This window comes from Phyllostomus discolor, chromosome 11 (assembly GCF_004126475.2).
Source record: "Phyllostomus discolor isolate MPI-MPIP mPhyDis1 chromosome 11, mPhyDis1.pri.v3, whole genome shotgun sequence".
In the NCBI taxonomy this organism is placed as follows: Eukaryota; Metazoa; Chordata; class Mammalia; order Chiroptera; family Phyllostomidae; genus Phyllostomus; species Phyllostomus discolor.
The window spans coordinates 72,228,479-72,372,657 of NC_040913.2; the positions used below are offsets into that span (position 1 = coordinate 72,228,479).

The following is a 144,179-nucleotide window of genomic DNA, read 5'->3' on the forward strand; positions in this document are numbered from 1 at the left end:
TATTTACCTGACATATAAAAGGGAAGTCACTGTGCATATAAAACTCATGTAGATGACGACTCCACGCGACACAGCCCTGTCAGCAGCAGTCAATGCGGCGTCCGGCCCCCACGCGGGAGGCTCCTCACACACTTCATGGCACCCGTGGGGACACAGTGGAAGCAGAAGTGCAATTAACATTTACTGGTTGGCACATGAGTACAAACGCTACCTACTGGCAAACACACACTTGCTAACAGCAACACCGAAACGTTTACTGCTACCTCTGAGATGGAAAAGCAGGGCCTGGGTCCTGCCCCAGTGGGTGAGAGGGGCTGAGGCTGAGGCTACGGGTGTGGTGACAGACTGCCCTGTATCTGGACTGGGGGTGGTTTCCGAGTTCAAATTTGTGCAGGTCCACTTGGAAATTATTCATAGAGAGTATCGGTTAACAACGTGACTAGGAAATACTGTTTGGAGTATATTTCAGATACCACTGAAAGGCATGGAGGCAGCGAGAAAGTGGCATCTTTATAGTTCTAAAGAATCGATACAGGGAAGGTTCAAGCCACACCTCAGCCCCATGCCTGGCCGCCTCTAAATGCGTTAAGACTGTCAGCATCACACACAACATCTCTATATTAGGACTATAACCAGAATATATATATATATGTAATAGCTGTAACCATATTATAGTTAGTCAAGTCATTCCTTAGGAATCTTGTTTGTCCAAATCTAACTGCATGCTGAGAGGCACAGAAATGGGACCGCATTTGGACGGAGAACTACGGAAGTGCAATCTTTAGTCTCCAGAATGCTGGCTCCGGGCACTCGGAGGGTCTCTCCTGGAAACGCTGCCGTTCGCCGTACCTTCCAGAGGAGACCCTGACAAGTGTCCAATTTCTTCACCTTCACTATACGGGAGACTTTCAAGGTTTGAGTGATACGTTGCTCTTTAAAAATCACTGGGATCTGGAGGCCAGTCAAACCTTTTTGGACAGAAGTCTCCTCAAAATATTTGTATTAAAATCTTTGAAGAAGATGACTTCTTAGACCTTTGGCCTGACATTCTGGGATTCCCAGACTATATTTGTTCTTTAATAAGCAAATAATGATCTGCTATCTTTAAAATTCTTCATAATATTTACATCTTTAAAATCCTTTGCCTGAATCATTTAGTCTTTCAACACCTAGTTTCTCTTTCCAACGAGAGGGCAGAGTAAGACACCCAACTCCAGGAGCACGCTCGCAGTGTCACAGCAGAAGGACAAGCCGTGTGCAGTTCTGTGAGACGGCTGTTAACTGTGGTGAAAAACCAAAAGGAACAGAAGGAGCTTTAGAGTTTCACACCACTAGAAAAGGTTGTGCTGAATTGTTTCTAACCGGCGTACACAAGGTTACCAATGCCTGCTCTTTAAAAACTCCACCTTGAGCTTTGGAGCCACCAGCAAGCCCTCAAGTTAAAAGTGGGTGCTCCCCTCGGCTGCCTTTAGACAGCCCCGAAGGAACGTGGGGGCAGCTGACTCGTCCTACTCCCAAACGGCCTGCCTCGGGGCTGCCCAGTGCAGACCCGAGCACCGGGGCGCTGGTGTGAGAGCTGCACAGAGCTCGGGGTGGTGCAGAGGGTAACTGGCTGGAAAGGAAATTCAACTTGAGTGATCCCCCAAAACCAAACATAAATCTTCCCTTAGATTCCATAGCGTTCTGGAAGGCAGCCAGACCCTCAGAGTTTTGCACCATCACGTGTTTCTGCACTTCCTAATTTGGGCTGGGTCTGAAGAAGCTAGAAACCACACGAGAAAACCGGGCGTCTCAATATTTCCAGAACAGTTTTACAGAACCAGAGCTTTGGGCAGGCCTTTAGGAGCTTCTCCTAATATAGTAAATATCAGGAGGTCTGACTGTCACTGACCAGCCAACCAAGTGACAAGTTGTTCGGTCTCCAATTAAAATGCCTTAAGAGAGAGAGTGCCTTTCTACACTTTGGCAAAGTCAAAAACCTAGGAAATGGCTCTGGGTCCAGAGCCTCAACAAGATCACCTAATACTTCAAAACCGCGATCTAGGCCAGCAACTCCCCCTCATCCGCGTCCACGTTTGCAAAAGGCTCTACCACTGCCTCACTGACACGTGATCTGGGGGCCAGCTGGGGCCGAATTCTCACTCTCTAGAGTTATGAAAGCTTGAGGGGGGCTGCTTATTTTTAAAGAAAAATAAACAAACATACTTTATTCTGCCCAGTATATTCTCTCAATTTGCCAGCTGCACAAGCCACATTTTTATTCTTGTTGGAGAAGACCCACCTACCGAATTAGAAGGAAGAATATATTCTCGTGATGGCCACGGCTGAGAGGCCAGTGGCAAAGACAACTTAGCGAGGGCCCTTTCATGTTCTTTGTGCAGCAACTTCATTCTAGGATCTAGTGTTTGAGGGGTTTCTTTTAGCAGTGTGCTAGGGAAGGATTGTCCTCACCTGTTTGACACACAGAACCCTTGTTTAATGTGTAGAAGAAGCCTAAAAAGAAAACTAGGAGTTATAATGGAGACCACCATAAGCCTTCCTTGCTTAAAGTAGATCAACAGAAAACATGTCACCAAAATACAGCAGCAAAAAGGTTTAGCAAATGTTTCTTTCTGCAAAATGCAAGTTAATTTTCCTAGTAGGAGAGAACTAAATGAAGAAATCAGTGACCCCACTGGAGACGCCTGTGCTCACCACCCTCAGACTGCGGTCAGGCACTCACGCTGACCCACAGTGACTGTTTGCAAAGTCCAAATGATTGTCAAGTCACTTCTCCAACCACATCAATTCTGTTCTTCTTCTTCTTTTTTTCTTTTGTAAAAAATGGTAAGATAATAGGCTTTAAAATACAGCCTAAGCACCAATTATGATAAATGCATATTGGTAAAACGTGACTTCTGGCTTTAAAAGACATTATTGACCTCCCTGGGGCTAAAGATTGCACCCATGTAAATAGTAGACTTCTAAAAAAATTCACGTTGAAAGATCTAGAGGTTCTCCACTAGGCACAACGCATGGCTGAGGCTGGATCATGCAATACTTCTACAGGAAAAGTACGAAAACTTACATGGACTGAATATAGTGCATATCACCATGAAGACCTTCAAGGTGTTAAGATTAAGACAAAAGAGTGCTCTAAAACACTTGCAGGGATTTGGTTTTGCCTATCAGATGCTAGGGGGTTCACTGGCTGCATGGAAGTTTGCCCTGTGGGGGGCACTGGCCCCACGCTCTGAACCAGGGCCAGGAAGGGCCTGAGGAATCCGGTGTGTGAGGGTGCACCTGCTCCCTGCAGCCCCTTCCTCCGCCAGTCCAATGACCTTGGTTTAAAAATATCCTGAATGCACTGATTTTCAGAGTGGTTCACAAGACTTTTACTGCCCGTTTTGTTAAAAATTCTGTCAAAAAGACTTTTTTTTTTTGCCGTGAAACGTCTGAAGAACAAAACATCACAGCCATGAAAAGCCACCTGTTTCTCCACCTTATATTGCCGGTAGGGTTACCGTTCCCTTTTCATTATGTGAGATCATCTAAACCCGTTACAAGTAGACCTTCTTGGCCTATTTCAAATAATAAAGAGGAAACATTGGCTGTGCAGCAACGAATGAAGCCGAGCAGAAGAAATGGCTGAGGGCGCCCACTGCTGTTCACGCAGAACACAGACACTTGGAGGCTGAGGACCAACCCCAAAGGGGCCACACTCCTGCTTGTCATGGCTGAGCAGCACCCACATGCCAGGGTGACAGAACATTCCGGCGAGTCTCCCCTACACGGGAAGCCTGAGCCTGGGGCCATGAGTCACGACATGCACGAGTCTGGGCTTTTTGCATCTTCACTCTCCCAAAATTCTGACGTCGGCATTCTGAGCCAAGACTCTTTCAAAACAGGCTTTTACATTTACGGAAACAGGCTCTTCTGCAGAGAAGTTCTTCTTTGACTCTGCTTCAGGGAAGAAGCCGCAGCACATGTAAACACGCGTGGGCACGTGTGTGCTTGTGGGCGCTCAGAGTCCCTTCCTATGTATATATTGAAAGTAACAAAAGCCAAATTCCTGCTCCAATAAAACTGCTAATACGGGAAATTAAATTTAAAAGATGAAACAAATAGGTCACAAAACATAATCAAACAGGTGGTGACCAGGAGATGATCCCAAACAGTAGCCATAAAACCACAAATTTCACGCACTTGGGAAAGTAAAGATGGCTTTAAAACGAATTAAAGAGAGAGAACTCACAAACCCACACCCAGCAGCCTAACTGGGCCTATCCATGGCGAGCTGCGACAGACGCAGGACCGCCAGATGCCGCTCCTTTGGTGACTGTGCAATACTCTGGGCTTTCTTCCAGGGCTGTTGGCGTGGGCAGCTAAGCGGGCCAGGCAGCAGTAGGCATGTGCTTTTTCAGAGTTTTTCCTCTGCAAAGGGGCAATAATTCCTGGGTAAGGCAAGATAACTGTGGTCACGAGAGAAGCAGCCAAATGCAGATCTGCCGAGCTAACAGGGGAGACTCAGTCAGTCTTTCCCAGCTTTGCAATCAGCTCATCACAGATTTTCGTCAGTTCTTCGATTTCTTGGTTCTGAAAGACAAATGATGTGACAGTGTGGGTCATCTGTGTCCTGAGATAAAGGCAGCTGTAACTTATAGTCCCAACACTGGCTATCCTCTAACTCAGCGGCTCTGAACTTTTCTTCACCGGAGACCCTTTGAAGTACAGAGAGCTCCGCACCTGCTCCCCTGGGAAATGCTCATGTGTTCGCAGTCAGGCTTCAGCTGAGCTGGGGGTAAAGGCAGTCACTAGCCCTCTGCAGCTTGACCTTGAACCTCTTAGTCCTTGAATTTTCTTGGTACCATAGGAATTACCTGGGGTACCTGTTAAAAACACAAGTATCTGGGCCTCATTCAATCCATTAGCATCTCAAGAGACCTGGGATTCTTGCGTCCTTGTATCTTGGAACACTTAGGGGTCATCTGACCCCAAGGTAAGAACCCTGTTCTAACCAACTGGAGACATAGGAAGAAAAACACTAGAGGCATATAAAAATCCAAGTCTGAGAATCGCTGAGCAGCAAGAAATAGGGACCACCGTTACCAATGATCTTTCTTTATCTACAGCAGTCACACCCCCACATACCAGTGGCATTTGGGATGGGGTCAGTGTTTGCTGTGGGGCTGTCCTGTGCATTGTGGGACGTTTGGAGCATTTCTGGCCTCCACCCACTAGGTGCCAGTAGCATCTCCTACTTGTGACAACCAAATATACCTCTAGATGCCCCTGCGGGTAAAATTACAATGAAGGGGGATGGTGGCTTCATATATTACTTAAAAAACAAAAAGAATTTCAAAAAGGGAGCCTCAGAGCCTGACTAAGCAGTGTTTGGTCCCAGAACTTCAGTTAATGCAGCTTCCTCTCTGCACCCTGCCTGTGGACAGGGCCCACCGGTATGTCTGGGAGTTTCGTGGTTTGCCTTGTCTTCCCCTGGATCAGTTCACAAAGGAGCCGGATTTGTCTTCACAAAAAGGCAAGGCCTCTTTCTTGCAGATGCCCTGCAAGCTAGCCACACAGAAACCAAGTGTCTCTGGCCGCACCACACCCCTCTTTGTACCTTCTGCTGAAGGGCCCTTTCCAGGGACTCCACCTTCATCTGCTCCTTCCGGAGTCCTGCATGGAGAGCCGCACTCTCAGCCTTTGCTTTTGTTCGAACCTGAGCAATCTCTTCATTGGCTCTGGTGATGGGGTTTTGTTTGTAGAGTAAAGAGACAAAGAGCACACATTAGTCATCAGTCTGGCTGAGGAGTCAGGAGAATAACCACTGACGTCTGTGAAACACAGACCTAGAAGAACTGACTCTGTGACAAGAGGGGAAAAAGGAGTCGGTGACCTAAATAACATAATTTTAATTGATAAAAACTCAATTTACACACGACTGCTAAGGAAATGTCCATGGTGTAAACCAATGGCAGAATTCATCTCAAAGGCTATAATGTCCTTCAAAATTCGTACGCCACTGGAAAATGGAATCACATGACAGTCTCTACAACAATCAAAAAAGTGTTTTGTGTTGTTTTTTAACCCAGTACAATAGCACACAGGACCATCTTTGGGACCACCACAGCTAAAGAGGCAGGATGCTAACTGCTGACACCTACGACACACAGTCCTGAAAGTGACTTCACTCGTGAGGTGCAAAAAGAAATAAAAAACCCCCCATAAATGTCAGTTGGTAAATAGCCAATTAACTAATTAAAGGATACTAAAAACTCACTAGTAATGAGGGACACGCAAATTAAAGTGATAAACTTCTAAAATTTGTCAGGCTGGGAAAAATGAACAAGGACAATCTTGTCCTTGGTGGCTGGGGTGCAAGGAAACAGGCTCACGTGCGGAGTGGGGGGCTGAAGACTGGCGCTGATTTTGCAGAGGGCAACGTGGCAGCAGCCACCACAGCTGACATGCGCACACCCTCCGAGCCAGCAGTTCCCCTCTCAGCGATCCAGCCACAGCAACCGCCCCACCGTCCCACCCGGCACAGCGGTGAGTGCACACGGAGGTTCCCTGCTGCACTGTTTGCAACACAGAAGTGTGCAACCGTGTAAATACCTGTGTAAATAAGTGTAAATAAGGAATGGACTAGGCCCACAACCTAATAAAAACAATTAGATTATGCTATGTATTGTGACATGAAAAATGGCCATGATGTACTTATTAAATGAAAAAGGAAACTTGTGTAATATGACTCGATTATAATTTTTTAAAAGAATGAAGCCATTATGAGCAGTATCTATCAAGGCACAAAGACTAGGAGGGCACACAGTAAACTCCAATAGTAGTGCCTCTGGGAGTGAGGATGGGAAAGGGGGAACTTAAGAGGTTTTACAAATAGAAAGACAGCAAAATGCACTAGTATTACTTTGTAGTGAAAAAATAAAGTGGGGTGCATCCTTCACAGCATTCCTGGGATAAATTCCAAGTGTTGGATTTAAGTATTAAAAAAATTAAACCATAAAAGTACTAAAAGGAACACAGGAGAATATTTTATGTTCAGCACAGGGAAGATCTTTTTTACTATGATAGGAAATCTAGAAGCTGTAAAAACAAGTATCTGATAAATTTTAATACTTCAAAATAAATTTCTGCATATCAAAAACACTATAGGCAAAGTCAAAAGATAAATGATATGCTGAAAAAATTATTTACAACTCATATCACAAAGCAATGTCATCCTTAAGTACGTAAATAAACTGACAAGAGAAAACCAGGTAAACAAGACAGTCATTTATAGTAAAGGAAGTATATGAACAGCACTAAAATATGTTCAATTTCACTGATAAGATAAACATAAACCAAAACTACAATGAATAAAACAAATGCTCTGTTGCTTGCCAAAAAACACAACAAAGTAACAGAAAACCGAACCAACTAAATTGAAATACCACTTTCATCTATTAGACTTGCAAGAAAACCAAAAATATGATGTTGGCAAAGCTGTAGGGAAAAAAAAGACACTCTCATGGACTGTATAGGAATATAAATTAATAAAAGTTTGAGGAGGGCAAATTGACAATATTCACCATAATTATTTGTATACTCTTTGGCCCAGGAATTCCTTTTCTATCATACACACAACTCATATGGACGCCTAACGATCATCATAAAAGGTTACTTGTTGAAGCACCATTTATAGTGGAAGATTTTAAATACCCTGCATGTCCAACAGGAGGGGACATTCCAACAACGGAATGGTGCATCCCAACACCAGAAGGCCGTGTGACTCTTAAAAACAATAAGGAAGTTCTTGATGGATTGATATAAAAAGGTTTCCAAAATATACTGCTGAATGAAAACAGCGAGGTGTGTATCATCTGTATAAAAAAAGAGATTCTCACCACATAAAAACATGGTAATTACGTGAAGACACGGAGGTGTTGGCTAACACTGCCGTGGTACAATATATAAATATACCAAATCGACACTCTGTGTCTTCAACTTATACAGTGTTATGTGTCAATTGTGTCTCAATAAAGCTGGGCGGAGGGTAGAAAAAAGAAGGGGATAAAAATTTATCTGGGAGAATAAAACAGTGATTAGCCCAGGAGAGAAAAGAGGTGGGAACCCAATGAAAAGGGGGTGGGGTAGAGGGAGATACTGTGTATCTTTTTAATCTTTTTAATGTTAGAACCTTGGGAAGATTCTACTTATTCAAAAAAGCAAACGACACACATACAAATGCCATCTGGAGTTGCAAAACAGTGATTTTTTTCTTGTCTCCATCAATCTCACAATGTCATGAAAACTAAAGTTCTCTGTGCAAGGTCTTACTTGTCTAGTTTTTCTTCCGCGTGGATTTTCAGAGCCTGATAGCGCTGTTCCTCTTGTTTAACTCTGGCCAAGTAATCCTGAGCACATTTTTTCAAGGCTTCTTCATTCTGTTCCAAAACGACAATTTAAAATAAGAAACAGGTCACTTTGTTTTTCTTCTACTGGTGTATGTCATTTTTTTCAAAACTGAGAAAACCCAATTAATTCAGATGCCTTTATATAAATCTACCAAAGAACTTCTAAATAATTTCTTCAGCCCTGGCTGGTGTGGATCAGTGGATTGAGCGCTGGCCTGTGAACCAGAAGGTCACTGGTTCAATTCCCAGTCAGGGCACATACTGGGTTGCAGGCCAGGTCCCCAGTTTGGGGCGTGTGAGAGGCAACCAATCAATGTAGCTCTTGCATATCAATGCTTCTCTTCCTCTCCCCCTCCTTTCCTATCTCTATAAAATAAATAAATCTTTTTTTTTAAAAAGCCTTGAAAAAAATTATTTCTTCGGGTATTAATTTTCAAACCATACAGCAAGGTTTAGTTACGTTGGTACACCTATTTTAGGAAGGCAATTCAAATCTGAATGGCACTCTGATTCCCATAGATAAATGGGCCAGTCTCATTTTTATTTTAATACGGAAAAAAAGAATGGTCACTGCTATAAATGTGTCTCACTGATGGTGTGCAATGAAATGAAATCAATATGCCCACTTACATCTAAACTTGAAGAAACATTACTTTTCTCCAGAATGTGCAGCCTGAATTTTCCAGTGCTGTGTTTAGAATCCCTTTTACTTTTACTAATATTAAGGTGGTGAACTGTCAAAACGAACATTTCTAGACTTCTCTTGAAGTCCGAGGGCCCCGCAGTTCTTACACCCCAGGCCGCACTCCAGCCGTGACGGGGCTTACGGGCCTGACTCAGGAGAGGAATGACTAAGACAAGCCACCCACTGGGCCAGGTGCCTGAACAACCACAGAAAGAAAAAGGGGCGATTCTCCAGACCAACAGGGGCCCCAAATCCCTACTTAGAAGACTACCCACACACCTCTGGCACATACATCTGAAGCTACATTACCAAGAAAATACACTAGTGAGGAGATTCCAGAAGGAAAGGACATGCTACCTTCTTGAACCCTTCCAGAACACCTTTCAGGTTTTCGTATCTCCTGAAGAGATCAGAAAGGGACCTTTCCACAGAATTAAGGTCAGCCAGGGCCTGCTCCTTCTCCATGGTCAGTTGCTGGAAGCTTTTCTGAGAGGTCATGCTTGTCCTTTGTTCATCTTCTGTGGAGCGCAATTGAAAGCAATGGCATAGTCAATTGACACATGGCTGGCAGCTGCCTTCCATGAGCTATTACTAAGTGGCGTTCTCAGTGGTGGGGCCCAGCAGTGGACATGACTGAGTTCCCACTCCCAAGGACGTACATCCTAGTGGGGGAGGTATGTGGTGGCAAGCGATGGGGAAAACAAAGCAGGCCGAGGGGGGGATTCCTTTTTTATACAGGGCAGGGGAGATCTGAACTGAAACCCCAAAGAATGGAGGGCAGGAGCTCCCCGGGAGAATATTCCACACAGAGGAGAAGAGCTGTGGCAAAGGCCATGTGCTGGGAAGGCGTTACATGATGTGGACCATAGAAAATAGCACCTCGGTGCTTAAGTGCAGAAAGACCTGACTTGGATTTAGGGAGTCAGTCCTTATAACACTGGCGAGAAGCGGCTCTAAATTCAGTGCAGGAGGACCTGCCACTGTCGTTTGAAAAGGCACCCATGGTTCTGATACAGGGAAGGTACAACTGGCAGTGGAGTAAGGACACTGCACCACCCGGGGGTACAAACTATGCACCTAGGCCACCAGCGCTCTGGGGCTGGGCAGAGAGGGCTTGCACAGAAGCCAAGTGCCTGCCAGGCTCTGACATGAATCCACTACAGCTGATCCCCAGTGCTCCGAGTCCATACTTGCGAACCTGCCTACTTACTAAAAGTTACTTGTAACCCCAAATTGGTACTTCTGATGCACCCCTGGTCACTCAGACATGCGCAGAACAGCAAAATATTCAAGCCACCTGACAGGCAGCCTATACAGACGTTGACATCCCAGCCGAGTGTGAACAAGATGATGCATTCTCGTCTCATACCGTAAACAAGTGTCCTTTTCAGTCTATTTAGTGCCCCACTTTTTGCATTTTTGTGCTTTCTGTTGGTGATTTTGCTATTTAAAACAGCCCTCAAGTGTAGTGCTGAAGTGCTGTCCAGTGTTCCTAACTGCAGCAAGGCTGTGACGTGCCTCACAGGGAAATGTATTCAATAAGCCTTGTTCACACATGAGCCATAGCGCTGTTGGCCATCCATTCAATACTAATGGATCAGCAATATATCTCAAATAAGATGTCCATAAACAGAAACACACGTAAGAGAAGATTATGTATTCACAAAACAGATGGTAGCCACCGGCTGGTGTAAAACCTAACCTGCATTTCCTCAGAAGCAACAGTTCCAGGTTCGCAGTAACTTTACACAGTGTGACTGAGAATAATGAGAATCAACTGTTCTTAAGTGATGGACAAATTGAAGTTTGTATCCTGATTTTAAAATCAACTAGAGACCCTATGATTCATGTGCTAAAAAAAAAAATTCCTGCACTGCTGGTGGGACTGCAGACTGGTACAACCACTATGGAAAGCAGTATGGAACTTCCTCAGAAAACTAAAAATGGATCTGCCTTTTGACCCTGCAATTCCACTGCTGGGACTCTATCCTAAGAATACTAAAACACCAATTCAAAAGAACCTATGCATCCCAATGTTCATAGCTGTACAATTTACAATAGCTAGATGCTGGAAGCAACCAAGATGCCCATCAGTAAATGAATGGATCAAAAAACTATGGTACATTTACGCAATGGAATTCTATGCAGCAGAAAGAAAGAAGGAGCTCCTACCCTTTGCAACAGCGTGGATGGAGCTGGAAAACATTATGCTAAGCGAAACAAGCCAGGCAGTGAAAGACAAATACCATATGATCTCACCTTTAACAGGAACCTAAATAACAAAACAAAGAAACAAGCAAAATATAACCAAAGACACTGAAATAGAGGCCAGGCTGACAGTGCCCACAGAAGAGAGTGGAGGGAATTTAAGGGGACAGTGGGAAGGGTTCACAGGAACAAACTTAAAGGACACATGGTCATAAACTAAGGGGAGGGTGGTAATGGGAGGGAAGTGGGGAGGGGTGGGACGGGGGACTGGATTGGGAGTAAAAAGGAGAAAACTGTATTTGAACAATGATAAAAAAAAAATCCTTACCAATCATTTGAGCAATGGTCTTTTCATATTCAGCCACAATTTTCCTTAAAAATAAACAAATATATCATCAGAAGAGTTTTTAGATGTTGGAAGTTGGAGACATGCTTCCCTGACCAAACACACTGACATTCAGGTGGGCCACAGCAGACTTACGGTTGTTCGCACGAAAAGTAATACAAAATAATAATATATGAATAAACTCACATGCTCACAACTTCAAGCGACTTTTGCCCCCCTCCCCCACCGTGCACTGACAGATTTACATAACCCACTTCTCTGCTTTGGGCTCTCTCTCCCTTTTCTTCTACCTCAATGCAAGATTTATTAATGTTCAAAAAGACTGTTCTTACAATGTTATGTTTAACAAGCCTTCATTTTATCTGTGGAAACAACTGCCTTCCCTTTTTCTTTGCCCTATGTGAATGCCTTCAAGGCAGTAGATTGGGTTTGCTTAAACACATCAACGTTTTACAAAATAAGTTACAATAGTCCCCATTATCTGTGGTTTTGCTTTTCAGTTTTGGTTAGCCCCAGTCAACCACAGTCTGAAAATATTAAATAGAAAATTCTGGTGTTCGCAGCTGCCGTCGCTCTCTAACGCCAGCACCTCCTCCAGCTCACCGAGCTCCAGCCGAAGGAGAAGTGGGGTAAGTAAAGAGGTCCCTATACCATGGCTCGTACAAAGCAGACTGCCCGCAAATCGACCAGTGGTAAAGCACCGAGGAAGCAACTGGCTACCAAAGCCGCTCGCAAGAGTGCGCCCTCTACTGGAGGGGTGAAGAAACCTCATCGTTACAGGTCTGGTACTGTGGCACTTCGTGAAATTAGACGTTATCAGAAGTCCACTGAACTTCTGATCCGCAAACTTCCCTTCCAGCGTCTGGTGCGAGAAATTGCTCAGGACTTCAAAACAGATCTGTGCTTCCAGAGTGCAGCTATTGGTGCTTTGCAGGAGGCAAGTGAAGCTTATCTGGTTGGCCTTTTTGAAGACACCAACCTGTGTGCTATCCATACCAAACGTGTAACAATTATGCCAAAAGACATCCAGCTAGCACGCCGCATACGTGGAGAACATGCTTAAGAATCCACTATGATGGGAAACATTTCATTCTTTAAAAAAAAAAATTCTCTTCTTCCTGTTATTGGTAGTTCTGAACGTTAGATTTTTTTTTTCCATGGGGTCAAAAAGGTACCTAAGTATATGATTCCAAGTGGAAAATAGGGGACAGAAATCAGGTATTGGCCGTTTTTCCATTTTCATTTGTGTGTGAATTTTTTTAATATAAATGCGGGGACATAAAGCATTAATGCAAGTCAAGGTGTTTCAGTGAACAAGTTTCAAGCAGTTCAACTTTATAACAATATAAATAAACCTGTTAAATTTTTCTGGACAATGCCAGCATTTGGATTTTTTTAAAACAAGTAAATTTCTTATTGATGGCAACTAAATGGTGTTTGTAGCATTTTTATCATACAGTAGATTCCATCCACTCACTATACTTTTCTAACTGAGTTGTCCTACATGCAAGTATGTTTTTAATGTTGTCTGTCTTCTGTGCTGTTCCTGTAAGTTTGCTATTAAAATACATTAAACTATAAAAAAAAAAAAGAAAATTCTAGAAGTAAACAATTTATAGGTTTCAAATTTTGCACCATTCCAGGTAGTGTAATGAAATCACACACTGTCCCACTCAGTCCTGCCTAGTATGTGAGTCATGTTCATCCGTCGTGTCCACACTGTACAACTACCAGCCCATTTGTCACCTAGTAGCCATCTGGGTGACCAGATCAACTGTCGCAGTATCGCACAGCTACTATTCAAGTCACCCTTATTTTCCTTAATAATGGCCCCAAAGCACAAGAGTAGTGATGCTGACAATTCAGATATGCCAGAGAGAAGCCATCGAGTGCTTCCTTCCAGTGAAAAGGTACGTACAGTACAGTATAATATTTTGAGAGACTACATTCACATAACTTTTATTACAATGTATTGTTATAACTGTTCTATTTTATTATAGGTTATGTGCTTAATCTATTGTGTCTAATATATAAATTAAACTTTATCATAGGTATGTACGGATACGAAAAAGTATACGTCTGTTGTCGGCACCATCTGCAGTTTCAGGCATCTGGGGGGGCCTTGCAGCACACTGGCAGTGTGTAAGGGGGGGCACCGTACTGACATTCTGGGGGCTCTTCCTAAGAGATCTGATCAGAGTTCTGGCTGTCCTGGCCCCAATCTCCCCTATCAGGCATCTGTTCCCTCCTACTCACTTACAAGTTTTCTTTTAACTGTCATAATCCCAAAAGCATTTCAAGAACTGAAAAGTATTTAAAGACTTGAAAGACCACCCTGTTGTGGTAACCTTTCTTTTAGTGAAGTGCGATAATGTTGCCCTGACTCTATCCAGTGACAGGCGCTCTTCCCCTGACTGCTCAGGGAGGAACAGTCCTCCCGGAGAGAGCGCCTGGCATGTCAACCCTGCACCCAGGTCTCTAACAGCGGGTCCTGCAAGCTCTCCAAGGGCAGGAGCAGTCCCTTCCTCTCGCCATCCCAGCATGGGGCCTCACACCCAGCAAATGCTCAAAGAAACAAGTAATGCAAGAGACACAAATCAGTGTGAACGTATTGAAAATGTTTCTTAATCAGTCAAATGCTGACTGTACAGTGTATAAATTATTAATGCTTTTTCCCTCTTCTTTGATGCCATCTTAGTTATTATACAACTCCCAAGTCTGCTTTCTAGGGAGTGACAGCAAAAATAAAAAGATTTCTATTTAAAAATGTCAATCAATTCTGTTTCCTGTTACATGCTTTCTAAAATCTATTTAGTGGTTATGAGATTTGAAGCTCCCATGTATAATTAGTTTTAAAAAGTATTATGAATTGTAATGCCTCCATAATTGAATGTCAGTAAATCTCATTACTCTGTATTTCAAATGAGTATTTTTGCACAAATCTGTCCTAACAAAAGATAAGAATTATGTGAGTTCTGCCCACTTGTAATATTCTGAACATTCCAAAACAAATGACACTATTTGGATATAATAACTGATCAGCAATGCTCATGAAATGATATTATCAATCACAAATTAAGGTGTAAACAGCAGATCCCCAAGTTCTCAACAGCTGGTTCTGTGGTAAGCAAATACTTTCATCACTTCATCGGTATTCAATTTAATAATGCATAAAGATATCCAGCCCTTAGCCCAAACCTCCAAGCTCACCTCATCTCCAAGACTTCTTGTCGGGTTTCTTCATACTTTTTCTTCCATTCATTTGCTTCAATCTCTTTCGTGATTATCTAGATTATAACAGAGAGAAAGCTGGTCTTGCCTACTCAGTCCATCGCAGTTTGAATTTAAGACTGAGACTGAAACAACACATAGCCAGGTCTCCCCAGGACATTCAATCCACATTAGGAATACAAAACCTCAACATCTATATAATGCTCATAAGCATTTGGAAAAATAACTCTTAGCCACACAGGATGCTGGGGATGTAGCCACTAGGGTAAAAGTGGGTGGAACATCTCCTGGGAAAATTCTGAGAGGTGATTAAAATCTCTGTCAGCGTTACCGCAGCCCAGGGTCTCTCACCTCTGTAGGCCTAGAAAACGGATCAGGACAGAACACCAAGAGCAGAGCCACCTGGTCGACAGAGACCCACCAGAACCAAAGGAGGTCCCAGTGCACCAATTTCAGTTAGGGAGAGAAATGAAACTGCCACAAAATTGGGGCATTAGAAGATGGCATGACCAACACGTTCCTTTTCTATAGAGATTTCTAATTGCTTGGTAAGAATGGAGTCAGAAGAGGGGGTCGGAAGTTCAATGCCTCCAGCCAGCTGCACAGATCTCACTCACTGCAGGCAGGACCTCGTTAGCCAGTGCAGAGCCCGCAGTCCTATTTGGAACGCCCATGCTAAAGGGAAAGAAATTCCCTAAATTCACTGCCTGATACTCTGTTCGCCCTGCACAGGGCTCCGATGGGCACCTGCTGTTCTCCTGTTTTACTTTACTTTTCTGTGCTTCTCTCTTTCTCATTGGTATGTTTTTACTTTAGTGCCTTTAATTAGGATCTCAAGACCCCAGAACCCAGCTTGTCTGCTTTGGTGACTAAGCACATCTGTGCTTTGATCCATTAGGGGACCATCTCATCATTTAACTCTCAGGAGGAAGACAAAGTCATTCTCATTTATGAGATTTTGGGGGGCCTCCTCACCACTGCTCCCAAGTTTTGACAATAGCATTAGCTGACACCCCTCATTACCAAACTAATGCTACTTTTTATTTTTATTTTTCAATATATTTTATTGATTACGTTATTACAGTTATCCCATTATTTTTCCCCTTTATTCCCCTCTGCACTGTACCCCCCTCCCACCATCATTCCCCCACCTTAGTTCATGTCCATGGGTTACACATACAAGTTCTTTGGCTTCTCCATTTCCCATACTATTCTTAACCTCCTCTTGTCTATTTTTTACCAACCATTTATGCTTCCTATGCCCTGTACCTTCCCTCCATTCTCCCCCTTCCCCTCCCCCCGATAACCCTCTATGTGATCTCCATTTCTGTGATTCTGTTCTTGTTCTAGTTGTTTGCTTAGTTCATTTTTGCTTTTGTTTTTTAGGTTTGCCAACCTAATGCTATTGTTTAAAGACTTGTGTCATAGGTACTTAAGTAATCTCATCATATTACAAAAATAAAATTGCTCTGCCTTCTTTAAAAAAAGATGGAGTCATCAAGTAATACATGAACCGAACACATAAAATACAGCACAGAGACATAACCAAGGAGGGTGGTGACTGATCGCTAGTGCACAACAGTGTCTCTCACGTTTTTAGGTCACCAAGCAGAGGCCTAGCGGTGATTTATTCTGAACACAGGTTGTGTCAGGAAACATGATAAAGGCATCTGAGAGTTGAATTAATGAACTGATGAAGGTGAGAAACAATTTTATATTACTGCAAGTCTAGAATTTAAGAAATTTTTATGTATAAGAATGTATCTTCTATAAAATGAAGGCACTGATTTAGATACATATGTGGATAAAGTGGGCAAAATTTGGCACTTAAAATTTCAAGGCTACATACAGAAAAGTACAAAATTCTAGTTTTTCCCCCAGACACCACAATGTCAGGACCCCAGCACCAACGTGGATTTTGCAGGGAACTCTTTATATGAGCTAAACGGGCTGCAGGAAACGTGAACTTCCAGCCAGGGGTAACTCAGCCAACAGAGATGGAATCTGCCCACTGGCACAGGGGCTGTACACAGAAACGGAGTGATACGTGGATGGAACAAGAAAGCCTTACCTCTTCCCTTATCAGGGTGAGCACGGCCGTCTTGTCTGACTCGCTGAGGCAGATGCCATCCAGGGGGCTCTCGCCTCCACAGGCCACGGACACAGGGGCCTTCTCCGTCGGGGACTCCAACAGTCCCTGAGGGGGGAAGAGGTGACATTTAATGCATTTAATCTTCAGCTTCTTGATCCCAGTATATTTCAGTAATTCCCTCATTACTACATTGATCACAATCTTTAAAAACATGTTAAAAGTAAAAAAAAAAAAAAAAAAAACAACCCCAGCAGGATTAAAAAAGTAAAACAGAATCTTGCTACAGAGCTATTTGAAGGAAAAACCTGTTCTAATGATTATTGATGGCATCCCAGCTTGTTTAACAGACAGCCTAGAGTTTTCTTCTTATCCAAAAAAAGAGAGTATCATTATCACAGTAGTCAGTCACTGAAGAATTATATACAAAAAAGAGAAAACTATACATGGTTTATGGCTCATATTTCACGGAGTTTCAGGGGATGACGTGTTTCATATAAATAAATTTTCAAAACAAGGCAAACTTTTTTTTTTACATATTGATGTTTCTTGTGTCTATGTAGTCACTTTGGATGGAAATGTTTCTAAAATATATTACTAACTTTCAGGCCTAAGAAAGCAGAAATGCTGACTGTGTCTGGCCCAGCCCCCCAGCCAGGACCGTGGGACCTGCCAGCGCTCTGCAGTGACAGTGTGGTAGCTCAGCGACGCTGTCAGGAGCACTTTGCTCCTGATAAACAGGCCACACGGAAGTCGAGGTCTGGGCTCACACTCCCGGCTTTGGTTCCTCCTTGCTGTTCAGTGTTCAGTTCCCTCTGACAGCACCTCACTTTGTGATGCGCCAGCTTGCTTCGATCACAAACGCAGATTCTGGGAAGCCACATTTGGCTAGTATTTTACTTTTCACAAGAATATAGATGGTATACTATTTTCCTTCCTAGAAGGCATTTTTGGGGCCACTTCCCCCTTACCTATACAAGTAAACTTTTTGTATAAAGGAGGAAAAAAGCTCACCCAATAGCACCCAAAAAAGCCAGCCAAAACCACCTAAGAATAATCTTAAATGTCAGTATAACTGGTCACCTCATTACTGATCATAACCAATCAGTTCTCTGGTATCTGCTTTGAACCTAGACTGAACATAAAAGCCAAGGTTCACTGAGACCAGTGGTTTTTAAACTTTTCAGGGTCTTTACAGATTCACCCCCTCTCTAGAAAGTACTCAAACATACACAACTGTGAACACAACTGTGCACACGGCTTCACAGACCTCACCCAACACGGAAACTCTGGGCTCGGGCCACAGAAGAGGGAAACGCAGAGCCACAGCTGACAGGGCCCACTTCCAGCAGCACGTGGGGGAGGGCAGCCCCTGTGCCGACAAGTCCGAGGTCCACTCAGAAACACGCTCTGTCTTGGGGCAGCTCTATCACTACAGCCAGAGGCCGCGTGTGGTGGGAAGCCTCTCATGGCCCCAGTGACCCCTGCCTCCTGGTACTAATCCTCTGTGCAATCTCTTCCCCTTGTGTGCAGGCCGCCCCCGAGGACTCACTCAAAAGGACAGAATATGGTGAAAGTCAGGGATTGTCACTTCTAAGATAAGTTTAAAAGAGACTCAGGCTTCCACGTGGTTAGAAGCTCCACAGAAAGGTCCACGTGGCAAGGAACAGATGGCTCTGTCAACAGCTAGTGAGCACCTGAGTTGTACCGAAAGCTGCATGAACGAGTCTGGAGGTGACCACAGCCCTGGTCTGCACCTTGACTGTAGCCTACGAGAGACCCTGAGTCGCAAACACCCTGTAGAGCCGTCCAGGATTCCCGATTCAGAAATGATGGCATAATAAATTTTGCTGTGGATAACTGATACACTACTAGACATCCGGTTATTCCGTTAACTTCCTGTGCCACGTTTATCATCAAGAGGCTTTCTCATAATCTTGCTTCCCATGTAACGTGTACAGGAAGATAATCCACTAAATTGAGCTAACAGTTTGTTTCATTTTACTGTTACATTTCTGATTCTAAATGAATACATTTTGAAGCCTTTCTTTTGTGAGTATTTATTATTCTAAGCTAGAACCCCCAACTCCACTGAACGCTGGGAACCAGCTCCCTGTGCCTCCTATGACCCTCACGTTAACAGAAACTTGGTAAATAAGCCAAAAGTTTTCACAGTGAGGACCACGTCCGCATCTGCTCTGGAGTTCAGCATCTCACTTGTGTGTTGAGGGTCTGACTGCTTGTTTGCAAGGTTACAAGTGTGGTGTCTGGGGGAGGCAGCATTCTGACTTGGAGGTACCAGATCAGACCTCAGAGAGTGGCAAACATTTCCAGATGAGTGGGCTCTGCAGCCTGCAGTTCTCCCCTGGGTCATCCCCCTCCACCCGGCCATGTGCCAGGAACCCCATGGCTCAAAATGCAAGAGTTCTTATGAGATAAGGGCAGGAATTAATGCCATGGCCTATATCAACCACCTCTTCCAATCCCCTAGGATTTTACTTTTTACATTCCTCAGTCTTTTACATTGTTTATCAAAAGTGTAAAAAGCCTACAGAATGTACCTTCACAAAGCACTGGCCTGACAATCTCCTCCTGGGCTAGGTAATTTTATATGGGTTTAACAAAGATGCTAAATCAGCTCTGGCTGGTGTGGCTCTTTGGATTGAGTGCTGGTTTACAGGCCGAGGGGTCACCAGTTTGATTCCCGGTCAGGGCACATGCCTGGGTGCAGGCTGAGTCCCCAGAAAGGCGTGCATGAGAGGCAACCACAAATTAATATTTCCCTTTTTCCCTCCCTTCTCCTCTCTCTAAAAATAAGTAAAATCTAAACTGATAATCAATCATGTCCTTCCATAGGTCCCCTAACACTCTTCCTGGTCCCACAAAGCACGAACCTCACTATCGACAGTGGAAATCCATGGAGTCCTGGTGGCAAGTTACAGTGAGCACAGGTGCCACAAAGTAATTTTCGCTCACGTCCTTGCAGTAATTGGTGTCACTAAGTGTGCTCACCCCAGCACCTGTCCCTGACCCACTGGAGCAGGGCCGCCCCTGCCACTTCTCTAACAGAGACAGGCTTGGAAAAGCCAGATAAACTCAACTTTTAACAAGTTTAAGGCTTCATTTAAAAATAGACTCCTAAGTAAAAGACGCTGCAGAAGAACAGCTGAGAAGCGAGATGGGAGACTTAACGCCCACCACTCACCTGCCCTGGCCACCACCCACGTTGGGCATGAGATTGCAAAAGGAATGTGCTTCAGAGCAACCCAGAGAGGCTTCAACTCCAGACTGGTCCTGGGAGGGGGTTAGTGTAGCTTCCACTTACTCTTCCGCCATCTTGGATCTCCAAGAGGCTTTAAAAACTAAATGCTAGGTGAAACAGATTTCTTTATTCAATGTTTTGAATATTGCAATTTCTTTATGCAACACTTACTTGACATTCTAAGGAAACAGATTAATTTATTTCAGGAAGTTCAACTGGGGTTACTTTGAAAAGATCACAACATGCAGCATGTTCCTCGCCACCTGGCTCTAGAGACAAGTGTTCTCCATTTTTCTTCTTCATTCTCCCACCCTTTTTCTATCAACATCACACCACCTTACACTGGCCTCACACTTGACCACTTTGGTCTTTCATGCTGTCATTTCATTTCACCCTCACACCACTCTAACGAGGCATAAAGGTGCTGCTAATATTGTAATATGGATGAATAAGCTGGGAACCCAAAAGTTTAACCAGTTTATTTCAAGAATGGGATTAACCGCCTGAATCTGCTGCCACACACACCAATGTTTGGTCCACTCAATGCATCCTTGTTCAATCATCCTTTTGCTACTTTTTACACTGAAAATATTCCAAACCACTCCCATAGCACTTGGAAAACCTAAAAAGGAACTGGTTTTCCCAAGTGCTTAACCAGGGTGCTCTGCTGGTGCAGTGTGGAGTCCCACCCCCTCATCTTGGGGAAGGCAGGCATCCCTCTCTCTGACAAACGAGGAAACCTGGGTGTGAGCCCGTGTGTGGCTGCACTAGGATCAGATGGCCTAGCTCCCAAAATGCTGAGGATAAGATGAGTTTCCAAGCAAAAGCGATTCTGTCCAGAAACAAATGTCACTAACGTGTGAGGCCCTCATTAGGGGACGATGCTCCTGAGTCCCTGTGTGCTATGAGCACCTCTTCCTTCAGCTCCTGCTCCCGCAGGCTCCTCCTCCTCCATCCACCCTCAGGTCTGCTCTCTCTACCCCCGCAGGCTCCTCCTCCATCCACCCTCAGGTCTGCCCTCTCTACCCCCGCAGGCTCCTCCTCCATCCACCCTCAGGTCTGCTCTCTCTACCCCCACAGGATCCACCTTCACATTTGCATGCTCTGCCTCCTCTAGAGAAATACCAGGGTCGCTGCACAACAGTGAGTCTTGAAAACATCCTACAAAACTGACCAGTACTCTTCAAAAGTGTCAAGGTCAGGAAAAACAAAGAAAGACTATAGTTGTGACAGGCTAAAGGAGACTAAGGACGTAAGAATTAAACGCAACAGAGGATCCCGTACCACAGAGAGATATTCCTGGGACAACTGATAAACGTGCAGTTTATGGATTAGATGACACTGTATCAGTGTTGGCTGATTTTGATATTTGTGCTGAGTTTAATGTTTAAATGTTTAAATTGTAAACATTTGAGTATGGATGAAAGATATACAGTTATTCTTTGTACTATTTTTGTAAGTCTAAAACTTTAAAAAAATTTTTTTTTGTTTTTCTTTGGCTCAGGTTCAGCCTTCCTGACCACCCGCTGGTAGCCCCGGCTGCCACGGCCCCAGGCACACTCTGTTTTACTGTGACACCCAGCACAGGTACGCTGGGGCTGTTTTGTGCCTACTGCCAGTGCTGGGACCATTTGTGCCTACTGCCAGTGCTATTCAAAAGAAATACAATGAAGCCACATGCAGCTTAAAAATTCTCAGGAGCCACATTTAAAAAGTAAAAACAAACAGGTGAGATTAATAATACAGTTTAGTTAACCCAATACATTCAAAATATCATCTCAACATATAGTCAATATAAAGTTAAAGACATTTAATTTCCCTTCTTTTTGCACTACGTTGTCAAAAACTGGTTGTGTTTCACACTTACACAACATCTCAGTTCCAACTAGCTACAGTTCAAGTGCTAAGTAGCAGAGGCAGCTAGGGGGGTGCTGGCTGGAAATCTTGAGATAGACTACGAGACTTCTCAAGTGAAGAAGCTGTGTTTTATTTATGTTTCGTCCCCATCACCAAACACTGATTAGAATTTATTTAAAGATTTAACATGGGCTTCAAAACAAATGCTGAAAAAAACTGCACTCCTCACACCCACCCCTCCCACGTGTAGGAACTTACAGGCACAGCAGACCCATCTTTTTCCATCTTCTGGCACGGCTCCTTTTCTACGCCTAGAACACAGAGAGTCATTTCTGCAGTTATCCCAAGGAGTCAGTTCCTTTCCCTCCTAGTGAAAGACACTTGGAAACCCCAGGCAGCCCAGAGTGACATCTATGAACACGTGCACCGCATTTCAAGGTTTTCGAAGGAGCACTGGAGCTCTGCTGACCACTGTGTGGTCCGTGTGAAGAGTCCGGAATCTTCAGAAGAAAGATGAGGGCAGAGTTAGCCACAAAGGAATGCACAGTCTTCAGGTGGAAAGAACAGCAAGGCTGCCCCCTTGTGTCCATGTACTAACAACGGGATTATGTCAGAAAGAGGAACCTGAACACCAAATGCTGTTATTACCAAGGCTCAGTGACTCTAAACTCCAGCTCAGGGGGTACAGTCTCATCAGAGCAGCAGTAGCAGATAAGACAATAAGTTCCAAATGCAATGCCCTCAAAACTAATTCATTCTCTACCTCCCACTCTCCCACCAGAGGCAACATTTAAAAAATCCAACACTACACTTTCTAATTAAAGGAATATGCTCTCACTGAAGACAATTTTAAAATATGGAAAAGCACACAAAATTTTAAAGACTACAATCTCCCACAAAGCCATAATGAATTATTATTTTAGCATATGATCTATTAACAATGAATTATTTTTAAAACACAAATGTGACTATCACTACTCTGCTTAAAAACCCTTCAATGGCCCTGGCTGGTGTGGCTCGGTGGAATGAGCATGGGTCTGCGAACCAAAGGGTCACTGGTTCAATTCCCAGTCAGGGCACATGCCTGGGTTTCAAGCCAGGTCACCAGGAGGGGGCACATGAGAGGCAACCACACACTGATATTTCTCTCCCTCTCTTTCTCCTTCCCTTCCCCTCTCTCTAAAAAATAAATAAATAATATCTTAAAAAAACAAAAAAACTTTCAGGCTCCCCTACACCCATAAGATCAAGCCCAGTTCCTCAGTACTCCATTTCCTGCATACCCTGTGCTCGCAGAGAGCTACTGGGAATTTTTTACCCCCCAGGCAGGTCCTTCCCATCCCTGAGAGAGATTCTCGTTTTCTGGTACACATCTATGCCTGTATTTATCAAAACCTAGCTCAAAGGTGACCTTCCCCAGGAAACATTCTCTGATTCTCCTCACAGCGCCATTACGCCCGTCCAGCTCCACCCCTCACCTGCACGACCACAGCCTCTGCTTGCTCCCTTGATATGGCTGATCAGTTACACACAGTGACACACTAGCTACCAGAACCCCAGCTCCCTACATTTCTGCCGAAGGGATTTCCTCTGAGTGAGGAAGAATATAATTCAACGAACATCTACAGTGCACCTGCACCCAAGGAAATTCAAAGACGAATCACTCATAGTCCTTAACCTTGGGAAGTTTATCAGAGACACCCTTCTGTAGTTCATAACACAAAACAGGAACGGAAAGGAGAAATGCGTTGGGAGCATGAAGCACGGTAGGAGCCAAGTGACATTTCTGAATTAGACCCAAGAGGATGGACAGAATTTTTACAGGAGATGGCAAAGAAAGGTATTTCAAGTAAAAGAAGTAAATATAGCCTACACACCCGGACAAGAGGGTATAAAGGGAAAAGGCAAATGAGGTCCTGGGAAAGAAGTCGGAGCAGAACGAGGCCTGGAAAGAAATCTGAACGGTGTCTAGCATGTTGATTCTATAGATAAAACCCCAAGACCTGGGGGCACAGGGATACGGGGGGAGTAACTCTCACAAAGTCCCGATTTTCACCTGCTTCCCTGATTTGATGAGAGATCATGATTTCCTTAATTCTAAGTATAAAAGCCCCAAATTAAATTACATTGTAGAAGATCTGTTTTTAATCATGTTTAATGTAGTCAGCATAGTGGTTCTAAATATTTCACAAGTCAAGTTTAAGGCCACAGATATAACTTGGGACCTAGAAAGCCTCAGCCCTAGAATGGTCTAATAGTCCAACAGCAAGCGCAGCTTCAGCACAGGTCGGTCAACCAAGGTTTGCTCTTATTTGAGCATCAGGAAGGACTTTATAGGTCATTGGTCAATTTCAGTTGACCACATCTCTGAGCAGGAAAAATCACAATAGTCTAGTGTGACAAAAACCACCTCTTCACACTGTAGCATGGTGGCTAAAGGATCATGGAACCGACTGCTGAGGTCAGAATCCCAGCTCTACCATTTCCTAGCCATTTACAAGTAACCTTGGCCGAGTTATCTGTGTCTCACTTTCCTTCTCTGAAAAATGGGGGAAAATAATGCCTAGCAAGGAGTGATGAGTCAATATATGTAAAGAACTCAGAACAATGCTTGCCCATGGCAAGGAGTTACATGTGCTAGTTATTATTTCAGTTAAGTTGAATAAGGAGCACAATAATCACAACATGGTTACAGGCCACTACATATTGAGATGTGGCTGCATTAAAATAAATAATAAAAAATGTCAAGTAGTCCCACACATTAGTGTCTCTTGTACACCCTCCACACTTATCCGTATGTCCCTGGTGTTTCGTAAGATACCCCTTTGCATCTCTTTTCTAGGTAAAGAAGCAAAGTATAGATCAGCTTTCGGGAGATCCAATTCTCTAATCTCTAAGGCGTCTCCATCTCTAGGCTCTCAGGCATTTCTACGCTTACGTACATTAGAAAGATGAAGATATGCTTCCATACCTGCTTCTGAGGATGAAAACGCATGATTTATGGTAGACACGGGAACATTGGAACATTCAAAGTACTCCAGGTCTTCCTCTGGCTCACCTTTCACCTCGGCCCCGGCTGATTTCTGACCAGAAGAAGTGGATGCCAGTTTCTCCTCATCGGTAGCGTGGCCATCCCTACTAGAAATGTCTGAAATCTGGGAGATCACTGCTCCTTCATCCTGGGAAATGCAACAGAGAAGAGGCCACCATTTAGGGAGACGAACCAGGGGCAAGGGGACAGACACCTCAGAGCAGACACTCTTCCATACAGATACCTGGTAAGAGTTAACCACAGATGTGAGTACAAATCAAGGAAGAAGCTGGAATTTCTCAATCACAAAATGCTGGATTTTCTAGAATCTAGTTTTTGTGATTCAAATCTGAAGCTTGACAAATTACTTTTTCTAGTCTAAATTTATAAGCAAGAAGTTTAAGTGGTCCAAGGCAGTGTTTTTCAAATATACTTCCTAATTAAAAAAAAAAATCTAAATGCCCCATTGCATTTTCAGGTGACATTTAAAAACTTTTCAGCATAAATTTAAATAATTGCAAAGGATGTAATATCTGGTATCATGTAAATACTGACCTTGCTTAATTCAATGTAGTTATTCCAGTGATTTGATACCCTACAATATATTTAAAATCGGACATGAACCACCTCTTTAACAGTCAGAAATTTGTACCATCCCTTTTCCTCTCTGACTTGGTATTTCCAGTCCACTTCCATCAACTCAGGGGCTCCCATTTTGTTGAAAGCGACGAGTGGAAAACCACCTGACTTTATAAAAAACATTATCCAGTCACTGGAGCCAAACGTCTCCTTAAAACCTACACCAGTAGTTCAAATCTCCCCTTGGTTTGGTGCCCCAGAGATTTCACATCCAGTGGTAATGCACCTTAGGAGGATTTGGAATAGGTGAGATGGAACTTTGGGGATAAGAATGGTCATTATGAAAAGGTTCCTTTGTCCTGAGGGGCCTTTTCAGATCAGTTTAGGAAGTTGGTTTTCTTTTCTTTAAGATTTTATTTATTTATTTTTAGAGAGAGGAGAAGGGAAGAGAGGGAGCAAAACATTGATCAGCTGCTTCTCTCAGGCCCCCAACTGGGGACCTGGCCCGCAACCCAGGCATGTGCCCTGCCTGAGAATCGAACTAGTGACCTTTCGGTTGGCAGGCTGGCACTCAAAATCCACTAAGCCACACCAGCCAGGGCAGAAATTGGTTTTCTCAAAGCCGAGACTCCAATATCCAGTGGGAAGTCTTCATTAACCACCACCCATCACCCTGCGGTGGGAATGCAATTGTCAGTTTGGAGACCACTGGTTTAACAGGCGTTCTGGTGATTAACAGACTTACCTGCGAACATCCATCCAAAGCAAGAGACTGTGTTTCATATTTCTTCACCTTACAGCCACTCCTGGAAGGAAAACAAAACCAAGGCTGGTTTGGAATCTCACTGACCACTTCCAAGCTATGAGATGGAGCAGAGACAGCAGTGTGAGCAGCTAGAAGCCAAGGCATACAGCGCCACACAAGTCAAACATCTACACACTAGAGATAGGGATGCCTTTTATGTCTGCATCTTCTCTCAAGAGACAGAGCAAGCAAAGAACTACAGTTCATTTTCTGAAAACACTTCCTCACGAGCCTCTGTGGGAGGTTCAACACACCCACAGTTTCCAGTTGCACGCACACCATCAGAAGCCTTTCAGGGAGCAGCCGTGGCCCCTAGAGACACTCAGTTCATCTGATCCTTGTCCACTCAGTCCTTGACGTTCATTAGAAAAATTACCACGCTCAACCAGATTCTTTAAAAATTCTTTATTGCACTAAAAGTTGTAAAAGTCGGGAAAGACAGCTCCAGACCTGCGTGCTAACAGAGTTGAACTGTGGCCAACAGAAAGTATAAGAAGAAAAATATCTGTGTAAACTGCTACCATTCCTATTAGGTAGTGAGACAGAAAGGAACCTCATGGCTGGAACTAGAGAAAACTCAAACCACGTGTTGTTTTTAATCTAGCGCATAATTTGTGATCCAAAGACTAGTTCAAATTTTGTTTGAATGAACTTAAAATTTTCAGTAATGTTACTTGGACAAAATAATAATAATAATAATAATTAATAATAATTTGCAACTTTTTATTCTTATGTGGGACAAAAAAGGGCAAGCATATATGTTACCAAAATGTGCACAATCACTATCTGTTTAGCAATTTTTCTTTCCTAAAGCTTGAGTGCCATCCCACCACCAATCTCAAGTTGGTCCACAAAGACCCCAATCATAGCATGACGTCTCCCTTTTACCCCCTACTCCAACCCAGCAAAACCCTATCAGGGAAGCCAGTTGTCTCCAGCACTGACTAGCAGAGCAGTGCCTGAAACCACTGCTGGAAGGGAGCCAAGCCAGCACTGGGCATCGAAGCGCCACATGAGGCGTGCCAAGGCAGGGAGCGCAAGCTCTCGCACCCAAGGTGGGAAGGCCCACCTCCACTCCTTTAGGTACAGACAATTGCAAGGCTAAGCTGACTCATGAAGTGGCAAATGAAATGCAAAAAATAACCCGAAGGTCCAACTCAGAAACGGAAGCCAACATGCTATGGAGGGGTGGCCTGGGGAGGGTGGGAGAGGAACTGCAACAGTCCCGGGAACAAACAGAAACAGCAGGAGTACTTACAACAGAAAACAGAGAAATTTCACTTGTTCAGTAGTCCTGATGCACCAACAAAATCAGAGACAGGGAAGAGACAGACAGATGGAGAAAAAAATCATGTAAAGCCTGGAATATTTATCTCTAGTCTGGTAGATGTAAAGGCTACGAAGTTCTTTCTATGAGGTGAGATACAAATTAAAAATGTCATATTCATGAATGTATCACTGGTGAGTGAATGATTCTCAGGAACCTCAACTCTAAGAGTAAGGGCAACAGAAACATTCAGAAATGCCATATATTCGCACTTGTAGATGAAAAAGTAAACAACATTTCACTGCTGAACACATTTACTCTTAAACATTTATAGTGGTCCGGACCATGGCGATGCGTAAATGAAAATATAGTGGGAATGTTTGCTTATACCGACTGTGGGTGTGTGTCACTGAAACACCTAAAATGATTTCACATAACTTATCTGGCCCACAAAAATCCCAATCATAGTATGATGTCTCCATTTTACAAAGGAAGAATCTGAGACACCAATTACACTTCTTTTAAAAAGTCACACAAGTAGCTGGCTAACAGAATGTCTAACTCCCCACTAGATTCTACCAACATACTTTCATTTTCAGACTTTTGTACCAATGAAGGGATTTGCTAAACAAAATCTCAGAGTTACACAGAGGTCAATCACCCCTCTCAGAGACAAGAGTTTTGACTGCACTGAGTTTTCAAAATATCTGTAAGGATCAAGAAGTCCATTCACCAAAAACAGAATAAGAGGAACATGCTACCAGGTGAGGGTGGTAGGACTCAAGAGAGGGTGCTTCTTTCTACTGAAATAAGATGTGGGATAAATCCCCCCCTTCAGCCCAGGTTTAATCTTATCTAACATAAATGTACTGGCTACTGGCCTTCAACATGTAAATGAGAGGAAGGCCCCCAAGTGGCTTATCAACCTTGCTAGGCGGAAGCGCCCTACATATCGGCCACTCCATAGCAGGAAGCACCAAGCAATGCCCTGACAACACACTGTCTCAGACACCGGCAACCAGCCTTCACCACTGAAGAGCACTTTGAGGACACCTGATCGATGATATCTTTCAGCAACCATTTAACTGCTCACACATAACCAAAGAACAGATCAACAACTGCCAATGCCCTTTTATTCCCCTAGACATTTAGAAGTTGCTGCAGGCTGAGGCCTACATTGCTCAAGCGTCTTGGTCCTGATCGGTACTTTCTACTCTTCATACCTTTCCCTTTAGTATAATTCACCAAGCCACCCGGCATTTTTCTTGAAGTCACAGTAATGCTAAAAATTATTTCCGTACTGATCTACGGTGACAACTAAAACTGTGGTATTTCTTTTCATTCCGCTTTTCATATTTCACCTTCTGCACCACCGTTCTTTCTTTATGTTTAATTTTTAGCAAACTGTCACAGAGTCACAAAGGGGTATATTGCCATCACTCAAGTGTTAGGATAAGGTAACCCTGCAACAAATTTAAGCTGAAACTTCACGGGGACTATGGCCTGAGGTCATCACTCTGAGAACTCCAAGAACCTTGTGAGAGTGGCTCCAGATTCCCAGGACCCGGGGTGGGGTGGGTGGAGGTGTCACAACACACAACAAAGGACTAATTTAGTCAGATTTATGTCATCGTTTAAAATATTCTTTATCCTCATCGGAAATTCACCTCCTTGCTGATGGAACCAGAAGCTAAAGCATAAAGACGTAAGAATTCTCACCAACTTTCAGCGGTCTTCTGTTTTAAGTGAAAAACTTCTATGAGTCCCTCTGGACCATTTTCTATGAGTCCTTGCTACTAGGCAGGTGATCTGTAGGCTTGGAATTTTTGTTTTGTCCATAGAGAACCTGAAGGTGATGGCTAACATAACACACGAATTCTATATAAAGCAATTCCTGACAGCCCAGACAGGATTTCTAAAAACCATCAAATCTCTACCTGCCTATCTTGTGCCATTTCTTAAAAAACAGGAAAAAAGCACCTAAGGTATATGTTGAGGGGGCCTAGGGTGGGGAAAGTGCTCGGCTGAATAGGCTGAGGATTCAGAAACCAGGCAGACACCTAAAAAGGAAACCTCTGGTATTTCTGATTACACCTAAGAGTTTGCTTCAAAATAGGGGAGAATGCAATATAAGGTTGTAAGCTTTGTGTCTGCCCAGCTGCACCTCCAAGATAACTTCAATTCACCAAACCCAAAGCGGCGGCTGCCAAATGCTCAGCATGTACACAGAACACAACACCCACACCCGTCGTCACTCACGTTATTAAACGCGACTTTGCCTTCTTGGGTGATTCTAAGATTTCATTAACATGATTACCAGCAGGAGAACAAAAGTCACTGTTTGTTAAAGCTGTAGTTGGTTTAAAGGGATCCATGGATTCATCAAAGTGGTAGGAGCCCTTAGAGGAGAGGGGAGGGGAGCTCTGCAGTGTGGACTGGCCCCCAAAGGGGCTGGCGCTGGGGCGATCGCACTGACTGGGATCGAGCTTAGAAGATGCTTGGGAGAGAGGAGCATCGTCCGCAGCTGGGTCCGGAGGCGGTTCTGCACTTCTGGGGCCCACTGGCTTACTGACGCCCTCTTTCTGTGCCTTGGGAGTCAGTTTGTTACTCAGTTTCCTGCCAACTTTTCTTGGAAGACCTTTCCTGGACTCCACATCTTCTGTGAAATCAAACTCGAGCTTCATAGGGGAGCTCCTCGACTCCTCCAGCAGCTCGACCCCCGAGTCATTGGTGTCGCTACTGGGCGTGCTGCTTGATGTTTCCTGGGCGTCGGGGGCAGGTTTCGGGATCCTGGCGTCCCCTAGCAAAGGATTTGTGTTCCCATCCATTTCATCAGCGTCAGATGCCAGAGGGAGAGGCATGCCCTCCACAGAAGTTTCTGTTTCTGAGGACTCGCCAGCTGTTTTCCTCCTCAAAGAGACGGGCTTGGGCTTTCTCAGCTTGCTTCTACTGCGCACTGGCTCCAGACAGGAGTTCCCGCTCTGTAGGTCAGCTTCTGGGGAAGCCTCCAGCATGACCCCCATGGTGCTTTCTGTCATCGCCTCGTCCTGGCTGGCTTCTGGCGGGCTGGAGGGCAGGGCCTGGCCTGAGACGGCAGTCACACAGCCATACGCCGCTTCTGTTCCTAGAGCCGCCGAGATGTTCGTGGAATTCTTGATTTCTACGGAAAATGGCCTCACTACTGAAACTTTGCTCATATCATGTTCAGGTTCTTCTTTGAAAGCCTTGACTGAGTAAGAATCAGTAGCTTGCTGTGACACCTCATTTTCTAAGGGTCTAGAATGAGTCTCAGGCGAACGTTTTTCAACCACTTCTGCTATCAGCTGTTCATCAACTTCTTGTGAGTCTAAAACAAAACACAAAGCCATGTATTAAAGAATTATCTTTTTGGCATTGGTAAATGTGCTCTACTTGCTGACCCCAAATAGACAAACAGTAGGCTCTTCCCTCTACTTTTCTTAAGCATCTTTAAGGGTAAGCAAGTATGACAGTGCAGCCTCAAAAGGAAGAGCAGGTACTACACCCAAACATGAATTTCCCCATTCCAAACTGTGTGTGTGTATAACTTATCCAAGTCATACAAATAATAATTATACCAGACAGAACTACTTAGGAAGAGGCTAAACAGATTGCGGCTGTACTGCAGAGCACACCGATACAATGTGAAACTCCCGTACGTTGAAAGGACTGGTTGAAAGGAAGCTTAGACGCTGACCGCCGAGGTGCAGGGACCTGCCCTGGCACTGGCACAGCTCCCAGGCACTGCCTGGCAGTTTCAGGGTCCGAATTTCACACAGCAAGCAGATTTTAATTTTTTGGATGTTAAAAACAAGTACTCCCTCTTTCCCAGAACTGAATATTAATAATCAATCTGTTTCAAAAGTGGATCGAGACCCCACCATGGGCAGCTTGCAATAACTTTTCTGAAGGCTTAAAAACTAAAAGAACCAAATTAAAGAAAAACAATTTCAAAAAGCAGATACAGAAATGGCTTTAAAAACAAATAGCCCTTATTTTACTAAGGCAGACATCATAAAACAATAAGATTATTTTTTCTTTAGAAGCTTTCCCTAAGTTGGGCCGGGAATGCTCTCAAATCACTTGTAAAAAAATGAAGATCCTTTTTAATTGGGGTCTTATTGGGAAAGCTTCAATTAGGAAGGTATAATGAGGGTATTTCTTCAAAGCACAAACTAAGATAGTGCATTCCTCAGATATCTGAAATAGCAATAGCATAGCAGCAAAAGACGAATAAACTGGTATTATTTTAAAGGAAATTCAGAGATGACCCTGTAGCCCTATTTACTAATTCTAATCCAGGATCAAAAACCTGAGCGTCACTGGAATAGTTTTGGAAAATCCTCACACAGCTTTTTACACGACTCCTTTATGACTGGCATTGGTCAGTGCTTGCACCTATAGCTCTGAGGAATAAAAGGAGTTTACCCACTGTATCAAAAAGCATGTCACCTACCATGGTGGCATGGGGAAGGAAAACAAACACCCTTCATCTGAATTCAGAACCCCCACCCTGAGCAGATAGTAAAGGAGCTCCACCAAGAAGATACCCAACCCAGGCATTTCTTGGCTAGTTCAATCCAGGTGCTAGGTAAGCACACTCGCCAGCCCTACACCTCTGTCACTGCAGACCCAACCTCAGTCTATATCTCTGGTCACCAGCAGAAAGGACTGACAGGGTGGGAGGCAGTAGTGGGCAGAGACTGCTCATTGACTTAAACCTGTTTTGGGAGTTGTGAGAATGTCGAATATGAAAAGAAATTAATCACACAACTCAAGAAGGTATGTTTGAGTCAGATTTTTTTTTTCATTTACACTTTAAGTCAGCAAATGTCCTAGTCCCAACTAGCTACTTGCTGCCCTAAAGCAGAACTAAACTTCAAGTACTGCACCACAGGTAACTTTCAGTAAGAAGTAAAACTCCCATTCTCAGCAGGCTCCAGTTCCCAAGCCTCCATCAGGGTTCTAGCCACAGTTGTCTGCCCCTGTTTTTAATCTGAAAACCCTGTTGTGTAGCTAACCTACTTCCATTCACCCTTCCATTTTTACAAAAATCCTATATTCCTTCAAAACCTTCCTCCAGGGTACTGATGGACTCTCCCCCTGGAATGAGTCTGATGAGTTTGACAAGCACAGCAGTGCCTGGTGGCTGGGTGAACATGGAGATTAGATCAGTGGATGAATTCAAAGCAAACACAGAGGAAATCCAAAAATAGACCAACATTTCCATTTCTCACACTTGCTGCTGTGAACAAAACCCTTCCTTTCCATTGTCAGCCTCCCACAAGCCTAAAAGGTTGTGTGACTCGCCCATGGATGCTCCAAGACAGCAGCTGTCTTTTATGCTTGTTCAGGAAGCAAAGTCTCCTCCTGCAAAAAGAAAGATTCCTCTCCTCCTTTGTGAGAAAAGGCACGAAACGCCAAAAATGTAAAGACTGAGATAACAACTTGACATTGCAGTTTGTACTCCAGTATAGAGAAAATATACTGGGTTAAAATGCAAGTTTATAAAAAACCTTGAAAGCCCCAGAAGAGGGGAAATGCCATCATCACAAAACATATTTGAAACTCAGAAATGTATGCAACTAACGTCTGCTAGGACCCACTGACTAGCTGCTTTCACATGTGTCATCTCGTTTCAGAAGAGAGAAACCAGCAACCACTTGGAAAACAATGTATATGGCTTCAGATTCGGCATTATTCTCGAGTATGCTTGACTTTTCCCCCTCGGATTTTAACTTTTTGGTGTAACGCTGTCTGTGAGCTCTTTTTAGATCTATCCTTTCTGTCCTTTAGCTACAGATGGTTGGTCCCTTTTAGAGGGTTCTAAGTACCTTGGGGGTAAAGGGAGAAAGTTGCCAAAATTTCAACAGGCTTCCTGTCTGGCACAGGCATATAGACTTTTGTTCTAACCTCAGATTTTGTTCTAACCTCAAAATCCACAAATAGTATCTGGCCTCCAAGTCTAAGACACAAGGTCTGACTCTAAGGCAGAACCCTTAAAACGAAATCTCAGAACCAATACATGAAACTGAATGTCTTTTATAGTAATTCAGGAAGGGTTCGTAGATAAATTTTCAGAGGGCCACGAGGACCTGAAACTCAGTGAAAAATCTCACGAGAGCACTCCACAGTGCAGAAATCCACAGCGGCCCAGGCAGGAGCTGCTGCTCCGGGAAGACTGGCTGTGGTTAGGGTCTTCAAAGGGGCTCCTCTCCTTACTTTCTAGTTATGACTTCAGTACCCACCCCCAATCACTACACTGGGGCTTAAAAACCCTTAAACTACTGGGAGAAAAAAATCTCAACATCAAAGAATAAAACTTGTCACTTCTGAGAACGTTTGAAAGGAATGTGTTGCAAGTGCTGTTTTAGGCAATTTTAAGTGGGGACTAAACCCTTGAGAGGGAACACTCACTAAAACACAAATTCAAATAAGTCTGTTGAACAAAATTCGGTCACCTTACTTCATGCATGTTGACACTGTGACTAGACTGCGGATGAACTAAAGGGACACTCAGTATCAAGTGGAAGCTGGAGGGGGATAAGGTCACATCAGTTCCCTGGGTGTGGGAGGAAGGGCCTCGGGCAGACTACCTGGGCAGAGAATCAAACCCCTAGGGACAAACTTTAGAAAATATGGTAACTTCCTTCTCTGGAGGGTGGTTTGTGTTTGTGGTAAAGTCATAAGGTCAGGAGGCAGCCAAAACTTGGCCTAAGTCTGCAGACCATTTTCCACTTTTTTACTTATGCAAAGCTCTTCTCCTCTAGTAACAAACACTACCGGACATTTAAAATACATTGATTTGAAGGGGGAACCAAATTGCTAGCCTTCCCAGGGGCCGTGGCCTTGGGTGGGTCCCATCCAGAGGTCGGGTAGTGTGGGGCCCTACCGGGTAGGCAGGCTCATACACCAGATGTGCAGGAAACGCCAGAGTCATCGTCACCAGACACCAGACGAGCCGCCTCCCAAAACTCTGGTGTAAGGTGAAAAAACAACGTGGAGGAAGAAAAGGGAGGAAGTCGAGTACTGACTACTGTTGTCAGGCACGATGACTGGGCATTTCACAACAAACCTCATAAAATCAAAAGACGAGTTAAAGAGAACACACAGAGAGGTTTTTGTGTCTTCAGGCCTGTACAAATTGGAGAGAGGGAGCAAGCAGACCATATCGCCTCCTCCCCATTTCCCACGTAAAACAACCCTGTCCCTGGTGCCTTTCGTTGAACTAAAATTAATAAATCCTGTATGAGAAAGGGTATACAGCAAGCAATTCTTTTTAAATTACCAAAACATATTTGAAAAATATGCTCACTTTCAATTCATACACAATAGACAGAATACAGTTTTTAACTCGTCAGATCTGTAAAAATGAAAAGATCAATGACAGTAACGGCTACTAGGAAGGGGCCCAGCAGGCACACTCATGCGTTTCATGGGAACATGGATGGTGGGAATCTTTCAGGAAGTATTTAGCAATACCTACCAAAATCTGCATGAATTGATTCTTTAACTCATCAATTCCACTGCCAGGAATTTATTTTAATTATGCCAAAGAGGGCCAAACACACACATGTGCAAGGATGAGGATGTTCGTTCACAAGTGTGGGTTCCTACCCTTTCTTGTGCTATTATAAAGCACCGTGGAGGACCGATAGAAAATTTAAGGTACGACATCACACTGGAATACTGTATGGGTGTTAACAATGAGGCAGACCTATATGAGCTACTACAGGAGGATCTCAGACACATTATAGGGGAAAAGCAAAAAACGGTGTGTAGGGTGTGCATTCTTATTTGATTTAAACACATAAAGACATAAAACTATATTCAGAAGCCCAGCATCCTTCTTAGTAAAGACAAAAATCTCTTCTCACTCAAAACCTAATCCCATTCCACCTATTTCTCTTGTCTCCATTCCACCATAGGGTTTTCATTTCCAACCCCGACGTGCTAAACCTCTGTTTCTCCCAAGACCGTAGGTTCGGCAAAGTCTTCTCAGATGTGACACCAATAGCTAATATGACCTTTATCAAAATTAAAACATTTTTACATTTCAAATGATACCTTTAAAAAAACATACAAGCCACAGAACAGAAAACATTGGCAATCATATCTAATAAAGGACTTGTATCTAGAATACATACTCTTACAACTCAACACAAAAAGATAAATAACCCAATTAAAAAGTAAGCAAAGAATCTGAATAAACATTTTGCTAAGAAAGCTATATGAACAGCCAACAAGTACAGGAAGCAACACTCTACACTGTTAGCCATTAGGGAAATTCAAAATCAAAACCAAATCAAATCAAAACCACAAGATACCACTCCACACCTACTGAGATGGCCACAATCAGATAGATAACAACACGGATCATCAAAGACGTGGAGAAACTGAAACCCTTATATGCTGTTGGTAGGAATATAAATGGTGTTAACAACTTTGTAAAAGTTTCACAAATCCTCAAAGTGTCAGAAATAGTTACCTTATAACCCCACAATTCCACTACTAGGTATATACCCAAGAGAAATAAAAACACACATCTACACAAAAACTTGAACACAAACATTCACAGCAGTATTATTCATAATAGCCCCAAAGTGGAAATAATCCAAATGCTCATAAACTGATGACTGGGTAAACAAAATGTGGTATATCCGTATAGTGCAGTATTAATCGTTAACAAAAAGAAATGAAGTAATAATACATACAACAAAATAAGCATTGAAAACACTGTGGTAAGTGAACAGAGCCAGTCAAAAAGGACTACATATTTATATGAAATGTCCAGAACAAGCAAATCTACTGAGACACAAAGTAGATTACCAGTAGCTGAGTACTAGAGGGTAGAATGGGGGAGGAGGGAGGTGACTGATAATGGGTAAGAGTTTCTTTGAGGGGTAATAAAATTAGATAAAAATTAGATTCTAAGCATTAGATTGAGGCCAGAGTTGCACAATTCTGTTCATATACTAGAAACCATTCAGCCCTGGCTGGTGTGGCTCAGTGGTTGAGCACTGGTCTGCAAACCAAAGGGTCATGGGTTTGATTCCCAGTCAGGGCACATGCCTGGGTTGCAGGCCAGGTCCCCAGTGTGTGACACATGAGAAGCAACCACACATTGATGTTTCTCTCCCTCTCTTTCCTCCCCCTGTCTAAAAATAAAGAACTAAAAAAAATCTTTTTTTAAAAGAATCAAGGCCACAAAAATAAAGTAAACTTAAAAAACAAATAAATAAAAACCATTGAACTGTACTTCCTTTAAATGGGTAAACTGTATGGCATGTGAGTTATATCTCAATAAAACTGTTTTAAAACAAAACACAGAAGCCCAGAGGGTAACAGAACTGGAGCAGTGCCCTGAAATACCTAATAAAATGTCCTACCACACCACACTTACATTTCAGAAAATGCTTTAAATAGTCTCTTATGTGTGTCCTTGTAGAGACACATACTCGAGAGAGGTGGTAGGTCCCACTAACACATGGGTTTGGGATTTTAAATTTCTCATGAGGAAGCCTACAACATGCTAGATTAATTCTATTTACAAAGAGAAGGAGGTGAAAAAATGACATCACTCCCCTCTCCTGTAACAGATAGAGCCCACTATAGGAATCATCTTAAGAGACATGACCATTGTCAAGCTCAAAAGGCTTTCATATTTTTTCATATTTTATTGATTATGCTGTTACGGGTGTCCCAATTTTCTCCCTTTGCTCCCTTCTGCCCGGTACCCCCATTCCCTCCGGCAATCCCCTACCTTAGTTCATGTCCATGGGTCGTGCCTATAAGCTCTTTGGCTTCTCCATTCCTATACTTTTCTTAACAGCCCACTATCTATTTTGTACCTACCATTTACGCTTCTTAATCCCTGCACCTTTTCCCCCATTCTGCCCACTTCCCCTCCCCACTGATAATACCTAAATTATCCCCTTACCTATGATTTTATTCCTGTTCTAGTTGTTTGCTTAGTTTGTTTTTGGTTTTGTATTTTTAGGTTCAGTTGTTGACAGTTTCGAATTTGTTGCCATTTTAATGTTCATAGTTTTGATCTTCTTCTCTTTCTTCCTTATGTTCCAAATCGACAATGTTCCTTATTGTCGATTTGATTCTCGGCTTCATCACTGATGGTTCCCTGTAGATTTTTCTTTATTTCACTTAGTGTAACCTTCACTTCTTCCTGGTTCTTTTTTATTTTGTTGTCGTACTCAATGAGTTCTTTGAGCAACCTGGTCACCAGTGTTTTAAACTCTGCATCTGATAGGTTGGTTATCTTCACTTTGTTAGGTTCTTTTGCTGGGGTTTTGTTCTTTTCTTTCATTTGAGCCATATGTCTTTGTCTCTTCAATTAGGCAGCCTCCCTGTGTTGGCTTCTGTGTATTTGGTAGAGAAGCTCTGGCTCCCTGTCTTAGTAGCGTGGACTATTGTAGAAAAGGCGCCTGTAAACTGTGTGGGGCAGAGCCTTAGGAAATCACCAGGGTGGGGCAACCTGCTTCACTGCTTTGTGGCCCTGCACGTGGGGAAGGCTCAGAGAGGGGACAATGCCGCTGCCTGGCTTCTGTAGGTTTGCCCAGCGCTCACCCTGGGTGACTGGCACCCTTCCAGTTGTTGCCCTGATGCCGAATCCCAGAGGGATGTGCATATGTTTTAAGACCACACAGGCCCGTTAAGCGTAGTCTCCTGCAAATCTGGCAGTTTCTTCTGCCACCCCAACCCCCACTGGTTTTTACAGCCAGGAGTTATAGGGATTCATTTTCTGGGTGCTGGAACCCTGGGCTGTGTGGTCTGGCCTGGGGCTGGGATCGCTCACTCCCAAGGTGACCCCCGACCCCGATCTTTATCTATCTATCGCGTGTGAATACAGGACTGCCGGTTCTGCAGCCGTCACATCCCCACGCCCCTCTGCCCACCCCCACATCCCCATCCCTCCTACCCGTCTGGATAAATGTGGTTTCTTTAAACCCTTGTTTGTCAGACTTCCATATAATTTTCTGACAGTTCCAGGAGTTACTTGTTTTGAGCTCTAGCTGTAGTTCTTTCTGTGACTGCACAAGGAGGTGAAGCGTGTTCACCTACACCTCCATCCTGACCAGAAGTCAGGCAATTGTGTTTTTGTTGTTGTTTGGGGAGGTAGGGTTTTTTTAATTCTAATTTTTAACATCTTTTTCCAAGAACTCTCTCACACATTCCCTTGCTAAACTGCTGTGAAAATTAGCTATCTGCTGCTAACGCATCTGGGGAAACCAAGAAGTCTGGGAAATAGAAGGCGCTAGCTCCCTCCAGACTCTGAGCTCTGCAGGGGCCTCATGCTCTGCCTCCTTCTTGCCCCAGAGCAAAAACCGAGCACCCAAGATAGTATTAAAGCTCAGTCCGTGCCCACTGCCCAGGGAGTGCTTGATACATAAATGATGCCCTTCTCACATGATTATTTTTCATACAGAAAAAATTATGTATAAGTTATGATAAAGCCATTCAGCTCTACACAACAGTTGTAAAGGATCAGCTTTTGTCTTCCCCTGACCCCTTCCCTCTGAAGATCGCTTCTTCTTTAGACAGATGCTTGGTCTTACCCTCCCACCCTCTGACTCCCAGGTTTGAACCAAGGGCTTCAGGAGGGAAACAACCGTGCTTCTGACACCGTGTCATCCTTTCTGCTAGTGGTCTGCCCTGAGGAGACTGTTAATAGGGCACACAGTAGCATGTGGGCAGGTTTGAGGGTTTTTTTCGTTTTATGCCTTGGAGTTCCCAGTCCCACTGTTTCCCCCAAAGTTGAAATATGTTGTATACATGTATGTTCTCAGACACTTAGTCAAGGGCATCAGCCCTAAAATGGAGTTGAAGTGGCCCTGGCCAAGTAGCTCGGTTGGCTAGAGCATCATCCTCATACACTAAGGTAGCAGGTTCATTCCCAGGATAGAGCACATATAAGAATCAACCAGTGAATGCAGAAATGCTAAATAAGTGGAACAACAAACTGATCTCTCTCTCTCTCTCTCCCCCCTTTCCTCTCTCTCTCTAAAATCAATCAATTTAAAAATAGAGTGGAAGTGAACACTAAGTATTTAGTGTCCAGCGACAGGACCACGGGACCAGAAGGCTTTTTCCAGGAAGGCTGGGTAGAACCTAAGGGTGTGGGCTGCAGGGCTCCCATTCACCTGACAACCACTGGGCTTCAGGTCAGGGTTCCAAGTGGGTGAGTCAAGGCAGGAAAAGGCAGAGCATCCTCTTAGGTAAGCCAGAATTTTAAGACGTTAATACTAAAAGCATAAAAACAACACCAACACACATACACACCCATGACCCAACCCAGATAATAAATTAACTGTCCAGCCCTGACTGGTGTGGCTGAGTGCATTGGGCGTCCTCCCACAAACTGAAAGGTCACCAGTTCAATCCCCAGTCAGGGCACATGCCTGGGTTACAAGCCAGGTCCCTGGTGTGGGACATGCAGGAGGCAACCAATTGATGTTGTTTCTCTCTGTCTCTTTCTCCCTCTTTTCCTCTAAAAATAAATAAATAAAATATTTTTAAAAATAAAATAAAACAGCTATCCAAACCTCCTCCTCCCCATCCTCTAACAAAATTAAACAAAAACATTACCCAGGAACTAAGGTTTGAAGGTAGCAGGTAGGGGAGGGTGGCTGCTTTTTGTGAGATACAGCGCGCCAGGTGCCCTGTTGTTCTCCTAAGGTAAGAGATACCATATAACTCCAGAGAGAGGCTCACTCTGAAATATAAGGCTCCACAGGTAAAGAATCATCTGGAAAGCCATTTCATAAACTGAAAAGTCTGGCACTAAGGATTAAGAAGTTCTTCAAATTTCCAAACCAGCACCATACACTGTTTTATTTAAAAAGAGAGCCAAACTCTATCCTCTGAAGGACAAGGTTATAAGGTAAGAAAGCAGGGCCCACTCTCCATGAAGTATCTGTCTATCAGGAAGCCAAAGCCTTCTCCAGAGAAGGATCTGTTTGAGGTTACATTGCAAACAGAGTAGAAACCCCCCACCACAGACAGAAATCATAGAGTGCCCTCCCCGCAGGACTTGTACGCCCCCAAGTGACTGCAGCAGGAAGAGCAAGGGGAAAAAGAGCACGTGCTGCCAGATGGGACTCCTTTGCAGAGATCTGCAATTGCGTAACTTTACTCTGTGGCTGCCAAACAACCATAATGTGCATCTCTTCAGAAATAATTACTGGAGAATTCAAAATACCAACTGCCTCTCTCAATAAGTAGCAACCGCCCACACAGAGCTGCGAAGCTGATGCAGGATAAAGAGTCAGCAAGACAGGAGCCTCCAGAAAGCAGTAGCGGCCAGTACACAGGGCACAGGAGATATCTAGCACAACAGGGTAGGGACGCTGGCTAGGGCCAGGATCATGTTCCTGCCTCTTCTACTCCTGCACGCTAAGAAAAAGGCCAGAAGAAAGGGGTGGGGGAAGCAGTGAAGAGGCCCCAAAGGAAGCGAGTAATGAAAAAAACTTTGCAGTCTTTGAAATTACACCCTTTAGTATATTTTAAGTAGGAAAGGGCCCTGAGGTAGCCAGCCTCCAAGATGCCCCCCAATTAAGTCCCACCTCCTGGCATTCATACCCTTGGACTGACCCGGTAACCAAAAAGATACTGTGGAAATAACAGAGTATGACTTCTGAGACTAAGTCATAAAAGACACTGCAACTTCCATCTTGCTCTTGGACTACCCACTCTGTGGGCAGTTAGCTGCCAGACTGAAAGCATACTGCAGCAGTCCCCGAGAGAGAGAGAGGTGCATCCACATGGGGAGGCAGTGAGGGCTCGCAGCAACAGCCAGCCCTAACCTGCCAGGTGCAGTGAGTCACCTGAGGAGAGGATCCTCTAACCCCAGTCAAGCCTTCAGATGACGACAGTCCCGGCCAGCATCGTGGCTGTGTGCTTACAAGTAACCTTAGGCCAGGCCACCCAGCTGAGCTGCTTCTAAATTCCAGACCTATGAAAGCTATGTGAGATAATAACCGGTTCCTGTTTTAAGCTACTAATAAGTTTTGGAGTAACCTGTTACGCAGCAACAGAGAACTAATTCAGGCCTCCTAGAAATACCTCTTCCTACCCCAATGTACATGCAGAGTCCAGAGTCCCAGGAGGAGTCTGTACACATTTTCTGCACTTGTCTCTCCTTACCCGCACATGACTCACAGGAGGACAGGGAAGCAAACCTGTTACTCAGTGTGCCCATTTCCTCTTTGTTTCTCACTGATGAGCTGAAGCTAAGCATTAAGGGGGCAGAATGTTTTCAATCCACAGCACTGCTTACCCAGTGATGTTATTTTTGCTTCTGACTCTATCTAAATTGTGCTGTCAACTTCCAAAGGTCTCATGATGTCAAAATTCCTAAAATACACTTTAGACTTCATATATTATATATACCAAGTTAACACATGTGGAAGATGTATGAATTTTTTTTTAACTATCACTTAAAAAGGATAATTCAGAGAATGCTTTCCCCCATCACACTGTCCTGGCAATGCTGTAAGTATCTTGCCCTGGCTTGTGTGTCTCAGTGGATTGAGTGCTGACCTGCAAACCAAAGGGTCACTGGTTCGATTCCCAGGTAGGGGGCATGCCTGGGTTGTGGACCAGATCCCCAATAGCGGATACATGAGAGGCAACCACACATTGTTGTTTCTCTCCCTCTCATTCTCCCTCCCTTCCCCTCTCTCTAAAAAGAAATAAATAAAACCTTTTTTAAAAAAGTATCTTTACTTCCTGTTATAAGTCTTCTGTTCAGTCAGTGAAGAGAGAGATTCACACTACCCTGGAGAGAGAAACAGTATAATAAGAGTGCTGGATCCATGACCTTAAAAGCTGAATTAAGACCCCACTCTACTACCAGCAGTAAAGGCTCTGGCCTCTCGCTATCTGTGGAATCAAAATCACGTGCCCTGTCTTAGAGCACCATTGGTATAAAAATAAAATTAGATGCTATAAAAAAACCTACTTATTTCCAATACAGCCAATAAACACAGCTGAAACAGAAGGTTAGTGGTCTTCCAGGTAGAAGTTCTTATAGTGGGAAAGCTGGAGATCAATAATTTGTTGTTACATTTCCAGCAGTGACACAGGAAAGAGGGTACCCGGAGAGTATTTGTATCTGCCAAAGAGAACTGTCAACTTACATTTTTTATTTGTGAATTAATGAAATACTCCATTTGGTTACTATTCCCTGGAATTTGGCCATCATCAGACTAACCTCTGGAGATCCAATCATGTTTGTGTGAACTCAAATTAGGTTCAGATACATGCAATCCCTTTCTAGGCCCAACTTTAACAATTACTGGACAATTCAGCAACCCTCAATTATCAAATCCCCACTGTTCTGGATGGGTAAACCATGATCTTCCCATCACTAATCTAAGTGTAGGAGGCTATGACAAATGATGACTTCGGGGCTTCCTATAAACAGTGTTACTGGTTATTTGGAACAGACACTATGACTACTCTGTAACTGAAATGTTTAGATGGCTTTAGACCACGTCTTTTTTTTCCGGTACAGTATTGAATGGTGACAGCACAGTTTTAGAAGGGCTGCCCCTCCCCACCCCCAGACACACACGGAAAACGCCCCCACCACTAGAAGCTGTTAAAGTAAGCTCTATTGCTTCATTTGAGGCTCATGTAAGCCCAAAACTGGGGGGTGCGAGTCTGACATGAGTTTAACCATTGTAATAGTTCATAAAAATAGTTTGTTAAATTTACTATCATCTTAAAAGAAAAACACTGCTTTGACAGTTACTAAAATCTTTACTTTCGGCAGATGGACTAGGCCCTTGCCCCCAGGTTTTTTTTTATTTCAGCACTGGGATTCTGCCCTCTCTGAGGCCTTTGCAAAAAACACGATGCTGTTTCCCCGAGACATTCTCTCTAGGTGCAGCACCGTGCAGAAGCAGAGGCGGTCCCTACGGCTCATTTACCCTGGGGTAAATAGGACGGCAAAGAAACACGGCTCTGAGACCAACCGGTGGGAATCTCCAAGCTGAGCGCTAAAAATATTACACGGGGGGAATGAAATTGTATCATGCTGCTGAAGTTTTCAAGCCTTAAACATCTTACAATAATATAAAATAATATAATATAAAAATTTAAGCTGTGAAAGAGTCAGTAATATACAAAAATAAAAAAACAAATAAAAGCATTAGCCTGGATGTTGTAGAAAGAGCCACATGGGTTGAACTGTTTAACTAGGTGCATGTGAAGAGTCCTTACTAGTCCCCTTATTTCTAGGAAATTCTAATAAAGCAATCCCAGTGGTAGGGGCAGGGAGGGGATGTTAAACTAAGTTGCTAGGAGAACCACTAGAACACTTCAATGTACACCTAATGAGAAATGTTTGCGTGGCATTTAATTATACATTCAACCCAAAGTGTTAGAATTGAAACTCTGAGGCTTAGATTTTAACAAGACCTTCTACGTCTTACATATGTAGTCTAAAACACGCCAATAAATATGCCATACCAACCACACAATAAATTCCAACAATACACCATATCGACAATATACCATATATCAAATATCCAAAGTTACATTAAAAACACTTAATGGGCACAAGTGAAAAGTTTATGTTTGTACTTAGAGTAAATGATTCCAAAATGCTCTCCATTTTTTTCCTAGTTTCCTTTTGTGGTAATTCTCAGATCTTTAGTCAACTGAGAATCAAGCACATTGACAGGCCAATTACATAATTTCCGTTTACACAACAGACAAACAGCCAGCCCAGGGCAGTCTCTCTCTGAAGCCTGACCTGACTCAGAGGCCCACGTGAGTGGCACCCCGTGGCCACAGTTCCTTGTTACTAGTCAGGTACAGCTGCGCGGCTTCTTTGAAGTCATCATCCCAAATTACTCCAACTTTCTATTTTTGACCAAAATCGCTGTATCTAAGTTGGCAAACTCTCTGGTTCAGCTTTTCTGGTCATTTGGTCCCCGCTCCAAGTGCGCGACCTTGCTACTGCAGCGTGAATGCAGCCACAGACAACATCTGAGGGAGCGGGTGCGTCTGGCTGCCTTCCAACAAAACCTCATTTACAGGCCCTAAAACTTGAATTTCATAATTTTCACACATCACAAAATATTTTTTTGAAAATGTTCTTTAAATTTAAAAACAATTCCTAGCTCTTGGGCAGAAAACTAACAGGCGAGAGCAGGTGGCGGGCCAGATTTGGTCTTTGGGCCACAGTTTGCTGGTTCTAAGGGGCAGCAAGCAGCTCCACACTCTCCACACGGCCCCCAGGACTGAGTTACCTGTGGACTGAGCCTGTTCATCTCTTTCCTTCTATTCTGGAAGGCCACAGCCTAGGTATGTTTTTGAGATACCTAGGCACTTAATTAACACGTCAAACACGGTAGGTTTAACTAGTTGTCTCCAGTGCATATCAGAGCTTCAGCATGGATTAAGATTCTCTTTCTCAAAGTAGAGTCACAATCGGTAAATAAAGGTGGGTGTGTAGTAGGGCTGTGTCTCAGGGAGCAGAGACAGCCAATGGAGCTTTCATAGTCTGAAGAAAACACCAGACAAAAATTAGTCCATAAGCATCACCCCTTCCCTCAAAAAGGGAGGAACATCACACTGTACCTCTTTCAAGTCCTTTCCTAGGTGATGCCTCCTCGCTGACACACCTCCCAGCAGGAAAAGTACAGTAACAGCCGCAGCTTAAACCCCTTGTGTGGGGGAATGCAGACAAACAGCAAACACAGAACTGACAGCGCAAACATTACAGCCATCACTCAGGTATTTTCAAGAAACCTCTTTGGCTACAGTTTTATTTTGCCAGTTAGTTGAAACAGTCTTCTATTTGTGGCTAAAACAACAGCAAAGCAGCCCTGGCTGGGTAGCTCAGTTGGTTAGAGTATTGTCCCAATATGCCAAGGTTGCATAAATAAGCGGATCAAAAATCGATGTTTCTCTCTAAAATCAACTAAAAAAAAACAGAAAAAAACCCACAGCCTCATCCAATGTTAATTTCTAGAATGGCATACAACTCTGTCTTAAGAAGAGTTACTATATGCCCTGGCTGGTGTGACTCAGTGGTTTGAGACCTGGCCTGTGAACCGAAGGGTTGCCAGTTCAATTCCCAGTGGGGGCACAGGCCTGGGTTGTAGGCCAGGTCCTGGGTTGGGGGTGTGCAAGAGGCAGCCAGTCAAGTTTCTCTCACATATCAATATTTCTCTCCCTCTGTTTCTCCCTCCCTTCTCTTCTCTAAAAAAGTTAACAAATAAAATCTTTTTTTTTAAGTTAGTATAGAGTTCAAATACTGTGAGTCCCTAAAAAACTTCCAGTAAAGAGAAAATTCACTTCAAAACAGATGTAGATGTTTCTCTGAGTTCACGGGGTAGAGGCCATGGGTGTGGTGCATGGGTTAGAGCCCACACATCTGAGGGCCATTATATACCAGGAAGCCAGGATCTTTTCCACGTTAGCACCAGCTCCTGACTGGCTAACTCATAAATCATCCCTCCAAAAGATACAGGCTTATACACTTACAGAGGCAGGACACCTGATGTCCTCCCACCATGTCATAGAACCACGGAACTATGAAAGACTAACTTGGTCAGGAGCTGAATAATCAATAATCTGGGAAGAAAGAGAAGCATTCAGGCCCAGAAATTAGACTTCAGTTAGAAATGACTCTCTGGGAATTTTTGTCCACGTATCTTCCCTGGTCGGACCTGTGCTTTGGCTGTATTCTACATTTACTGGGTACGTGTGACAAAGCCATCAACAGGACTCTGGCCCAACTCTACATGTTGGGTAGGAGGAGCCCTAGAAGGCAGGCTGCCAGCAGGCCGAAGATCCATCATCCTCTATAAAGACCCTAGACTGACGGATCTCATAATATGTAGTGGTTGTTTCCCAGACTCTACAACCCACCCGGCCGGCACCACACACATGGTCTGCAATCACAAACTACCACTCCACAGAGTTTTCCTGGTCCGTGAAGGAAAACTTGCAGAGAGTATAAAAGAGAGTGTAAGTTACCAAAACTTATAATAATGAGTCACACAGGAAGGACCTAACAATTGGGTCTCTATGGCTCTGGGGGCCAGGCTTGGGCCATTCAGGCCACTGTTCATTTAGCAAAGAATGTGTCAGGATGAATCAGACTGCCAGCTGATAGAATGGCGGGGAAGGGGCCGCCCAAGCTGAGCACAAGTCAAAGAGGCTTCCAAATACCAACTTAACAAGTCTTGTGAGTTTTATTTAAATTCCATGGGAAGGCGACAAAATAGTTCTTTCAGGCTTTTAAATCTCCCTTCTGACCTGCCAATCTTGAGAGAAGAAAAGGGAAGCTATGAAGAACAGGTGGCGGCGTCTCCAGGCACTGAGAGTGCTGCAAATAAAGAGCAAAGAGCGCACAGAAGTTCTCCAACGCACAAACTTGCTGTTCCCAGGCGGTCTCTGCCCTGAACAATGGTGAAAGCAGCTGGGACTGGTGGAGGGTACTCTCAGTTCTCAGCAGGGGAGGCACAGCATGGAACTCAGGATTTAAAGCAAAACCAAATCACAAAAAGCTGGTATTTCACTGATAACCCAGCTCTGCCCCGCTGTGATGTCTACCACAGAGAACTAGACTTCCCTAGGCAACCTGTGAGGAAGTTACTATGCAATGAAATACAATAACCATTGAGTGATTAAAAAAATTAAAAATTAGGCAACCAGCTAACTGAAGGCTGGCTCTGTCTGCCACTACAGGGTGACGGTGGCAAACAACGGGATAGAGAAAGATGGTAGAAAGGACATGCATCCCAGAGTCCCTTCTCCAGACAGCAGCCAGCAAACCTTTTCAAAAGGAAGTCAGTGCACAGTCCCTCTGTGCTCAAGCCCTAGGTTGTGAGTTGAACTGGGTTCCCTCAAAAAGCTGTGCTGAAGCCCTAACTCCCAGTATTCACTAATTGTATCTTTGCAGATGTAACCAACTAAGAGGAGGTCACACTGGATTAGTATGATCCCTAAGCCCAATGCATGGTGTCCTTGTAAGAATGCAGAGTGAAGGCAGACAAGCAGGGGGGAAGAAGGTGGCCGCATAATGCAGGAGGCAGAGAATGGAGTTATCTTGTCACAAGCCAAGGAACACCAAGAGTTTTCAGCAACCACAGAAGCTAGAAGAGACAAGGAAGAATTCTTCCCTGGAAACCCTGGAGTGTGTGGCCCTGCGGACACTCTGATTTCAGACTCCCAGCCTTCAGAATTTTGAGAGAACACATTTCTGTTGTTGTAAGCCACCCAGTTTGTGGTCCTTTATCAAGGCAGCCCTGGAAGCTAACGTATCCTCCAGTGGGCTCCTATCTCACTCAGCAAGAAAATCAGGGCATCATTACAATAGGATCCAGGCTGCCCCTTACCTGGCTGACGTCAGCAACTACTGCTCCCTGCCTAGTTCCTCCACTCCAGCCACACTGGCCCATTCCCGGGTGCTCAAACCTGCTACCACCCTGCTACCCACCACCACAGGGCTCACTCAGTCACAGGCTGGTCCTGTGTCAGACCTTTGCAGATGCCATTCCCTGTGCTGGAAGGGTTCTGTCCCCAGGCATCTGCAGGACGGTTCCCTCTATCTTTCTTCAAGGCTCTGCTCAGGTCTCCTTATCATTAAGCCTTCCCCTACATACCCTTCAGTATTTCCTATGCCTACCCCATACACCTATTCCTCCTTCCCCTGCTTCGTTTGTCTCCATAATACTTAAGACAAGCTGGCGTGTATATTCCACTTAATCTTTAAAAGGTCCATCACACCCTGATTGGTGTGGCTCAGTTGGTTGGTCACTGGTTCGATTCCCAGTCAGGGCACATAGGAGAGGCAACCAATCGATGTTTCTCTCTTACACTGATCTTTCTGTCCCCCTGTCTCTCTCCCTTTCCCCCTCTCTAAAAATAAACAGAATCTTAAAAAAGTAAAATAAGTAAGTAAAAGGTCCATCACCCCCTATGATGTTAGATGGGTTAGAGCAGGGCTTTTCCACTGCTGAATCACAGTGCACCCTGTCGAATAGATAAATAAATTCTATCAGGACAGGTGAAATTCTACTCAAAACTGGCTGTGTGACAAAAAAGATTTCTACTAATTAAGTGGAACAGCAGAAGCTTGTACAGATGAAGGGCAGGCCCAAGGCTGGGCGCCAAGGGGCTAGCAGAGAACCTCTGTACCAGATTTTCGTAGGTAGGCTGAGGACTCACCACCATTCCTGTACAGAAGAGCAATTTTGAATCAGCCTCCTAAGATTCTGCATCTAAAAAACATCAACTCTTACCTACAATTTTTGTCTCCAGCCACACCCCTGTAGAAGGCTATTTAGCCTGAGAAATTTGTGAAGCCAAACCTGAACACACCTCCACCACTGCATTCCTACACACATTCCTATGCACATTTTTGTTTCTTCGGGGCTGAAGAGGAGGGTCCAGCAGGAAGATTCTGATAATGATAATCTCATACTGTAAGTGTACTCACTACTTGGGGAAGAAACCTCTGACTACCACAATCCTCAAAGACAAACATTTCAAATAAACCAGGAGTTTTAAAACAGCCTTTTCTCAATAAGGAGACAATCTAACCCTTTTTAAATGGCTCTAGGTTAGCACTTTTCCTTCCCTCATTTACATTTCCAAAACTTTAAAACAGAAGAGGAAGAAAATGAAAGTTTCCTTACCTTGGGTTTCCGCCCCAGGTCCTGCTAATCCTAGTGATGACTCACAGGATTCCTTGAGAGGTGATCTGATGGGTGTTTCAACTTCAGGGGTCTCAAAATTACCTTCAGAATCCGAGCTGCCAAGGGGGAAAAATGAGGAATTACCACTTTCAACGGTATTTCTGACACCCTTTATAATCCATATATCCAAAACGGCTAAAGTCCAGAATTTTTGCCTAACTTTACAACCCACTGGTCCTCAGCCCGGATTGGCCTGTGGGTGATGCTGCAGGTTTTCTAGCGGGGCCCTCCACGGGCTTCCGTCTGGTGTGTCCTGTCTCCCTGACATCACCATCCTCCGGGGCTTTCCTCCAGTACCGTTTCTCTTGATGTCATACTTCCCTCTGACACCCAGAAAAAAGCTCTATTCAACCGACTCCTTTTCTCACAAGAGCCCTTTCCCAGAGCCTTCAAAATTAAGACTGCCCCCTCCCCCCTAAAAAATTAAGGCAATTCTCGCCATGACGCTTTTTCTCTGGCAGGCCTCTCTACCTGTTATAACTCACTGGGCCCTAGGCTGAGAATGCTGTCACCTGCCTTCCGCAATCACATGGGTGACAGCTCAGCAGAGACCACCATTTCTCACCAGCTGCCAAGGGCCTGTCATCACGCGACCTCCTCTACCAACACTGCATTTTTGGGACACAGCTGGAGCGACTTCTTCCCCACAGGGAAGGCCCCAAGTTCCACAGAGTGAGATCAATGACACTGAGGTCCCGGGGCGGGGGGTAGATCGAAGCTTAGGCAAGACCGGGATGCGGACAAACTGCGGATTCTCGGTTAGGTTCAGAAAGCTCATTCTTAAACGGGAGAAAAGGAAATACACGGGAGGACAGATAATCCTGAACTTTCGAATGCACAGCGGGGACCTGGTTACAGGCAGGGACGTAGCATTGCCATGAGCATGGTTACGCGGTGGGCGACCACACACACGCACACAGAAAGAGCCGCGGATGGGTGGATGGATGGATGGCAGCACGTTCGCATCTCGGCGGGGATGCGTGTACTTGCCTGAAACTCAAGGATTTGGTCTCGGCTTGCGAGTCCTCCTCCTCGGGGTCGCCCTCCGGCCCTCCGGCCTCGTCCTCTCCGGCGCCCCCGCCGCGCACCGCGGACCACGTCCATTTCGCCCACTGCACGGGGGACAGGATCTGCCAAGGGCTGAACGCCATGAGCGCGGATCCTCCGGCTCCAGCTCCTAAGAGTAGGGGAAGGGGGAGAGCCTTTTTTCCCTTTCAAAATGGAGGGAACCGGTGACAGGCGCCTGTTAGCGTTTCCAGCGGAGGCGCGGATGTGGTTAAACGAGCGCCGTCGGGGGCCGGGGTGAAAGCGCTTCCTCTCGCCCGGCAGGCAGTGCCGCTTCCTCCTATTCCTCCTTCCCGAGTGGGGCGGCCAAGGCGCCCCTCCGCGCCCGGCGACTCCCGCCGGGAAGATGCCTCTCCTGGGGCCTCCTCAGGGCCCCGGCCCGCGGCGCCCGGCAGCTCGGAGACTCTGGGGTTCGGGATCCCAGATCCCCCTTCCCCGCCGGCGCGGCGCGCATCAGCTGCGGCGGGAGCCGCGCCCCAGGAGCCGCCCCCTCGGACCGTACTACTCGCGCGCGCGGGCGGGGGCGTCCGCGGCGGCGGGACTTTGATGTCTGCAGAGCTCCCGCCGGGTCCCCCCGCAGCCGCGCCACGCTGGTCGCGCCCGGACTGCCCGAAGGGGGCTTCCCGGCTGCGACTCGGACTGAGCGCGGAGGATCCGAGCGCCTTTACGAGTCTCTGAACCTCGAGCAGGGAAGATCCATTTTTCTGCGTCCCTGCTTGCTGGACTTTCCCGCTTTTCCTTTTTATTTATTTGTTTACTTATTTGTTTATTCATTTCTTTATTTTTACTTCCCTTTGTCTACTCCTGGGGGTCCACTGCCACAATTTCACTGAAACTGCTGGCCTATTTATTTTTTATATTTTCATCTTGCCACGGTGATTTAATGGCGTTGGTGATGTTGGATCGTACAGCAGTTAAGCCCATATAAGTATATATTTAAAACTTTGGTCTTTATCTCCGCCCTGGTGTTGACAGCATGGAAGATTTCAGCCTGATCACCTTCAACCCTATTACCCCCAGGATTTGGATAATCCATGAGCCACACTCCTACTGGAGCCAAGTGCTGGAAACTTAGATGCTTTGTCCCTCCCAAACCGCACTCGTGGACGCTTTGTGGCCAGGTCTTGGGCAAAGGGTGCTAAATTACCCTGTGAAATTATAGCCTGATCCGTTTCCCATCTTCCTTTTTGAGACTTTCTTTTCATAAGGTCCAAGTCTTTGATTTCTGACTTCGTTTGCTGCTTCTGAAGTATGCCAACAGGCCTGGTGATGGCAGCCTTCAAAATAAAAACCATCTTCATGCTTGAAGGCAAAGCTCTCCGAGGATTTCTTCGTTTTCCATGCAGGAATTGATCCGCTTGGAATCACCAATGCTGCCTCAAACGCCAGGCTTAATGATCCCCTTGCGTGGCTGCATAAGGCGTTTCTTGTACTGTTATAATTTCCCAGGGTTATGATTACAGGTCCCCACAGAGATAGCAAGTCCAGAATGTAGGAACAAGTCATTGGCACGTATGTTGGTGATGAATCCTGGCTGTTTTACATATTTGGTAACAAAAACAAAAGCAAAAATAATGCAAGGTAATAGGTGGATAATTGCCTCGCCATAACAGAAGGGCGGGGTTTGCCCGAAGTCTAGGTGAAAGGGCTGGGGGTGTCGGGGTGGTTATAGAATCCATCCAGCTCCTTCCCATTGGTAAACACAGACGTCGTGAGTGCTCTGGAGACGACGAAGATGTGAAGTAAGTGGGACTCATTTTTTTTAGGTTCACAAGAACATGCCACAACTCTATCCAACTGTATTTTTAGGTTTATGGTTCACCACATAAACCTTCAGATTATAAGGTCCCCCAGGGTCCTGTATTTAACAAAAGTGTTTTGTTGCCTGGAAATAATATCACTCCGTGCAAATCAGTAACTGGCATATACTAGCTACTGTGAGAACTATTCTTCCTCTTGAATAGTTCTTAAATCTTTGATTTCTCTGCACTCCCCCCCCCCCCCTTTTCACAGTTCTACTGTAAATGCCTCCCAGCTGGTTCTGCCTCAGGTTTTTCTCACCTGGGGTCACCCTGCCTGGCATATCTGTGACAGGTACTCTAGTCTTGCTGTTCCTGTCCCCCAAATTCCCAGCCTTTTGTGTTCTTAGCCATAATCAGTAGAGAATTGGTGCTGAACTTTTAATATGTCCAAGAATCATAGTGGGGGGGGCATCTTTAAAAACACAAATTCAAACTGCCAGCAGGATCTGAAATCTGTATTTTTACCAAGTGTCCTGGGGAATTTTTTTTCACAGGATAAATTTGGGAAACAATGACTAGCTTGAAACAACTACTTGCTTCCTCCTGAACAATCTTCCTTTTGCCTGCAGTTTTGTGTCCAGTCCTCCCCCCGGCCCCCACCTTAAACTCTCTGACCTTGACAGTCTGAACTTCCTTTATCGCCCAGCTCAGGGAAAGCAGGCTAATTTCTCCTTCCTTTCTACCATCTCTATACACCAAACATCCAGAAAAGATTTACTGTGGCCCTTAGTTTTGAAAGCGGGCATTATTCATAGTTATACCAGGACAACAAGCATAAACCAGGACATCCCAGGAGGTAAGGCCACCCTGTACTTAGCGTACTATATATAATGTATTTGTTTACTTACCTGTCCCACTTCTGGACCATAAGCTTTAAATGGCAGGGATCACATCATATTTATGATTCATTTCTGTTTCCCCAGAGCTTAGGAGAGGGCCACACATTCAGTAGATGTTTAGTAAATACTGAGAAAAGGAGTATTCTAGTTTACAAATAGACCCTATAAGTTTGGCTAGGGTGACATAAATTCCTAAAGCCTGACTCATCCCCCAAAAATCCAGATTTTGAACCAGCACAGACCGGAACTTGGGATGAGTAAGATAAAGTCTGACCTACACAGCAATTTCTTGAAACTGGAGGAGCAAATGCTCAGTGTTTGAAAAGGCACTCCTGTAAGCTCCCAGACTTAATGAGAACAGCAATAAAGTAAGTAACTACTCAATAGCTTGAATTGATTTTATTGTCTGGAAGTACAAGTGATGAGGCTAATGGATATGTGAATTTTCCTGTGATTCTGGGAAAGAACGGGCAATGTTTAACAACAGATATCCTAACCAAGGTAAATAATCGTTTTGCTGCTACATCCTCAACTTCATGGAGCAAAATGTCTGCAAATAACCAGTTTGCGTTTAACCAAGTAACCAGATGAAACGCATTTGCTTTGGAAATGAGCATAAACACTGAAAGGGCCCCATCCGTTCTCTTCCTGCCTCTGCTTCTTGCCCTTCACAGAAGCTTGACCAATACACCATGAAAATAAAAAATTATAACTAGCAGGACAAATTGCTAGAGTTTGTCTAGCGTGCTAGAGTGGCCCATGGAGCCTGGATGGACAGAGTGAAGTCTTTGAGAAAGACTTCAAGCCTTCCAAGGCTTCAAGGCTTCAGGCTTTGAGAAAGTAAGTAACATTGCCATTTAGAAAGATCACTCTGCCCTGGCCAGGTAGCTCAGTTGGTTAGAACATCATCTGGAGACTTCAGGATTGTGGGTTCAGTCCCTAGTCCGGGCACATATGAGACTCAACCAAAGAATGCATCTATGAGTGGAATGACAGATGGATGTTTCTCACACTCTCTCTCTCTAAAATCAATGAATAAAAAATTTCAGAAATAAAATAAAATAGAAAGTTCACTCTGGCAACAACCCGGGGGCTGTAAAACTGCTATTTTCCCAGCTCCAAACTGCCTAGAGAAGAGCACAGCTTCTCCCAGAGGGTAAAAGAAGCAGAACTGGAACAAGAGTCCTTATCTCTCACTCCACTCATTCACTAAGTAGCGGTGCTGTAAGCAAGCCAAGCACAGTGGGAACACTTGAAACTAAAGGGAGAAGAAAACCTACTGCTAGGAAAATGGAGCTCCTGACAGCTAGTGAAATGAGGAGGCATCTGTGAAATGGTGCTGAGGGAGCGGAGGCGGCAGGGAGGGAGAGAGGGGACGGGATGGTACTCAGGAGCCACAGAGACAAAACCACCAGTGAGAAACCAGAAAGATCAGGCAGGCAGACGAACCTGTCAGCTCATCCATGCTTTCTAACAGCTTAAGAATTTGACGAGCAAAAGTTAAGTCTACTTCACCTAAGATTAAATGCCAGATTGATGATGTAATGAGAGTGGGTGGGCAGCCTTGAAGGACCTAGGGAAAGCACTGGCCCAAGGACATTGAAACTGCCAACAGCAGCTAGGTTAGGGTGCTTCAGTGGAACCTCAACGGACCATCTTGAATTTGCCCCAGCCCTGCTTTTACAGAGACATCTATCTGTTCATGGGGTGAAGTTTCCAAAGCCTGGTGGGGAACTCCCTACCTGTGGTTACTCCATCAACCTGACCACTGAATGTCTTCTCCCCCCTCACCCAGCTGAACAGTCTCATCTCTGAGCTTTTTTTCTCTTGAATATTTAAATGAAGGTCTCTCAGATGTAACGATAACAGTACTGTGCCTTATATTGATAATTTTTCATCTGATCCTTATAACCATTCTCTCATGCAGCGGGGCAGGCTTTCTCATTCTCATTTTGTGATAAAGTAACTGAATCAGAAAGGGCAACCCCTTGCCAGAAGTCACACAGCTAACGAACACCACGCTGGATCTAGAACCCTTGCCTCCAGGCTTTCAGGACCCCTGCACATAGTATCAGACCGTAAGAAAGCAGAATGCCCTCACAGCTACCCCCGGAGCTAGTGATTCTATCAGTGAGACATTCCTTGCAAACTGCTGCTGCTTCCGGCTTCTCTGGGACCAACTGCAAAATCACAAGTAGGAATGACTCCCTCCCTCCGTTAGAAACAGCTACTGTCAATAGGAGGCCTGCTGTTCTGACTTAGTCTAACCGCAAGAGCCTGCTGATGTCTATCCAAGACAATGTTGCCAATAACGGTATCTGACAACATTCAACTATTTTAATGTTACAGTCTTCACCTTGCAAGAGCTGAGTTATCCTTTACCTGTAGGCCATAGCCGCCTATAGAACCTCCCCTCCACTACCTGAACCCACCCAAATCAGGGAATTTGTACCACACATTTACACTCAAAATCATAAAGAGAACCTCCTTTCTAATTTTTAAAAGAGAAAAGCCGGATTTGTGTCCGTAGCTAATCAATACTCTTTCAGAGCTCCAGGAAGAGCAGAAGGGACCAGACCGCATGCATCAGAGTCTTGGCTGAGCTCCCCCCAGGGGCTGCTGAAAGGCCCTTGTCCAGGTTTTGCTCCGGGAACAACTCTTGTCAGACCTGCTCTGATCCATTTTGTTCTGTATCAGAAAGTGAAGTTTGACTTCCCCAGAAAGTATGCCGTCCAACCTCGGCCACAGTGAGACCTGTGACAGAACGGCCACATGGCAGTCATCCTGTGTCAGCTTCCAAAGAAGTGGGGGCAGGGGCACCCCATATGTTTTATGATGTGTCCACTGTACTGGTGTTGTTTTAGAGCCACTTCATGAGGTTCTCTCTATCCCCATGGACTAGCCTGACGATATGGTCATTGACTTTATAAGAAAGCCCATGTTAGTTCCCTACCCTGGAGTGTGAGAGTATTTGAGAAACAGTTGTGGACTACAAAAGATACAAACAGAATCAGGTCAGTCTGTCCATTCTACGTGAGGAAAATAACCCCAATGTTATTCCTCATTCTTCCCACCAACTACCGCAAATCCAAAGTTGAAAACAAGCAAACCAGAAATGAACAAAATACCCACCTAAAGCAGTAACCTATCTTTAAATTTAAAAATATCTTCTATTCCCATAGATATGTTTGGTATTTCCTGCTAAACAACACTGCAGTTACAGAGCCTGTTCAACAGGTATGTCATCTTGTAAAACAACTGTTACTGATTTAGCACATTTTGTTGTTTTCTGTTGAACTTACATTCCTTTTTAGCAGATTAGGCAATAAGAAAGTGGGCGTTCCTTTATATGTAAAGCCTCACACAAGAACCCTTTCTAAGTTGCTTATGAATTTCAGTTTCTATCACCAAACATTACTCCAATTTGGAGAAATCTACTTCACTTCAGCTACTTGAGCTGTGGGGAGGTAGAATCTAAGGCTTGAGTTAAAAAGGCTGATGGAAGTTAGGAATCTGAAATAGAATAATATTCCTTCTCCCTCAGCCATTTTATTCCCTCCCCTCTACCCTACCTCCACAATAAAATAAACCCCCCAAACGATGTATCTGGAAGACTAGAAGAACATCAGTGACAGGACCCAGATTTTCTGAGGTCATCCTGATATCCAGTTTCCTATTGACTCTCCTGGTAACTACATGTCCCATTTTCAGTTGGTGAAACACTGTCATTAAGAAGCTAGAAGGTAACAGACTGGGAAGGCACAGGAGAGGGCAGCGGAGACCTCCTGGTAGGAGGGTGTGAGGAGAAGTGTGCACCAGAAGAAAGAATAAAAGCATGAAGAAAAGAATTGCAAAATAACCGGCACACCCACTCCGCCTACATCCTCACTCTGGGGACCTGGGGCATTTCATTACAGTGACTCGTGCATCTGTGACCGATATTTATTCTCCCAGTGTTTCTAAGAGATAAGAAGGTGGGAAACTAGGAAGCGAACTCCAGGGCATGATATGAGTGAGGCCTTCTGTCGCTCTCAGCTTCATCTCTTTAGGGGAACAGGTTAACTGCCATTTTTTTTTTGTTCTGAAACTACTTGTGTGTAAAAATTGAAAGAAAATATGTCCTTTTCCTTCTCTGTTATAGTACAAAGTAGGGAGGGGGGAAACCTGTTTTCTTCATATTAGTTTTAAAACTCCAAATATTAAAATACCATTTTATTCACTCATGAATAGAAGTTAAACAACTAGCTGAATAAATAGAAAGATATTATAATGTTCTAGGTTGGTAAAATGAAATATTGTAAAGGTGGAAACACTGCACCATTAGTGTATAGGTCTGATGCAATTTTCATTCAACATTCTTAAGCGATTTTTATTGGGATTCATCAGTGTTAAAAAAATAAGACAGGGTCAAGAAAGAGATTGGATCTACAAGATATTGACATAGTTATGCAAAAATAGGCATATCTTTGTTCTGTAAAACAGAACGGAAAGCCCAGAAAAAGACCTTATGAGATATAGGAATTTATTATATGAGTAAGAAAATGTACGGTAAGTGGGGAAGGAAAGATTATTAATAAACGGTTAGAGAGTACTTGGTGGTGTGAATGAGAAAAGGGCTATGTCATGACCCTGATACGCTCAGGGGCCCCATGACAGGCCTGGCAAACCCAGTGATAGAACGTAACCACACCGGCTGGATGCTCCCGAACCCCTAACTGGCAGGTCACGATGGGTAGTCCTGTCCCAGGCCTACGGCTTCCTTAGCAAAGGTCAGTCTGTACCATGAGCAAACCCTGTCCACTGTTCCTGTGCATCTAGGATACCATAACTTTTGAAAGAGTAATTTTCTTTTCCAGGCACAGCTGCTGGCACCAGGGCTCAGGACCACAGAGCAGGAGACCATGAAATTTCTCATCTTTTTTTTTAAGATTTATTTATGTATTTTTAGAGAGGGAGGGGAGGGAGAAAGAGAGAGAGAGAGAAACATTAGTGTGTGGTTGCTGAGGGCCGTGGCCTGCAACCCTGGCATGTGCCCTGGCTGGGAATCAAACCTGCAATACTTTGGTTCGCAGCCCGCGCTCAATCCACTGAGCTATGCCAGCCTGGGCTGAAACTTCTCATCTTGTCACCTGCGTGGCTCCTCCCTCGACTGATTGTTATTGTTAACTTCCTGTACCCGCCAATACATATGTTTCTCCATTCTGCATTTGAGCCAATTCTGGAGATTTCCCTTTGCTTTCTCCCACCCCCTTAGCCTACCCCCAGTGGATTTCTTGTAGTCTGCAAGAAAAGAACTGTAGGATTGCCAATTTCTGGAGCATTTTCTCAATCCGCTGAGATCTTGCTTTTGGGCGTGTCCTCAAAATTTTGGCTCAAATAAAGTCTTGTAAAGATTTTCTATAGATTTGGATGTTCTCTTGTCATCGACAGTTGGCAATCAGAAAAAAAAAAGATCAAGTTAAAATAAACCCTCACCTCAGAGCATATACCAAGATAAATTCCAGATGGATTAGATGGATAAATAATACAAATCAAATCACAGGAAGAAAAGAATCTAGAAGCAACAGAATCTGTCAAAGCTCTGTTGGAAGGATAACTGTCCAAACTTCGAGGTAATTAATGAAATCAAGATTTCACACAAAATAAAGATTGCAGACTTGGCTACACAAGAAGAATAACGTTTCTAAATGTTTGCCTTCAAATTAAAGAGCAAATCGACAGGCTGTGAAAAATAGTAGCAACCAAGAGCTGAGACTGGATTATGTCCTAAGGCAGCAATTTGCAACCTCTTTCATCTCATGGCACACATGAACTAATCACTAAAATTCTGTGACACATCAAAAAATGGGTGGGTTTTTTGCCTATCTGACAAAAAATAGGTATAATTTTGATTCATTCACACCTGACAGCTATTGTTGTGTCGGCTGTTGTCATTTTGTTTTGACAATCCAAGGGAAAAGAGGTCAGTGCCCCTGACTAAATAGTCGGGTATTGCATGTTTTAAAAATTGTTGCAGCGCAGCAGTTGAAAACCACTGCCCTGAGGAACTCATGAACACTAGTAAGATCATCCAAACCCCAACGGAGAAGTGAATGATTGTAACCGCTCACTGTGCTTCAGACTCGGGGCTATGTGCTTTACATTTAATCCCCACCCTCTTGCCCCATAGTCTCAGGAGGAAGATATCATTTCAAACTGGTCAGGCTGGTTACATTTTCAACTTCCGGAGCAGGGGCTCCTCATCTGGGTTTAGCAAAGAAGGATATCAGAAGATCATAATCTTCTTGAAATTGTATGCAAATCATGTGTGTGTGTATTTGCATCCTCTCACCCCTTCTTCCCCACGTACAGTCAAACTCCACTCCAGGAATAATGCTTTAGGCTGACAAAAGATTAAAGCTCTAATCTGTAAGTGGAACAAGAAGATTCTCTTTTTCCAACAGTTACAAGGACGTTCTAACCGAAAGGACTCTACTTGGAGAACCCAGACCTGCCAGAAATTCATACAAGCAGCAACAAGCTCGGATGTCACGCAGTGGGTGGAAAGGAAAGAAATGCCCAGTGGGTAGCTTGGGAATCTAACCTAAGTGACCTGCTGGTGACCAAAGTGTGACACCTGTATCACTCAGAGGCATTTGCCTGGAGGGCCATGAGAATGGGAGCTCTCTTTCAGAGAAATGCAGAAGGACCTCACGAACACAGTGCCAGGGCCCCTCTGGAGACCTGGGAAGAAGGCTACGAGTGAAGGGTCCTGAAATTTAAGCGTCATTAGCTTCAGGATAAATTCGGCCTGGCCCAGAGGGCAAGAGAGAGCCCCCTGTCTCGGGAGGGGTACAGCTGGCTTCAATATTCAGAGGGAAGGAGTCACACTGACCTTTTCTGTCTTCCTAGAGGAAATGAAACACTTGAACCATTGGAAACTTGCTAAAATTGTCAAAAGAGAAATCCTACATGAATTGTGAAACATAACTCACAGGCTTACTCCTTTTATACCAGTGAACACACACACACACTTTAACTGAGATAAAAAAGAAAAACTGTAATGCTTCTCTAGCATTGTATGCCTTCTGCACCCTCATCCTTTGAATTTCTACAAGACCACCATGGAAGAGTCTAACTGCCCCCCGCATTCATTATTTTCCTATTTCTTCTGGTGAATGAACCCCTGAGTTTTTGCCGGGCATCTGGCCACCCAGCTAGACGCCACATTTCCCAGCTGGAGCCCTCCTCGGCAGCCAGGTGGGGCCTCGTGGCTTAGTTCTGACCTATGGGATGTGAGCCCATGGCAAATGCAATTTGGGGGCAATGTCTTTAAAATGAAAACTGTCTTGTACCCTCCTTCTCTCATCCCCTAGGCTGGGGGTAAGCCTGCTTCAGTTGTATAGATGAGAGTGAAGGGGCACAGAAAATCCCACCCCAAAACGTGCCCTTTGGCATGTGGATTACTTTGAACTAAAGTCAATCAAGACCCAGTAGACTTAAGGAAAATGTTTACTCCTTCTTTAACTACCTATAGGGTGGCTGGCTCAAAAAGCAAGCTGTTAGGAGAGTAACTGTGTGGCAGGGCAAACTTCTCATTACCAAACACCTGCTCTCCTATGTTCCCCTGAGTTACCTCCCTCCCTTTGATGTCCCAGGACCCTAGCGCATTCCTTAGTCCAGGATGGCACATAAGCCTCAATTGCCTGACTGCCTGTGGATCTCTTATTTTTATGCGTATCCATGTATACAAAATTAAATTTATTTTCTCCTGTTGATCTGTGGTATGTTAATTATTACACCAGCCAAAGAATCTAGAAAGGAAGAAGGAAAAATTTTTCCTCCCCTCCAAGGCCCACACTTGGGAGACGCTGAAGCAATAATGCAGATGGGGCTAGGCCAGGCTGACCTCGTGGAGCAGAATCGCCTGCTGCCCTCAACTGTTAAGTGAGAGAGAGATAAAAGTCCATCTTCTTGGCTGTGCCATCGGGTCTCTTTGTCATAGCAGCCTCACCTCCCCATTTACAACATGACCTCTTTGGGAGTATTTCGGCATCTACACTCTCTCTGATAGTGATACAGGAAGAACCTGCCTTAATTTCATCCCACATCATTGTGAGAAGGATTATGTTTACATTTCTCCAAAAATTCATCTTCTGTCTCAGCGGTGTCCTTTTCCTAAAGCCAAAAAATTCCCCAACCATGAGACTCAAGACTGCCCGTGTGGATGAGGTGGCCCAACAATCCTGAAAACAGGGTGAGCCCACATTTCCCCCTCCTGAAATGTCTTCTGATGTATAATACTGCCTTTCTGGAAATGAGGCAGCTGTATCTTTAAACATGAGAAGTGTAGACAAAAAAGCTGAAGGAAGCGGGGAGCCAACACGGAGCTTCCCACAAAGGCCATGTCTTCAGGTAGAATGGATGTGAGTACTGTACGAAGGACATTATCTTCTTTGGGAAGAAAACAATATGACTTTATAAGTCCAGAAACACTGTATGCTAAATGACTCTTTTCCCAGTTCAGAGGCTAAAATAAAAACTGACCCACATTCCATAAATGAATTAATCGTTATTGTTCTTTGGCTTTAACGCTAACTGGTGTTAGTGATTTCCAGCACTTACCCACAGAATTTTTTTTTTTAGAAATTGTTTTCTAGGCTCTGGCTGGCGTAGCTCAGTGGATTGAGCACGGGCTGCAAATCAAAGTGTTGCAGGTTCGATTCCCAGTCAGGGCACATGCCTAGGTTGCAGGCCACAGCCCCCAGCAACCGCACATTGATGTTTCTCTCTCTCTCTTTCTCCCTCCCTTCCCTCTCTAAAAATAAATAAATTTTTTAAAATCTTAAAAAAAGAAATTGTTTTCTTATTGACTCACAATTCTTTAAGTTACTTTGCTGTATTACAGAGCTACCAAGGGCAAGGTAATTTGCCACCCTAAAGCTATTCTTTGGGGTGTTGATTTTAAGCTGGTTAGTAGGAACTAAAAGATGCAGAAAGAATGTTTGACCCTCCTTTCCTGCCCAAGAGATTCAGACAGAAAGGCCTGCTCCAGGAAGGAAATCTTCAGATGTTCACCTCAGCCTAATTTGAGCTGAGTGTGGTGGGGGGGGAGGGCTCCAGGAAGGGGCCGGTAGCTAGACCATCTCCTGTGACCCACTGAAGCAAGACTGCCCACCACCTGTGTCCCACTCTGCCTCAATTACCTGTGAATTGCCCGTTTTCACTCTTGAATTCTAACATCCCATCCCCAGTAAGTGTCCAATTTTGCCTCACTGTCTTTGGGATGGCTTATGTGAATTCCCTATGCACACATATTAAAATTTGATTTTCTCCTGTTAATCGATCTCTCAACTTGATTATTAGCCCAGCTAGAAAAACTCAGAAGGCAGGAGGAAAAGTATGTTTTTAGCCCCCACAATGAAGTAATAGCATATATTTTTTCTATTTCCTTTGGCCAACGCATGGACAGCTGCTGAGGAAAATGTATTCGTTTTATTTTTTTATTTTTATTCATTTATTTTTAGAGAGAGGGGAAGGGAGGGAGAAAGAGAGAAAGACGTCAGTGTGAGGGAGAAACATCTACCGGTTGCCTCTCGTACCTGCCCCAAAGCAGGGACTGAACCCAAAACCTAGGTATGTGCCCCGACTGGGAATCTAACCAGTGACCTTTCGGTTTGTGGGATGACAACCAGCCAAATGATCCATACTGGTCAGGGTAGCAGGTGTTTGTTTGAAATTGTTTTCTGAACAATTTAAATGATAAGTCACTGACTCCAAACCTAAGCATCCACCCTAGATCTCACAAACCACAGGAATTTTTAGTTGGCATGGACCTCTGACAAAGATCACCAGCCAGATATCCTGGCTTTCAGATGAGCAAATAAGCGCCCCTGCCACAGTCATCCACAACTGCCAGAGAAGAGCTCAGGCCCCTACCTGAGTTCGCACTAGGACTCACAACCCTCGGGCAGGAAGCATGAGTTCCAGACTGTCTCCCCCGCCTCTCCCCCGCCCCTCCCCCACCCTACGGAGATGCACACTTGGTATGTGTAACAGAGACACAACTCCCCCCACCCAAGTCATCGCATTTTAAAAGGCAACAGGAACTATTTTATAAAGCAAAGAATTCTGGATTGAGCACAGGCTGCAAACCAAAGTGTCGCAGGTTCGATTCCCAGCCAGGGTACATGCCTGGGTTGCAGGCCATAACCCCCAGCAACTGCACATTGATGTTTCTCTCTCTCTTTCTCCCTCCCTTCCCTCTCTAAAAATAAAGAAATAAAATCTTTTTTAAAAGCAAAGAATTATTTTGTTTATTAAAAAATTGTGGTTTGCTTTTTAAAAATATTTTAAAGACCTTTTTTTAAGGCAAAATAATACATACACTCATTCTTTCATTCAATTATTCCACAAATGTTACAAATGACAAAGCAGACCCAGTTCCTGCCCTTATGGAACATGCATACTAGTGAACTGAGTGGGCAAAGAAATAAATATGTCACTTACAAATGGTCACTCATGATATACAAGAAAAGTGCAGGGGGCTCTGAGGAAGGCCGAGGAAGGTGCGGCGATGAGGGGATTGTTGGAGATAAAGCGGGAGTGGGGGCGGGGCCGCTGTGAGGAAGTGCCCTGCTGAGGGCTGAGCCAGGGACATGTGGAGGGTCACAGCAGAGAGTCCCACAGAGGGAACCACCGGAGCCTCTGTTCTGGAGCAAAGGTGGCTAACGTGAGGGAGGGGAACAACCCTCAGGCTCAGGTTGCTGAAGTGGGAAAGGAAGACGCAGGGGCCACGTTAAGGATGATGGTATTTGTCAAAGTGAATTTATGATGACACAGAAAAGCACAAAGATGAAAGGAAAACTTACCCATAGCATGCTTTTGATAAATAGCTACTGTTAAAATGTTGGTGAGCAATACCTCCCTGCCTTTATCTTTTTCAAAGCACCTTTTACATCTGGAATAAAGTTATTTATATTTTCCTACTTGTCTGTCTTTCCCGACTAGAAATGTTCTCTCTGAACCCTGTCTACCTCCTATTTGGTGACTAAATGAACAGACAAACCCCCAAATCCTCCTCTTACTGGCTTGGGTGGGTAGAGAGAGAGAGATAGGTAAGATAAATAGATACTTTTAAACAAACAGTATTTAAATATATATGCTGTCCTCTGATACAGGTGAGGACCTATTCCCTACCTCTGTTTTCACTATACACTCTGCTCCCCTTGGGGGTCCTCCCACAGAGGAGGACGTAGGGAACCCGGATGTGCAGCCAAGACCGTTTCTGAGCTGACAGAGCCGACTGCTTGACCGCCTTCTCTTAGCTGCTTAAAGCCTTTGTGTATTTGCATAATTCCCATCAATTGCTCCCCATGGAGGGATATTTAGGAGGTTCATTGTTCCTTAGTATAAGAAAACTGTAAGGAACGACACTATGCATATATTTTCTCACACATGCAAGACTCTTTGTTAGAGTTAAAACTCTAGCAGTGGGATTGCAGTGCTAAAAACCTTGTTTCACATTTGGATACATAGAGCCAAACTGCCCTGCAGAAAGGCTGTCCCAATGTACATTTTTAAACGACGGTGTATGAGACAGCTTTTCCCTAAACTTTAATCAACACTGAGTAGAGCCAGTCTTCTAAAACTGGCGAACAGGTAGAAATGATACATGCCACTGTTGGTTTTATTCGAGCACATTTAATCAACAGTAAAGTCTGAACATCTTATAATGTATTTACTGAACCTCGGGCTGACTTCCTTCCTTCCTTCCCTCCCTCCCTCCCTTCCTTTCATTCTTTCTTTCCTGCTTTCTTGTAAGCGGAGTGTTTAAGCCCTTTGCTTAAACCCCTAGTACTAGATGTGTGGTCCCTGGGCCAGCAGTGGCAGCATCACCTGCAAATTAGAAATGCAACTCCTGGAGTCCCCCCCCAGACCTATTGACGCAGGAGCTCTGGGGGTGGCCCGGCCGTCTGTGCACCTCCCAGGTGACGCCAACGCAGGAAGCGCGCTCAAAAGCCTGAATCATTGTTTTCTCCAGTACACTGTTGCCGGAGGAAGTAGGTCCCTGTGAAGTGATTTCAGGGACACTGCCCACGCTAACAACGCTATTGGCCCTCATCCTCTATATGAGAACCGTGTCTCCAATGTCCAAACTAGAGACAAAACGCTTTTTTGGTGAAGAGCAAGTTCAACATGTCCTCCTCCAAATGGTATGCACAGACTGAATATCATTTGCTAGCTCCTTTCATCCAAAATATTCTGGGTTACCCCAACAAAACGCACGAGTCCTCAGCATCACTGGGGACCTTAACTCAGAACAGCCAAACTGTAGCTGTAAGAGGTCTTTCCTCATTCTTGTCTGTCTGACACCATTCCCCCCTTCTCTGAGCGAAGATTCATCTTTTCCTTGAGGAGCCAGCCCCTCCCATTCTCCGGGTCTGTGGTTTGGATGGCGTGGCTCCTGATGCCGAGGGGCGGGGGAAGCAGTGACTCCGACCTAATTGAACAGTCGGTCCATTCCACCAGCACCGCCCCCGCCCCCTCCTTCCTACGCGACCACGCTGGGTTCAGCACAGGGCACGTGGCCCAAGCCCATCCGATGTATGTCTCCTGATATCCTCGATAAACTTTTTCACCACTAACCCCTCCCTATTTTCTGTATCAAATCTGTGGCCCTTTGGCAGGATTCTAAAGAAAGTCCAGCATCCTCAGGGGCAGAGACAGGTGAAAGAACAGCTGCCCACAGGAGCCACCTGCGGGAGAAATGGCCCCTTCCATGGGAGCTGCGATGCATCCAGCAGGCATCCCAGGGTCAGGCGGAGTCCGTTCTGCAAATCAGCGGACAGCCTCTGCAAAATTGAGACTCTGCACTGGGAAAGGCCAACATGGTGGGCGCTTGCATTAGTCCCTGGCCTCTTGGTTCAAGAACCCCTTTAAGTGCTCGGTGGGCCTCCAGTAATGGCAGCTGGTAGACACGTTTCCCGGGCTGCTGGTGCAGGGAGTGGACACACGGAGACTCTGTGGCAACGTTCTTCAGCCTCATTCCACAGCTCCTGGTACATCTGCGTGCTACACAGCTGCCTCGGATGCTCCCAGAATCACTCTCCCTCACAACAGCTGAGTTTAAAGAAATTACTTAACTCTCAGATATTAAAGTGTCTTTAGAAGTGTAAACTATTGTGCTGGAATCTTTCTTTTCTCCCTTTGGATGCTGACTTTTTTTTCTCAAGTAAGATATTCAGAATTGTGTTATCTTCAGCATCCACGCTTCAGTTAAATCCCCTCATTGAAAAAAACGCCTATTGAGTGGCTCACAGTGCGGACAAGGCGAGCCACGGACTGATTGGTCCCTCTGAACCCGACATACAAAAGGGCACATTGCAGACAGCATGAAGCCAGGGGCTGATGTGCTTTACATATCTCCTGCCTCCCTGGAGTGATGAACTGGAGGAAAGCTCAAGTATGACCAAAAAAGGAAACAACACGATAGCAGGAGAGGGAGAAAGGAGGGAGGGAGGGGGACCTGAGGGTGGTGATGCCACTGGCTGCAAAAGAGAGATGCACAAGAACCTGCTGCTCCCAGGAGACAGCTTCATGCTGATGAACAATGCTGCTTCAAAACAGCCTCCCTGCTTTGCAAAGAATGTGAGAAATCTGGGATTCGAGGCTGCCAGCTAGAGCAGTCATATCCTGTACAAAACACAATACAGCCCTGAATAGAGCTCTCTGGCTCAGCAGGGAAACCATAGTCTTCTGACACCTCTATGTGTGAAACTGTCCGTGCTTTGTGAGGAAGGACTTGTGGGAAAGTGTGGGCTGGCAGCAGAGGCGCATGCTCGTGCACACACACCCCTCCCACACACACCTCGGTACATATACACCACTCCCACACACACCTGTGCACATACACCTCCCCCCACACGTGGGTATATACACACACACACACCTGTGCACATAAACACACCTCCCCACACACACTTGTACACATACACACACCTCCCCACACACCCCTGTGCACATACACACACCTCCCCCCACACCTGTGCACATGCATCTCCCCATACATACTTGTGCAAATACACACATAGACATATACATGTCACACACCACACACATGCACACAGTCACACCGAAATGCATATACACAGTCACACACACCACACACATGCAAACACAGTCACACACACCCCTCCAGCTCTCCAATTCCTACACCAGACGCTCCCCAGGCCCGCTGACCATTTATACAGAGATAGGGAATCGATCAAACAAGACAGTTAGCAGGGGTACAAAAACAACTTTTACTTAGAAGAACAAGATCATAAACTGGAAAGGACTGCCAAACACAGGAGAAATTTAAAAGTGTAGGCCACGGGCAACAAAGACTGAAAAAAAGAGATGTTGGAAGAGCCAGTCAAGGAAGGATTAGAGTAGCCTGGGTTTAGGTCTCTGGAGACGGTGCCCCAGGCGCCGTGACAACCCCCTCTCCTTAGGGAAGGTGTGCACCCTGCTGGGTGGGGAAGCGCTGGTCTCGCCCTTCTCCCTGAATGGAACTTCCGCTGTAGGCACACATCTGCCAGCCGGCAGCTACAGCAGCCACCAGAGGGCACCAGAAAGTCCTGTCACAAATCCAATCAACAATTTTTTAGAATTTCTTCAAGATTTGTATTTATGTAAATACAAAAGCCACAGTGAGCCTGCTCTGCATCCAACACAAGGTGTTTACGGTACACTTCAGCCAGTGAACACCAACGAACCACGGGAAGGAGGACGAGGGCTTCCAACTAATCAGAAGCCACAAAAAAGTATGCTCTGAACCGTGCAATCTGCAGGAGTGAAGAGGAACAACACACCCCTGACAGGCCGGATCCCAGGCAGCAGAAGGAAACTAGTATCAAAAAATTCAGTTTCGTCCTTCCTCGCTTCCTGACCCGTCCTTTTCTCCTACATGTTCTACAACAGTACCAGTGACTTTCTCTATCCCACCCCGCAGAGGGTTTGGCTGAATAGTCTTGCTCACTTCTGGCCAGCCTCAGCCAGAAACGAAGCAGATGGTGGCTGGCGCCCCCTGACGGGAGGACTGGAGAACAACGCCTGTTACCCGACAAGAAGCAGGGAGGAGGTAGACAACAGGTGAAAGAGGCCGCCACTCCAGGCTATCCCTACGAGCTCTGTCTCTCTCTATCCTCGCTATTGTCAGCTACTTCTGAAACTTGGACACACACCTCAGTTCTAACCTTGTCCTCAAGGGAACCTCCCAACCTACACGTGGGGGACCAACGGAAAAGGTGGCCCAGGTTATCTGGAGCCTGACCTGTGTTCCCAAATGTCCTCATTATGGGTCACTGGACACTTATGAAGCACCGCGGCTTCACACATGGTGAAACCAGTGCATGCACAGGTTTAAACAGCAAAGGAAGGAACAGGGGAAGGGACAGGCACAGGCAGACACTACTGGACTCAGAGAAACGCTTAGAAGACTACGTCTGGCAGGTAAAATGCCTGGCAGCTTCCCACCATGATATCTTGTCTAAGCCTTTCCTAGTTTCCTTTTCCCAAACCCCTATTTAGGAACAGTTTTCATGTAGCCATAGAAACCTAACATCTTGCAGTTGTTAGGAAAGCAAGATTCAGGCACAAACGATTCAGCAAGGAAACCCAGGAGAGGCATCCTATCTGCTCTGTGTAAACGCAATACAGTATATAGGTATTTACCTACAGCATGGGTTGGACACTATTTTCTCAAACATTTACTTTCCTGAAAGTGTTATCAGTAGGGAAAGAGCCATAAAAACTTACTGCTGGCAGATAAACAGAAACCTCTGCTGGTTCACGAGTTGCCTCTGCGGCAGGCCCACTCTGGAAGGGACTGGGAATATTGTTTCTGCTGCTGCAGCCAGTTCCCTAGACTTGAATCCCAGCTCTGCCATTCAGCAGCCCCGTGGCCTTCGTTTCTCAGCCTTTCTAGGCCCCAGTTTATTCCTCTCTCAAATGGGTAAGTACATACTTCACAGGGTCCATGAAAGAATTAAATGAGATGATGGTAGGCCTCAGGATCTCTGACTCTCCTAACTCTTATATATTGTATATGTGTGTATTTTCATTTGGAAACCTCTATAAGAATTTTATCACATTATCAAGGGACCTATGGTCCAAGTGTTAAGAGCTATTGCTCTAAACAAAGCATCTTTGCAAGATTCCCAGGAACTCTCATCAGCGACAGAACATGCTGTCAGACTTCTACGGGGACATGCAGTGCGGACAGACGTATGGGTCATATTAGAAAAAGGACTTCCCTGCTCAGAAAATAGATATGACTCTACAGTTTTTATGGAATACCGTTAAATTTCACCAAGCCAAATATAATTTCTATAATATTATATTACAGTATAATATAACATATAGTATATCTATACATAATATAATAATATTTACAGCAGACATACCATATGATTGGCCATAAGAAACTGTGCTATGTACAGGCAAAAAATTATATCCAAGATATCCCTAAAAGTGAGAATTCTGAGAATCAAGAACTGTTAAAGGGAGGGGTCCTCTCACTCTCCAAGGTCACCAAGCTGCCACAGCGAGAGGGAGTGGGAGATACAGGAGGAGAAGCGAACAGTGTCTTGTCACTTGCCATTCCTTATATGAATCTGCTAGAACTTCATATCATGTTACTACAAAAAATAAAATCGAGACTGTACATGAAAAATGTGAGCCTGAGAAAGCTCGCAGATGACCTGAGAGTATTTGAAGGCACCCCCATTCCCATACAGGAAGCTAAACTGTTTAAAATAAAACTCTCAAATGGCCTGCAGACTGCTGTAGGTCAATGTAAAATCTATAAGCAAAGCTCAGTCACGAATGTCCTTTTTTTCCAAACTCCATTCGCAAGGTCACCTCCACTTATCTGACTGGCAAATGTCCAGTGCCCCAATATTATTAAAAATTTTTAGATTTTATACATTTCAAGAGGCTTTCCTCTGCTCATGTTAATTTCCACATAAATAGTAAATAACATTCACAGTGCCTGAACATAAGAATGTAGTCAATCAATATTTATTGAGTGAATGAGGAAGGAAAGGGAAAAACCATCAAGGATAAAAACAGAAGGAAAGAGAGATTATCATATTGAATTTTAAAAATGGTATTACAAATTTGTGGGAAGAGAAAGGATTGTTTAATACTCCATACCCCATACTAGTACTGGAGTAAGTGGTTAGCTATTTTGAAAACAAAAACGTTAGAGCCTTACCTTACACTAGTGAGTCTAGGAATTTCAGGTTGGGTAAATGTTTGTTATAAAGAGAAGGAAGTCATAACACAACGGGGAGAAAAAGTTTTCCCATCTTCGGATATGAGGAGCTTACTATACCCAAGGGAGGAGCAAGAAACACCAAAGGAAAACAGGATAGGTTTATTTACATTAAAAAGTAAGTGCAATGTGGTATCCTGGGACAGAAAGGGGATATCAGGTAAAAAACGAAGGAACGCTGAACAAAGTATGGACTTCAGTTGATAATAATATACCAACGATGGTTTCATTAATTGAAACAAAAGTACCACTCTAATAAAACATGTTAATAACAGGGGAGACTGCTTGTGGAGTCTCTGGGAACTCTCAGCATCCCTGCTTACATTTTCCGTAAGTCTAAAACTGGTCTAAAATAAAAAGTTCACTAAAAAAAAAAAAACTCCCTCTCAAAACCAAACCAAACCAAAAAAAATGGCAGTCAAGGGTTAATAGATTTACATAACAAAACAGCTATAGGCAAGTAGGTCTCTGGATTCAGGCCACTGGGTTTAAGTCTCAATTTTGTCACTCCAGCTGTGAGACCTCGGCAGGCTACTGAATCTCTCTGGGCCTATTTCCTCACATATAGATCAGGAATGTAACACTGTGCCTTTTTGCATCTCTGATTTATAGGAGGATACATTCCTAGGAGTTTAATTATAACCCTGTAACCTTATAGTGTCATTGTGAGAATCACATAAAAGTTAATGTGTGTGCAAGGCTCACTTTCCCTAGCATATGGTAAATGCTCAGTAAATATTAGCTGGCTTCATCGTGAAGAACTCTCACAAATATATATTTTTAAATTTTAGCATCTCGGTACAAAATTGGCAAAAGGAAATAAATAAGGAATTAAGGCTAATTCCTACAAATGGCTAATAAACATACAGGGAAAAGTTCACTCTCGTTGGTAATGAATTAAAAAGTTGGAACAAGATAATATTTTTGCTCTTACCAAACTGGCAAAGATTTAAAGTGACAGTGCCCAGCCCTGGCAAGGAGGTCCTACTGCTGCGGGCGGAGGAGTATAATTTGGTTCTACTTTGGGGGGCATAATTGGACACTATGTAGTAATGCATAACAAAAAATAACATTTAGAATGTTCAAGTCCTTTGACCCTGTAATTAAACTTCTAGGAATGTTATTTCTGCTATTCATCAGAGATGCAAAAAGAATTATAAAGATATTTATTAACTGTGTTATTTATATGAGCAAAAATTGTGACCAACGTAAATATAAACCATTTAGGAAAAAAATAAATAAGTTATGGTACAGGCAGATGTTGTACCACTGAGCAAGCAATCAAATGATATTTTTGAATTCAGCAAACGATGCAGAGGAATGTTTATAATGTTAAGTGAAAAAAAATGAAAAATACACCTACTGAAAAAAAAAAAGAAATTGTAATAAAATGTACCACTCACACACCACATTAATGGTCCTCTCTGGGTGATGAGATTATGAGTAGTTGATTTTCTTTACAGTTTTCTGCATTTTCTAAATTTTCAGATTTTTGAAAATGTACAATATCTTATGATTATCAAAGGAATATATGTTTGTTATAGAACATTTGGAATATCAGAAAAGTGAGAAGGTTTCTACATGCTACTGAACTGCTAACATACAAAAATAAAAAGACGAGGTAAGATGTTCATAAAGGAAAACCTGCTCCCTCAGTGTGCTGCCTGGGGTAGGCAGTGCGGTGCTGGGGAGAATTACAAGGAGCTGTGGTTTCAGGTACCCCCACCACTTGGCTGAGCCCTCTGTGAGAACACTTCTCCCCAGTTCAGTCCAGGGGTGCCATGGTGGCTCGGCCAGCCCCTTGCATGAAAACTTCCATCTGCGACTCCTGGAGTTCAGTCCAAACTCCCACATGACCACAAAGACCTCAGCATCCAGCCCACACCCTCTTCTCCAGCCTCATGGCTTCCTGGTGCTCCCCCAGCCCGTTCCATGCCCACCCCCCCCCAGAAGCTCACCATTCCTCAACTCTGGTGGGCTCCTGCTTCACACAGACAGTGTGGTGCCGGCATTAGGACAGACTGATAGATGGATGGAATAGAACTGAAAACCCTCAAACACACCCTCACATATATGGTCTATTGATTTTCCATAAGGGTGGCAAAACCATTCAATGGGGAAAGGATAATCTATTCAACTAATGGTTCTGGGAACACGGGATCCACATGCAGAAGAACGAAGAAACCCTTGCCATACACCACCTGCAAACGTAGCTACCAATGAATAAAAGATCTAAAATGATAAAACTCGTTGATAAGACATAATGGAAAATCTTTATGACATTGGGCCCGGCAATGCTTTCTTTTTTTAAAATATTCTTTAAAGATTTTATTTATTAATTTTTAGAGAGAGGGAGAGAAACATCCATGTGTGAGAGATACATCGATTGGCTGCTTCTCACACACCCCCAACTGGGGACCTGGCCGGCAACCCAAGCATGTGCCCTGACTGGGAACTGAACCAGTGATCCTTTCAGTTTATAGGCCAGCACTCAATCCACTGAGCCACACCAGCCAGGGCTAATATATTTTTTAAATTGATTTTTTAGGGGGGAGAAAACTGTACTTGAACAATGATTAAAATAAAATAAAAAAATTGATTTTAGAGAGAGAGAGATGAAGGGAGAGAGAGAACATCAATTTGTTGTTCCACTTATTTATGCATTCATTGGTTGCTTTTTAAAAAAATCTTCACCTGAGGACATGCTTATTAATTTTAGAAAGAGGGGAAGGGAGGGGGAGGGAGAGAGGGGGAAAAACATCGATGTGAGAGAGAAACATGGATCGGTGGCCTCTCGCACAGCAACCCTACTGGGGATCGACCTTGCAAACCAGGCATGTGCCCTGACTGGGAATCAAACTCGCAACCTTCTGGTTTATAGGTAGATGCTCCTACCAGCTGAGCCACGCTGGCCAGGGCAATTGGTTGCTTCTTGTATATCCCCTGACCAGGAATCGAAACCACAATCATGGCATATCAGGATGATGCTCTAACCAACTGAGCTACCCAGCCAGGGCTGGCAAAGTTTTTTTTTTTTTATTCTCACCTGAGGACATATTCACTGACTTAGAGAGAGCAGGGGTTTGGGGGGTGGGGAGAGAGAGAGAGACATAGATGTGAGAGAGAAACATCAATTGGCCACCGCCTGTCCAAACCCTGACCTGGTATCGAACCTGCAACCCAGGTATATATCCTGTACCTGGGATTGAACGTGCACCCCCTTAGTGTATAGGAGGATGCTCCAAACAACCAAGCCACCTCAGTGCAGTCAGAAGGCAACCCACAGGATGGGAGAAAATATTTGCAAGTCACATATCTGATAGAGAATGAATATCTAGAATACATAGAGAAGTCATATGACTCAACAACAACAAAACAAACAACCCATTTCAAAACTGGGCAAAGTTTGGGGGCATTCGGAGAATGAACAGTTCTCCAAAGAAGATACAGAAATGGCCAAAGTGCACACAAAAAGATGATCAACATCACTAATTATTAGTGAAGTGTAATCAAAGCAAAATGAGATTCCACTTCCCACCCTTTAGGATAGCTATTAATTTTTTTAAAAAATGTCTCAGAAAATAGCAAGTGTTAGAAAGAATGCTGATAAACTGGAACCATCACACATTGCTGGTGAGAATGTAAAATGGTGAAGTCCTATGGAAAACCGTTTGGTGGTGCCTCAAAAAGTTCAACACAGGGACCATGTGATCCCTATGTTGATTCCTAGGCACGTGTCCTCAAAAAGTTCAACACAGGGTTGCCATGTGATCCCATGTGATTCATTCCTAGGCACATATCAAAAAAAGTGGAAAGCAGAGGTTCAGATACTTGTGCACCCATGTTCATAGCAGAATTACTCACAGTAGCCAAAAGGTGGAGCAACCCAAGTGTCCATCAACAGGTGAATGCCTGGCAATGATTTCTTTTTTTTAAACATTGGGCCTGGCTTTGATTTCTTTTTTTTTTAATATTGTTTAAAGATTTTATTTATTTATTTTTAGAGAGAGGGAAAGGGAGGGAGAAAGAGAAGGAGAGAAACATCCATGTGTCATATATATATATATATATATATATACACACACACACACATATAGAGAGAGAGAGAGAGGAGAGGTGTGTGTGTGTGGTGTATATATACACCACACACACACACCATATTATTCAACCATAAAAAGGAATGAGATTCTGATACATGCCACAACGTAGATGAACCATTGAGGGCATTATGCTAAGTTAAGTAAGCCAACACAGAAGGATAAATACTCTACAATTCCACTTATAGGAGAGGCCTATAGGCAGATAGAGACAGAAAGCAGAACAAAGGTTACCAGAGGCCAGAGAGCAGAGGTGAGAATGCAGAGCTGATGTTTAATGGGTGCCAAGTTTCTGGCTGGTATGATGAAAAAGTTCTGGAACTGGATAGTTGTCATGGGTTTACAATACTGTGAGTATACTTAATGCCACCAAATTGTACACTTAAAAATAATTAAAATGGTGAATTTTATGTTAATATATTTTACCACAATAAAAAATGCAGAAAATAGCACCCCATAACAGCCGCAGTGACCTGCCTCAGAAGATGGAACACCTCCATGTTCCACGACCATTCAAGACACTACAAGTTCATTTCCTGACCTTGGGTTAACAAATTCACAGACCCTGCAGCCCGCTCTGGCTGCTAACCAACTCAGACATTAGATACTCTACTTTGCTAGCTCGGTACACCAGCAGCTGTGCCCCCTTTTCCCCCCATTTTGTCGTCTTGATTTTTAACACTGAAACATGTACCAGCTGGGGAAAGCTTCCGAGTGGAGGTGGGGGTGGGGCACAATGACCACTGAGGCTAAAAGCCTCAGGGGAGAAATTGTGGAGCTAGGCTATACTTGAACCCCCTTAGAGTTTCAGTCCTTGACAGAGTATCTATCTTAACCTTGTAATGATTTTCAGAGTGGGACTCTTATTAACTCTCTTTACTGTTTCAACTACCCTCACCGTCTAGAGGTTATGACATCTACACTCAGCACACACACACAAATAATTCCCTTGTCATGTCATTCAAGCCATTTCCTTCTGGACTGGCTTCACTGGAGGTGGAGCTAGCTAACATCCCCTAACATAAATATATATATATATTTATTTATATAAATATTTGTATTCCACATCTCTCAAGCCCTTCCTTCAAGTTAAATATTATAATTCTTTGCACTTTTCTTCATATGGCTGGTTTTTCTGGGTCTTTTCCACAAACTCTCTCTAAATCTCTCTCTTAATTGTACACTAAAACATTTTACATGGACACTTAAAATTTTCTACAGCAACTGGGAACTTAAGCATTGTTAATGACAACCAAAACTGTGTGGTGAGAAGGTGGTGAACAGTGCCATGAACTTGAAAGCGATGGTTGTCAGAAATGCTGTCCCCTAAGTTTACTTCTTTTGAGTCATGTTTTCCTGTGTTTGAAACTTCAAAGCCAGCGCCGCCCTCTTCATGTCAGAGACATCTGTCCCACAGTGACTTGCCTGTGAGGAGGCACTTCGGCTTAGTTGTTGCTGACTTTGAAGTTCACCAGAACATTGTAGAACCTGCACTTAATTCACATGATCAGAAAGGTTCACAGCAAAAACACTCCAGACCTCGGAAACTCTTCCTGACTTTGCCACTGACCTACTCCATTATGCTATATTCCAAAAGCAAACAAAGGTTGGACCAGAAACTCAATAAGAATTGACAGCAGGTGCACATTTTGCATTTCAGGCACACAAGCTCAACAAGTACTAGATGAATTCGTTATACACCATATTCCTTAATGAATAATGGTTTCTGCTTTACGTCATCCTCCAATTCTCTCCACAGATGATGTACTGCTCTTAGGAAACCCACCTGGACTCATTGCTGAAAATAATCCACTAAGGAATCAGTGATTTCAAACATTTCACCAAACTACCATCTCCCCAAACACATGTCCATCCTCTTGATCGTTCTAGAAAATGGAAATTAACTGAGGAGAAAATTGACTTGAAAAAGTTATTGCCTTGCTTCTTTAAGATGCTTTGCCAAGCAAACCAAAGTGTCTCAGGTTCGATTCCCAGTCAGTGTACATGTCTGGGTTGCAGGCCATGACTCCCAGCAACGGCACATTGATGTTTTTTTCTCTATCTCCCTCCCTTCCCTCTCTAAAAATAAATAAATAAAATCTTTTTTTTTAAAAAAAAGATGCCTTGCTGAGCCCTGGCTTGTGTGGCTCAGTGGATTGAGCTGGGGCCAGTGCCCGCCTGCAAGCCAAAGGGTTGCAGGTTCAATTCCCAGTTAGGGCACAGGCCTGGGCTGTGGGCCAGGTCCCCAGTAGGGGGTGTGAGAGAGGCAACCACACATTGATGCTTCTCTCCCTCTCTTTTTCCTTCCCTTCCTCTCTCTCTAAAAAAAATAAATAAAATCTTAAAAAAGAAAAAGATGCTACACAAGTTCAAAAAAAGAAAAAGAGGTACACAAGTTCACCTCTTCAGAAGGGACCCTGCCTTACTCAAAGTACATTCCCTGGGGACAGTTTCCCCAGGCATTCAGAACAGTCCAGTATTTGACATGTGGTCGGAGGCTGCCCTACAGTACAGCCTCTATACCACCAGGCTGCGCTGAACCCCTGGTAATAGGGTTGTTTACCTTCACACCAAGAAGGTGGGGAAAGCACCAAAATCTACACGTGCCCAGGTCAACTAGGTGGAGCACCTTCGGTGAGACCTAAAGTTCTAACGAGGTTGTCTGAAACAAAAACCCTGCCAGCGGGGCCTGTGGTGGGTCCACGCATGCCGAATGCGCTGGAGACAGGGTTGAGAGTTCTCTCCTCACTGACGGTAGGCACAAACTTCTATGAAGGTGTTGAAAGCACTTGCACGAATCAGAAAGCTACACACACACACACACACACAAATGAAGCTTTTTTGAGTAATAAAAACAATTAAAGGCCAATGTATACATATCCCAGGGAAACTAGCACAGCACATGCTTCATAGATACATGTTCACGTGACACGTATTAGAAATAACTCAGGTGCTGATCACTCACTCAGTACCAGGCCCTGAACTAAGAATACACACCACCTCAAAAAGTAGGTATCACTATTATTGACACTTTACAGATGCAGAAATTTGCCCAACTGAAGAGTTAAGTCATTTTCCAAAGCTTTCTGGACTAAGTTGGCGTGCAGTCTAGCTGGAATTTCAACCCAGGCCTCATTCTCCGGCTTCTGCATTTAATCACTGTATTGTGCCGCCTCCCGGAATAAATGAAGTGAAATTTCCCCCGGCTTTCACCAAAGCCAGCTCCTTTGTTTCCTTGGGTTTGGGGAAGGAAGACAACCACAACATTAAAAAGTAATGAGTTTTATCTTAAAATCAGGCTTTTTTTTTTTCATGTACCTCCATACTTGTTTATATTTCGCAATAGAGCTCTGCTTGGAGGTTTATCTGGATAGATTTAGGACTTGATTAAATTACTCTGAAATGTAAATTGGGAACATTCTGAAACATAATTTCTCCCTCAAAAGACAAATGCCCACAGTAATGCTCTAGTTGTGAGAGTTTCATGTATTTATTTATAAAAAGGAACAATAGAGTTTGAAAAAGCAACCGCCTGAGTAGGAGAACTTCCTTGAGGTCAGCGTTATCCCCGACGGCCACATGTCCGGCAGGAAATCTGTAGCCGGGTGACATTAACAATGAATCCCCCACTTTCTTGGGCCCTGGAGAGACTTGTGGCTCACGCATCTGAACAAGGCAGGATTCGGGTGACAGCATACATTTTGCTTTTCATGTCTATTACAGGCATGGAATCATATTTCTAAAGGGACTTTCACCAGCTACATGCCGACTGGTTTGTAGGGTTGAGTCATCAAGCATAGCGCTCGCACTCTGATGAGGCTAATTAATAACCCCAACACTGCCTACATGCATTTATGTGCTTCTTAATGTATTCACTTGAGGAGGGTAAGGATCCCCCGGCTGTATTCCCAGGTGACGACCAAGGATGAGCTTTTGTGTTGATCTTTGTTAGGTAAGATTTGCTAAATATATAAGGCACATGCAGAGAACCTCATTGGCGGGAGAGATCCTCTATCTATTGCCAAACCACTGGGTAATTTAACAATTCAGAATCCAAATTCCTCACCCTAATGATGGAATCCTGCAGAGGAAGCACTGAGTTCACTTCTTCAGCATGCTATCAGTGAATGGTTCCAATATTTACTTTCAAGAAACACATACACACACAAAAATGGCCACATGTTCACAAAGATTAAATAGTTAATTTTTATCCTGGGCTAAAATGATACATTGCTCAGAGATAAAACTATAACTTGTTATTCATATACACATGATCTTATGTCATCCTCAGAACAGCCCATGAAGTGGACATTGTTTTCACTCCCCTTTTACCAACAAGGAAACAGACACAGAGAGGTTAAGGAACAGATAAAAGCTCTCCAGCTGTTAAGGAGCGGAGCTTACAGTTAAACCCACAGCCATCTGCCTCCAGAATGTTTAACTCCATCTCAGTGTTCCACTGCCTCTTATGCTCGTTTCTTAAAAAGTTAAGTCAACTTTGGCACTTTCCTCATATTTGGTCTTAAGCATTGCTAATTCAGATTTCTCCCTTATTCGGGAAGAACTGAAGAAATAAATGGGGTGTGTTCTGCCAGCAGAGATAAACGTTTGTTTCTGCCCTGGCCCGGTAGCTTAGTTGGTTAGAGCATCTTCCTCATATACCAAGGTCATGGGTTTGGTCCCTGGTCAGGGCACATACAAGAAGCAACCAGTAAATGCATAAATGGATGAAACATCAAATCAATATGTATCTCTCTCTCCTCTCTGTCTACCCCTCTCTCCCACTACTCCTCTCTCCCTCTTCCTCACTCTCTTTCAAATCAATCATTTTTTTTTTAAAGTTTGTTTCCTAGGATAGTCCCAGCTCTCCTGTAGGAGGCAGCAGCAGCACAAGCTCTGGAGTTAGGCAACCTGGTTTCACCACGTCTAGCTGTGTGACCTTGGACAGGTCACTGCCCTTCAGTTTCCTCACCAGTAAAATGAGGCAATAATAGAAACTCAATATTCTTGCGGATTAAATAATACAATATTTAGAAACAGGGTCTCCCACACTTTATGTGTTCAATCGTTCTCAGCTATACTTATGATGAACGAGCTACCTGAACTAAGTTCAGATACTAATACACAAACAGCAGAAGGTGCAATAAAACATCTATCATTTAGTTACTCGGGAAGCTACTTTGCCTTGAAAAGATGATCAAAAATCCCTTCCATGGCCGCGACTGCCTACATGTGGTGGCTAAATGTGTCTCTCAAACTAAATAGCTTTGGCATTGGCTGATTTAAAATAGACTGTGGACTCCTTGACATTACCTCATCTCCAAGGCTCATACAGTCTAAAAGTTTTTGAAATTAAACACTTAAAAGATCGTTTGGGTTCTCAAATAAATAGCTGTCAACGCGTCCTCTCTGGCAAGAAGTATGGCCACCTTTTCAATTGTGCGACTTGCTCTAATCACTTTCTCTAAAAATGCTTGCATTTCAGTACTTGGTGTCCCCAATTGTTGCTGTCCCCGAACAAAAGCCTAATTGCTACTAGGACAATACAGCCCTTTCTCCGAGATCACCATGAAGACCTCAGAACAAACAGGAGAGGGAGTTCTTGTGAGCATTGCATCAAAGTCCCTGGACGCTGAAGGCCAACACGAGCTGAGTTATCTTTGAGACTCGAGTCCCACGCCTCTGTCTCCCCTCTCTGCAAGGAGTTCTGTCTCCTCAGTGTTTCCCCTTTAGCACACATGTGTTTTTCTTCTCGAACGAGTCTGGAAAACTCGACGTCCCCTTCTCCCACCCGGGCAGCAAGAACGGGAGGGCAGCAGCCCTGCTTGGGCGCGATTTTGTCATGGTGGGGTCGTGGCAGGGCGGGAGCCCCCAGGGCCCCACAGTGCGAGGCTCGGGGCCGCAAGTCCCACCAGGCCGACCCCGGAGTCCCTGCGCCCCCGCCGGCGTGAGCGGGAACCCCAACTTCCCAGACCTTGTGGGACAGGGGCCGGACGCTCCACTCCGGCTAGCACGCAAACCCCCAAACGGCGGCCCCGGGGAGGCCTCTGGGACTCACGCGGTTTCTCTGGGTCTCGGGGGCCTCTCCCCGGCCGGCTCCCGGCCCCTCGGGGTCTGAGAGTGGGAGCCTCCCATGGCTCGGAGCTCGCGCCCTGGCTTGCGCCCGCCTGTGCTTCGCAGCGCGCTGGCCGGACCCGGACCCTAGGCGGGGAGGAGGCGCAGGGGCGGGAGGATGGGTGGGGCCGAGGGGTGGGCGGGGGTGGCGGGGAGCCCTCCTTCAGGGTCCCGGGCGGGGAGAGCCGCCGAGAGGACCGTGCTGGAGCCGCGGCAGTTGTCCGCCAATTGCAGGGTTCCGCCTGCGCCGCCGCCCGGGTCACCCGCCAGGGGACACCACAGAGCAGTGCCGATGGCCAGGTTACACCCGCACCCGGGCAGCGGGCGCCACATCTCCCGGCCAGGGCGCCCCCCGGCGGCGGCGGAGGGCCACAGATGGCGTGGACTGCGGCCTGGGCGCGCCCCCGGGGCCCCGCGGACCAGGGAAACGTCGCCCTCTCTGCCCCTGCCAGCCCGGGGTGGTCGGGCGGCCCTGGGGCAGCGGGCAGGCGCCTGGGGAAACGCCGCGCGAGCCTGAAAGAGGAGCGGCGGGGAAGAGGCAGCTCTGCGGAGAGGCATCGGTAGCGGGCGGTGTGCGCCCGAACCGAACCGGAGACTTACACTGTCCTTCCAAGCCAGCAGCTTCTCCCGCACACGGGCGGGAGGAAGGCCTGGGCTGAGTTCTACAGAAAACTGAGTTAATCCTGGTTCTGCCCTTGACGAGCTGGGTGAATTGGAACAAGTCACTTCACCCTCTCCGAATCATTTCTTGATGAATAAAACAACAGAGTATATTTATTTTTACCTCTTAGCATCCTTTCTGATTTTGACAACCAATGAATGAAGGTTCTCCCACACCCAGAGGAAAAACGCACCCTATCCTTCCCATTGCACCGAATAACTCCCTTTTCGGAATATTTCATGCTCTTTCTCGCCCATTCCTGCCTCCACTTCCCTCCTCTCCAACCATCTCTCCTCCACCCCCAGCGTTTTGGGTGTTTTTGCAGGAGGGGGTACATAGACTGGTGTGCCTTAAAAAAACAAAAACAAACTAACACCTATCTACCCTTCCAAACCCAACACAAAGCTCTGTCCTATAGCATTATCCTGAATCCTGACGTCACATCCTGTTGGTTATTGTCTGTCTCCTGCACTGGAATGGAAGCTCGGTGAAGACAGAAAATTTATGTTTGTTTCCTGTCCCTGCTTGGCGCTCAACTGTCGATAAAGGCATTTATTTGTCCTACAGGCGCGTGATCAACCTTTCTTCCCGGTCTTCGTTCCCGCGGCACTCGTTAGTTCCGATAAGGTGGCTTGTACCAGTCTTATTTGTCGTTATCTCGGCACTTGTTCCTCTTTCCACTAGAATCTGAGTCCTTTAATGGCACGAACGCTGTCTTATCTCTGTATCCAAGCTCAGAGCCTGGCGCAGGGCCTGTACGCCGGCCTGCGAGCGGTATGTGCTGAGCCCTGTGGGTAGGCGGCGCACGGAACGGTGTTCAGCATTAGCTGTCACTCTTGATGGGAAGCTCTAGGAGAACGCCTGTGGCTACATTTTAATGTTTCCAGAAAACTCATAATAAATACATGTATAAATATGTATTTATAAATATATACAAATAGAGACAACCGGTCTCGCTTTTTTAATGTCAAATTTTGACTTCCTGTTACCCTGGCTGGCGTAGCTCAGTGGATTGAGCGCAGGCTGCGAACCAAAGTGTTGACGGTTCGATTCCCAGTCAGGGCACATGCCTGGGTCGCAGGCCATGACCCCCAGCAACCGCACATTGATGTTTCTCTCTCTCTCACTCCCTCCCTTCCCTCTCTAAAAATAAATAAATAAAATCTTTTAAAAATTTTTGACTTCCTATTTATACATTATACATTATCTTCACTCTGTCATGGCCAGAAGGTTCCTAGAGTTCGGGATGCAGCCCCATTGTCGACATGTACATCAGAGTATGTGGGGGCTGGGAAAATAAACATTAATCTGTAGAAATGTAGTGAGCCTGAATTGAGGTCTTACGGGAAGAATTTCAAATAGCTAAGGAAAAGCTGCCTCTCGGCAGATCACTTTTTTAAGTTCAAGCTCTTCACACATTCTATAGGGAATACTTTGGCAACGTGATTGAAGAGCTAACGAACATGGATCACACGACCCTGTCCAAGCTGCGGTCCTCTCCAGAGGAACACTCAGCCCCTCCCAGTGAGAAAGCTCTGTATTCCAGTGGGTCATTCCGAGGAAAAATGGGAGGGGGCGACAGGAGAGGAGGGTGAGGAAGGAAAAGTCGTCTTCCCACTTGGTGGACAAGATGGGCTGTTGGGAAGAGTTTTATTATTGTAAGTGTGGAGAGGCCCAACGTATGCCACTAAAATGGTTTAAGAGAAAAGGAAAAAATGACACCCACACCCTGTTGTAGTGCAGAGAAATTGAGATAAAGAGGGGGAGAAAGAGTCTCTAAAATAATGCGAAAGGCGGCCCACAGGGGACCCGAATGCGTCTCTGCAGAGAGGCTTGCGTGCACTGCCTGGCTGCCCTACTTGGTCCAGACATGAGCCGCTGGGGCTTCTGACCCGGGGGTGTGAAGACACTAAACGAGAAGTCTTGTCTTTGGGAAGTAAACTTAAGAGAGCTTTCCAGAGAAAATGCCCAGGATAGACATGGGAGCCTTGCATGCGTCACGATTTGCCCTTTCCATGGAAGCAGAGGCGAGTTCTGTTTCTCCGTCCCAGACGCTGCTCACAGACCGCCAATGAAGGGGCAGACCACATGATATCTGCAAATCCTCTGCTTCAAGTCCCTTGGTTCAAAACTCTCCTTGCTTTTTATGTTTCAATTACAAAACAAAGTCAAAGCCTTCGCATTCCTAATGAAGATACAGACTTGTTACCATGCAATCACAATCTGTCTGTGAGGAAAATTATTGAACCTACGGTAACACGTCCTCCCTGCCTCCTGTGGTTCTGCAGTGGCCAGCTGAAAGTGTGGGTGACCCTGCTGTCACCTGACCCGCTGACTGGGCACGTAATGCCAGTTCTGGGGGTCAGGACCAATCACACAGGTGCAGAGTTCTCTTTTAAGCAGGGGATAACAGCTGCAGATCACTCGGTGTTGCCTTTGATAAGGAGTAAAGGGAAAAGAAAACCTGACTATTATATGGTGTGCTGTACTTTCTGCCTAATGTGACCAAAAAGAAGAAAGAGAAGGAGAGAGGAGGGAGGCAGCCTACCCTTCTCAGTCCCTGGGTCTGTGGGCTGCTGCACAGGATGACCAGCCAGGGTCCAAGGAGACACATGGCCAGCGATGGAGTCTAGGAGGGGTATTATGTGATATCTAGTATTAAGGTTTTCATTTGGGCATTATAATTCTGCCAGTAAATCATTTTTAAACATTGAAAAAATAGTAAAGAAAGAAAATTTAAGGAACCGAAATTCAGGATTGCCGCCCCCCCCCCCGCCCCGAGATTGCAAAACACACCCTTCGGTGTCAAAACTCCCCCCACCCCAGAATGCTACTCATGCTTTGTAGAAGGACAGGAGCTAACAGGTATGGGATGCCAAGTTCAGTGGGAAGTGATGATAACAGTAGTTAGGAGCTGCTGAACACTTTTTATGTGCCAGACTCTGTTCTAAGTGCTTTGGATTTATTAACTCATTCAGTGTCCGTCACAATGTTTTGGGTAGGCATGTTTAGTAAGTATCCTTAATTTACAAATGAGTACAGTGAGGTCTGGAAAGGTTAAAGGTGCCCACGGCCACGCAGCTAGGAAACGGCAGAGCCAGGATTCGGAGTCAGGCAGGCTAGCTGCAGAGCTCTCACGTGGCACTTAGCCTCCCAGCTGTACTTCTTTCTTTTTTAAAAATATTTTTTAAAGATTTTATTATTTATTTTTAGAGAGGGAAGGGAAGGAGAGAGAGAGAGAGAGAGAAACATCAATGTGTGGTTGCTGGGGGCCGTGGCCTGCAACCCAGGCATGTGCCCTGACTGGGAATCGAACCTGCGATGCTTTGGTTCGCAGCCCACGCTCAATCCACTGAGCTACATCAGCCAGGGCTCTGGCTGTACTTCTTTAGTTTTTACACTGCGGTAAGTGGTGTCTGCAGTGTTCAAACCAGTTCTGTCTGGATTACAAAGTTGATGTTGAGCGTGGATTTTCCCCCCCAGCAATCATGGCAAATGAGTGTTACCCTTCAAAGCAGCTGCCTTGGGAAGCTACATTCTTATCTCAGAGCTGCCCGTTCTTTCTTGTTTTGGGAATTGTTGAAATGCCAAATTTACAATATAATTGGATTTACTACCAAAGAGCCACACATTGTTCTGGAAATTGGGTAATGTAAGTGCTCCAATGTTGTTCTCCTTTTTCAAAATCATTTTGGCTATTCTAGGTCCTTTGTCTTTCCCTATAACATTTAAAACGAACTTGGTAATTTCCTTTAGGGGAGGGGTCCACGGGGATTATTTTTGTAAGTTTTGGTCAATGGGATAAAAATAGACGTATCAAGTTCAACTCCCAGGAAGTATCATTAATGGGGAGTGAGGAGGTACCACAGTCTGACTGTTGGCGCCCCTCCAAATTTCGTGTGTTAAAATCCTAACTTGCACAGGGCCTTCGGGAGATGCCTAATTCACAAGGGCAGAACACTCATTAATGGGATGAATGTCTTTACAAAAGACACTCCAGAGAGATGAGATCCCTTGCCTTCTTCCATGTGAGGACAGAGAAGGCACTGGCTATGAACCAGGAAAATGACTTCACCCGAGTGCCACCATGCTAGTGCACTGTTGTTGGAATTCTAGGCTTCAAAACTGAGAGGAACAAATTTCTGGGCTTTAAAAATTATGTTTATTGATTTTAGAGAAAGGGGGAGAGAGAGACAGAAACATCAATGTAAGAAAGAAACATCTACCAGGGAGCATCCGGTATGCTCCCTGATCGGCACGAACCCACACCCCAGGCCTGTGCCCTGACCAGGAATTCAACCCCCAAGCTTTGGGGGTGCACAGGACAGTGCTCCAACCAACTGAGCTACACCAGCCAGGAATAAATTTCTGTGTTTTTTTAAAGCTACCCAGTTTGTAGTATGTTGTCGTAGAAGCCCAAATGGACTAAGACAGGAGGTGAGCCCTTTGGGGGCTCTTTGTTTTCCCTGCTGGATGGAATGCTGATGGGCTAGGCTGGATTCACGCAGCCGCGCTTAATCCTGAGACTGGAGGAGCCTGAGTCCATTACACCCGGGAGCCTTGAGCCTGCCCTGGATTGCCTACCTACAGATTTCATTTATGTGAGAAAAAAAATGAATAACTCATTGGTTAGCCACTAACAGTTTGGGCTTCTGTGAGACTCAGACAATGCAAATCCTAGTCAATATTCTGCTCACTAAATCGGGGAGAGAGTCCCATTACCTGTACCTGGAAGAACTGCATTACTGCCAGCAGTCACTCCATCTTACTCTATAGATAGAGAGTTATGTAAATACACCCTAATCCTAATACTGGCACACCTCATTTTATTGCATTGTGTTTTATTGCACTTCACAGATGCTGCATTTTCTACAAACTGAAGACTTATGGCCACCCCGAGTTGCACAAGTCAACTGGCACCATTTTCCCAACAGTGTTTTCTCACGTTATGGCTCTTTGGCGACTATCACAATGTTTCAGAGTTTTTCATAATTATTATACCTGTTGCAGTGACCTGTGATCACTGACTGTAGTTGTTTTGGGGCACTATGAACCATGCCCACATGCAATGGCAAACTAGATTGATAAATATTGTCTGTGTCCTGACTGCCCCGCTGGCTGGTCGTCCCTCCCCCTCTCTCCCTCCCTTCAGGCTTCCCTGTTCCCTGAGACACAATAATATTGAAATCAGGCCAATCAGTAACCCTACAATGGCCTCTAAGTGTTCAAGTGAAAGGATGAGCCATGTTTCTCACTTTAAAACAAAAGCTAGAAACGATTATATTTAGTGAGGAAAACATGTCAAAAGCTGTGACAGACCAAAAGCTAGGCCTCTTATCCCAAACAGTGAGCCAAGCTGTGCATGCAAAGGAAAAGTTCTTGGAGAAATTAAAAGTGCTTCTCCAGCAAACACATGAATGACAAACAAGTGAAACAGCCTTACTGCTGATGTGAAGAAAGTTTAGATGGTCTGGTTAGAAGATCAACCAGCCACCACATTCCCTTAAGCCAAAGCCTAATCCAGAGTGAGACCCTAACTCTGTTCAATTCCATGAAGGCTGAGAGAGGTGAGGAAGCTGCAAAAGAAAAATGTGAAGCTAGCAGAGGCTGTTCTGTGAGGTTTAAGGAAAGAAGCCATTTTCATAACATAAACGTGCAGGGTGAAGCAGCAAGTGCTGATACTGAGGCCGCAGCAAGCCACCCAGAAGATCCAGCTGAGACAGCTCGTGAAGGCAGCTACCCCACACGGCAGATGTTCGATGTAGACACAACTGTCCTGTGTTGGAAGAAGATGTCGTTTAGGACTTTCACAGCCAGAGAGATGTCAATGCCTGGCTTCAAAGCTTCAAAGGGCAGGCTAACGTTCCTTTTAGCAACTTGAAGCCGATGGATGCTAGGGCCCTTAAAAATTAGGCTAAATCCACTCTGCCTGTGCTCTGTAAGTGAAACAATAAGGCCTGGATGACATCTGTTTACAATGCGGTTTACTGAATCTTCTCAGCCCACTGCTGAGATTTACTGCTCAGAAAAAAGATTCGTTTCCAAATATTACTACTTATTGACAATATACTTGGTCACCCAGGAGCTCTGATAGAGAGGCACAGCAAGATTGATGTTGCTTTCCTGCCTGCAAACACAGCATTCATTCTGTAGCCCATAGATCAAAGAGTAATTCTGACTTTCAAGTATTACTATTGAAGAAGTACATTTCGTAAGGCTATGCCTGCCACACATAGAGTGATTCCTTTGATGGATGTTGACAAAGTTAACCCTTCTGGAAAGGATTCGCCATTCTAGGTGCCATTAAGAACGTTTGTGATTCATGGAAAGAGATCAAAATAGCAATGTTAGCAGAAGTTTGGGAGAAGGTGATTCCAACCCTCATGGATTACTCTGAGGGGTTCAGGACTTCAGGGGTTCAGTGGAGGAAGCAACTCCAGAGGTGGTTTCAATAGTGAGAGGACTAGAATTAGAAGTGGAGCCTGAAGAGGTAAATGAATTGCTGCGATCTTGTGATAAAACTTGAACACAGCGGTCCCCCAACATTTTTGGCACCGGGGACCAATTTCGTGGAAGACGATAAGCTCAGGCAGTAATGAGAAGCTTCGCTGGCTCACCCTCTGCTCACCTCCTGCCGTGCAGACTGGTTCCTAACAGGCCACAGACCTGTATGTCCCCGGCCTTGGGGTCAGGGACCCCTGTGTTAATGAATGAGGAGTTTCTTCTTATGAATGAGTTTAAAAAAAGGTGGTTTCTTGAGATGGAAACTACTCCTGGTAAAGATGCTGTGGAGGTTGTTGACATGACAACAGAGGATTGAGGATATCATATACACCTGTTGGTAAAGCAGCGGCAGGGTTTGAGGGTGCTGACTCCCGTTTTGAAGGACGTTCTGCTGTGCAGAAAATGCTACCAAGCAGCATCACGTGCTCAGGGAAATAGGCCATGAAAGGAAGAGTCACTCCATGCAGCAAACCTCATTGTTCTCTTTATTTGAAGAAATCGCCACAGCCACCCCAACCTTCAGCAACCACCACCCTGGTCAGCCAGCAGCTGCTAACATCAAGGCAAGACCTTTCCCACGAGCAAAATGGTTATGGCTTGTGGAAAGCTCAGCAAGCGTTTGGTTACGGTTAGCATTATCTAGCAGTCAAGTATTTTAAAATCAAGGCACATACATTGTTTTTTTAGAGATAATGTGATTGCACAATTAATAGACTATACTTTAGCCGTGATTGATGTGGCTCAGTGGATTGAGTGCCAGCCTACAAACCAAAGAGTTGGCAGTTCAATCCAGTCAGAGCACATGCCTGGGTTGCAGGCCAGGTCCCCAGTAGGGCGCGTGCAATAGGCAACTGCACGTTGATGTTTCTCTCACTCTTTTTCTCCTTCCCTTCCTCTATCTCTAAAAATCAATAAAATCTTTTTTAAAATAGACTATAGTTTAGTGTATGTATAACCTTTATATGCATTGGGAAACCAAAAAGATTGTGACTTGCTTTATTGTGATATTTGCTTTATTGTGGTGGTCTGGAACTGAACCCACATTATGTCCAAGGTATGCCTGTACTTCCTGAAATTTAGCTCTGGCTGAATCTGTCCATAAAACCTCCCCTCAGCCATCATTGCTAAGCAAAATCATGCATGCCCTATTCCAAATAAACTTCCTCCAACTAAACGTTTTCATTCTTTTATCCCTTAATGCTCTCCTGAGTGCTTCATTCATTCATTCACTCAATAAATGCATTTATAAATGCCTGCCCATATGACTGTCCACTTGAATTCATCATCGCAAAACTGTTGGATGAAGCGAGGGCTGCCTGAGGCCTGCTACCAGCCTCAAGATGACCGTCTTGCAAACCTATACCCTAATTCTGCCTCACATCATTATTTTGGCACTGCCTAAACATACGGAAAAAATCACAACTGAGAGGCTGGTTCCTAGAACAAAGCTGGAAAGGCTCCTAGAGGCCATCTAGTTCCACCTTCTTATATTTATATAAGTGAACCAAGGCCGTGACGCTGGAGACGTGCCCGAGGTTTCGGAGACCGCACCAAAGCTGGAGCCAGGGCTCAGATTTCCCCACTGCTGCCCAGTCCTTTGTTCTTCCCTCGGTCCTCATTTCCTTCATTCACACTTAACCCAGATACGAAGATTACGTATACGCGATTAGGAAATTTTTGTACATTATTTTAAAAACCATGCCAGTTATACTTGGTGTCAGAGAGAGAAATTCCCTTTGGTGATTTGTCTTTGAATTTATCCTCAATTTGCACAGAAGAGCGAACAGGTCAGCAACACTGGTCAGAACCTTTTCTTTCTCTGGCCTTGAAACCCTTGGGACCAGAGAAAATTAAGTCAGGTGAAAGTCACATGCTAATTTACAAGGCAGGTTTTCAGTGCAAGTTTCCAGGCAAATGCCTTTTGTCTAAAGGCTGATTCTCAGAAATTCCTCCGTAATTCCACCAGCGACACTGTGTGTGACTGTTCCCTAACACTTTGTGCCAGCAAAACTGAATTCTGCCAGAAAAGAAAGTCTTTGTTCCCTGTTTCAAGGTGATGCAACTGTCAACTCTAATAAGTTGGCAGTTTCCAGAAGAGAGCTTGTGCTTCTGACCTGTGACCTTGTTCTTCCACTGTGGGAACAGCTCCAAGTTCACGATTTCAATCTGTATTCTTGGGGAGTGGAATGCAAGCACTTAAAAAAAAAACTTCTTTCCTTTTTCATTTCATTTACTTGTCATTTCTATTCCTACATAGTGGTTCAGGGACAGTATACCCTTTGTGTGCTTTTTATTGATTTTTTTAAAAGCAGGCTATTTTTTCTGCCCTGGTGTTTTCAGAGACAGAAACAGCCTATAATTCAAACATCCTGGACTCAGTAACCCCAAGTGTCATCTTGGAATATTAACTCTTAGCACTTTTGGGGTCTCATGTCTCGTGCAGCTTTGGAGTAGTGACCCAGAGCGACCTTTGGGCATTTCAGCATGGACTCCAACCCCACTGTCTGGTCTTGGGGGTGGAAGGTAAGGAGAGTTCACCCACCAATACTTTATTTGTGCTCTCTGGCCCGGTAGGATCTGGCTTTAGCCACCCCACTGAGAAATGATGACGCAGACAGGAAAACCAGAAGGCTGGCAAGAGTCCTGAGGGCCTGGGTTCAAGGTGGGGTTTTAATTTGTGAAACTTTGATATTAAAATCAGTGTGCATGATCCACTGTCTAAAAATACCATGAATATAAAAAATACTACTGCTCTCTTGCTGGGCAGAACACACAGGGTCTGTGGAGTCAGAATGTGCTACCAAGAAAGAAATGAATGTTCAAAGAAAGTCTCTAAAGAGAGACAAAGCAAACACAAAAATTTCCTTAGGTTTAGAAGTAAAGACTGTCCTAAGAGGCCATGTGAAGACTCTAATGATGTATCTTAGGACATTGGGAGCCAGACAGAGCTGTCAAGTTTCAAGAATAAAACAGGCCTTTGACCTTAAGCAGGTAAAACAAGAGGAAGAGTGAGCACAGGCAGAGGAGAACGTCAGAACCACTCTTTCTTCAGAAAGTCTGAACAGTTTCCACCTTCCTGCAGACAGAGACCAGAACTGAACTGGAATGATTCTGCACCTGCAGGTGAGAATCCCAGGGCACCCATGGGCGTGGGAGTTGGGACAGAAGGAAATGGAACTATCATACCTTGCTAGGTGTGATACATGCAAAGGTCAGTAGCGAGTATTGTTTCGTTTTTTCCATGTTCCAGGGAGGGGGCAAATCCAATCAGGATTTGGTTTTTCAGCCCTCAACACACAAGCTTCTGGTCCATGTGCCACAATGAAAACTCCCTGAAGAAAGGAGGAAATCTGATCCTACTTGCAGGTCAGAGCAGGACATGAAATGGTCAGTGCGAGAAGGAAAGCAGAGGCCTGAGTGAGATGGAATGAACATAAGAAACGGAATACGTGGGTTGCTTGGATCAAACCTGGCCAAGTGACAGCCATGGGGCCCAAGAGCTGAAGGGGAGGGGCCAATGGGATCATCCATTCCCAAATCCCACCTGATGCAGGAATCCTTTACTCAGGATTCCTGACCAATGGTTGGCCAACTTGTGTTTGGAATTTTCAAAGATATTTCTGGCAGACACAGAGTTGCAGCACTCAGATCCCTCTCCACGAAAGGACTTAGCAACCCGGCTCCAAGGAATGTGGTTAGCTGAGCATCTCCAGCTGCTAGTGCCTTCAGGGTCTGCTTCTGCTTTTGAGCTGAGATCAGTCTTCTCTGGCAGTCCCCAGCCACTGGCTGAGCAAGGCAGTCGTGTGAAACGCCTGACTATTTCTGTCTAACATGGGACCCCTCTAATGGGCAGTCTTTGCTTTGGAGCTCCGCATTGGTCAGGCAGAGACTATTTCGCACCCACATCACACGTGAAGGCTCTCCTGCCCAAACTTGCTTTCGCCCCTTTTTCTTTCCCAGGTGTTATTCCTCCACAAACCTTGATATGTAGAGCACAGGGGTTATTTTTAGGGTGTGAAACTATCCTATATGATACCATAATGGTGGGAGCAGAACACTACCGATTTATCAAAACCCGTAGAACTTTACAGCACAAAGAGTGAACCTACTGTCTGCAAATTAAAGAAAAATCGTTTAAGAGATCAGAGGACCCCAGGATGGAATGCACGCCATGACAAAGCAATCCAACTGCATTGCAAATGTTTGAAACAGCATCACTGAAGGGGCTGACCTAGCCAGCTTTGGAGATGAGTGGCGTCTGCAGCACCAAGGGCAAAGGAAATTGTGCATAAGCATTAAATCTAGCTGATAAAGTCGGCTCCCATGGGAGTGCAGGTTAACAATTCTAATGCCACTATACGTGTATACTGAAATCGATGTAAATGGACAACAGATGGTGGGAGCCGGATTTCTCATTGCTGGGATGGGAACTTATAGATAAGGAAAGGGAGGTCTAGAAAGATCCATGTGTAATGAATTAGAGTTGGAAACATCAGCGTCAGTTCATGTTTTGCTTAATACAGAGTCAGACGGTCACATGTAGAAATAGTTATGAATGTGTGTATATACACAGGTTGGTAGACACACATGTATCTTCTTGCTCTATTAACTGAAAGGGACTAAAAGCAACAACTCCTCAGTGGCAACAAGCATCCCTGGCACCCAGATCTTGGTGTTCAATACTATTCTCTAATGAAAGGAGCCAAGGCTACTTAGAGAAATGGCTGATTCTAGCACTGGGGCGGGAAATACACAAAATGAGGCTTGAGCATTTTACATTGCCAGAATGTAAACAAGTGCACACACAAAAATAAAAAAGTAAAAAAGCCACACCAAAACCCACACTGATGGTAGTATGACAAAGGGACACAGAAGTCAATTGAAAGAGTTCCCAATGGCCAAAGCTGGGACAAATTGAACAATAAAATTAATAAATTAGTATTGGAATATAACCTTAAGTGTAAAACAAAATGCATGAGTCTCTACTATATAAATAAATAATTTAACAAATAAATAAATCAAGAGAAGAGACATATTCCATGAAGAAGAATTCCAGATAATTTATACAGATAGTCTACCCTCAACGAGGCAAATGCTTAACTCCCCACTCCCTTAGCATGAGCTGTGTGTGCACAGTAACTTCCTTCCAAAGCGTACTGCACGGGAAGGGGAAAAGGAGTGACTTTGCAGTGGAGAAGCCTTACGAACATCGCTTCAGTCAGGAGATCGAGGTTAACACCAACAGGGAGAAGTCATGCGGATAGCATGCACCCTTGATATAATGCCACGAAATGGCACTTGTCTTCTGTGACATTCCCAAGAGCGCACAATCCCAGTGTGCTCGTGAGAAAAACATAAGACAAATCCCACCTGAGAAACCTCCTACAAATACTGGATGAACAGATTGACAGTCCCCAAACCTTCAAGGCCATCAAAAAAAGAAAGAGAAAAAGAAGGGAAGGAAGGAGGGAAGGAAGGGAGGGAGGGAGGGAGGGAGGGAGGAAAGTCTGAGAAACTGTCAAGCCAAGAGTGACATAAAGAGTCATGTCTATAGATTTTTCTTTCTCTAATAAACAAAGACACATGTGTCAGTCAGGAGCCTGGCAGGAAACACTCTCCAACTGGAGAATGTGATAAAGGGACTGTTTACAAAGGTAGGTGTGAGTATTGTCTGAGAGACCTCAAGAGACAGCAGTTTTCCAGGCTACATAGTGAAGGATGCAGCCATGTGCAGAAGGCTGCCTGTTAGGAGTTGGGGTCTTCAGCCAGAGGACACAACCAGCCCGTGACAATCCAGCAGGAACAGCACAAGAAGAACAAATATCTTTGCATCCCTCTCCCCCTTCCCCCCTGATTTTCGGCTATGGCCTCCATTGGCTAAACCTAACCGGAACTCAATGCAAGACAGCCATTTAGATCAGCCTCCTGGACACAGAGGAGAGTGGAGAAGGGTGGAGAGTGGATTTAGAAGGCTAAATGGAAATACCAGCACCTACATCACTTCAATCCCCTTTCAAGACTAACCTCATAACAGATTGGTTTTGAGAGACAGAGGAGCCGCTGGGCCTCCGTTCTGTGGTGTTGAGGAAGTCACTACTTCTCTAAGTCTCATTCTCCTCATCTGTAAAATGAAGGGTTTGCACTAGGAAGTCTCTGAGATCCCTGCTGCACATGATTCTAGAAGCAATGAAATGCCTTACCAGGCCGCGGCTGATACGTGCCTAGAGCCCTGACAGCTGTTTATTTACTGAAGTGTATGCAGACCTCTTTTTTCCATGACGTGTCTCTACATCTGTGCCAGGCTGTGCAGTGCTTGTTGGTTAGTGAGCCGCTCCAAGGAAAGGAGCAGGCTTTGCTCACTGCTGTGTGCAGACACATCGCAGGCCTGCTGGTGGAGGAAACCTGAGTCTGGGAATCCAGACTGGGCTCTGGACAAACAACTGCAAGAGAGGAGGGGGTAGGCTGAAGGGCAAGCCACTCACCAACGTCAGGGTCAGCAGGCAGTGGGCATGCCTGCTTGCTCCTGAAGGAAACGTGAGGGGGCCTCCGGAGCTGGCAGCAGCTGATGCAGCCCCCAGGTTGGCCCAGCAACTCGACTGGCAGACCCAGCAACGTCTCGGCTGCCAGCAACCACGCAGATGGTAATAATTAGCCAGAAAGTCAAACTATGGAAAGTTCCAAGGGTCCAAGACAGCCTCTCACTGAACAATGAACACACAGGCCCTCCCCTGCTGCCTTGGGACGTTTTGTTCTGTATTGTGTCTGCTTTTTCAGCTACGGCCTGCTCCAGCCTCTTCAAAACACACTTTGAAAATAAGGATGAGGCTAAGGAAGGGAATACCCCTATTACCTTTCCAGGGCTGAGAGTGCAGAAGGTGTAAGCCCTCCACCCCTAACCCCATATATCTTGGGTGACCCGGGATACACAACAGATTCCCTCCCTTTTCCTAACCCCACCCACAGTCATTAAACCAGGACCCTGCATACCTACCGATGGGTCCCACATGACTACTGGTTTAAAGTGTGATTAAGGTCTCTAAGAAACACCTATGTTCCAAAATCCTTTAAAACTCTCCCAAAACCCTGGACAGATATATGCCAAAAAAATGAAACTAGACCATCTTATTATACCATATGCAAGAATAAACCCAAAATGGACTAAAGGCTGAAATGTAATACTCAAAACATAAAACTTCTGGGAAAAAAACATACATAGTAAAATCTTTTACATTTCTCTTAGCGATATTTTTCCTGACATATCTCCTTGGGCAAGGAAAACAACAAAATAATAAATGAATGGGACTACATCAAACTAAAAAGACCTTGCACAACAAAGGAAACCAGCGATGAAATGAAGGACAACCCACTAAATGGGGGGGATATCTGCCAACTATACATTCTATAAGGGGTCACTATCCAAAATTTATAAAGAACTCATACAACTCAACTGCCAAGAACCAAACAACTTAACTTAAAAATGAGCAGAGGACCTAAATAGATGCTTTTCCAAAGAGGACATACAGATGGTCAATAGACATATGAAAAGATGCTCCATATCACTCATCATCAGAGAAATGAAAAAACCACAACGAGATACCACTTCACACTGGTGAGAATGGCTACCATCAATAAATCAACAAACAACAAGTGCTGGTGAGGATGCATTGAAAGGGGAACCCTAGTGCACCATTGGTGGAAATCCAGACCGGTGCAACCACTATGGAAAACAGTATGAAGTTACTTCAAAAAATTAAAAATGAAACTGCCTTATGACCCAGTGATTCCACTTTTGTGTATTTATCTAAAGAAACCCAAAACACTAATTTGAAAGAATATATGCACCCCTATGTTCATTGCAGCACTGTTTACAACAGCCAATATGTGGAAGCAGCCCAAGTGCTCATCACTTGGGTGAGTGGATAAAAAAGCTGTGGTATACACACTCAATGGAATACTACTCAACCATGAAAAACAATGAAATCTTACTTTTTGTGACAGCGTGGACAGACCTAGAAGGTGTTACATTAAGTGAAATAAATCAGTCAGAGAAAGACAAATACCATATGATTTCAATTATATGTAAAATCTAAAGAACAAAATAAACAAAAACAGAAACAGACTCACAGATACAGAGAACAGACTGATGGTTGCCAAAGCGGAGGGGGTTTGAGAGGCTGGGTGAGAACAGTGAAGGGGTTAAGAAGCACAGTTTGGTAGCTACAGAACAGTCACGTGGATGTAAGTTACAGCATAGGATACATAGTCAATAATATTGTAATATCTATGTATGGTGTCAGCTGGGTGCTGGAAATGCCAGGGGGGACATTTTGTGAAGTATATGGCTGTTTAACCACTGTGCTACACAGCTGAAACATACACAAATTAGTACTGAATATAAACAATAATTGATAAATAAACCTTACATATTAAAAACCCTCCCCAAACTGCTGGTTTCTAAATTCTATTGTTGTTTCCAGCCCCAAATAAATAGATAAGTAAATAAGAAGAAGTGAAGAGAAAAGAAAAATTGATTCTTGTCGTGAGCACACGCAGCCTTGGGAAATGAGTGCTTTAAGGTTGTTCGGTGGGTTAAGGGCCTGAAGGCCTTCCGACAGATGAGGACGGAAGGGGAGTCTAGTGAGAGGCAGAGAAGGCGGGAGGGAAAGGGGCCTCCTGGGAAAAGCAAAGGACGAAGACAGGGCTCTGAGCACCTCGGAAGAACATCACACACGTCAACTGCTGCCTAGAGCTGGCCTGGTTGAGTGGGTGCTCTAAATGTTTTAAAACCTCAGAAAAGTGTCTCCTCTATCAAGTAACACAGGACAAGCTTTCAGTCTGGACTTTAGACCCTCAGAAAGGGGTTTGTCTCCCAGCTTTGGAGAGGTTAACAAGTTTATCCCTGTGGTGTGTGGCTAGGGGTACCTAGGAAGTCTCCTTTCTCCAAAATGCTTTTCCTCTTCACTATGACAGTGAAATCTAAGTCTCCCACTGGAGCTGCACCTGCATATCAATTCTCTTACAATCACTGTCCAATGGCCTGCTGAAAGTCAAGTGCAGGTCAGGGGAGGCTTGGATGAACAACTGACAGGAGTGCTTTTAGGTATGGGATGCTGGGGTTAGGGCCAGAGCGGAGCTCAGTGGAGGCCACTGCTGGGCCCTTCTCTGTGTTGTCAGAGACTGAGACTCCTTCAGAAGACGGGAGAGGAGTTCTGGAGACGGAGGGGGGGGGCCTCTGGGAGTGTGCCAGGAAAGGTAAAGATTGAGAAGACAACCTGCTTCACAGGTTCACCCACACCTTTTGCTTGCACAGGTGTAGTTGCCACTCTTCACATGAGGCCTGCTCCCCAAAGTGCCTGAGGGTGTTGTGCTCAGGCCCTGTGCTGGGAGTTACCGCTCCCTCCATCCCTTTTTTAAAAGATTTTATTTATTTATTTTTAGAGAGAGGAGAAGGGAGGGAGAAAGGGAAGGAGAAAATGGTTGCCTCTCAAGTGGCCCCCATTGGGGACCTGGCCGGCAACCCAGGTATATGCCCTGACTGGGAATCGAACTGGCGAGGCGACCCTTTGGTTCAAAGCCCACACTCAATCCACTGAGCTACACTAGCCAGGGCCCTCCATTCACTTCTAAATACAGGGGGGAACTCTTCAAACAAGCAGAAACGACTTATCTCGGTGGGTGGGGGGGAATTGATTTACTAGAACCATAGTGTCAGATTTAAACACCCACACGCAAACCAGACAGTCCTGAGTTAGAATCCCAGCCCCAGCACTTACCAGCTGTGAGATTTGGGGCATGTTATTTCCTTCTGTAGCCCTTCCTATCGTCATTTGTAAACTGGGGATAGCAATAGCTCTCACCTGATAGGTGGTCATGAGGATTGAAGGAATGAGATAATGCCTATCAAGCACTTAGCACAAAGCACAGCTCTTAGTAAGTGCTCAATGAATGTCAGTTACTAATTTGTTTCTTGCCCACTTTTACTCCCAGGAAAGGGATGTAACTATTTTTGAAATCACTGCAAATTTCATCAGGACTTGAGCTGTGCTCACAAGTTTGTTCTTTGAAAAAGCCACAGAATTCATTTGTAAATCATGATCTCCTTACTGTGTTTTTAATCAGCTTTATTTAGCTCTTAAATTTTATATCTCAGCTTGAAATCCTAAAATCGTCCTTCCAAAAACACAAGTGGTTCGGCCAAAGTCATTGAATCACTGACAAAAACAAGCACTAAAAAACTAACAATAGGTCTAATGGTTGGCACTAATTTCCATAACTACAAAGATCAATAAACTATACTTCATTTCATCAAAAGATCTAGTTTGGCAAATCTAACCCTAAAGATGTGTTGTTTCGGCTCGTCCTCTTTAATCCCTGGCAGAGCCTCTGAGCTCTTTCTCTCGGGTCCTAAACCATCTGTTGGGGATGCTGTGTTGCTCCTGGGCTGGGTGGGCACCACCCTCACAGCCACAGCTCACCGTTCAAACCACGGGTGCCCATTTTACCATCCCAGACACTAGTTACGTCTTATTTCCAGACCACCACCCAACTACCTTACCTAAAAGTAACCCGACCACCTCTTTTACATACAATAACATATTTACCAACTGCTCACTATGTGCTAGACACAGTTCCAAATGCTTTATGTGGACTAAGAGATCATAATATCTCTGTGAAATAGGTACTCTTATTTTCATCCCTCTACCTAGAATGTCGTGTTGGTTGCTTTTATAATATTCATAAGTCACGTGGCAGAGCTGGGAGTTGAACCGGGGCAGTCTGGCTCCAGAGCTGGCTCTTTGCCACAAAATCCTACAACCTCTCAGAGGAGAGGTCACGTTTATCCGAGTTGCAGCTTGGACAAGAACCCTGAGTCCGCGTTATCACAGAGGTGCCCTTCCTTCCAGGGAACATTCTGTCCCGGCCCTGTCAGTGTTCCTCCCAGCCTATTCTTGGGGGCATCCTTTGCCAAAAATATGAAAAAGCCGTACTCACAATATTCCTCTCACCTCTGCCACACGGGCTACGGAAATACTCAAGGCAGTTTGCTCAGACTCTGGGGATACAGCTTCGATCCCACCTTCACCAGCACTAACTGGCTGGGTGACCTTGAGCAAGTCGCTTAATGTCTCTACCTTTAGATTCCTCATCAGCAGCGTGGGCATCACGCCCAAGGCTGCCTTACAGGGCTTTTGTGGGGGGTGCATGACTGTGTGTCATGCGCTCAGCACAAGGTCTCAATAAAGAAGCTGTTATCTTTAAGGAAGATCTATAATAACTGAGATGATTATTGATCACACAGCCCATAGCTGTGAGAAGTGAGAAGGGCACACTCAGAAGAGACTCCGAGAGAGGCCAGGGTGTAATTAGCTCTCTGGGGGCCTGCCCCTCGTCTGCCGCTGCACGAGAGGGAGGGCTGCCTGAGACGGGACCACTCACCTCCTGAGCCGGGCAGCCCGCGCCTCCCCAGGGCAGGAGATGGTCATTAAGTAGGAGGCAGAAGAGGAGGGCCAGGCTAGAAATCCGCCTGTAAATGAGCTCTGTTCCATAAGCCATCATTTCAGTCTAGACAGAGCATTCCTTGTTCCAAGTCAGCAGTAGAAAGTTTTTCATAACTTTCAGCCCGGCACCCCACCGTATTAGTTAGGTAAAGACATAGCTGCTTTCTTGGGAATGAGGAAAGGTGGGTCCCACAGGCTCCTGGGTGAACTCCTCCCCAAAGGGGATCCTGTGCCCCTTCCAAAGAGCAATGGTGTTCTTACACTGCAGCTGGAGAAACATTTTCTAAGAGACACAATGTGCCTAAAACATGAACCCTGTCCTAGGGAGCTTAGAGTCTAGAGAGCTGGCAGCTGCAGTCTTGCTCTGGCTGGCACCTGAGCCCCGATGTGCCTGGTGGAGGGTACAATCCTAACGAGGCACTGTGGCTCCCCTGCAGAACCTGATTTTGGTGGTAAATGATCCCTCCATCCATAAGACACACTCCCAGGATTGGGGAGAGCATGCTTGCATTGTTCACCTGCTTCCAAAAAATATTCCTTTACAATGAATTTACCTTTCACAACACCTCCCTGAGGTGGGTTTATTACTATCCCATTTCCTAGATAAGGAAACTGAGGCTGAGACCACTGAACCTGTCCATAGTCACCCAGCTAGACAAGGCTGGAACTGCACTCCAGACTGGGGCTACTTCAGTTCAGATCCCTCCTCTGCCACTTACTAGTTGTGTCCCCTGCCTCGGTCTCCTCATCTGTGAGATGCGGCTGATGCTGCTGATACTTACCACCCTTAGAATGGTGCCTGGCGTACAACAAGTGCACAGCAAGAGTTCGTGGCTGCCTTGCGATCACCAACTAGTAAGTTATGACTAGTTTTGTTCAGTTCATTCCCCCCAGTTATTTAGCTTGTTAGAGAACAGTGCACAGCAGCATGTGGCTAAAGACAAAAATGTGTGGTTCAGAGAAACCAATACTGCAGAAGTGCAGAGAAAGGGCATTTGAAAGGCTTTGTGATCGCTTCATAAATTTTGGAGTACTCCTTGTGCAGAAACCATGCTAAGCCCTCTGAGTCACTCCAATGTCAGCACACGTGTTGCCAAAGGTAGCCTTTCAGTGATGACAGCTAGGAGCATGTCCCTAAGGAAGCCAAGGGCACACGCAGCTTTCTGGGCAAACCAGTTAGCTCTGTCACAGACAGCTAAGTCTCACACAGCACCTGGGCTCTGCCCATAAATGCACAGCTCTGGGGCTCAAGGTGCCACATGTCCTTGCCTAGAGGGCAGGCAACTCAAGGTGTGTGTCCCCATTCATGACGGTGGGTGGGAGAGAGGGAAGGAGAGAGCATCGGGAGAGCCACAAGAACACATGGTCCAGGTCCTGGGAAACAGCTCAACCGCAGTTCACCACAGCAAAAGTGCCTTTTCCTAGACTTTCCTTTTGGTCACTTGTCTCTGAAGGTATTCAGAGCTGAAAGTATTTATAAATGCTCCTTGACATTCCAGGGGAAAAGAGAAAAGAAAGGAAGGGAAGGGAAGGGAAGGGAAGGGAAGGGAAGGGAAGGGAAGGGAAGGGAAGGGAAGGGAAGGGAAGGGAAGGGAAGGGAAGGGAGAAAAAGAAAGAAAGGAAAGAAAAGAAAAGAGGAAAGGAAGGAAGGAAGAAAAGGATGGAGGGAGGGGGAGCGAGCAAGAGGAAGGAAGGAAAAAAGGATGGAAGAAAGGAAGGAAGAAAGAAAATCAGGAACTTCCCAGAATTCAGCCATAACACTTTTCACATCAGAACTCAAACCAAACGTGTGCTTCCAGGGACCCAGGAATTAAAGTTAAATTTGGAAAGATGGTAGGAAAAGAAGTGCCTGACCTTATCCCCTGAGTCCATCCACCCACAACACACACCATCCGTGAATACGCCCTCAGCCCGAAGCGTAGAGGACAAGCATCTCGTTTTGCTCAATACATGTCAAACGATCGCAAGAATGTCCAGTCCCTCAGCTCCTACCTCTTCGGCCGTGGTCCCAGGGTCGTTTCTCTCTGGCACCACCTGCTACAGATCCATCATCTCTCCTTGGGAAGCCGAGCCGCTGGTCAGGGAGGGGTTCCGAGGAAGGAAGGGGAGGGCAGGACTGAGATCAGCGACGTGGGGAGGGGACGGACTCTGAATCAAGCACTTGGTTACAGGGAAAAGGATGTTTTGCAATTTTGGGCTTTAATTTCCAGAAGCAGGACAGGAAATGTCCACTGGGGCTGGGAGCTCAAGAGAGAAACCGACTGTAGCCCGCTTGCAGAGGGGGGTCTTCGAGAGCTCCCTCTCCTGTGGCCCGTCTGGAATTTAAAGCTCTGTCTGAATCCTGGTGGCTTCCCCCCCCTCACTCTTTCCTCTGGCCCCTCTTTTTTTTTTCCCTTAATGGAATGTCAGTTTCATTCCTGACATGCTGGAAAAATTTTCCTCTGCCTAAACTTGGCTCAGAAACACCCCCTCCTTGTGAGAGAATTTCTCCTGTTACACAGTGCAGCTTTTTTTTTTTCCCTAACAGAGCTATTTGTTTGGCCAACTTTTGTGCTAGGGACATTTTTTATGGATGGTCCCTCCCACATGAACCTCTGAATTCTAAGAAATATACACACCCATATCCCTCTTGACTGTTCCCCCCCTTCTAATTAAAAAAATAACAACAATAAGAATGCTAACTAGTAAAAGGTTGCAGTGGAAATGTCTTTAAACTATGGGCTCGGAGGGTGCTGTCCGGGTCAGACTTCTGCACGTGCCTGTCTGGGCCCACAGTGTGGTGTGTGCTGTGTGAGGGGAAGGGTGGCAATTCTCTTCAAGGCCCTCTCTTAGTCTCAAGTCTTTCTCTGATGGTAACATAGGAACTGACTGCCTTTCCTGAACAGGGTTCAGTTCCCAGTTACAAACTCGGTCTCTACGTGCCCCCCTACCCCACCCCATGTGAGGCTGAAACACTTATAATTTGATTCTAAGGTGCTGGGGGGTAGGGTATAGGGGGGAGGCCATTGAAGATGCAGTTGTTGGTTATTGCCTGGGGGGTGGCACGTCTGTGAGTCATCAAATGCCACCACAAATTGGGACCGTTAGGGTACTTGTTGACCCCTGCCATAAAACTGGGTCGTTCTCACGGTGCTAATTAGAGATGTGCTCACAACAGGAAATGACAATGCCTCTTCTGTTCTATTTATTTTAAACGGTGGGTAATAAAGAAATTAATAGTGTAAACAAGATTATAAGAAAAAAATTGCCCATTTGTTAAATTAGAAAGTTTCAAATGTTTTAGAAATATCCTTAATTTCAAAAATTACACTGAGACTAGTCATTTTTAGACTGTTGATTTAATGTACTGAATACATATTATTTTTTAATTGAGTCAGTACAGCAAGACTGACTGAGGTGATCTTTTTCTGTTCTAGCTTGAGTTTTGTACCTGAACTTAAAAGTAATTGAAATGTGTTCATGTTCTAAAATTAAGAGATTCTATCATTTTAAAGTCATTTTAGTGTGGAATTATTTTTTATTAGGATTTACAGTCCTAATAAAAAGTAACCCATCATTAAAAGTATTTAACTAGATGACTATTTTTAAACGTATTTAAACATAACGGTAAAATAAAATAGAACTCCCTCGCTTGGTGTTCGCCTGCAAATGGTGTCAAGAATCACACCCTGAAAAGAGGTAGGCAGATTGAGTCTATCTTATACCTAAAACTAGACAGCACACGTTTTTAAAAGATCGATCGTGCCCCCAGCTGAGGGCAGGAATCACAGACTTGAAGTGTGCAGCTCGGTGGGCACAGCTCACCACAGGGGTGTGGGGACGTTGCCAGGCAGAACTGGTGAGGTGGCGGTTCTAATTCTCATCTTGAGAGCGAGACTCACGAGCTTAGTCAGCTCTTTTTACTTGTTACACTAGCTGCTTCGATGTCGTGAATGGAGGCACAAGCATAATGGTCTCACATTGGGCAGCAAAACATAGAGCTGAAGGTGAGGTGAAAACCCAGCCTTGTCAAGGTTAAAGCTAGACAGTGTTTCACAGGAGAGCGAAGCCTGGATTGGCTGGTGGACGCGGGAGCATAGTCCATTTAACTGCCCACAAAACGCTGATTGAATGCCTACTGCGCGTGCCAGGTCTCTCTGCCTCCTCCCCAGATGAAAACAATTTTAACACGACTGCTCTGTAAGGTATTGTTGCCGTCGTCACACAGACACGGAGCTAGGGTGCTGGGAAGTATATTTTGTAATTTTACCTGCCAGTGTTAAAATAGTTCATGATTTTAGTTTTTAAGAAAGAGTCATTGTATTCATGCTGCCTGTCTAGTCTCCCAACCCCCCGCCATGTGTCACGGTGGAATTGCAAACGTCATCTGTTCATGTGCTCCAGTCAGTACGCGGGGAACTGCACGTCTCATACTGGGATGGGAGGCGGGTGCTCCAGGCTCTGTCTTGGGATGTTTCTAATCTAGGAGGGGGAGGACATAGACACACTTGTGTTATTTCACGCAGCAACTCCACTCCCAGATGTACACCCAAGAGAATGGAAAACACACACCCACACAAAAACCTGCACACGCATGAAGAGTGTTCACAGTAGCCTTATACATAATAGCTGCTGTGGAAACAACCCAAATACCCACCAACTGATGAAAGGATAGACCAAGTATGATATTGCCATACTCCAGAAAATAGTCATACAAAGGGACAAATAAAGCCCTGGCTGGTGTAGCTCAGTGGACTGAGCGCGGGCTGCGAACCAATGTGTCGCAGGTTCGATTCCCAGTCAGGGTGCATGCCTGGGTTGCAGGCCATGACCCCCAGCAACCACACATTGATGTTTCTCTCTCTCTCTCTCTCTCTTTCTCCCTCCCTTCCCTCTCTAAAAATAAATAAATAAAATCTTAAAAAAAATAAAGGGACAAATACAGGCTACAGCATGGATGAGACTTGAATACATTATACTAAGTGAAAGAAGCCAGTCACAAAACACCACATACTATATAATTTCAGTTATATGAAATGTCTATCACAGGCAAATCCATAGAGACAGAAAGTAGATTAGTTGTTGCCAGGGACTGGGGTGGTGTTGTGTTGGTAGCAGGAATTTGAGGGTTGATAGTTAAAGGGTATGGGGTTTCTTTGGGAGATGATGAAACATTCTAGAATTGATTGTGGCAATAGGTGCACAACTTTGAGAATACACTAAAACCCACTAAATCGTATACTCTAAAAGGAACGTAAATATTTGAAAAGATTTTATTTATTTATTTTTAGACCGAGGGGAAGGGAGAGAGAAGAGAGGGAGAAAAATATCAATGTGTAGTTGCCTCTCATGCACCCCCTACTGGGGACCTGGCCCACAACCCAGGCATGTGCCCTGACTGGGAATCAAACCCGCAACCCTTTGGTTCACAGGGCAGCACTCTGCCTACTGAGCCACACCAGCCAGAGCAAAGGAATGTAAACTTTATCTATATAAAGCTACAGAAAACAAAACAAATACCTGAAAAAATTTATAGTTGTTTATTTTGTAACCCACCATAACCTCTAAAGTACCATATTCCATATACAGTTTATTTTCTTGAATAATTTGTTTTGAGGTTTTTATTTTGAGAAATCCAAGACACTGAGGAGAGAAAAGATGATTTGGGAAATTCAAGGAAAGTATCATTTCTTATAGGAACAAATTATTCTGCATATTGTGATTCTTTGACAATCTTCCTTCTTCAGGGAAACGAATATCCCCAAGCTCTCTCCATCCTGTCTTCCACCAAAATTCATATTCAATAGATTTTAAAAGTATAATTACACTGAGATTTAGAAGCCTGACAGTGATTATATGCGTTTAATTAATGAACAAGTGTTTGAGTGTGTTAAGGTAATGAAGTACATTTACTCTAATTTTTTATCTCTCAGAAATGACCAACCCCCCTTTGTATTCTAGGTACCCTAAAAGGTGCTGGAGCTAGGAGTGTGCAGAGGAGACAAGCAAAGAAACAAACGCAGCAGGCAGCGCCAGGTGCTGTAATAGAAGATACGAGTACCGTAAGGGCCCAGAGAGAACAAGAAGTGCATTGGGTGGAGCACAGCTGGTTCCACTGACCTGGCGACTTAAGAGGTGCTCCATGTGGTTCCAATGGTGAAACTGGTACTTTCACTCTAGAATTCCTGGTGAGTAGAAGTTTCATTATCCTTGTTGTTATTTTGAAGGGTGGATTGTGTACGGGTAATTTACAAGCAGCTTCCTCGCTTCTGAAACGTGATTGGACAGTTACCGAAGGAGACAATTCAGCCTCTCTTCTTAAGAATCCATTATTGCGACAAACTTCATTTCTCCTTGTGGTCAGATGTCATTCCTGCATATGTCCAGTAGATGGAAGCATTGCTCTCTTACCAAACTTGGTCTTCCTTATTGCTCTAGGCCGCTGAGCACCACCAGTAACGGCTGCCTACGAGACAGGAGCCCAAAAGTGTGCAGTAGAAAGAGCGTCGGCTTCGGGGTTGGCTGAAGCTGTGTCTTCATCCGGGCTCTGCCTTAGTGGAGTGATCTTGGGCGCGCTACTTCAGTTCTCTGAACCTCAGGTGCCTCATCCAAAAAGTGAGGATTCCACAGGCCCACAGTCTCATACCCACCATTTCCAAAGTCCCACATTCTGAAAACCAGACGCATTTTGTACCTCGCTCGGCAACAAAGACCTGGCCTAAACTGATCTGCGGTTATGTATTTCCCTACTTGTTGTGAATATTCTTACATTTCATTGCGAAGAGGATTTGTGTGCTTCCTTGCAAGGTGCTCCTCGGCCCACTGGGAGTTTGAGCTAATCAAACATATATTATGCAGTATTATCTTTCCAACCTCTGAAAAAGACCAGAATCCTGAGGCACACCTGGCTTTTAGGCTAAGAGATCGAGGGCCTGCAATACTACTACAAGGGCGTGGTAAGGATGGAAGGAGGTGCCTTGTGTAAAGCACCTGGCACACCTTTGCCTCTCAGGGGCCCTTCTCTCTCTCACCTGAACCATCAGATTTAGGGGCTGCAAAATCAGAGAAAGCCCAGGGGAAAGAAAAGGCAAAGAATTCCTCTTGATGTCTTCATGTCATTCATTCATACGACTACGATTTATTAAGTACTTACTACGTGCTGGATACTTTGTGATTAATACTAGGCTTATAGTCTTCTGTTACACTTGTGCCCTCCTTAGGTGTAAGCTCAGAGATTGTCTTGGTTGGGTTCCATGCATTACTCAGGCCAGAGGGTCCACTGGGTGGGGCAAAACTAAGATGCAGACGGAGGTGGCTGCGCCAGATACTACGGAAAGAGGGAGAAAGGTCCTGTTTCTAGAACTCAGTCCACACTGTGGCTGCCTTTTCCACCCATTTCTAAACTTTTCATACCATCTTTGATTTTCACTCTGAAGAGTTCACCTGGTTAATCTTCTGCCCTAGAGGAGGGGTGAATGATAGAGTCAGGGATCCAAAGATGGACTTCAAATGCAGCTCACCTCCAGGCAGTGCGTGTCAGGAGACCTGGAATCTCACTCTGCTGCAGATTAAAGCCTGTTGTAGACTCGTCATTGGTGCAATGAAGGCAATACCTGGCTCTGCCCACGTCACTGTCTTCTTGTCTCCGGCTTCTCCCTCCCTGCTTGTCTGTGCTCCAGGAATGTCAGGGGCCTGCAGTTCTCCAAACACACCACATTCGGCCTTCCCTCTTTGCCTTTGCACATGCTGTTCCCTTTGCCTGGAACTGCCTTTGCCACGCCTCCCTTTTCTCTGGTTTAATTCCTGGTAGTTCCTCAGCACAGTCCATGGCTTAATTGCTTGGGATACCTTACCTGCCCTTCCTTTCCTGGAAGGCCTGAGTCATCCCGAGTGACCCTGCCCACATGGCCATCCCAGCACTGAACACACTGCATCAGAGTCATCAAGGTCAGTGCCTCCCTGACCCTCACCCCACCCACTCCGCACATGCACTGGCAGCACTGCGAGGGCTGTGTCCGTAAACCAGTGGGCTGGCTGCTCAGAGGACTGTGGCAGATTGAATGAATGGCAGTGAAGATCGATGTTACTGTATTTATGAAAGAGCTTTGAGCTCTTGGGATACATCAGAAAATGACATAAATCTGCACTCATTACAAGAAGGAATCAGAGATCTCTTTTAACATCAGGCCCTCACCCTGCACGACCCGCTGCTTCATCCTTAGGACAGAGACCTTGCTTGTGGGAAGCACACTGGGCTGGAAGTCCCAAAGCTGGGGCTCAGGACCCACATCTGTCACTAGCCAATTGTGTGATCACGTCATTGACCGTCACATAGCAGCTTAGCCTCCTCCTCGGGGTAACGAAGAGCCAGAGCAGCTGCTCCCTACTAAGGTTCTAATCTCCTGCGGCTTTATTTGAGTGCTAGAGCTGTGGGTTCACTGAACACAGGATGGCATCTAACTTAACGTGCTAGCTCTAAAAGTAGGACATATACGTGATATGCGCCCAAGTGTGTACAGAGACCGGAGTGTGGGCAAGGGTGCCAGCAGTGTGCTCGGTGGCCAGTTGGAAGGCTGCCACTCAAACATTCTACCTTTACAGATTGCAGCCACCTCAAGCACTCTCCTTCTAACATTCAAATACTTCTGGGTCCCACCCTTTTACCTTAAAATTATAGAATTTCAAGCCTAGAAAGGAGTTTAGCAGATAACAGCTCAGTTATCTTGTCAACTTTGCAGGGCCCCTGGCTGGTGAGGCTCAGTGGATTGAGCACCAGCCTTCGAACCAAAAGGTAGTTGGTTTGATTCTCAGTCAGGGCACGTGCCTGGGTTGCAGGCCAGGTCCCCAGTGGGGTGCGTGAAAGGTAAGTACACAATGATGTTTCTCTCCCTCTTCTTCTCCCTCCCTTCCCCTCTGTCTAAAAATAAATAAATAAATAAATAAAATCTTTTTAAAATTTTTAAAAATCTCTTTTAAAAAATCCTTGCTGGGGTAGTTGATGGACAACTACATGGGACAGGCTCTGACAGGCACCCGGGTGGAAAGGCCCAGTGACTCCTGCAAGATGCCAATAGGAAACGAAGAAGTTAAGTAAAGAAGAAATGTCTCCTACCTTTTAGTTTCTCCTGCAGCCGTTATCAGCAATGCAGACACTTCTACAAAAACAGAACTTCCGTTCCAAATTCAAGGTATTCTCCACTTCCCCATTCTGCTCTCTAGGCCGCCTGCCACCACACACCAGTTGCTCAGGCCAGAGACCTGCAATCAGTCTCTCTCTTCCCTGCCTCGAACACTCGATCCTGTCATCTCTTCCTCCAAACATATTCCCAACCTGACAACTTCCCACCGACTTCACCACTGAAACCCCAATCCCAATCGAAATACGTTTAAAGCCTTCCATGGCTTCCCATGGTTTATAGGAAGATCAAACCGGCTGACCACGTCACAAGGCCACGCCCCCTCTCTGACCTCTCATTCCAGGCTGCACAGTACCCACCTTTCTGTCCCTTCCACATGCCAAGGGTTTTACTGTTTCAGGACCCTTGACGGCGTTGTTGTTGCTTCTTTCTCTGGATCGTCACACACCACACAGGCCCACCCCTAATGTTAGGGGCGCAGGCACGTGGGGGCCCACACACCTCTAACAACTGTTACATGAGACACTCTCTGTCCTCTTACCAAATGCCTTTATGATGACAAAATTGAAAAGTCTGTGTGCATGTATGGTTTCTATAGGTTTGTGAAATATAAAGGACAATTGAATTTAATTATTGTTGTGTATATTTGAGTGTTCTGTTGGTGATATTTAAATGAGTAGTAGACAGACATTATTCATAACATATACTTATTTCACAAAATTTATTTTTGGTTTTCACTTAAGTGGAATCAGGAAAAAATCATTTTCAAATAATTGTGTTCTATTGGGATGAATGATATAAAAGATTTTTTAAATGTTATTGTTTTCAAGCATACAAAATTTAAATATATCATCCTTAAAAACATAACTGAAAGTAAATATAAAAATAAAAAGCTAAAATGTTTTCACGTGTGCTTTCAACAAAGTTATTTTTCTCAATTAAAGTGATTTAAAATTAAATAAATGCATATATCATTCATGAATACAAATATTTTAACTTAGTGTTATTTAAATAAGAGTGAAGATGATTTTTGGAAAATGTATCTAAATTATATTAAACATTCTTATTAACAAAATGAATCTCAATATTAGTATTCAATGTTCACGTGGTTGTCGAAGTAAAGACTCAGTTTGCTGTAGGCGTCTTACATCTAGACCAGCACGCCTACAAATTTAAGGAAAACACAAGACATCTAATGGTACGCATGCCCCTCACATGCCACGTTCAAATGTTGTAATCAATGCCATTCTCGTTCATGAGTGTCTCCAAAAACAAAGAGCAACGACAGCAACGGCAAACGGCAAAGGCGGGTGCTCAGAACTCTGGGAAACGACTCCCCGTGCCGTTGTCTGCTGCACTGCTGCCCCCTGAGAAGAAGGGCACGCCAAGCTCATCGGTCTTTTCTCTTACCTACGCGCTCTGCCATGCTCACCCTCCCCACACTGATGTTTGTGTGGATGTGGAGGTGGAAGAGCACTTCTCAGGAGTCCAAGCAGTGTTAAATAATGAGGATGCTCAGAGTCTTCTCCCACAGGGCCCAGGGGTCCCTATTGCCTTGGCCCAAGGGCAGCTCTGTGCAGAAGGCCACTTCCCTCCTGGCCTCACAGACATAGGAAGGCCTTCCCTGACCACGATGACTAACTGAAGAGGTGCCCCCCTCCTCACCCCAGGCATTCTCTATCCATTGTTCTAGTTGCTCTTCGTTATACCAACGACCACTCTCTGGAATTATGGTATCTCTTACTTATTGACTGTTTATGAGGCCTGTCTGGAAAAAAATCCAGCCATTGTTAATATAACAAGAACAGTTTGCATGACATCAATGTAACCTGGCAGCCAAGGAGAGTGGACTGGCATGCACATGAGAGAACAATGATGACTTCATTGTACTGGTCAGTGGGAGCAGTAGACACCATTGAGTGAGCTTGTGTACTGTGTGGCTGTCACATTTGAAATGACTGAGCGAGTAGAGCAATGAATCTGCATCAAATTTTGCATGAAGCTTGAACATTCCTCCCTGGAAATTATTCCAATGATTCAGAAGGCCGTGGCTATGGGCAACTGGTGATTGGCAGCTCCATCATGACCATGTGCCCACTCATGCATCACATCTCATGCTGAGGTTTTTTTTGAAACATCAAATCACCCAGGTGACTCAGCCCCCCTACAGCCCAGATTTGGTGCCCTGTAACTTCTAGCTCTCCCAAAACTAAAATCACCTTTGAAAGGGAAGGGATTTCAGATTGCGGATGAGATTCAGTAAAATGCGACAGGGCAGCTGATGGTGATTGGGAGAATCATTGGGAGAACTGTGTGAGGCCCTAAGTGCCTACTTTGAAGGGGACTGAGGGGTCATTGCCCTGTGTACAATGTCTCCCGTATCTTGTGTCTTCTTCAATAAATGTCTCTGTTTTTCATGTGACATGGCTGGATCCCTTCTGGACAGACCTCATATTATGGCCCTCCACCATGGTTTTTGTCATGTCTACTTTATATATTTGGCCCTTACAAGAGAGTGTGGCACATGATAGGCCTCAATAACTACTTATTAATAATTTAACATCTCCAATCTCATAATTCTAGAAGCACTATAGCAATGTACATTTACTTACTCCCATGAGGCTGGTTCACCCTTACATAGTTTCTGCTCACTCATGCCCACAACCTGGGAAGTACAAACGGCTCGGCCTGGGCTAGGAAAGGTTTGGAGGTTTGTCAATGTGAGCATGTGGTAGAGCAGGGGCTTGAATCCAGTCTCCTAACCGTAAAGCTAGGTTTTACCTACCGCTGGAGTGAAGAAGGGGCCTTGAAGGTTTATCACTGGGCCTTGAAATCTACACCCCTGGTGCGTGCCATGTGCATTTCTTCCCCTAGAGGGCAGTGGCTGCACACGCATGGACATCTGACTGATGGGCTGCCCTGGAAGGTAGTGACGGGTGCCCACATCGTCACCCAGCTTCTGGAAGACCCTCGAGACAGTCCGATCACACCAGTACTGTCCTACCAGTGCGATAGATCTTGTTACCTCTCCGTGTTTCCAGGGAGTCAGAACTTCCCGGTACGAACCCCCTTGCCCCCACCTGCCTTTGCCCCTGGTTTTCCAAGTAGAAAGCTCCTTTCTGCTTTGGGTTACCTTATTACCAGTGTCTCTCAATCTTCGCACTACCGACATCCGGGGTTGGGAAATGTTGTGTGGCGGAGCGTGCTGTGGAATGTCTAACTGCACCCCTGGCCTCCGCCCACGAGCGGCCGAGTACTCACTACCCACTCTCCCCCACCAAGACACGCACACATAATTGTAACAACCAAAAATGTCTACAAACATGGCCAAATTTCCCCGGGAAAGAAGGGGTGAAATCGCCCTCTCACCCCGGCTTGAGAACCACGGTCTCATCGCTGTAAATAAAAAGCAAAGGGCTGGTGGAATAGACGTCACGGAGTCTAGGGGCTTCAGGACGCCGCTGTGGAGGAATTCACGATGCTCTCTGTACAGATCTCACGATTTCCCCGTAAACTTTTCTTCCAGCGACATTTAATGTTTTACCATCTCCAAATGGCAATCATTTGCAAATTAAATGGTGTTTATCCTCCTGGCTATGAACTCTAAAAGGCGTGCAGGGAATTTGTGTGTGTGTGTGTGTGTGTGTGCGTGTGTGCGCACAGTTCTTAGACCCTGGGAATCATTTATCTGCCTTTTATTGTTCTCGTTCCTCTCTTGGCCTCTTCCTCCACCAGACAAGCTTAATAACTGGCAATCATCACATTGCAGGGCAAAGCTGTCGGCAGCCACCTCCGCACCGGAGGAATCAGACATCCACAGAGCCTGCCGGAGCCATCGCTTCTTTTGTTTTCTCAGGCAGGCTGCAGTTTTTTCTCTTGGCTCTCCCTGAATGAAGAGAATCCGAACACATCATGTGGCTGCAAATGGCTTCATAGAAGCTGGAAAGAGAAGTAAACAGGAAGTCAACAGCAAAGGAGAAATAAAAATGATCAGTCAATTAGACTGTTCAATGCCCCCTAGGCATCTCTGGGGAAAGCTGGGCTACATTAATCGGGCCTGGGCACCCAGGCCCGGAGCAGAGCTGCAGGGAGCCTGCGAAGGGAGTGAGTGCCAAACCCCTCCGCAGGCCAGAGATCTTCCGGGAGAGGCAGCACGTTGTGGCCCACATGCGTGCATGAAAATCGTCACGCCCAAGTCGCAGAACGTACACGACAATTTTTTCTACTTTCTTGGACTAGGATGAAAGGCTGCACTGTGAGCAGCGAACACAATTGCCCTGGCATTCCCATCTGGCTGATCTTGTTGTACACCCTAGATTTTCACATCCACAGAGAGCAACCCGCTGTGTTCTTTATTTTTCCTTTTTTTTTAAGTTATTGATTTTAGCATGGGGAAGGAAGAGAGAGAGAGAGAGAGAGACATCACTTTGTTGTTCCACTCATTTATGCATTCATTGGTTGCTTCTTGCATGTGCCCTGACTGGGGATTGAACCCACAACCCTGGTGTATAGGGATGACACTCCAACCAACCAAGCTGGTCAGCCAGGTTCCCGCTATGTTCTTGAGATGAGCCAGGCACTGTGCCTCAGAGTCTGCTTCTTGGAACCCTGGCCACCCTTCTGGCCACCACCCAGTGCCCGTGGCTGCAGTGCCCGGGGCTCTGACCCAGCAGCACCCCTCCAACAACACAGACCACTGCAGGGTCCAGTCTTTAAGCCCTGGTCCATCCTGATGCGTCTTCCCTGAAAACAGTGTCAAAGAGAATTCAGGGAATAATACTGTTGAGTTCTTTGGTATCATCTGAAAGGGAGGCCTCCCAAAGCTGAGAGAGAAAAGGAGAGGCACCAGGTTCTTGGTGTCTTGCTTTGCAAGGAAGGTCAGACTGTGCAGACAGGGAGTTCTTTTTTCTTTTCTTTTCTTTTCTTTTCTTTTCTTTTCTTTTCTTTTCTTTTCTTTTCTTTTCTTTCTTTTTTCTTTTCCTTTCCTTTTCTTTTTTTTCTTTTCTCTTCTCTTCTCTCTTTTCTTCTCTTCTCTCCTCTCTCCTCCTTTCCTTTCCTTTCCTTTCCTTTCCTTTCCTTTCCTTTCCTTTTTTAAAGATGTAGGGGGTAACAAACTAGTTTGGGGCCAGAAGGGTAAGAAACACATTTTTAAGCAAGTTTCCAAGCCTACCTGGAATAGGCAGGGTATGTAACTTATAGAGCACTATGATTAAAACTCCCTCTCCAATCAAAATTCCTCTGGTCTACTTATTTTGTCACAGATGATACTTCAAGTCCACACATGGAAGTGGCTGGAGACCAGAGGCCTCCACGCCAGAGGCGCAACTACGGACGGTGGGGACGTTTGGAAGGAGGACCCCAAGAAGACTCACATTACTCATGATGTAAAACAACAGGATGATAGTGGAGCTCTGACCTCGATGCTTCTGAGCGAGAATCTTAAGCAAGTTGTTTTCCAACACTTGACACCCTTGTGACGAGACCGACTGAAGAGCGGAGATCCTGACCAGGTGTGTGAAAGTGGCTGGTGTCCAGCTTCTGTTTCAGCCAAGGCGCACCTTCCTGGAAACACTCTTGCTGTCCGGCCCCGGGGCCGCTGTAGCAGAACCACTTGCAGGAAGCAGCCCTGGCTGCCCTCCCCACTCCCTGCATAAGGAGAGGGCCCCAGGAGGGGCCACGGGACCTCCAGCCCAGGCTTGGACTTCTCAGTTTTGTCAGCCTCTGCATGATTCCCCATCTCCTCAGCAACCAGTCCCAGCAGGAAGCGAGCAATCACACATGGGTAACTTGGACAACGACCCGGACACTTCTGTGGTAAGCACAGACACACATCTGCTGAATGGGAATGGTCTCTCTGCATAACTTCCATTTTCTAGGTAAGCTAAGTGCTAAGACTTGACTCAGCCGGGCATCATGGACAATAAGTACATCAGGGAGCCTGTGCCACATGTCTGGGCTGTGTTCAGCACTGTGCATCACATTAAAGAAGCCCAGACATGGCTCTATTCTGGCTTCTGTGTGGTTGCAGCCTTGCTCAACTCACAAGACTAACAAACATGTAAGGCTGAGCTCATACCACGAGGCCAAATGACCATACTGGCCCTCAGCGAGCTCGAGCCCGAACATTTAGGTAGCGCTCTGGCACTTTGTTCAATAATACCTCGCACTGCTATTTAATTTTTCTTCTATGTCCTTGGTCATCCATTAGGTTATAACTCCTGCAGAGTAGGAGGCACAGCTTACCCTTTGTAGAGTCTCATCCCTCTCTCTCTCTCTCTCTCTCTCTCTCTCTCTCACACACACACACACACACGCGCGCACAGACGGCTTCCTGCACAGTGCTGCACACACAGTTAGGTGCTTGTTATGCTGTTCCTGAATGCTCCAGTAAGTTAATTGTGTGGAACAGAAGATAATTGCAGTTAAGAGTTTGCGTCGGGCAGCAAGCTGGGGGGGCGGGGGGAGCGGTAGGAAGGAGACATGGTGGCGATGCAACAGGCAATGGACGGTAAACAACTGCGGTTCTTCATTCTTTCCTTTTGAAAGCAGTGATTAAAGGTAACATTTAAAAATTATAAAAGTGCACATATTCATTATAGAAAATCTGTAAAATAAAGAAAAATGTAAAGAAGAAAATTTAAATCACAGGTAATTTGACCCCCAGCCATTCATAAACACACAGAATATGTGACTGTGAACTGTAACAAGTGTTATGAGGGAACAGATTAAGTTAGAGAGTAAATAACGGGGGGCTCTCTGAGGGGGTGGCACTTAAGCTGAGACCTGAAGGGCGAGCAAAGGTTACGCAGGTGAAGAAAGAGAGAGAAAAGGCCTAACAGGCAGGTGTGTGTTATAGAATGGACTTTTTAAAGAAGGTAAATCATGATTCTCAGACACATATAAAGCGAACATGTGCCAAACATTGTATTTAACTCAATAATTAATGAAGGAGCCAGTGAGATGTTGCAACTTGTTCAAAGGAGAATTCAGAGTACCAACCTTATCAGTCAAGAAGGCTGCAATGAAATATCAACTGATGCCAAGCTGGGTGGAGGAGCATCGTCTGTCCCTCCCCAGAACAGAATTCACCAGCATATGGAAAATTATCATTTGCATTTCCTCAGTTATCTACAGCTTATAGAGTTGTAATGTGGCTCGGAGAAAATGAAAAATGGAAATAACCAGGATGAGTAAGCTCATCAGAACACGCCCCGAATTTTTTCTCCATATTTCAGAGTCACTCACGGTTTTTCCTGACATGTGTAAACGCCCCGGAAAGGGAAAGAGCTTCATAGAGCCAGAAGGAGACGGACGCTGCTGGGGTGTAGTGAGCAAGGGGGAGAGTGGGTTGGGATAGGGGTCGTGCGGGTCCTTCCTGTTTGTATCTGATTTTTTTCATTTAACAATATAGGATGAACATTTCTCCATCCCATCGAATATCCTGTCGAGGCGTGAATTTTTAATGGCTGTACTGTGTTGCCTTGTAGTGGACTCATCATAACGTACTTACAAACCACCCCCCACTCTTGTCCACTTAAATTGTTCTCACTAAGCATTCTTTGTTTTAAGATTTTATTTGTTTATTTTTAGAGGGAGGGAGAAAAAGCGGAAGAGAAAATTTGATGTGAAAGAGAAACAATGATCAGCTGCTTACCATATGCACCCTGACCAGGGAAGGGCCTGCCACCCAAGCATGTGCCCTGACCTGGAGTGGAACCAGCGACCTTTGGCCTTGCAGTACCATGCCCAACCAACTGAGCCACACCAGTCAGGGTTCACTTAATATTCTTTTACCTGACTCTTTGTTCTTACATATCTCTGACTATTCCCTTGGGACAGATTTCCATAAGTAGACTCTCTCGATCAAAGATATTTTAAAGGTGTTTGATCAACAAAAACTGTTTTCAAATGAAATGTTTTCAGAAAATACTGAGGTGTGAGGAGGTAGAGGCTCTGAGATTGCCTAGAAGGCCAGTGTACTAAAGAGGGGAGAGGTGGGAAGGGCCTGCCCCGGGGAGAGCGGCGGGGTAGAGAGGAGGGTCAGAAGTGAGAAGGGTCAGCAGCAGCAGCCGTCTGTGAGTTTGGGGATATAGAGTGCACGGGGGTGGAGGAGGTGGCCCCGAAGCTTTGGGCTTGCATTTGCCTTAGACGCACATTGGAAATGAGCCCATGTGACAAAGAAACTAACTTGAGGGAAGAAGACACGTTTATTTTTAGACATGGAAGGTGCGGGATAACCATAGAGCATCCAGGAGCATAGAAGCAGAGTCTGGGCTAGAGAGGTTGATCTGGGAGCCCCCCAGAGACCTGCTGGTTCAGACCAGGAGAGAGGGGGTGCCTCCATGAGAGGAGCCTTGGCAGAATACCCACACTCCTGGGCATGCTTGGAGGACCCAGCAAATAAACAAGCAGGGGAGGGGAAGGTAGGAAAGGGTGTCCATGAGGCAGGTAGTTAATAATGTCAAATATTGCCAGCAGGCCAGAAAGGATGAGGACTAAGGAAAAAAAAACAAAACAAACCATTGTGTTTGGCCTAAGAAAGTCATGGCAACCTCAACGAGAGAAATTTCAATAAAACTGTGGGGGTGGAAGTCAGCGGTTAGGGAAATAGGAGATGGAGGCACGGAGCGTTGGCCACAGCATGGAGAATTTTGGCAGCGAAGGGAAGAGAAAAGTCTGGAAATCAGCTAGAAAGGAGGAGAGTCCAGCACTGTTTTGCGTACGTGTCTTGTTCAGATTCCAAGCCAGCAGCTTCCGTCCTGCTTCCCACATCCCTACCACAGTTTCCTCTACTCAGTGTTAGGCCCCAAGGGTTTTCTGACCTCAGGGATGTGATGTGGCTTCACATGACAGGCACTTAACACAGAGCCAGACACGTAGTAAGTGCTCAGTAAGTGCTCGGTAAGTGTTATTATTGATATTATTTTTATTAAGAGTCTTTAGGAACCCACTATGCAAACAAACAGGAAGAACAATATACGAGGGAGAGGGAGAGTGAGAATAGGGATGAGGTGAAGGAAGGTGTTCTGTCCTTAGCATAATAGACCATATATTTTTTTCTTGGCCTTAGTTCTAGATCTATTATTGACTTAATTCTAGGTATACTGTTTCTACATAAGCTGTCCCAAGGAGCCTACGTTTTGTCAGTTGGCATGTAGCTTTGAGACTCTCCTCAAGGATTTCCTTCCTGCATTTTCCTTCATGGCTTTGGGGTCAGCCTGAGGCTAAGGTCTGGCCCTACCCCTTGGAACTGTGGAAGAGAACAGACGAAAACTCCTCGAGGGACAGGATTTGGGGAGAGAATGTGCAGAGAAGAGCTAAGCAAATGCCAAACATGTGAGCCACTTGCAGCAAATGAAATCGAGTGATGGAGGAGCCCGAGGGCCCACGTGTTCGGAAAGAGACTGAGTGAATCACAGCCACTCATCAGCAGGGGGGATCTGAGCAACAGCAAAAGCCCGGAGGGTTCTGTGTGCCGGTCAACTGTGTGGGCTGGGGAGCACAGGGGGCAGGTCCGACTCTTCCTGTAGCAAGAGGACAGAACTAATGCACACTGCACTGAGGCCGTGCACAGAAGGTGCAAGTAGTTTACGGTGTCTACGACTTTGCTGGCCTGTCCCCTGAGCCACCTTCATCCACTGGTTAGAAGGCAAAAAAGTAACTAGCTGTCCAACCTACTTTAACGTTTCAATGACTCAGACAGTCCCTTTGGGTAGAGTACGGTCACTCGTGATAAAAATGCTTCTTCTCCTCCATCGTACCCTCAGATAGTGTCTAGGACACAGAGGAAGAGCTGTGTGCAGCTTACAGGAGGGAAGGCCTCAGGCATGTCCTCCGCATCCTGGGAGGTTGGGCGAGCTTCCTCATGTCTTCCTGGTTGCTACTTGCCCTGATGGCCTTCTCAGGTGAGGGGGGAATGGGGGGGAGGCTGTTTAGTATGTGATCGGGTCTCCCTTGGCTTGACCAGAGCTCCTAAGTTGGCTTGGCTCTCCGGCTGCTGCATGCCCCTCTGAGAGCCACCTGTGACCGCCATGAGGTCCCACTGCCTGGATTCCATTCTGTAGCCCTGGCTACCAAGCCACCCTTCCCAATGATAGTTCTCGCCTTCCTCACTGGTTGCCTTTCTTTTCAGGAGCAGAAGCCCCGCTGTTACCAAAGCTGACCATCTCATTGCTTGATTTTACAACTGGGTTAAATGTCTGCCCGGAGGGAAAAGAATCTACTATTAAGGCTATCCATACAATGAGACCCGAACCCCCAGAATGCTCTGCACTGACTGATGCTGCAGACCAAACTGTTTGAATTGACTAGTTTAGTTGTCTGGGCATCTGGTGGAGATGGCTTTTTTTTTTTTTTTTTTTTGACCAGGCCTGAAAACCTGAGAGGTCTTTTTATTTCAAACCCTCTAAACTCTGTGCTCAATGAGGATGGAAAGTGTTGCATGTGGAAATTGCCCGGGTGACTGGGGAAAACTTGCCAAAAGAGAAACTTTCCAGTTCCCGGCTTTCAAAGTGTGCGCTGTGCCATATGTCATGAGGTAATACAGATCCCCTGAATGGGGCGCCACAGCCGATGAAACTGGCGACCCCACTGTCAGCAAATACAGTTCTAGTCACTAATCAGAGGCAACAGAGGAAGGAATTGGTAAGAAAAAGCAAGAGGAGAATGGCCACGAAGAGAAAAAAAATCGGCAACCAAGAGTCGAAGCTCCGCAAAACAGAGGGAAGCTGCCCTCCGGCCCAGACCCTCGTTTTGTTCGGCAGAAGAAAATAAGCTTGAAAGTGTTCCTGAGGCAGCGCTGTTCACGTTAACAGATACCATCTGGAAGTCAAGAAAACTCAGATTTTGTTTTTACAGATCTGTACTGAGAACCAGTTCCAGCCAGAGAACCTCAAATCTCAGAAGTTTCCAACAGGGCACTGAGATATAAACAACCGTTTAGCAAAATCCGCAGTCAAGATGATAGACAAGGCTGTTGTCTTCTCCTCTCTATTTAAATCAAGAGGTGAGGTCAGACGTGACCAAGTGCCTGGCGATGTGATGGTCTGTGGAGATGCATTTTAAGTAATGTTTAACACACAGAGACTGGCCTCACAGACAAGCAGAAGTTATCTTCAAGACTTCATTCCCCGTAAATATCTAGTGTCCTCGTTCTGGCCTCTCCTTAATTGCTCTCTCTGCCCCCCACAGATTACAGTTCTTGGAGGATAATGACTTAATGTGTTTGTTAGTGTTTTTCCTCAACTACCCTACCCTCTCTTCATATGTGCATTTTAATGGGGCTTTTTGGTGATAATACCTCTGAAACAATGACACGATTGTAGGGATTTTAGGCAGCGACGTGGTGGGCTGGAGGGGAAGGAGAGGGTGCATTTGGGGAGTTTCAGGCTCTAAATCACCCTTCTGCAGAGAGTGGCTGCCCACACAAGAGCATTCCCTCGTTTGAGACTGGTTGTAACATCCTTCCAGGGGGCCTCTCATCTCTTTCCACATCCTGGCAGCTGTGAGCAGGGATACCTGTGGAAGTCTTGCTCTCCTGTGCAGCCCAGAGCATAATCTATTCTATGTTGTTGGCTGAGATAGTTAGTTCAGGTTTCCCCAGGTAACGGGGCAAAAAATAAGCCCCGTGCATCATTCCTTGCCTGTGTGTGGCCATTTGTAAACAAATTTCCCAAGCAGGAGACCTCAGCCTCTCAGAGAGCCCCCTTGCCTGGCTCCTTTCTGCGGCCCCATACTGAGAGGGATTCAGCCGCTCTGCAACTGCAGGGTGGCCCAGATGCACTTGGGTGCTTCCTGCTGCTTCACGCTGGACTGTGGGTCATTCCATGCAAGGGAAGGTCACAGGCTTGTTAACTAAACGGAAAGCAAAGACAGACAGGATATGAATTTTCCTAGAAAGACACTAGCATGGTGTAACAGCAATAGTATTTCCAAATTTTAGTGGTGATTATGGCCACTACCCTTTCCTGCTTCCTGAGGACAACAGTTCAACATGACTTCCAGCACAATGAAAACAAACAGCTTTAGACAGAGTGAATGTTAAGGGGTGTGTAGGCCTGAGAGCCACCGTGCACTGATTTTTAAATCTGATTTCTCAAAGGGGTGCTCATGCAGAAACTGCAACTGGGAATACACAGAATTCCCTGGGTTTAGTTTTGTCTGTATGCAGCACGTGTTTGCATGATACTTTTGTTTATTCTTTTTTTTTGGCCAGCACTTTCTCATTCATAATTTCATTTGAGCCTTACCAGAGTGATCTGAGGTAGGTAAGGTGGGGACTCATCTTTCCTTTTGGTGAATGAGATATCTAAAGCGCAGACAGCTCCCACAGGTGATGGTGAAAAGGTAGGACTAATCCCTGGTTTCCTGGCTCCTAGACCCTATTTCTATTTATCAAATCACCTTTTATTAAGACCCAGAGGGAGCTGTGGTTGGTCAAACCCCATCACATCTCTTCACGTGCACATGTGCATTTTTCTGCCCAGGATCCCCCTATTGGAATTACCTGGCCCTCAATTCTGTAGTATTCATTTTTTTGGCTATAGCAGAACTCACCATGTCCCTAACTAAAGATATGAAACTAAGTCCTGGCCAATCAGAGTTTCCTATTACCCTGGCCACAATGATGGGCTCAGGTACAGCCACGTGACCTAAGCTGGCCAATCGGTCTTCTCTGGACCTTTTGTTAAGGCTCTTGGGAAAGATGCACTCCTTCTCTGAGTCTCTGCTGATGTGAAAGAAGAGTCAGATTAGGAATGAAAGTAAGTAGAGGCAACTAGAGCTGAAAGATGGAGCGAGTCTTGATGATGTTATTTGAACCATTGAGTCCAGCTGTGCCTGCAACTCTTCAGTGAGCCAAAACATTCCTTTTTTGTTTCAGCCAATTGGTGTTCTGTTTATGACACTTGCAAATGAAAAGAGTTATTGATTAATAAAACTGCCATCTCTGTCTCCCCCAGAATTAAGAAATGACCTCTTTAAAACTGTTTATTTGTAGTATGCTTTATTCCTACCCACCAAAAACAAAATTCTGAAGCAGCTTATAAAAATAAATAGGAAAAATAGGCAAAAAGGCAAAATCTAATGAAAGGGTAAGTTTAATACATAAAATACATATATGTGGAGTACAGTCTTTATATTAAATTGAAAATTTTATTTTTTAAATATTAATTCCAAGTATTGAGGGTATTAGGAAATGGACACTTTGGGAGGAAGTATAAATTGTCTCAGACTTTCTGGAGAGAAAGTTGACAATGCTTATTTATATCATGTGCTTGTCCATCACCAACAATTTTACTTTTCAGAATGCATCCAAAGGAAATAATTAAATAAAAAAGGAAGTATTCAAAGATATGTCTATAAGAATAACTGTTACAGCCTTGGCTGGTATGGCTCAGTGGATTGATTACTGGCCTGTAAACTGAAGGGTCACCAGTTCGATTCCCAGTGAGGGCACTTGCCTGGGTTGTGGGTCAGGTCCCCAGTTGGGGCATATGAGAGGCACCCACACATTGATGTTACTCTCCCTCTCTTTCTCCCTCTCTTCCCCTCTCTAAAAATAAATAGATAAAATCTTGAAAAAAAAAAAAAGAATGACTGTTATAATTCCCAAAAAACTGGAAAACCGTTTGAATATCCAATGATCAATTAAGGGCCAAAAAATGATATGTCCACTCGTTAGAATATCATTTCTCTAATTTAATAAATACACTAATGTGTTTATTAAAATACTGATGTGAAATTTTACCTCCTGACCTGGAATAGTATTCACATATTGTAGCATGGCTTTGAACTAGCACCTCCAAACTCTCCCTAGGCCACAGCATGATTCAATTAAATGGTTCACTCTTGAAAAACAAAACAAACAAAAAAAAGTTTTAAATGTATTGATCATGGTAATTAAAAGTGGAAAAATATGGAAGTGGCAAAAATTGCCCTTCTGGTCTTACAGTTTGCTCATTCTTGTTTGGGTCAAACTTGGCTCTCTATAAACGTGTCGTAGTTATCCCTTCTTGGACCGTGTGTGGTCCATACACTCTCCACTTTCCAAACACTTGCCTTATGTTGGGAGACTGTTTACTGGCAGTGGGATGGGACTCAAGTACAATCCATTCTAGATCAACAGTGGCCAAAAGGCGTTGCACACTCAAAACAAACCTGTGGGTTACAAGACGAAAATTTTAGAACTTCTAGTTATGGTAATCTTTTTGTACTTTCTTTTTTTAAAATAATGTATATAATGTCACTGAATAGTATATGACAAATAAATATACTAAGGTTGCTAAAATGTTTTTGACGATAAAGATATGTTCTGGTTATCTATTGCTGTGTAACACACAACCCCAAAACTCAGTGGCTTCAAACACCATTTTATTTTGTTCACAGTCCTGTAGATCAGAAATTTATGAAGGACTCACCTGCGCAGTTTACTTTTGCCTTAGTATCAGTTGGAGCAATCAACTGTATCTAGAAGATTCACTTCCCAGATGGCTTCCTCACATGGTTGTAAGTTTGTGCTGACTCGGTTGGGAGCTCCCCAGGGCTGCTGGCAGCTGGGGGAGAGGGAAGTCTTGGTTCTTTTCTCTGTGGCTTCTTCATTGGGCTGCTGGGGCTTCCTCACGAAGTGAGGAGTCCTGGTTCTAAGAGAAAATGTTCCAAGAGAGGAAGTAGAAGTTATCAGAGTGTTCAAGCCTAGAGCAAGAAAATAGTGTCTCTTCCATCATATTCTGTTGGTCAAAACTATCTAAGCGTCCACCCAAGATCCGAGAAGTGAAAGCACAGAGCCAGCCCATCTCTCAACAAGAGGTCTGCCGAAGAATTTCTGGCCATCTTGAATCCACTACACGGAGCGCGTTCAGAAATGTCTGAAGACCGCTAATTCAGACAAACAGAGCGGGGCAGCAGCTCAGCCCCCAGACGAGGGCTCTGCTCGCTCACGTGAGAGTCCCTTCAGCATCAGAAGCTGGTCTGCCCCACTGGTGCACCTCCTCAAAGCTGTTTCATCAGAAATGAACTCAGGGTTGTCTCTTAATGGCTTTTTTTTTCACTCCAAAGTCATAATCAGAAGAATAGGCAGGATAATGTGGGGAAAGATTGAGTCTAACTCTTATTACTGCTACTGCTTTTTCTTGTTTAATAAAACCAAATTTTGTTAATAGTAGCTATAAAGCATGTATCTGGTCAGGTCTTGGTGACCTGTAAAAACATTTCTTTTACATAACATACTTTAAACCAGAACATGTTGAATATTAGCCTAAATGTAGTCAGAATGACCCTTAGAACTCAAAAGGATATAATCTTAACAGTGTTCTTTCCAGAAACTTCCCAGGGTGCAGGCCGGCACCTGCTTTTCCTTTCTCATCAATCAAGGAAAATAATCACAAACAGAACTCAGATATTTCTTTTCTATAACATAATATACTCTTGAGAAAAATAAAGTGGGTTACTGAACAGTATAAACTCCTTTTGGTAAGAAAATGTGTGGGAAAAAGACAAGAGGACATTTTTCATGATTTACAATCCTGCCCTCTGCCATTATGAAGAGAGGGTCCTGAGAAGAACCCGTTGTTTTTCTTAGCCGCATGGTGGATGAGGGTACGCATTAGAAGGGAAACAAGATAACGAAAAATTGGTTTTCACGAGGAAAGGAAGACGTCTAGAGGACGCAGAGGAGAGAAGATGAACTGTTTAAAGGGCTCCAGGTTGCCCCAAACCTTTTGGTAAACTCTGCATTATTCAGCAGCTGTTTTTGGTGTTGGATTATGTTCTTTAGGGGATAATTCTGAATGCTGATGTCACTGAAGGTTGACTGAGGCCAAGAACAAGGGCAGCCTAAGGAAGTTCAAGTCGCTTGTGAGTGATATCTGAGTAGAAAAAATTCAAAATATACATAAACCAGGTTGTGGCAGTGAATATCTCCAGACAGTGGATTACCAATAGTACTTATTTTATTCTCTCTTCTTTTCTGTGTTTTTTTAAAAAATCTTCCTATTAGTTGTGTTATTAAAAAGAAATTATTTTTGAAACATACATGAGCTTTGCAATCAAACAGACCTATGTTGGAATGCACCTCCCTTAATTCTTAAATTTGTGATTATAGACAGGGTCCTTAATCTTTTTCAGCCTCAGTTTTCTCATTTGCATAAAAAAGATAATAATAGTAGCTTCCTCATAGGCAGTTGTGAGGATTAAATAAAATAATATGTGCACAGATCTTCAAACAGAGCGTATACTTAGAGCTGAGTATGCGTACCGTAAGTGGTACAAGCTATTATTGCTGTCGATGACTGGAGCTTGCTGGTGGTTCTCAGATCCTGCAAATTACCAACTTCTCCTACTCACTGCCAAGAAGTTAAGGCAGCACCTGGCTCTGTGTCTATATCCTCTAAAAAAAACAAGAGTGTCATGAACCGAGGTTTATCCCTACCCCCAGAAGTCGCGCTAAAATCATCATCATGAAGGAAAACCTTTTTGAGTGTCTGCTGTGGGCAGGTCATTTAAATTCTCTAGAAGTTAGATGCAGTGACTGCAGTCTCCATCTCGTGGCCAGGTCAGTTCTGGCCCCGAGAGCCCAAGTGTCTCAATTCCTAATCTAAAACGTGGTCAGGATAGGCTATACTTAGGCCTGGCCCACATGTTCTTAATTCCCAGGAAGAACACACACTACTTTTCAGGACTTCCACTCGAGCCCAAGCGTTCTGATGTGGGGTTGAGTTCCTCGGCGCCGTCATGTGACTGGCTTTTTGATGTGGTTTCTGTTCCAGTAAGTTAAACTCTGGCATCTCCAAGCTGGCGAGGCCTGCCACACTGAAGACGGATTCAAAGCACAGACTCGGGCTGAATCTGCAGGCCTGTGGGCAGACGGGACCACAGGCAGCCCTGGGGTGCGTTAGCCAGAGGTTGTTTTCACTGTGGCATGGCCCCACGGCTCCGGGCTCCCTGGCTGCTGCCTGTAGCCTGGCTATCTGCGACAGGGCTCCTCGACATGTTTTCGGTGTTTGACCTCTTCAGCGGGAGAAAAAAGAAAAGAAAAAAGGAAACTCTGAATCCCACACATTCCTGCTTGAGGCTACAGGAGCACATTAGCTGAGATTCACGAGACGCCTCACTGCTCGGAGTGAGATCTGCCCTGTCGTTTCTGGTGTTTATTCATTACATTAAGTAATGAATAATGGATAATCCATGCCTAAAACAAACGGGTGACCATTGTGGTAAGTATTGCTAGTGCCCGCCAGTATCTGGTTCTCCTATCTTTGCAGGCACATAGCAGACTAGGCCGCCCAGCCCTCAGTGGTGGGGTGGGACCATGTGACTGCTGTAGGCCTATGGGGTGCGAGCAGAAGCGACACTGATCACCGATCAGCCAAAGCGTCGAAGCACTGAAGAGCAGGTGAGGCGTCCAGTGTCTCTGTTTCCTGTTGAGACTAGAGGAGTCCTGTGTTCTAAATGTTGCAGCTACAGATGGTGGAGCCTCCACCAGCCTGGATCCCTGAGTAACTGGGATCCCCGACACCGCACCCCACCCCCCGCCCTTGACTTGTTTATTTCTTGCATTTAGCACATGCAAGAAATAAATCTTTTTGGTGTTCACTTTGGGAATCTTGGGGTTAATTTGTTAGCAGAGTATATAACCTAACATAACTAGTTCTAACTAATAAAATTACCTCAAAAATATTAGTAATAGACTGGTCTGCAAGTTACCTGTAAGGCCCGACACTAGGGTTAGGCCAAGGCTGTCTGCAGTGGAAGAGAGAAGACAAAAGGAATGCTTTTGGGGAGGAGCAGGAGTCCAAATTACCAATTTCAAGGGGCCTGGAATACTGCCGTCTACTCTGGGATGGCTGGCTGGGCAGAACTTCCAGGGGATACTGTCTTTGGAGGGGTCCATCCCAGACACACTGCACTCCAGAGCCAGGTCAGCCAAGCACAGCAGCCCAGCCTTCCGGGAGGGAAGGCGTTCCAGGAGACTGTCCACGTGACCTCTTTGGGTCACAGCCTGGAGGCTGGTCATATGTCTAAGTTCCCCAGAAAGTGAACAATGCTGGGGAGGTCCCTTCAGATGCAAAGGGCGTTAGACCAGGATGCAAATTTATTAACTGGCCTGGCTGGTTTTCTTTGCATAGAGCCTGAGTGTGGATTGTCCAAAGGTGAATTGAGACGCGCTGGCACAGCCCCCATCTGAAGCTCTTGGGAGAGCACCCTAAGTGATAAACTCACAGCCCCGGGGCTGGAGGAGTGGGTGCTGCTCTTTCCATCTGTAACCTGAAGTGACCCAGCTGCCCTCGTGAGTCTCAGTAAACTGGACGGAGAAGAACCTGGAAAGGGAAGGAGGAGAACCTTTTCCTCTTGTCCTCACTCATGACATGGCTCGTAGTGACTGAGTCAGCATGACACCTACCTTCCGCTTGACCAGCCTGGAATGTGGTGGCATTCAGGTGACGGCCACGGATGATGCACGTGACCACAGGCATCATGGCACCCGGCTTCTGTCTTGTTAGAACTGGAAGAAAGAAGAAAGGGTGATGGGTTGACTTGTTTGTGACTCCCTGGTCTGGGATTGCTGAAGAGTTTGTACTTCTGTGTATAATTGTCTTCGTAGAAATTTACTTCTCTGAGTTAGTCCCAATGCAGAGCCAGGAGCCTGGCAACATTAAGATGAAAGCTTCACTAGGACCAAATGGGTTTATGCTACTTTGCTACTTAGCAGAACTTTTATGCTCAAGTGTCTTGGGGTTTTTAATTTTTACAAGGTAATTATTTTTGAAGTCAAAAAGGTGCTGTTTCTCTTACTGAAAACCTCCTGCTGCAAGAGAAATGGGATCTTGTTACAAATTACTTAAGTCACTCACTTCCTCTGCCTGTATCCACCCCACCGCGCAGGCTAGCTGGCAGATGGAGAGCCACAGCTTGGTTCCCAGGTACAATGCCGGAAAGTAATTACATCAGATGTTAACTTGGGGAATCCATTTAAACAGAGATAAATTCCAAATGCAAATATAGTTTTGCTTTGAATGTGATGCACTTGAAAGGAAAATGCCTGTGCATTTAGAAGACAGATTTATGATGCCCCACCCTGATTAAATAAAGGATTTGGAGGTAGTGAATCCTCTCAGTTGAAAAATAGTACTGAGAGCCCTGACTGGTATGGCTCAGTGGGTTAGGTGTCCACCTGCAAGACTAGAGGTCACTGGTTCAATCCCTGATCAGGGCACATGCCTGGGTTGTGGGCCATGTCCCCTGTTGGGGGTGTGCAAAAGGCAGCCTGATCGATGTTTCTCTCTCACATGTGTTTCTCTCCTTCTCTTACCCTCTCCCTTCCCCTCTCTCAAAAGATAAATAAATAAAATCTTTAAAAAGGAAAAATAGTAACAAGAACCTCTCTAGTGGTTCACTACCTTTTAATTCATATCAACAGCACTGTAAGTGTATTTTGATTATAATTTCCAAAGCACACCTTGATACCCTGTGAGATGAAAGAAAAAGCCCCACCTTCTGAAATGTACCATAGTTACATTTCATTTTTAAAAAATATTTATTTAGGCCCTGGCTGGTGTAGCTCAGTGGATTGAGCACGGGCTGCAAACCAAAGCATCACAGGTTCGATTCCCAGTCAGGGCGCATGCCTGAGTTGCAGGCCACAGCCCCCAGCAACCGCACATTGATGTTTCTCTCTCTCTTTCTCCCTCCCTTCCCTCTCTAAAAATAAATAAATAAATAAATGTATTTATTCTTAGAGAGAGGGGAAGGGAGGGAGAAAGAGATAAAAAGAAACATCATTTTGTGGTTGCCTCTCGCATGCCCCCCACTGAGGACCTGGCTGGGAATCAAACCGGAGACCCTCTGGTTCACAGGCCTGAGCTCAATCCACTGAACCACACCAGCCAGGGCACATTTCATTTTTTCAGGTGCTCCTGGAGTGCTTTATTCCCAAAGGTTGCTGATGTAAGGATTCTTGGGAACCAAGGTAGCAGATAAAGCCCCTTGCTTAGAGCCCCAAGGGCTAAGCCAGAACTGGGGCCAGTTCCATCTGCTGTGATTGCCACAGGCCAGGAGGAATAGGCCAAGGACAAGTCTGGGTTTACAGAACTGTAAATAGCAACCTGTGGGTGGAAAACATGCTTCTTAGTTCAGACTGGCCCTGTAACGGAGGCAGAGGACAACGGCTGTACCGAGTGGATATTCGCAGCAAAAGTTAGGAGGCTCGTGCCCTTTTGGCAAGCAACACTTCAGATTTCCAAAACTTAAGTTGAGTTTATCAATAAATGACTGCAATCTCCAAAATATTAAAACCGTGCAAATAAACAACAGAAGGAAAAGACAGAGGGAGTTGGCGTGCGAGGGATGTCTTTCTAATATGACAGGTGAAGGTGACGTTGACTCAGATTCTTGCTTCATTCGGATCCAAGCCCTTTATAGAACTAAGTTCTACAAAGGAAGACAAGGAGACTAAAGAAACAGACACTTAATGAGCTCACATAACAGATGACTCATCCTTGCTGCCTAAAGCAACACACCTGATTGAAAGGCACCATGAACTCTGCTCCCTTCCTGCTGGCCCTGGGAGCTGAGACTGGCGTGCAGAGACCGGGAACAGAAACCTCGGGCTCCTCGGGCACCTGGAGGTCAAATCAGAATTTGTTCCTGTCCTGCCTTTCAAAGCGTTGTTTTCATATGAGCCACCGATACTAATGACTCACCATTGCTGGACCAGGGAGGACTGCGGAGGGCACCATAGGTGCAGAGCAAGATGGATATTCTTTAGAGATTAAAGGACTGAGGCTTTTTCTGAAAGGATTTTTTTTTAGAGATGGAAATTCACAGTTTAACCATTGACCCGGCTACTCCACCTCTGCCCCACCGAAGCCTAACCCTGCAAAAGAAGTAGTGAATGTGTAAAGCTCAGTAGTGATTCTATTCAGAGTTATTGGCACCACTGGCCCAGAGCCCAGGCCAATATAAAGTCACCCAGGGTGTCTCTTCGGAGGGCTACTGAACATCTGAGGCAACGGAGTCACGGAGCCTGGGCAAATGAGATTTTGATGGAATGAACTGAGCATTCTGATCATCACATGCAAATACAGGGTGGCTCTTTAGTATCCTAATGATAATACCTACTAAAACCTACAGTTTACAGACTGTCTTCCCACGAATCATCTCTTTTATTTTCAGAACCCCATGATAGGTAGGGCGTGCATTATCATTTACAATCCGTGAATAAGGAAACAGGCTTCTTAGAGGTCAGGAGACTTGCCTTGAGTAACAGAACCAATTGGTGTTAGATGCAGGATAAGAGGAGTCTTCAAGTCCAGTACTTTTTACAATCTACCCCACTGTCTCTATCAAAAACAAGCAAGCAAACAAACAAACCCACAGCTTTTCTTTCTTGAGAGCTTTGAAATTTATAAATTGTTTTAGTACTTGATATTTTATTTGATGGAAAAGAAAAATAGCTAACATTTATTGTCATTACTGAATTGGGTAACTGTATTGAGTGTTAGGTGTTTAACACAAACTTTCTCGTTTATGAGTTGGTATTATCTCCGTTGCTATAGATGAAGAAGCTCAGCACAGAGAGGTGTTTGTAATTTGCCAGAACCATTAGCTAATACGTAGTGGAGCCGGGATCTAAAAACAGCACAACTCCAGAGCCTGAACTGCAGTGCTCCAAAGCCTCCTGTCCTCGCATCCAGCTGGTGAGGTAGGCAGGCTTGTGACTTCTCTAACTGCCAACTGAAGAACCACAGGTCCAGTTTTTAGTAGGCAGAACCATCCACATTGCCAAGGTGTTTGGCATCTTTGGGCTTCGTGTTGATTGTTCAGCTGGAAGGCTAAGCTGGAACCAATAGAAATAACCATAACCAATAGGAATAAACCAAATACCCACTAGAAACCAACCACTCTGCTTTCAGATGCGGTTCTTCCCCTGCTACTCTGCCCCGAGGGTTAGCCTTCCTTTTCTACCAGCTAGCTTTTTCTTCTTCACAATGGCGTCACTGTTACTTCTGTTTCTGATACTAAAAACCATTAACTTCCTTCTCCCTCATTTCCCGTATTCAGTCAATGATGAGGAATTCTTAGTTCTTCATTGTGTATGTCTCTAGAACCTGCCTTTCCCTCTTTTCTCCTACTGCCGCTACCACAGCCCTGCTGGAATAACTAGGAAACTGCCTGTCTAGCTTCAGATACTTCCTGTAATACAGTCACTCTCGTCCTCCGTCATCCTAAAAGCACAGCTGTCCTCATCACATTTCATGCTATGAACCTACAAATGGCACCTCTTGTCTATCAGGAGCCCTGTTTTTTAGATGCTCTACTGTCTGTCCTACTTTCTCTACCAACCCACTCCCTCTTTCTTCCCACCTTGTTAAGTAGTCGTCCTCGAGTGCCCAACACGTGTTCATCTGCACATCTCTGCGCCTTCTTTGTTATTTTCCCTCTTCTGTTGTTTCTCCTGTCTCACACTTATCCCAATCCAGACACCCCTCCAGCCTTCTGTGAAATCTGCTCAGACTAGTCTGCCTTCTTCTCATTTTCCCTACAGAAGGTGCCACAGAATTTAGAGTTCCATCTTGTTTTCTAATTGTCTCACAATTCATTTTATGTCCTCCTTGAGACTGTAAGTTTCCCAGGTCGAGAGCCTTCTCAGACCCTCTTCATGATCCTCACTGGGCATAGGAGTGTACTGAACTGAGAGGCGGAACCCGTTTGGTTGACTGATTTCACTTGACGGCGGTAATTGGCATCCGCCCAGAAGGCAGACTAGCGCAGGTTGATTTAGCAGCTCTCACGAACACCCCGGTGGCCTTGATCTGGGAAGGCTGCTTCCCTATTACTCGATACCAACATCAATTCATCTGAAGGTCAGGAAATTACAAGAAGGCCAGCTCACCTTCTGTAGTAGAGCTGTCTGTTCCCCCACCTTCCGGAGCAGCCGAGGGACCCATCATCTCCGAGTCCTTTGCCAGGTCTCAGAGACTGTTCTCTAAGGAGGCACGGCAACGGAGGGGTGAGGGTGAAGGGAAAGTGAGTTATCCCAGGGAAAGACCACGGCCAGCAGAGCCTGATTTATAATCTCTAAAGTAATACATTAGAGAGTGGAAATTAGCTCCAGGCAGATGTTTCAGAATAATTCATGAAACAGTTTTTACACGGCTGCTAAGCGATATTCGGAATCAGCATGTTAAGTGGCCATTCATCAAGGTTCAAGTTGCCCCGGGCGGATTTTTGAGGCTAGCGCTTTGGAACCAGAATATTGATAATAATAAAGTTAGTATACAGGTACACATTTGAAAAGCATGTCGTACTTTCCAAACTGCAGTCTCAAGTACCATCTTAGGAATTAAATGCTTTTAAAAAGTTCCGAAGGTTATCTGGTTGAAATAGGAACAACGTTCTTTGCATACTGTTAATACACTTTTCTCTTTTGTGTTTCCTTGATTGGCCCACCCCTCTACCTTCCCGTTGTCAGAGACATATTGTAGGAATAACAGCTGCAGAACTGGGCATTGTTGAGAGAGAAATAAGATTTTCTCAATTTCTTTAGCTCCCATTTAGTGTAACAAGAACCAAGTCCATAGGTAGGACTCAGATTATAGGACTCTTCCTATGCATGCAAGGGCTGGTTCTATTTATGATGACCAGGACACGAGGCTAAGTGCTCTAGGGTTAGATGAGAATGATGAATTGCAGAGGCAAGAAGCCTGCCCATTTCTGGTCCTCAAGGACCACGAGAAGGAGAAGGGAGACAGATGCTGGAAACACATGATGATCTTGACTTTCTTTTGCTAGGCTGCCCAGAGGGGAGGTTAGTTACACCCGTTAAAATCAACACAAGGCCTTTCCCTCGGTTAAGACTGCTTGGAAACAGGCTCCCCACACTGATCTGGGAGTGGCCACATCAGAGTGAACTCGGCAGCACAGCGTGGTTAGGCAGTGGAAGGGCTGGAGTTGAGCTTTCCCAAGCTACCCTCAGTTCCTGTGTGGTGGGGAACGAACACAACGTGTCCTGTGTGTCCCCAGAGGGGGTGGGGCACAGATGCTAGCTGGACTCCGGCTGGAGGATATAGCAGAGAGGGATGGCCACGGTGGGTGAGATGGCACTGTGGCCAAGGCTGCAAATGAAGTGCCTGGGCCCTGACCTTACAGCCAGGCCCAGGGCCCAGAGCACCCATGGAGAGCTGAGAGGGGCTAAACTAGGAAATAAGAAAGCTGGGCTCTGATTCAGCAAAGAGACAAAATGAACCACAAGCTACCCAACCCATAGTCTTCAGCAACAAACACCAGCTGGATGCCGAGCAGCGGGACAAGCTGCACATCAGTGGTCACCAGCACAGGGAGCAGCCCGGACCGGCCAGCCCACAGCATACACAGTGAGGATCTGACACATGCCACATGGACTCAGGTCTGTTCACTCTGCCCGTGAGAACACAGTGAGCTTCCCTCCTGCACCCAGACACCGTCTCAGTGAGAGAGGGAAGAAGAGAGACACTTGGAACTCTGAGCATTTCTCCAAAAAGGAAAAAGAAAAACTGAGTTATCAGAAGAACGCTGTTCCAGGGCACGGGATTGGACTGAGATGAGAGGGTTGAAGCAAATTCAGTTTCCCACATCCCAGGGGGATTGGGACTCACTGAAAAAAACCAAAGCGTCTCTACAAGTCCTCTGTACTGTACTCTGAGAGCAAGGTGAGTGCTTTGGTGACGCCGCTCCCTAGCCTGACCTTCTCCTTTCTGTGCAGGAAAGGCCCATGTGGACCATGGGACCAGATGAGGCAGACATTACTATCTCCATTTCGCATACGCAGAAACCAAGGTCCAGCGATAAAATATCTCATCCATGGTCAACTGGGTGGCAAAACCACAACAGGAGTTGGGCCTCCTGGTCCCAGCCCCATGCTCCTCCCACAGGTCCGAGAGTCTCCCGGGGAGCCTGCAGAAGATGCCCCAGCATTTGGGCAGGGCACCAATGGTGAAAGGTGTTTACACTCTAAGGTACACCTCAGTGTCCTGTGCTCAGGCCCCCATCATGTCTTCGAGTCTTCCTTCAGGAGAATCCTATGGCTGAGGATGTTCCTTTGACCTACGTACACCTGCGGGAGGAGGAGTGGGGGTCATGTGATTTATGGGCCTTTCATTATGCCGAAAGCATGAAGTGGCACGAAGCTGATAGAACAGTAATTGAACCACAGTGTTTCTTTTCTCCCAAGTATCACCTACAATTGAAACCTTTGTTGGCTGTAGGTTTTATCCATCTGCAAAAACACGGAAAAAGAGGTTGGCAACTAACTTCAGGCTTTTCCCCTAGAGTGTTACTTACCTGACTTTAACCAGATACTGCGTGTCAGCCTGCCTCTCTCCTCCAGGCTCAGCGTGGAGAAGACAGAAGAAACACAAGGAATGCTAGTTATGCCATGGACTCTCTCCCGCTCTCTTTTTCTTCCTTTTCTTCTTCTTCTTTTTTTTTCTTTCTCTTTTAATTCCAGGACCGGATATACAAGTTCCAGAAGAGGAATATGCATCCCCAGAGTTTGAAATCAAATCTGGAATTCATATCCTCTGTAAATGTACTTTATTAAAAGCAGGAATCAAGAAAGATTTTGGAATTACTATATTGGAGAGGTTGATTGTGCAGAATGGACTTAGAATTAGGGATAATTTTAGACATGTTTTGCAGGCAGCCAGCTCTGTGGACGAATGGGAAAACTGGGCACTTGGGCATCAGCCCTATCCCGGAGGATTGAAAACCAGCCCTCCTCAGCCTGCGTTACAAAGTTGGAAAAGAAAGCAGGAGACATTCGTCTGTGATCGTTGCAATCAGGTGAACTGATGTTTTGTAGGAACACTTACTAGGCATCCAACTGTCATGTGGGGGTAAATCTTTGTAAAATCCATTTGTTGACACCGAATGATGTTTAGTGCAACCCCAGATCGAGACCAGGGGTGGAAGGTGTGGGAGTCTGCGGTGTGCATAGTGCGCCTGTGCCCTCCTCTGTGTGAAACAGCTGAAAGTACTGGTTGAAGTCCAGAATCGAAACTGGTTGAGGCTGTAAGGGGAAGAAGCGGAGCAAGTCACAGGAATCGTACTGGGATGCGCCTGCGGCAGGTGCTACTGGCTGCTCTCTGGGTGGGAAACGAGGAACTTGTCCATTGTTCCCAGGAGGCCCTGTCGGTTTGGTGTCAGTAAACTGTCTCCGAAAAGCGTTTCCCCCTTCCTTTGGCATCCTCTTGAATGCCACTGCAGCTCATGGTATTTCTGTGATGAAAGTGACCATTTCTCCGGGGTCAACCAACTCAAGAGCGGGAGCAACGTGATCACGGGATTCACATTCCTTTAATAAAAGAAGAGCTGTGCCCTTCAACTGGTCAAAAAGAAGAGGGAGCCCCTGGTAACTCAGAAGAAGCCCCTAGACTCTGAGAGGTCCCTGAGCTGGGGCGTCAATGTTCTTGAGCTAATTTAAAGGAGAGTGACTGCTGTGTTTGATCGAAGGCTCAGAGAAGAAAAGGTTGGCAAGCTGAATGTGATGATCCTGATGGGGCCTCTAGCTGGCTTTCTGCTGCTATCGAATTCAGGCTTCACCCCCATACCCCCCACACCCCCAACACCCCCACTCCTCATTCACATCTAGTGTCTCTCCTGTTGCTTTATTTGGGAAGTTCCCTTTTTCAGAACCTGGGGAAGGTACTGCGAACAGTTGAATGGCTAAGGTCCTTGACTTTTCACGTGGGCTGCCTTTCTAAAACTTCTGAGTTATTGTCTTCATTGTAGCTGCCATGAAGGAGAACTTGAAATTCCCCTCGACAGCGGCTCCCAGGAGAAATAACAGCAGGATTATTTTCCCGTGTTCTTGTCTTCTGGAGAGAGCTGGGATCTCCACCCCCACCCCTCCTGCCCCCTTCTTGCTTTCCCCTCAGCAGTGTCCTGGCCTCCGGAGATGAGCGTGGGCCTGGAGCCTCTGCCCCCAGGGTTCTTTGCAGGAAGGGTGGCTGCTCAGATTCCAAGCTTCCTGCCTGGACCAGTGATGACTCTAACACCCCCTCAGGGAGGTGATTTGCAATGTTTGTCCTGTAAACTCTTAAGTAACTGTTCTGTTCCACCAGAGGAGGTCTTGTGGCTTACAGAGAAAAGATGTGTTTTTTCTGTGGCTAGTTAAGGCTAGGAGGCCCCACCAACAGACCCTGCTCTCTGAACAGAGAGCACTGTTCAGGGAGCCGCAGGAAAATGACGTTCGTTGTCAAGGGCAAATAAATGCTACAAACAGCCCTGGGCACTGGGCTTGCGACACTTACACATCTGTCTTCAGAAGCTTGACTACAGAAACGTCTTCTTTAGGAAGACACAAGCCAGTGGACTGGTACACGTCTCACGAAGAACAGCTTTTCAGGCATCTCTGCCAGTGTTCCAGGGCATTCGTTCTCCCACTCGTTCATGTATGGCTGTGACCTTCATCATACCTGTAGCTGTAGCTGAGTCCGTCTCCCCTCCCCTCCCCTCCCCTCCGCTCCCTTCCCTTTCAGCTCAGGTCATCCTGTTTGTCTCTAAAGGCCAGAACTTTCCCAAAATGCATTGAGACAACAGGCTCTGAGCAACTAGAAAGAGCACGGCTGCCGCTTGCAGAGCGACGTGAGAAGGGCCCTAGCCCCGGGCTTCCACAGGCCTCAGGCACGGCCTCCCCTGTGGCTTTCCCTGCGGCCTCACCTGCTGCTGTGCCCCAGGTGAAAGCAGAGACCACCACTCTCTATTCAGATGTGTCTATCATCTTGGTCTTCTTAAGCTGAGGTATATAATTTACACATGGTAAAACACTCAAATTCTAATCATAGAGCTCAATGCATTTTGACAAATAAATATCTGAAAATATTTCTCATTTAACCTCCCAAATCAAGAATCAAGACCTTTTCGAAGACCCCACAAAGTCTCCTTCTGCCCACCCTGTTACTGAACTCTTACAGCCATCATTTGAATGTCCTACAGAGTCACTGAGCTCTCTCCTCGTTGGAGCTCCTTGCCCTGGCTGACACTCTGGCTCTCCACCAGCTCTGGCTGCAGTCTTTTCCTCCCCTCGGTCACTCCCTCCACAGCCAGATGGGGGAGCTTGGGCAGACTCCTGTTTCCTTTTCTGAAAAAATCATTAACTTGAAGCTCTGAGAGGTCAAGCAATTTGCTCCTGGCCACACAGCCAGCAAGGAATGGCGCTGTGGCCAGAGCCAGCTCCCCCAGGTTTGCTCCTGGCTCCCGAGCTTTCAGGGGAGCACCAAGCTGTGTCCTACCGGAGTGAGGACTGATCTGGAGGCAGACACCTAGAGCCCTCCTTTATCCAGGTCTGACAATGTCCAGGCTCTGGGCTCCAGGCTACTTCTGACCTACAGGTCACCCCTGCCTAGCAAGCTTTGGATGTGCGTTCTCTCCTCATGCCCTGTCTTTCCCCCTTTGCCCACCAAATGCAAATACACGCTGAGAATCATCTACAGAGTGAGTTGTCAGACCTGGGACAGGGCCCTGGAGTCTGCATTTTACCAGGCCTGCTCTCCCCCTCTCCCCGCCTGCCCCAGGCAACCTGTGGGACCACTGCCCTTTGATAAAGGTTGTGTAGGAGGGGCTCTCCCTATCTGCTGCACTGAGGAAACCACACTCAATAGCTTCCACCCTTATCATACCTGACCCCTCCCTTCCTTCCTGGAAGAGTTTCCCTTCCTTAACTTCTCCCTCTTTTATCTTTGCTATCCGCCTAGTCTCTAGATGATTGGTTTCCTTTGATTAAGATTCTATTATTCAACCTGTTCATCTAATCTCTAGTCCTTTCCTGAATTGTCCATTAATCTCTAGATAGCCTTAATGTCTGCGATGGTTTAGTGTAATCCACACACACCAAATTCGTGTGCAAACACAACCTCTGCTGAGATCCCTGCCACAGCTCCCGAGTCAAGTCCAAACTCCTTACTTGAAGTTGCGCTTAAGACCCTGCAACACCTATTGCTCACCTTCCAGTCTCATCATTTGTCCTACTTCCCTGCAACACACCCTTCCCTCCCACCACTCTTTTCTGGCTATTTTCATACCTCCCTTTGCCTGTAAAAGTCCTCTCCTTGGGCTCATCTGGGGAACACTTCCTCACTTTTCAGGACTCCGATTAAAGGCCCACCCTTCAGCAAACACCTAAGCCTCTCTGAACACCCCTCACGATGGACCGTTCCTTTTTCCCAGGCTGTGTCTCCTCTCCCTAACCCAACTGGGAGTCACGTAGCTGCAGAAACTGCATGGGGTGGGAACTGAGGGTGGAGTCACAACCCAATTTTCCTGGACAAAAGGCTGTGGCCGCTTTTCTAGCATGGTTGTGGGCTATTGTAATTTTTTCCCTATTAGGTTTATTTGTACAAGCTACAATATGTTTTTCCCTAATGGTGGCTACTTAGAGGGACCTCCTGTCTGGACAGTGTGATGTCTTAGGTCTCAGAGAATGCAGTCTAACGTCTCACGGTGGATCTGTGCCAGTCAGTGAAGGCAATTGTTCCCGCTGATCTGAGGGTTCCATTTCCAGGGCTGGCGAGCTCTACGCTGGGCACTTCGGATTCAGTCACCTAAGCGGGGTTTTTTTCTTCTTATATTTATTATGTCCATACCAATAGATCTAAAAATTTAAATAAAAGTCTATGGAAGGAGGAAATGATTTAAAATATACAGAAGAGTCTGTACACAGAAATGTATTTGAAAAGGAGCCTCTCTGGGCTGTTCTTTTCCAGACGTTGAAAGTGCCACCGGGACGTGCGACGCTGCTCTAGACAGAGGTGTCGCACCCCCCAATTTATGACGCAGGACAGGGTTGAGGTGTCTCCGTGCAGGAAGGAGAGACCAGCAACTGAACCCTGCCGACTCCCAGTGATCACTGCAACGTGCTGGCATTTCCCAGGAGATGGTCAGCTTGAAGCCACCAAAATGGACTTCTCCCTTCATTAATCTCTTAGTTAGGGTGGGAGTGGAGACAGGGAAATCTGCTCACGATAAGCATGAAGTACAATATGACTTTGCCTTCTTAAAAAGAGCCATCATTCACATAAATTGCATCTTTCAACCTTTCAGGGGATTAAATGCTACAGGACAGACAGCATCTGGTTCAAACAGCAGCAAATCAAAGGGGGTAACAATACACCGCATGGTGAATAACAGGCAGGCTCCTGTATCCGCAGGAGGCCAGCAGCAGCAGAGGGGAAAAGAAACCCGGGAGAGGCTCAGTAAGAAAGGGCGCACCTGTAGATGTGTCGGGGAAGATAGTGGTGGCCTCGGGGATAATAACGCCATTCTCCCAAGGTGACCCAAAGTGGCAGGCAGTCACCCTCCTTCAGGGGTGGAACACAGCTTGCCTTGACCCAGGGACCAGGAAAGAGAATGGGGGACGGAGACTCTCCCTTCTGAAAGCTACCAGCTGGGGCCGTTAATTAACGTGCGGACTCAAATTGGCTCGGTAAAGGGTTTCTTAAGAGAGCAGAGCAAGAGGCTATTTGCCTGGAATTAGATAAAAAGTAGCTGAAGTTTGACCTCTTTGTTTTAGCAGCCCCTTTCGCGTCCTCCCCCACTTCCAGGCCTCTCCTCCCCTTTATCTCCATCTCAGGCTCTTATTACTCTCATGACCTCTGCCCTTTGACCCTTCCAAGGAAGGATCAGATGTATGCCATTCACACCTCCATGTAAAGTTAATCCTCTGCCAGCTCCCAGGTATTCTGTTTTCGCTGTAACCCCCAAAGAAAGGCTCTCCTCTGTTAAAGGAATTTCAGGTTGACAGTGAGGTGTCTTTCGGGGGGCTGGTAAGAGTCAAATTCAGAAACTCTGGAGTGAGGCCTGCCTCAAGCCTCTCAGACCACCCTTTTCTGGAACTTTGCCTGACTCCCACTGGGAGTATTAACGTTTAAAGACAGAGTACCCAGAACTATCCCATGTGCTCTATTTATATATTAACCTCTTTTAAAGTTAGTTTTAATTTCTATCAAAGTTATACATGCACCATTTTTTTTCCCAGTGGTTTTCAAATGTGGCTGAAATTTAGACTCATCTGGGGAAATGTTTTAAAATTCTGAAGCCTATACTTCCCTCCAGCCCAGCTAAGTAAAAACCTGCTGGAGGTGTGGCCCAGGTCCTGGGGAGCCCCAGGTGATGCGGCGGGAATGTGAGCCAATGATGTGAGGGAGACAATTCTACAAGGCATACTTAAAACCAGACCAGGCCAAACCAAATAGCAATATGAGGGGGGGACCCCCCAAAATGGAATTTATTTATTTTAAAAATGTGTATTTGTTCTTACATGTTTAAACCTCAGTCACCTTCAAAGCGCTCTCATTTTGATGCAATACACCTATCAAGATTTTTTCCACTGCTCAAAACGGTTTTTAAACTTAATTTTGTTTGAACTTGATTTTGATGCCTTTTAGTGCTTCTGCATTTTTTTGTTTCACCTCTTCCACATCAGCAAAACATCTCTTTTTGAGGACTTTTTTCATCTGTCGAAACAACAAAAAAAGTTGCTTGGGGTGAGATCAGGTGAATAGGGAGGGTGGGGCACAGGGGTCATGCTGTTTTCGGTCAAAAACTGCTGAATATTCAGCGTGGTGTGGGCAGGTATACTCCTACATCACCCATCATGAAATGGGCAAATGTGTCGAGTCTTTAAAAAAAATTCTCTGAAGTCAAACGCAGCCTCTCACAACAATGCCAGCTGCTGCACTGATACAGATGGGTTCCTAGTGAATTACCCTCCAGAAGATAATTCCAGTGTTTGGAGGGGTCCCTCCCTTGTATCTAAGCCTTGCCCCTTTTATTTTTCACTTTCCAGGAACAGTAAATTCAACTATACCTGAGGTGATTCCTACAGGATTTACCCTCCTATTTCTAAATTGCATGATTACATTATCCCTTCTTGATTGTTTTCGGCTTTAACCATTTATGGACTTCCATCATGAAAAATGAGATTTAACTCTTCTATGCCACCACCACCCACACCTCAAAAATTCACACCACCCAGGCCCCCATCATCACAATGCTGTTCTAATTTGGTGTGCTGATGTCCGTATTTGACCATCTTCTCTACTTGCTCTAGTTTTCTCTGTACTCATCACTGATGCAGGCCAAAACTCTTTCCAAATTGCCCTCCTCACACTTAGTTCAACTCTCCGCCTTGGGGCCTCCACTCTGGACAGGCCCCTCACAGGCTGCTGCGGGGTGCACCCCCTCACCTCAGCCTGAAAACTCCCGCCTTGTACTATGTCGGTCTCCCTGTCTTCTTTTTTGGTTTTCTTTCTTGTCTTCATGGAGTCCATTCTCCAGGGGCTTCTGGGAAAACAGCATGTAAGGAGCAAAGTATTTGAAACTTAAACTGTTTGAAAATTCATGTCCCTCCTGGAGTTTGCCTGGAGAAAGAATTTTAGTATAGAAACAATTTTCCCTCAGAAGTTTTAAGGCATTACTTTACGATTGTCTATCTTTCTGAGTTGCTGTAGAGAAACCCAAAGTCATTTTGATATCTTGATAATTTGCATAAAACGTTTGCTTCTCTTCCTCTGCAAGCTGGTTGGACCTTCTCCTTGATTCCAATGTCCTGAAATGCCATGATGATGAACTTGGGGAAGCTCTAGTTTCATCCACTCCACCAGACTCTTAGTGGGTCCTTTCAATCAAGGAATGCAAGGCCTCGAGTGAGAAATGGAATGATTTGATTAACATTTCTTCTTTCCACTCACTTTATTCTCAAAAAATTTTTATTATAGTCACCATGCTGTACATCCTATTTTTAATTTGTTTTCTTTTTGTTTTACTTTCAGGAAGATTTCTTCATCTCTACCTTCCAGCTCTTCTATTACATTTTCAGCTCTTCTATCTTAGTTTAAATTTCTAAGGTCTGTTTTCAGAACATCCCTCATGTAAAGGATGAGATAAGAGTCCCACGTCTTATCTGGAGGACTGTGGAAATCTCACAGCGGGGAGGGCAGTGTGTGGCGGCTCTGCTGCCTACGGGCACGCCCATCTCTGGGGCTCACACTGCTACACACCTGCGTGCAGTGAATACAGGGCCACCTCCAAGAGACAGAGGAGAGATTTTCCCAGCTTAACATATGGGCAAAAAATAGTACGCAAACCCAGGAAGACACTGTCTCTTTCTTACTATGTGGCAAGCCTCTCCTGCATTACTGGCTGACACTGAGGATCGGAGTATAACAGGTCCTCTTTTGGATGGCTTTACGATAACACAGAAACATTTGTTCTAACTTACAATCCATTTGTTAAAGATGAAAACTGTGTAGTGGAATAAAGGTCAATAATCATCTCTTTCCTCCGTATGCGACTTCTCATTTTGCCAAGGGGGTGCACAAACATTGTCCCATTTGGTGCTCATAAGGACTGCGTAGCCAACAGGATAATTCTCTCATGAAGAAGCTGCTCTTCCCCCCACACATGCTGGCTTGCTGAGATAAGCTGTAGCTGTGCAATCAGAATTTGCCACGTAGATCAATATAGTGAAACGGGGAAAACACACTGGACTGGGAATCGGGAGACCTGGGTTTGGGGCTATATTCTGCCACTAAGTTAAGGGAACTTGGGCAACTCAGTTCCAATTCACTAACATTTTTTATGGACCAGATAGTGTGCTATGTCTTGAGATACCAAATTGGATAAGGCACAGTTCTTGTCTTTAAACTGCTTACAATTTTGTTGAGAAGATAAATATAAACCCCCCTCCAAAATATAGCAGTTTTCTGTAATCAGATATGAAAATAATATGATATATGAACACATGCCCCGAAAGACCATAGAAGGCATAATTAATTCCATCTGGAGAGGAAAGACAGTGAGGTTTTCAAATAGGCGGTGGAAAACTATCTTTATTTCTTAAAAGTACAACAGTAATATATTGTCTCAAGAAAATTCAAATAAAGTATGATACGTAGAAAGTGAAAACATCATCATAACTCCCTTCCCACTGAGAGATGAGCAATGCTAGTTTTATGCTTATTAGGAGATACATTTGATGTATGTTTTGAAGGACTAGTGGAGGTTTTCCTGACATGGAAAGTAACAGAGAATTCAAGGCAATGGAAATATGTAAAATGGGGAAGGGAAAAGGGCATGGCAAGTTTGGGACATAAGCTATAGTAACTTGTGGGAGGAATGGCAAGAAATAACGCAAGAGAGCAAAGCATCCATCTATCAGAACAGAAGGGATTTTGTCTACCATGCTGAGGACTTTGGATGCTTCCTCAGGAACTGGGGGACCACTGAAGTATTTTAAGTTGGGAAGTAGATAGAGTCAAGCCTGCATTTTATACATCATTCATTGGTGTGTGGAAGGTTCATTAAGGATGGGTGAGACAAGACTGAAGTAGGAGACCAGTAAGGAAATCCAGGTGAAAATAATGAGTCTGAACTAAGGCAGAAGAGTGAAGATAGAAAGGGAGGGATAGATTTAATAGACTTTACGAAGTTAGTATTAATAAGAAAATTAACTAGAAATGAGGATAAAGAAAAAAGCAGTCTAGGATTATTCTTTGAATTCTGGCTTGGATAATTGAGTGACTAGTGGTGTTATTAATGAAGGGAGAGAACATAGGACAAGCAGCAGGCCTGGGGGAGAGGATAATGCCTGGAAGACATCACGGGGAAGCTATCCAGGAAGCACTGGTTTGTGAGGTTGGCAGTGTCCCGTTCTTCAATCCTAGTGACTCCCTGAAAGGGTACTGGCCCAGGTAGGGTCAGCTGGACCGGCTGAAATGTTTGCCTGGCACAGCAGAGAACAGTAGAGGGAGTGAATGGTGTTAGTACTAGAGGATAGCATTAATCGTCTGATCCAAGCAGTGGATATGAAACCATAAAGGAAGTAAGTCCAGGGGCCAGGAAGTCAGGGAGTGAGAAATAGAATGGAAGGCAAAGTATAAATAAATAACGGCAGAGTGCAGGGTGTGGGCTGCAAGGGAGACAAATATGACAGGTCCTTTTTTCATGATTGGTTCTGACTGAGGGGCTAGAAGCCCACCTATTGGCTTAGAGTGCCCGCCTTGGGTCCAGGGATGGCAGGGCCAGTGCGTGCTCAGGTTTGCCCAGTTACCCTCTCTCTGGTTCTTTCCCTTCCTGGGCACCGGGTGCTAGAGCTGGCTTCTGTTCCAGCTTACAAGATGAAAGGAACAGGAAAGTTAGCAGCGGGAGGAGAAGGGGTATGACTGGATCCATGGGAAGGCCGAAGAAAGGAACTGAGGGTTGTAGCAGGGTTGTACCTCATTAGCACAGGGTGCTGGGCCGTCCTCAAGGTGGTGTCTTCAGGCTTCAAAGGCAACTGTTCCTCACTTCCACACCAAGTGGGTGGAGTACATGCCTGAGCCTAACTCTTCACCAGAGTCGTCTTTTGGCCAGAGAAATGGTCATAAGTACTTAAGCTTAGTTGGGGTGGGCCAAGAAAGGGAAAGATGTAAAAAGGGTCTTAAACCCTTAAAAGTTGCATATCCAAAATAATTGAAGGCCGAATCTTAGGAGATACCATGTGTCTGCAGGCCCATTTTCATAGCAATATTATTCACAATAGTCAAAACATGGAGGCAACCCAAGTGTCCATTAATGGATGGAAGAGTAAGCAAAGTACAGTATATGCTTACAACAGAATAGTATTCAGCCTTAAAAAGGATGAAAATTCTAACACGTGCTACAACA

General features: G+C 45.2%; 2 protein-coding genes and 1 long non-coding RNA gene across 13 annotated transcripts; 1 reads left to right on the top strand and 2 right to left on the bottom strand.

Moving 5' to 3' along the window:
• Positions 1-1,462: 1,462 nt before the first annotated feature.
• TACC1 (transforming acidic coiled-coil containing protein 1) lies at positions 1,463-101,709 on the bottom strand. Of its 11 annotated transcripts, XM_036011582.1 has the most exons (15): positions 101,380-101,709; positions 50,499-50,685; positions 49,449-49,564; positions 30,013-31,099; positions 27,745-27,780; positions 26,427-26,487; positions 25,043-25,250; positions 22,330-22,382; positions 16,935-17,060; positions 14,843-14,919; positions 11,615-11,658; positions 9,436-9,596; positions 8,317-8,423; positions 5,603-5,723; positions 1,463-4,575 (listed from the first exon to the last, which is right to left on the bottom strand). In XM_036011582.1, exons 2-15 carry the CDS (start codon positions 50,657-50,659, stop codon positions 4,507-4,509), a joined length of 2,427 nt encoding a protein of 808 aa, XP_035867475.1. In that variant the 5' UTR covers positions 50,660-50,685; positions 101,380-101,709; the 3' UTR covers positions 1,463-4,506. The 11 variants fall into 11 exon arrangements, with proteins under 11 accessions (XP_035867475.1, XP_035867476.1, XP_028382883.1 ...); XM_036011583.1 differs by lacking the exons at positions 50,499-50,685; positions 101,380-101,709 and adding an exon at positions 80,669-80,812; XM_028527082.2 differs by lacking the exon at positions 101,380-101,709 and having other exon boundaries at positions 25,130-25,250; positions 50,499-51,049.
• Positions 12,179-13,058, top strand: LOC114508980 (histone H3.3A-like). The gene has a single exon (XM_028527091.2). It carries the CDS (start codon positions 12,285-12,287, stop codon positions 12,693-12,695), a length of 411 nt encoding a protein of 136 aa, XP_028382892.1. The 5' UTR covers positions 12,179-12,284; the 3' UTR covers positions 12,696-13,058.
• Positions 66,415-67,170, bottom strand: LOC118497422. The gene is made up of 2 exons (XR_004899947.1): positions 67,095-67,170; positions 66,415-67,063 (listed from the first exon to the last, which is right to left on the bottom strand). It is a non-coding gene; the product is annotated as an uncharacterized LOC118497422 (long non-coding RNA).
• Positions 101,710-144,179: the final 42,470 nt, after the last annotated feature.

What these genes read in the sequence shown, in the direction of transcription:
- LOC114508980 (XM_028527091.2), top strand. Translation starts at nt 12,285, where the DNA reads ATGGCTCGTACAAAGCAGACTGCCCGCAAATCGACCAGTGGTAAAGCA.
- TACC1 (XM_036011582.1), bottom strand. Translation starts at nt 50,659, where the DNA reads ATGGCGTTCAGCCCTTGGCAGATCCTGTCCCCCGTGCAGTGGGCGAAA. An exon ending in AAGATGGGTCTGCTGTGCCT is followed by an intron (nt 17,061 to 22,329) that starts GTAAGTTCCTAC and finishes TTCCCCCCTCAG; the next exon opens with GGACTGTTGGAGTCCCCGAC. An exon ending in AAAGGGCCCTTCAGCAGAAG is followed by an intron (nt 4,576 to 5,602) that starts GTACAAAGAGGG and finishes TTTGTCTTTCAG; the next exon opens with AACCAAGAAATCGAAGAACT.